A 144,179-nucleotide genomic window follows, 5' to 3' on the forward strand; every position below is an offset into this window, starting at 1 on the left:
CAGTACTCTAACAGCTGAAATAAGAATTTTTCCCATGCCAGCGGACCCTTTTTTAGGGTTTTTCGAGGAATTTCATCAGGGCACATTGCTGAAGAGGCTCTTGCTTCGATGTAGCTGCACTTCGGAGGAGATATTTCCTCAGAGATACTTGTTGGTTTCTGAGTAGAAATTAAGGTCCCTTTGTTAATTTCTATGGGCGGATTTTCCCTGTAAAAGTTTGAAATATATTCAATGCAGACTGAACCTGGAATAGAAACGGAAGATGGCACTTTTCTGATTTTGCCACGCGCAGCAATTAAACTCCAAAACAACTTTGAGTTCTTGTTAAATACCACCTGCTGAAAATCAGACTAATTTTTAGTGACTAATTCTCATTCCAAGGATAGGCAGATTCATTTCCTTTTTTTCCACAGCACTTGAATTTCTTTATTTCTGGAGGTGGAATATTCCACAAATTGAAGGCGATTAAGGTTGTTTATTTCCACTTACTTTTTTCTACCAATTTGTGAAAATTCCTTCTTTTTAACTACTTTCTATTGTTCCATATTCCATTTATTACTGCAGTTATAACATTTTCAAAGCAAACAATGGGATTACCCTGCTTTTCCGTATATGAGTTCCATCAAGGGAGAATAGATTTATTCAATTGATTAATGCTCCTGGAATTCTAAGATATCTTGCCCTCTCTCAAGTCTATGGTCGCTTTGCCATTATCCGTCTCCAAAGACCCGGTTGCTGTTTCCTGCATCCATAAATTCAGGATCATGTGAAGAATCACATTATCACTCCCTAGATGAAATTGGATATCCACAGCAAGTAATGAGGAGTACAGGTTACAACTAGCAATTACATAATCAATGATGGAAAAGCCTGGTTTACCTGTTCTTGTGGGGAGTGCTGGGATATCTGGATCCATCATTCCATTTATTACCACTGCATTTATCCTCACCAGTCTAGTTTCAATTTAGGAGGAAAGGTAGCTTCTGAAATAGTCCAAACATCTTAAAGATCTTTATTCCTTTATAGCTTTAATAATGTTTTGGACATTTTTTCATTAAAGTCCCCCATAAGTAGTACATGTCCATCATTTCCACCATCAGATATGGCTTCAATGATTCCAAATAATTGACTCAAGAGAAAGTTATGTTGCCGGTCTGGCAAAATGTAAGCATTAAATATAAAAAGAGAATTACTGGTAAATAGTTCTAGAAAAATGTATTCCAATTTATTCAGATGCCTTGCACATTTTGAAAAAGTGCAAGGTAAGTATCTCTTAATCCCAATAGAAGTCAGTGGACCCAATATAGCAAGAAATCCTTTAGAATGTCCTTTTCAGTAAGCGTGGGCGGTACACTCTGCTCCGTTGGCAGAGTTTTGATCAATCTGCGTTCCGCTTGAAGCACGGAGTTCGGCAAAAACTCCGGCAATCACGCAATGCAGAGTTTATCAACGTCCACCCTCTACCTTTGAGCCTATTTGCTCCATGTGATGCATAAACACAACCTATAATTCTAACCTGTGCTTTATCTCACAGCGGCACAGCAGACACCTGAAAGCCACGGACGGACATTGTGTAGTTTCAGAGAGCAACAAGTCTAAGTTTTGTCCTTTTCTATCTATATGTGGGTATCCCGGCTATGCTATATATCGCAATTATAGACCTTACAGGCCTAGCTTTACATCCCCATGCTGGGGCCAGTCTCTGCTATACATTGCAGTATCTAAGACCATAAATTTAGGCTGTTTGGGTTGAAATACTGGGGTAATACTGTCAGTTTCTTAAATATATAGCAAAATCGGGAGCAAATATAGGGATTAAAAACCTGGGGCTATAAGGCCTTTTGAACAATAAATAGCACAGCCCTGTGCCCGTACCATGGGCTTTGCAGTAGTTTCAATTTGCAGACCCTATAGGCTTCATCATTGCTCTGGACCCACCCAGGCTGTTCTATACAGTGCAGTAAGAGATGCGGTAGCCCCAGGCTGTGCTACATTATGCGGGAAGGCACCTAGTGCCATGCTTGACCAGGAACCTGCTATATGAATCATAATCAACCATGTAGCTGTACCGTGCATCCCGGCACCAGAGCCCATTCTTCATATATCAATATACAGGGTTATACAGAGCAGTATATGGGACCACCCGTATGCAGGGTGGAGACCACATACTGGACCCGGATGTACAATATACCGCCATGGCGACAGGCTCTGGGCTTCTCACCCCTATATCAAACCCAGGGTCTGCTTGAATAGTGCAGTTTGAAAGACAGTAGCTCAGGCCTCTGTACTCCCGCAATGGACCGCAGGTGCTATTATACATTGCAGGTTCGAAGCTTGTAGCTTCACGCTATATATCCACAGAGTGTACTATAGGTTGTACCAGCTCCCGTCTCCGGAATGGACTATCAAGGCCTGAAGGCCTAGGCTGTACACATTGTATAATCTATTATAATCTAACACTGTACATCCCTTATCCCCAACTGTACAATATAGTTCTGTAATAGCACCTGTAGCTCCAGAGCTGTCAGGCTGTACATTCCTAGACCCGACCTGGGCTGTAATATGTATAATACTATGGGGGCCTCTGGAGTCAGGCTTCACACATCGCTACCATATCTCAGGCTGTGCTATATATTGCATTGTCAGTCAATATAGCTGCAGTCTGCTTGGACTGTACAGCCTCGCACTGGGTCACAGGGCTGTGCTGTGTATGGCAGTACCAGTTTTTATGACTCATGCCACTGAACCATTCACAGGTGAGCTCTGTGTACCCGACCAAGAATATTGCACTCAGAATGCTGGGGAAGACAAACTCTCTACCCCTGGACACAGTGAATCATCAGAAGGGGGTCTCCCGAGGTAACGTCCTTCCCTCACGGAGGTGAAGTGAGCCCGGGCCTACCTGCTTTCGGAAGTGGGACTGGCCAAGGTGAGAGGTTCAGGTCTGCCTAGTTATGATGAACTCAGTGGCCAAATGCACACACCAAAAATGCTGCTGAGCACTCTGTCAATGGGGCTCCCTAATTTGAGACTCATGTATGTCTCATCAGGACAGCAAATACACATAAAGGTTAAATGACCCAAGATGTGAATGTGCTCTTTGTCTTGTGAAAGCTGAGTAACTACTAGAGATAAGAACAGGGATTTCTATAATTGAAACCATAAATACGTATATTCATTACCAGAGAGTAGCTGGAGCAGTCATTTCTGGAGCCCTGAGTATAATCACTTCCTTAGTGGGTGGGTTCTTTACTTTTTTTAACCAATCATGACTTGTGGAGAGTATTGCTGCTCGGCTCTCTAAATGTGCCAATTCTAACGTGCGAGTAGTCATTAAATGAGTGTTCCGATTGGCTTCCGCTGCTTGCAACTTTGAGGTACCTTACACTCAACTCAAAAGGAAAGGTGAGGCAGTCTGATGTATTTTTCGAGAGGCTAAAAGGTGAGGCTTATTTTGCCATGAAACCTCTGACCTGTGTTGGTGGCAAACATGTGTTTTGTCACTTAAGAGTCCTGCGTGCTCTTCCCGCCTTTGGGTGCTCTTCACGGTGCTCCTGCTGCCGCTTTTCACTCGATCAGCTCTCCGGCGCTTCTCAACCTTGTTTTCTCCTGCATATGGCGCTACCTGTCATCTACGCGCATGAGCATACCTTTAATGTGCGATCTCAGGAGCCCAGCTTCTCCTTTGACTCTTTTTAGATAATCATGAACAACCTCTGGAGTCCCCATTATACATCCCACAGGGGCTTCATCTCAGAGGGCACTGGCCTGCCAACCGGCTATACTGATATTACATGTCAGACTTGTGGGAACACCATCACAGATAATGTCGCACCAAGGTGGCACTGGACTTTTAATAGCAGGGGGGGTGGCCAAGCAATACAGAACTCTGCCCACTCATGGAGCTGCGTGGAATTTGGCGGAGGTTTTCGGTTACTCCGCGAAATTCAGGAGAGTAAAACTCCACGAGTTCCAACCAGGCCTTCTTTTAAGACTGTGTCTCTGGGGACATGTGTTACAACGTAGGAATTATAGGTAAAATTATTAGTGAACCAGGCTTCCTGCAGACAAATAACTGAAGGTTTCTCGTCTGAAAGGGAGACGATTTTCTCTTCAGTAAAGCCTGCTTACTTAATACCAAGATATTATTTTAAATGTATTGCTAAAAGAGTAGATGGAAGATTTACTTTGCTTTATTTTCATTTATTAAATTGGCAAGCCAGGACCGTAATGCAATCTAATTTCTACTTGTGACTACTTGCTTCTAATTTGTCTGCTGTTTGAATTAACTTGTATTATAAAAAAAAGTCGAGATGCTCCTTGGCAATTGTGCAACTAGATGAATTTACTTGCAGTGCCCACTTAGGAAGTTGGGTATCAGATGTAAAAATATGGGGACATTTTGTATTTGAATGGAGGATACTGCTTAGATCAAAGTCATTTTTTTTATAATGCTTCACAGTCACTCATAATTATTGAAGGAATCAAATTTGATCAGAACTCGGACTATAGATAAATCGTGTTTTTCTGGGAAGTAGGCCAACTTTAATTTGGCTGAGGAGGGGGATTGAAGTTGAGGATATAGATGTAAATGCTCTAATATCCATTGCCAATTTAAAGGGCTATTATCATTAGGAAAGAGATCTCTTATTTCAATAGTTGAGGAGAATTTTAGAGGAGTACTATTTTCTGCTGCTGTATTAATTTTCTCAGAATTAGAAGCAATTGCTTGATCTATAGAGGGAAGCGCTGCATCCTCTGATGCATGGAAAATGCGTGTAAATTCTGGAGCCTGGGGATTTAGTAGCCTTCCTGAGCCTTTCAAAAGATCTGTAGAAGGGGGTGGGAATGAATCTTTATCTTGGCTTATGCTTAATTCTGAGATATTGGGGGCAGAAGTTACACTATTTTCTTTACAGTCATCCTTTAAATGTAATCTTATCCATTCTAGACTCTTCTAATAATTCAACTCTTTCATTTTTTTCTTCTTGTTAGTTCTTTTGGAGGTGGGTACTTCAACTAGAATTTCCATTGAGCGTGATTCTGTCTCTGATCCTCCGTTAATCGATTTTCCCTATCCTTTAATATTGGTTGTTTTTTTAAGATAGGAAAATAGTGAAGGGCAGTTGAGTTTGTAAGTGATTGTGGAGACAGTTGTGAGACTAATGTGTCTTCAGAAAACAATTTATGGCAAGGATTAGCTAGTTCCTGTATCCTTAGCAGACTCTTTATGTAAAGTGAGTGCATTTACAATCTGGTATATCCTGATTGTATTGGTATTTGTTTCCCAGCCTAACTGTCTCCCTGCTGCTCAGCCAGAGTGAGAGTTGGTATTGGAATGTTGGTGTGACTGTGATGCATGGAATGCTTGGGTGCCTGTGTGGATGAGTGGTGACAGGTGGAGATGGGCTGAGCAGCAGGCAGGCTGCTCCTGGTGGGGCTGGCATATGAGCTGGAGAGGCTGGAGTATAAGGATAACCAGACTTATAGACAGTTGTATATATTTACCATCCTACAACCAAGAAGTTAATAAAGTAATACATGACAACTCGGCTACGTCTGATAAGATACAACATATTTTGGCGACGACCTCTTATTCTAATTAGTGCAAATATGTCTTTTCTGTTTTCATGTATGCACATATTTATTTATGTCGATATTTGCTGACTGCGATGTTCTTACACAGGTGCTTTCTGTTTTCTCTTTTCATGTTACCGCCATCTTTCCCTGAGGAATTTCTTTCTATCCAGAGTCCCTCTGGGTTACTCTGCTTCTGTACTCTACACTCTTTAGTGTGTACATCGCCCATTCCAATAATGATTGTTTTGATTGACATGTATGGTTTATTTGATATATGTTCTCTTATCCAAATTCATGTAAATATGTCTTTTCTGTTCCCATGTATGTACATATTTATTTATGACGATATTTGCTGATTGCGATGTAATTTTACTAGTGCTTTCTGTTTTTCCCTTTCTATTCCTTCGCCATCTTTCCTCGAGGCGTTTCTTTCTATTCTCAGTCCCCCTGGGGTACTCTGCCTCTGCAATCTACACTCTCTAGTGTTTGCGTCGTCCACCTGATCTGCGCACTTGAGATATCGACTTTAATTAGAATTTGCCTTGTTGCCCCTGCATACGTTTCACTCGTTCCGGTGATTCATTCCTGGACCCGCAATTAATATCGACCGTGGCGGCTATTACTTTCTGCTGCCGACTCCATTTACATACAGTGACTTTCCTGCATGCTGGTAAGACTTCTTTATGCCCCATACCGCCACTGCCTAGTGCCTCTAACCAGTCTTAGCCGTATCTTAACTTATCCGATACCTTCCTGTTCCCCCCTTCTCTTTTTCTCCTAATTCGCGATTAGTTACCCTTGCGCTATAATTGGAGCAGCCGACATCACACTTCGATGTGACGACCCACTGGCTAAATTGATCCCCGGACCGCCAGCCATATCGCTGCCCTGTTTAATTCATGGACAGCGTCTTCATGCTTTTCTTTGTAGGAATCAGTATTACCGTGAGTCGATACCTTCTTTGATGTTTCTGCTTCTGCCCTTACTGACCTGGTTACCAACTTGGTTATTTTTGTCTCCTTTTCTTTCTAGCCCTGATGCCACTTGAATTAGTCCTTTGCTTCCTACATTTACTGACAGTGATAGCTTCTTAATTACCCCTGCGATTACCTCTTGTGCTTTATTCGCTGTGTGCCTCCAGGTGATTCCCCAAGCTTGATATTACACTTTTTCTATACATTGTCTATGGACTTTCTTAGCCCTTATTCTATTTCTTTTTCCTTTCTAAACAGCACTACCTAAAAGTTGTAACCAGTGTCCTGATGATGACCTTTATTCAACAAGGTCGAAACGCCACCACAGGATCATTTATAAAATACTTAAAAACGAATTATTTGTTGTATTATTTCAATTTATATTTGATCCTGATTATTGTCTGTCCTTATTGTTTTGCGCCGCTTCACGCTGTGTACATATCACTTGTGTCACTGCACTTATCACTTACACCGAGCACGGTCAGTGCACAATTGGTTGTTGTTTTTTGGTTACTTTAATCTATTTGTAATGTAGTGCTGTTATAACTACTTGCTTAATAATAATTCTTTTCTCTTATCTTGGTCTCCTGTTTTCCCTCCCTCAGTGACTTATGCACTTACTGTAATTGCCTCTGTAATGATTACTGGTTGAGACATTGTTGTTTTGTTATCAGCAATCAAAGGTAGGCACAAAGGGGGCCACAAGTAGGCACCAAAGGTGCACCTCCAGTGGCACTCGGGCAGCAGGGTGCAGGGGGCAAAGTAGGCGTCGGGCTCCCAATGCAAATCAATGGAGGACGTTGGTTGGGAAGAAACACTGCAGGTTTGGACTAGGAGGCTGGACGAGGGTGACCAATAGCTGGACAGGTAAGTTGGACAGCTGGGGGACACCTGGGCACAGTCGGCTGGGCTCCCCAAAGTCAGGAGGCAGAGGATGCAAGGTTGCCCTTTGGTGTCGGGTTTCTGTAGCTGAGTCCGGTCACAGTCAGGGTAACCGTTTGAACAGAGTCTGCCGAAATCGAAGATGAGTCTTCAAGCGGTCAGTCACTGGTGCGCACTAGAGCAGGATCACTGGGGAGACGTCTCAGGGGGTAAGTGGTCCACTCTAACTCGGGCCGTGGGCATCTGGTGCAGAGTAGTGCAGTGTCCCGGATCTGCCCGGATCCTGAGACTGGGGTTGGTTTCTTTGCTGGACAAATCCCGATGTCCAAGGGAGACAGGAGTCTTTCTCGAAGACAGCACAAGCTCTCTGGGGTTCCTGAGGTTGCTGGCTATGGGCCACAACAGTTTCTGGAAGCAGGGTCGCTAGAGGAGGAGACAGGTCTGTAGGGCTGGGGCCACGTCAGTCCTCATCTTCTTCTCCACTACTGCACGGCTCTACCGTCCTTCTTCTTCTTAGGTCGTTGTATCTGAAGAGGCAAGATTCAGGGGTGCCCCTAAATACTAGGTTTTGGGACAACACAGGGGTGTGCAGGTCATGACCCCGTGGGTGTCTTCCTTGGGGTGTCTACATCCCCTATTATGCCACCCTTCAGCGGGAGGGGGGCATAGGCCTCTTCCTGATTGGGTGAGTCCCCTCATCTTCAAGATGGAGAGGACTGAGTTGTGTGCTTCACTTCACCTCCCCCACCTGACGGGTGGGATTGGCAAAGTTGGGCACACCTCCCTTCCTGGCTAGGTTTCCCCGCAGAGTCTCCCTCCCAAAGTGGGAGTCAGAACTGGTGGGGGCCAGTTACTGATAGCAACAAAAGGCTGGGGGTAGCTAGCAAAGGCAGCAGGCCTTTGAAGCTTCCCCTTCATGGACACTGCCCATCCTGGGGGAGGAGGCATGACACCTCTGCCAAGGATGGGCTTTATTTTAGAACCCAGAGAGCGGAGGCTCTCTACCCAGGGTACGGAAACCTGTATGGTGGTTGCAAATGGCTGGTAGCCAGACAGGAACCACACCAGGGCTGGTTGATTTTCATGGGGCATCTCTAAGATGCCCTCTGAGTGCATTTTACATTAAATCCCACACTGGTATCAGTGTGAGTGTAGTGTGCTGAGATGTTTGGTACCAAACTTCCCAGTTTTCAGTGGAGCCATTCAGGGGCTGTGGAATTCGTAATGACAGACTCCCAGCCCCTATACTCAAAATGGCTTCACTGTACTTACAATACCTGTGAATGACACAGACACTGTAGCGGCATATTGCTTATGCAGCTATGCCCTCACCGTTGGTATGGTGCACACTGCCTTTAGGCCTGCTAGAGGGGTGACTTACCCATGCCACAGGCAGTGTTGGTGGACATGACACTCAGGGATGGGTGCCATGTCGACTCTTCAATTTAGTCTGCACCAAAATACACAGCCTGCAATGTCAGTGTGTAGGTGTTCAGGCGAGGAGTCTTTGAGGGTGGCATAATACATGCTGCAGCCCTCAGAGGTCCTCTCTGGTCACAAGGCCCTTGGTACCTGGGGTACCGTTTACAAGGGACTTACGTGTGGCCCACAGGTGTGCCAGTTGTGGAGACAACGGTACAGTTTTGGGAAAGAACACAGGCACTGGGAACCTGATTAGCAGTGACCCTTGGCACACTCAATCAAGTTTGCATCAGGTATTTTGCTAAAAGTTAGGGAGTAACAATGCAAAAAGAAGCCCTCTCCTACACATGGCACAGAAAGTGAAATCTAAACTGAGTAAAGATGAGGAGTTGGACAAGGTACAGTGAGATGTGAGCATGATACAGATGAGAGAATAGGAGACAGACCTAAGATTTTTTTAACCAGAAGTGATGTATTTAGGGAGATCAACACGAAGTGAAACGATCAACAGTAATTAACACCAGACAGAACATTAGTTTGCATAAAAAATGCCGATACAAAGAAGGGAAGAGGCAGTCTGATTTTGTGAATATTGCATGGATGGAGGCAACAGGATTTGGATATTAGGCAATCTGAGAGCCAAAGTTGAGGTCACTGTGTCTCAGCCTTCCTTCTTCTTTGTGGCTTAGAGTAGACACTTATTTCTTGAGCATAAAGCAAAAGCACGTTTTGATTGTTTGTTACTACACATATAACACGGAGAGCTCCTTTTGCTGCAAGTTTAGAAAATCATTGATCCTTTTACATTAGACATTGTTGTAGTCTTAACTGTGTTTAATGCACGTATTCTTACTATCATTGTCATAGAATGTAACATTTTGAGAAAGTATGAACTAGTGTTTTGTGGAATTGAAGTATTCCTCTGCTTTTTATCAAGGGATTTCACAAACAAATGTTGTACACGTTCTGTATATATTTTTATTAGCACTCTCACTGTCAAAGCAATATTAACCCCATTCTAATACAAATTGATTAACACTTAAGACTTTGCATGTAGTAACTATATTTTTTAGCTCATCCCATCTTAATGTGCCTCCATTGCCCCTTTGGACCCCCACCTACTCCCTGCTGCTTCCCCCACCTGCTTATCCCGTTATCTCTGAAACTGTGGTCAGCGAAAGCTATTGTTCCTAAAAAAAAAAAGCTTAAAAGGGGCTTAGAGCTCATCCGTTACTTACCTTTCCTTACCACTGGTTGGCTACCATGTCACTCTTGTTTTCTTGCTTGCTATTGGTTGGCAGCTCCTCATCGCCTCGGCTTCCTCCAGGGTTTCAGTCTTTGTCCCTTGGTCCCTGCCGTGGAGCTTGGACCAAGAACTGGTTCCTGTCGCCATTGTCCGTCCACTGGTCACAAGCTCCTAAAGGTACTCTTTTTTAAATTTACTTTTTGGCACCCCGTTGTTTTCTTTAACCAGCTGTGGGCCGTGCAGGTAAGTGCGGTGGGGTGGGGCGGTGGGCGGAGTGGGAGGGGGGAAGTCAGCAGAAGACAGAATAGGGAAAATTAAATAAGTAAATAATTCCTTTTCTGTTATCTGTCGACATCCCCCGCCCACCCTGCCCCACCATGCTTACCTGTACGGACTGCTGCTGTCTTTAACCCATTCACTTCGCTGCTTTTGTTTTACACTCTCCTCTCCCATGTTGCTTTTTTTCAAAACATTTTTTCACAGGTATTGGAGTGCTTTACATGAGCACCTTTTACCTTACTCAAGGGCACATTCATTTTATTTATTTTTTTGGCCCGTGGAGTTTCAGTAATTTACACAGAATCACAAGATGTTGAGCTGACACTGAGACTCAAACCTAGTTCTCCAGTTCCTCAGACGGAAGTTCTGGCCGTAACACCACATCATCTTTAAAAAAACATTAACTAAGCCAAACAGCTCGCACAGAGCTACTTGGCTTTGTGAATGTTTTTTTTAAGATGTTGCACAGTGGTATGGGCTGCTGTGCAACATGCCTTACAGTAAACAACAAGCATTGGCATAGCCAATAGGTCTCACCTTTGGGGCCTTACAAGTGTTTAGCCAGAGCTATTAACTTTGCCAATGTCTTTAAGCTGTGCTGTGTTTGCGCTATAATTATGCAGGACAGGCAAGTGGGTGTGGCCTAATGTAATGTATTCACACAATATCAGGTGAAAGCACTACGTATTCACAGCTCAGGGAGTGCTTCTTCTTATGACAAATCTCCTAATATCACACTTGTTGCGGCTAGGGCTGTGGATGTTAGAACTGGGTAACTAGGTTAGAATCTCGGCTCAGGCACAGCATCTTGTGATTCCGTGCAAATCGCTTTGTTACACTGTGCTTTAAAACTGTTGTGTAAGAGGAGCTGATTTCCGTGTGAAGCGCTATAATGCCCTTGGTTCAAGTTTGCGCTATAATTATGCAGGACAGGCAAGCGGGTGTGGACTAATGTAATGTAATCGGACAATATCAGGTGAAAGCACTACGTATTCACAGCTCAGGGAGTGCTTCTTCTTATGACAAATCTCCTAATATCACACCCGTTGCGGCTAGGGCTGCGGATGTTAGAACTGGGTAACTAGGTTAGAATCTCGGCTCAGGCGCAGTATCTTGTGATTCCGTGCAAATCGCTTCGTTACACTGTGCTTAAAAACTGTTGTGTAAGGGGAGCTGATTTCCGTGTGAAGCGCTATAATGCCCTTGGTTCAAGTTTGCGCTATAATTATGCGGGACAAGCAAGCGGGTGTGGCCTAATGTAATGTAATCGGACAATATCAGGTGAAAGCACTACGTATTCACAGCTCAGGGAGTGCTTCTTCTTATGACAAATCTCCTAATATCACACCCGTTGCGGCTAGGGCTGCGGATGTTAGAACTGGGTAACTAGGTTAGAATCTCGGCTCAGGCGCAGCACCTTGTGATTCCTTGCAAATCGCTCTGTTACACTGTGCTTAAAAACTGTTGTGTAAGGGGAGCTGATTTCCACGTGAAGCGCTATAATGCCCTTGGTTCAAGTTTGTGCTATAATTATGCAGGACAGGCAAGTGGGTGTGGCCTAATGTAATGTATTCACACAATATCAGGTGAAAGCACTATGTATTCACAGCTCAGGGAGTGCTTATTCTTATGACAAATCTCCTAATATCACACTCGTTGCGTTGCGGCTAGGGCTGTGGATGTTAGAACTGGGTAACTAGGTTAGAATCTCGTCTCAGGCGCAGCATCTTGTGATTCCGTGCAAATCGCTTTGTTACACTGTGCCTAAAAACTGTTGTGTAAGGGGAGCTGATTTCTGCTTGAAGCGCTATAATGCCCTTGGTTCAAGTTTGCGCTATAATTATGCGGGACAGGCAGGCGGGTGTGGCCTAATGTAATGTAATCACACAATATCAGGTGAAAGCACTATGTATTCACAGCTCAGGGAGTGCTTCTTCTTATGACAAATCTCCTAATATCTCACCCGTTGCGGCTAGGGCTGCAGATGTTAGAACTGGGTAACTAGGTTAGAATCTCGGCTCAGGGGCAGCATCTAGTGATTCCGTGCAAATCGCTTTGTTACACTGTGCTTAAAAACTGTTGTGTAAGGGGAGCTGATTTCCGTGTGAAGTGCTATAATGCCCTTGGTTCAAGTTTGCGCTATAATTATGCGGGACAGGCAAGTGGGTGTGTCCTAATGTAATGTAATCGGACAATATCAGGTGAAAGCACTAAGCCCGGGAGTTGTGTGCGCGCGCTAAAAGGAAATTATAAAAAAACACACAAGTGGTGCGCGTGCGGCGGCATAAGTCAAAGCAGCTGCAGCGTCCCGCGAGTGTAAGGGTGTCCACGAGCGTGAGAGGAAATTCAGATGGCGCAGTCAGATGGCGGCTGTGCACGTGCCCGCGCGCGCAACCGCAAGCTTTAGGCCACAAGCAAAAGCTTGTGGTCGGATTTCTGAAGCCCACTCACTAAATGTCTCGCCAGTGCAGCGCATGTGCTGGCTCAGGCGAGACCTAAAACAGCGGTATGACTCCGTCAATGCTGGCCACGCCATTGCGCTTTGTTTTTATTTACTTAGAGTGACGTTGCATAGCAGCTCTTGCTGCCGTGCAACATCTTTAAAAACATTTACAACCACAATAGGTCTTGCATAGGGGAAACCTATTGGTTTTGACAATGGTTTTCCTTCTCTCTTTTATTTGGAGGGCCCAGCAATAAATTGCTGCTGGACCCCTCCACCTTACAAAAAGCGCTTTTGTGTTAGTTATGTTTCTTATTACTTGCTGAAAACTAAACTTAAGAGGGCCCCTGAATATAGAATGAGAGGGAGAGGAGGGCAGGGGAAATAACTAATAACAGAAAATATTTTCATTTTGATTTATTTTATGAAAAAAATAATGTTGAAACAAAATTGTTAGATTTGATATGCATTCAGTTTAAACAATTCCAAGTGTTTCTGCATATAAATATCAACTGAGCAACCCATCATGAGTGCCTTGACGAACATTGGGAACTCGCGTGTCGGATGCTATCAAGACTTATCAGCCTCTATTTTGTATTGGGTCCAAGATGTCCCCATAACGTATGACTACGAATCAAATGTGGACTTTGTTTGGCACGCCTAAATAGCTTACTCTTATGAAGGCACTCCTATATTTCAAGTCGAGGACTATCACTCTAAGATCTTATTCTTGGATATTGGTCCATGTTGATGATCCATAGAATCATAGTGGCCCACGCTTCTCGACACTTTATGTCTGATTTGGCCCTTCTCTAACTGCTGACTTACTCTGACCTGTCATTAAAAAAATTATATACGGCTATATACTGTGTTATTAAGGAGCCCCCTCACTTCGCTACACGTATATATACAAATAAAAAGAAACCTTGGATGGGACTTTTGACCACCTGATGATCTCCACCTTCTGCGCCCTGACTAAGGAAATGTTGGACTTTAGGTCCAATCCGAAACGCGCGTCGGCGCTCTGTTTGTTGTTTATTTGAAATAGAAGGTTCTATTTGCTATCTGCAGTCCTATGTTTGTTAACCTCTTCAGTGCCCATGACGAGATAGTCTCGTCATGGAGCACGGTTGCGCTGTGCCCATGACGAGACTATCTCGTCATGAACCCCGCCCGCTAATGTAACGCCCGGCACAGGGCGGGGAAAGGGCGTGGCACTGAAGGGGTTAATAGATCCCAATTGTGACTCTTGTTATTATTGTCTATTTGATGCAGTTTTGCCTTTTTGTCTTTTCTATTTATATATTGTTGGTATGTATGTTGTGTGTATGTGGACTTTGAACTTGTGATTCTCTGTGCTCAGTATATATTTTTACTTGAAGGGGTTGCTCAGGTGATATTTATATGCAGAAACACTTGGAATTGTTTAAACTGAATGCATATCAAATCTAACAATTTTGTTTCAACATTATTTTTTTCATAAAATAAATCAAAATGAAAATATTTTCTGTGGGACAATGATGTTTTTCAATACTTGTGGATATATTACCTATTAAGAATTAGCTTGGGGGAGCTTTGTTGTTTGTTATTTCTTATTACTTGCTGAACTATCTTTGATCAGTAAATTAAAAGCAATGGCGCCAACTTCAGTTTGTGGGTACGCACCTGGGTGGTAACTCATGCACACGCAGAAATCCTCAGTTAATCGCGCATCATCATGCCTTTTTTATTTTTGTGCTGCATTGGTAAACAGAATTGAAATAGCCAATAGGTCAAAAGGCCGAAAGTCGAGGCCTATTGACTTTGCTAGTGTGTGCTCTATATTTGTAGCTCCTGCACTAATGTGTGTCACGCTGACTGCCGTGTTTTTTGATGCTCTACTTCTAGTAACATTCGACTGAGATACTTACGCTTCTTCAAAAGAGCACATTGAGCCAGTTTTGGAAGACGTACGGCGAGCTCTGGAATATTTATCATTTCTAGAACAGCTCAAAGCTGACTCAAGACAAAGCAGCTATATTAACAAGAAATGCACGAGTGACTAAAACACTGTTCGGCGAGGCGGCAAGGATGTGTGACACTTGATAGGCCAGGGCTTGGAGCATTGCTGCAACCAAAGGAAAGCATGAAAAACATGCTCATGCCAGCCCTACATTGCACTCAACAAGTAGAGTAAAAGCACAGTGCACGGGGTCAAAGTTCCTCTATAGCCGAGGCACCTGGAAAAAAAATGATGTGGTCAGTTGCAAAAGTAAAACGGGTTAAGCACAGACAAACGTTTGTGTCAAGACAGACGCAGTGTTTATAGAACACAGTATATATACAGCGTTGGAATAAAGCCTATTAAAATCCCATGTCGGAAGTTAGAAGACACCCGATGAATCCCCCTATAAACAAAAATGCAGAAAATAATTCAGTTTTGCCACCAGCCTCTGCTCAGACGGTTGCCGGGGGGAAGGAGGCACCCCGGTGCTAAATTGTGTTTACACCGAGTCCTGCCTGTTTCTGCCTGTCTGCTCCTGTGCTTGCCGGTACCCATCGCAATCTGAGGGCACCACCCTTTCGGCAGCTCTACCTGGCAATGTCAGGTAGCTTGGCTTGTATTTACATGCCTATCGTCACGTGATGCCTGTGTGTGCCTGGACCTCTGTCTCAGCAAGTCAGCACCTATCTACAACCACATCCACGTATAATAGTGGTGAGCATCTATCTGTAAGTTCTCTGAGCAGACACTAATTTCTCCACCACTTTGTTACAAATTCAGGGCATTCGTTTTAGTGACTCGGGACGAGGAGACTTTGGAAGAATACCGTTTTGTTTTGTAATACGTTTTTAAGTTTAAGTGATTTGTGTTGTGTTTGTTATTGTTGTAATAGATTTGTAGGACAACAAATTGAAACTCACACTCATTACTAAAAGCTGTCTAAGAGCGTCTAGAATCAGGATCGTGAAGGGACAGAAAATAGGACCGGGCACCAAAATGAAAGTGGCCCTCCTTAGTGATTGAAGGAGCCGGGCTCCGCGTTCTAGACTTACTCTGGAACCCCTGGCCATGTCTCTTTTAGCCTGCTTGAAAGTGTGGAGGAGAGGAGGAATCGTTAGGCAATTACGCATTACCGTTCCAATGAACCATGACTCCAAAGGATCACAGGCTCCGATCCAAAATCTAGTAAGTCTATTACAAAGCCAAGAACAACTGGACGTACAAACACCTCAGGACGAGGGTGTAGAAATACATTGGATACAAAGCCAAAACTACGAGTGAAGTTTAGACGGTGCAGCATACTCAAAATATCCAATTCCAGTATCAGGACACAGAAAATAACTGCTCCGATGTCAAGAGTCCCCAGCTCCGATGTCAAGAGTTCCCTTCATTGGAGGTTCATAGGTAAAAGTATTTACTCTAATGGCACAACTGATAACATGATAAAATGATATGCAGGTGCGGACTACTCATGAATATAATGCACCCCTACAACCCACAGAGCAAATTTGCACTCGATTAGATTTATAAAAGCTAAAACTAAGAGGCCCATGTTTCCAAACTGGAACAGGTGTGAACGTGTAAAGACACGCTATAAGTGTCTTGCGAGATAATTGAAGACAGCATGGATTTGAGCTTGCTGCAGGCAATGTTTGTTCTAATATCAGAGAAATTGACTGTAAAAACCGGCCCAGCAGTCCATAAAACAGACCCAGAAACAGCCCAAAAACGGCCCACACACTGACCTGTCAGACCAGCCCATCGGGCACTCCCTGTGGCCCTATAGGCAAGAAAGCAGGTTTATTAACTTTGAAGTTACAAATAGAAACCACAGTGTGCTCTCAGCCAGAGATAAGAAAGTGTGGCATTTCAGATGACATGGCCAAGTTGGAGAGCCCAAGAGAAAAGCTCACACCCAAGTTCCAGTTCAGTATTTCAGGTTGTGCTGAACTTGATCAGTATATGGTCTTGATGCTGGCCAGAGCTGCACAGGTGAGCCACCCCCACGCCGCTATCTGCTCCAAAGGGGGGTCACTGTCTTTCTTTGGAACAGTGTTCTGGTTGTATGGCCCAGATGAGAGTTCCATAGAGATATTTGGAACACTGTGGACAGATGGCAGGGTAATAAGTGGCTGAAGCTGGATGCTGAGGTGGCCGGAGTTGGCAAAGAGGCTGGTAAGGCAGGAAAATGCATGCGATCAAAGGGTGAGGGATTTTGTGGGCCCAGAAGCGCACAGCGGAAGGTGATGAAGACATGAACTGGACGGAGTTTCAGAATCTAGCACTCTTGATTAATTAGTGTTCTCTTTCAATGCATTGACATAATCTTCCAGTGAGCGCCGTGCTAGGCAGAAGTAAATAACTTTGTTAGTGTAATGTATGAATTTCAACAGAAAAAACAACTTTTAGAACAAGTATCGAAAATGTCGAAAACCTAGACAGGAGGGAGAACATGGACGGTGGAAGAAATAAAAATAGTGACAGCAGAATGAGAAAAAATGAGCAGGGGATTTCCCTTACCCCCTAAGAAAGGAAGGAAAGGAAAATGAAGTAAATAGGAGAATAATAGAGCAAGTGATGGAGTACACAGAAAAAAAGAAATGATGTATTTATATGGTCCTTGAGAAAATTGAACTTGTTGAGTTCAAGTATGTAAAACACACACTAATTTGGATTTGAAATTTGGCGAATTTGAATATGTGGAGGAAACAGTTAAGGTGTAATGGGTTCTCCACGTTGGCATTCGTAAAATTTGTGTTTTTTCCAGTTATCTACAAATTCTCTCCATTCGTGATTTGGTGAGCTTAGATACCGAGAGTTTGTTTATCAATGTAAGTCAGTCGGGAGGTAGAGGTACTCCTAGAACCAGGTTTATCGCAAGCCCCAAGCTGAAACCCGCCATATTGATGCGAGTGGCAATCCTGGTTGGATGGAAGTCATTAAGGGGCCTCATGGATTGCAGCTTTGACCCCTGGCTTGCGCCTTGTGACCCCTGCCACTGCCTTTGGGATCCCTTGCCTCAGAGGTGGCAAAACCACTGCCATGATCAAAGGGTCTGCTCCGCATTCCATATTTTCTGCCCGTTTTTCATTATACTAATAGTGAATACTATTCTAATATTTACAGTTAGTGTAATATGAACGGAGTCAACTTAGCTGGAACAGGACCTTTGGTGGCAGCTGTGATAAGTAAAATTGTTTTAAATGTATGTTGTATGCGTGTTTGTGAGGGTGGTTGATTTTCACAAGGGATGGTTAACGAGTGGGGCAGTTGTAGAGAAGAAAGAGGGAGATAGGCATTCAGTAAGTAACACATATGGAACATTTTTAAGGAAGCAAATCTGACAATGTACATCGTGGTCTGTGTACTCATATGCAACCTAAATAAGGCAGGTAGATTGTGCAGAGCTCTGACAATTATAAGCAGCAGAAATTAAATTACCTTTTTCTAGCAGGAGACTCGTCTGTTTTCATGGACCAGGAATTACTTGCTAAAAAGGGCATTACTTATGAATCTTTTTTTCATATGGATAGCACCTACTGTGATGTCATTGGTGCTGGATCATAGTACATTTATGCATGATGGGTTGTATGCGTGACCCACATATGGATGATTCTTCCAATGCTTACGAATACGATCTTAGAGTTGAAGGACAGAGAAGAGCGTAGTCCAGTCTCTTCGGAGGTTTTAACTATTTGCATAATCTATGGGTAGGCAGAGCCAAGAGACACCCTGTAGGAAAGGCCCCTTTTTGACATGGTCACCCCCACATTTTGCCTGGTATTTGCTGCAATTTTTTTTAAACTTTGTTTATTGAAATTTTCCTAACAATACACAGCAGTTCATTACATGGTGACAGCTTAAATAGCCATGAAGGAGGAATTCCATGCAGCATACAACATTTATAGATTACAAATACCCCTGTCATAGACACATAGTCAATATCAATCTTTGTCAATTACCACATTAGTTCTCCATTCCATACTCCTAGCATAATTTATCAAATGAGAATCTATCCCATTCCCATATCGGCAATCCCAGTCAGTGTGCGCTCCTTTCCGGTTCACTCATCCCTGACTGTTCGCCTCATGTGCAGGTCTTTTAGTCTTTGTTTCAGAAGTGGAGCCAGCAACCTGTTACCGCCGGGAAGGGAGGCGGGGGAAGGGAGAGGGCAGGGGCGTGAGGCAATGTGCAACTCGTGGGCAGTTAGTCTGCACGCGCGTGCATGTATTCCAATAGCGGGTCCCATATGTCCCATGGCCGTGACGAGGGCGGCAGTAGCTCAGCATATACAGTAAGCTGATCCTTGCAGAATATCAAGTCGGTGAGCCATTCCTTAAATTTGGGGGCGTGCCCTTGACCCCATCTGCAGGCCACCCTACGTTTTGCTAATAGCAAGCTTAGTGCTAGGGTGACCAACTGGCATTGGTGTAAATTCAGGACGGTGAGTGTAAAAATTCAGGACAAAGGGTCAAAATTCAGGACACAAATTCAGGACAGGAGGTCAAAATTCAGGACAAAACTTCAGGACAATAGGTAAGTTTTACAGACACATCAGAGGAGGTCACGCAATAGTATATAAGTAAGCCCAGCCATATCCAAACATATTCAACCATTTGCAAACCTATCCATCTTATATCCTTCCATCTATCATTTCACTCTTCCATCCCTTCATCCATCCTTTCACTCATCTATCCATTATCCATCCATCCACCCTTTCACCCTATCCATCTGTACACTCATCCATCCAGTCTTCTACCCATCCATCCACTCATCCACCCAGCCATTTACCCTTTCACCCATCCTTTCACTTACTCATCCATCCATCCACCCAGTCACTCATCCTTCCACCCATCCACCCTTTCAGTCATCCATCCTCCCTTTTTCTCTCCATCGACCCTTTCACTTAGCCATCCTTCCATCCACCCGCCCATCTATCTACTCATCCACTCATGAATCCATCCATTGACCCTATCACTCATCCATCCTTTCTTTCATCCATGTATCCTTTCACTCCTTCACTCATCTATTCATCCTTTTGTCCATCTACCCTCCCTTTCACTCACTCATCCATCCTTACATCCACCCTTTCACTCATCCGTCCATCCATTGACCCTTGCACTTATCAATTCATCAATCCAGCCATCATTTCACTCATCCATCTACCCACTCACTCATCATCCACCTTTTCACTCATCCATCCTTTCACTCATCCATCCACCCTTTTACCCATCCAGCTACCCTTCCACCCATACATCCAGCTATTTACCTTTTCTCTCATCCATCCTTCCACTCACTCATCAATCCATCTATCCTCTCTCATTATCCATCTATTCAATCTTTCATTCATCCATTCACCCTTTCACTAATTCATCCAGCCATCCACCCATCCCTTCACTTACTCACTCGCCCACCTTTTCATATTAATTTTGAGCGGAACCTTTTTGAGAAGAGGCCCATCAAGAATTTCACCCTCGCTGCAGGAGCCATTCCAGGACTGGGACAGAAGCCACCCAGGGCAGAGACAGGATCCCCCAAAGGGGGGACAGGAGCCATCACTGGAGGGGGGGGGGCAGGAGCCATTACAGGAGGGGGAACAGGATCCACCAGGGTGGACACAGGGGTGGGCATGCAGTATTCTAGTATCATCTTGGTCTCTTCCAGGGTGGGGTAGGGCTCCTCACCCCTTCCTGGACAAGACAATGAGAAGACAGGTTCTCTTTCCAAAATGCTAGTTTTGCCATCCCTCACTGTGATGTACAGTACTTAAAGGAGATATTCCAAGAGAACTGATTTAACTGATTGTCCTCCATACTTTGTTAATCAGTGTGGGTGCGATTATGCCATTTCTTTATTGTATTACATTATAGACTGCATGTTTGAAGAACCGAGGTTTGCTTACAATTTAGTGACAGTAATTAAGCTTTGTGAAGAGAACCATGTGCTGCCTCGGGGTAATCAGGGCCGGTTCTAGGATGTTTGGGGCCCTGGGCAGAAAGGGAACGTGTGAGGTCCCTCTAAATTGCAGAGACATGACGCATTCAGGGATGTTTACATCTGAATAGATGCCCCTGCTCCTGAAGCAGTCACCTTCAAGCACCTCTTAACAGCTCATCAAGGGCTGAAGGTGTGAGGGTTGCCCGGTGAATACACTTGAAGTGGATAATCTGTAGACGGCTGCTCGCCGTGATGCCCCCTGTTTGTTTGCAGCAATATTCCCATTGTTTATCTGTGAGTGCGGTATCTTGCTCCTTCTCCCACCCCCTCCCTGCGTGTCTCCTGCCATGTGACTGCTTGCTCTAGTGAAGCCGCTCGGTAAAGCCTTGACACCACGTATGTCGCCCCAGTCAACTGAGAAAGCGTGTGGAGTGTATCACATCTCTCTGGTTCAAGTGGCAAGGCAGGTGTGTTTGTTCTTATCTCGTGTCTGAGTCTGATGTAAAGGAAGATCTCCAAAGGTGTGGCGTCCCCCGCTCCCAACAGCATTTATCTGTCCTTGAATGTGCCTTCCTGGTATTATATCACCAATTGTCTGTATATTGCGTACTTTAGCCATATTCCTGCAAACAGTTTCGTGAGTGACCGGTGCCCACCGTAAGTATGGCAGAGGGATCAGCGGAGAGTATGGGAATGTGCACCCCCTGTTCTGCAGAAATGTTTCCATGCGAGATTCGCCCATGCTACTGTAGAGTGGGTAGCGCCTCCTTCTGGGGTAGCAGTGCCCAGATAAGCTTATACCCCTGCCTGCACCCCTGCTTAACGGCTTAATGAGGCATAAACGGTGGCAGGCTGAGCCCATGTATTGCATGCTGAGCATTGGCACATAAAAAATATAGTTCAATGTCCGGTGCTTCAAACGCTCCCAGTGAAAATGGGAGTGTCAGTGTCTACCAGCTTATTCGGGGCTGTTTCCCCTCCATGCCAATCTAATGAGCTGTGATTACATTGCACTGGAAAAAGTGTGGCCTGGATGACATGGTATAGTAATGAAGAAGTAGAGCAACTTCGGCAATGTCACCATTTTCATCAGTGAAATTCTTCCTGCCAACGACAATGGCATTGATATCCAGCGAAGTTATTAAATTTGTAATAGATTGCAAGGCGATCCCGTAGTTTGCCCGTAGTGTTTCTTCCCTGTCACTAGCTATCTTTACACCCAGGTATTTTATTTCTGATGTGCACCATGCTAACGGGAAGTCAAGGGGGAATTCAGGGGCGGATAGAGTTTAGGTGAAGATCTGAGACTTACTCCAATTAATGTGTATCCCAGAGATGTCCCGAAAGGTAATAAACTCACGCAAAGCTGGATTCAGACTAGTGATCGGCTCCTGGAGGTACAGTGTATTGTCTTTGGCATAGAGCGACACCAGTATCTGCCGGGAGGGGTAGGGGACGGCATACTCTCTGTGGTGTTGTCAGAGATTGGGGCTAGCGGCTCGATAGCAAGGGCGAAGAGCAGGGGCGATAGAGGACACCCCTGCTGTGTTCCCCTGGAGATCGGAAAGGGATCAGGGCCCAGGCTGCCGCCGTGGGCTGACTATACAACAGGGCTATCCAAGCAAGGAATGGCGACGGCAGTCCCATTCTGCCCAAGAGTATTAGTAAGTAGTCCCACTCTAGTGAGTCAAAGGCCTATGTGGCATCTAAGAAAATCGCTGCGGCATTAACCTCCGGGTCTATATCCTGTAGTAATGCAAATATAGTGCGCAAGTTGTTGAAAGTTGCCCTACCGGGTATAAACTCTCCCAAACGCTCACCAAAGTCTGGACACTCCCTATGCTGTGAGGGAAAAAGTCCTGTACCTCCTGCCTGCCTCCTCCCGGAAACAGGAGTCCAGTAGGGGTGTAGGCTGTAGCCTCCATGATCTGTACGGGGATTCATTGACAGGGGGCAGAGCTTCAACAACACAGGGGCATGGTCTGAGTATGTCCGAGCAAAGTGCTTAGTCCCTCTCAGCCAGGTGAAAAGCCCAGCTGATATTATCCAGTAATCTGTGCGCAACCAGCTGGCACGAGCAGTCGATAGGGATGTGCCCTCCCTGAGGGTGGGGTGAAGATGCATCCAAGTGTCTAATAGATGGTGATCTGTGATAATAGCATTTAAGTGTTTTCCTGCTCTGATGTGAGGTTCCGCAGAGCCCTGGGAATGGTCCATACATGGGTCGAGATCCGAGTTTAGGTCTTCTCCCCAAATAAGATGTGTAAACCTAATATTTACAATGGGGCCCCATAATGTGTCAAAAAAGTGTGCATTATCTACATTGAGTGGAGGGCAGTTTACTAATGTTACAGATTGTTCAGCGAGCCTACCCCACATGATGCAGTATCTTCCCTGTGGGTCCTGGAGAGTGCCACCAGGGCAGTACTTTACTCTTGCCTTTTTCAATATAGCCTTGCATCTGGCATATGTTGAGAAGGAGGAGAAGCGTCTGTGAGCCGCCCATCTCCCAGCAAAACCTGGGTGCAGGCCCAGGAGCAAGATATGTCTCCTGTAGCATTGCCACCTGTATATGATGTCTGTCCAGATAATTGAGCACTTGTTGTCTCTTGCGAAGATCTCTCAATCCCCTCACATTCCATGCCAGGATGTTGAGAGTGTATCCTGTCTGGATTACGTGTGTTCATGTGTTATCTGGTGTGGCCCATAAAAGTGTGAGGATGCTCTCTCTGCTATGTAGAATAGTTTCTGTGTTGCGTGCTTTTCGGTTGCCGAGTTCCTCCCTGTTATGTCCATGCATAGCAGCGCTGTGTACCACAACAACAACAAATACAATAAACATTTTCCTTTGCCTCCCTCCTCCCACGGCCCAATTCTGTAGGTGAATGCAAGTCCCAATAAGAACCCAATAACTCTGTCCCATAAACCTAAATTAGTCAGTCCGTTGGTGGGAATTGATTATACAGTGCAGTGTCCCATCAAACTGGTACCTTGATATTGGATCTAGCGTTTCACCGGTAGTTAATGTACATTCAATGAGAAAGCATGAGTCATACTGAACTAACAAACAGTAACATAGTATGAAATAAAGATAACACCTTTCACGCATCTGTTGGGGAACGCCCGTAGGGAGTATACACTAGAGAGTCTTACATTCCTCCGGAATAAACCGGGGGTGCCCAGAGATCAAGAGTTTGGCAGTATTGTCCAATTATTGCATATGCGTGACCCTTTCTAAGAGTGTCGTATCTTTAACATGTGGCAGTAGCAACTGAGGTCAGTCCACCTCATTAAACCATTCCCCGTTTTGCCTGTGTGTAAAAATACAATTATAAGAGATGGTGCTCACGGTGTCCTTTTTCGCTGGAAGTCCAGTTTTTCGTGCCAGTTTGGTTAATCTGCGTTCGACATTGGTGAGGATGCTCTGGAATCTGCGCTCTCCCTCTCTGATCGAGGGCTGCGAGAGGGTTCTTTTTGAGGAAATCCTGTGCTTGCTGTGGCGTGATGAACACATGCTGTTTACCCCGATGGGTCACCCGCAGTCTCGCCGGCTAAAGCATCGCATACGGAATGTTAGCCTTTTGTAGCTTGCGTTTCACCGGGACAAACTTTCTGCACGCCTCCTGAACCGTATGTGTGAAATCTGGGAATATAGAGATGGAATGCCCACCATGAGTCAGGTCCTTCTTCTGCCGCGCCATCCGTAGTGCTGTGTCCCTGCCCTTATAATTTAGAAGCCGTGCAATAATAGTTCCTGGGGAGAACCCCGTCTGTGGCCTAGATGCTAGCGATCGATGGGTGCGCTCTACTATTTGCACCTTGGAAAAGGAACTGGCACTGAATAGTTCTATCAGCTTACATTCAATATAATCTTCCATTTTCCCAGTGTCCGTGGATTCCGGCACGCCCAGGTTTCGGAGGTTATTGTGGTGCGAGTGCACCTCGAGGTCTTCATTTCTAGCTGAGATCACCTTCAAAAGGCGCTCCATATTCTGTATTTGCTCCCCCCTAGCAGTTGACATATCTTCCAAGTGCGATATTCCATCCTCCGCCTCATTGATGCGCCCGTCATGCTTTTCTAGCTGCTGTTTAATGTAGTCCATCCGCATGCTTAGGGCATCCATTTTGGATTCGATAGAGGTGAGGCTCTGTTTCATAGTGACCAGTAATGCTTTCAGCTCCATCTCTTGTGCTTGCGAAGTTTCTCCTGTGTTGAAGCTGTGTCACCATCAGGGCCTCTAACAGATTTGCGCGGCTCGAATGTCAATTTCGTTTGTTTTCCCTCCGTTCTGCCCATTGTCGCGGTGGAGAGACTTTAGTCACAGCCTGTCTTCCGAAAGATTATATGTGCACCTGCTTTGGTATATAATATGAAAAAACAAAAGGGGGGTTATCGTCCAAAGAAAAGACGCCAGGTATGGACGTAGAAATACAGTTATGAAAAAAAGAGCAACCTGGCTGTCGATTTATGAACCGCTATTTATTTAGTCGGACAAAAGCTAAGACTGTAACAGTTCTTACGCTTTAAGTGTCTTAATCACATTTATTATCATATTAAACACATTTGTAAAGACATTTAACTTATGTCTGAGTTGAATACATTTCAATGCACAACTATGACGAGCACTGCCCCTCGACACCTTGCCGTGATATTAAGTCAGCGCTGTAAATGCTTCCACTGTCCCAGTGACTATAGTTGATGTGTGAAGACAACGTGGCATCAATAGTATTGCCAGCACCTGCTGGTATATGCTTGTCACATCCGATTTAAAAGAGCAGGCCAATCTGCGCAGCTCTGTAGACACTGCAACCCTCAGCGGCCCGGCAGCAGGTCCCACCAGGTGCCGCTCCGTGCGCGGTTTCTAAGCTGCGGCGTGCGAGAGCCTCCTCCTCCCTTCTGACTTACTTGGAGCAAGGGATCATCTAGCGCAGGCGTGAGGGTTCCCTCCCGACTCACCTGGTCAGCCCAGGGCCGTGCTCTGGCCCCTCTTCTTTGCAGCAGCAGTAAACTCCTGTGTTTGTCTCAACCCCAGCGAAGTGTGGTGGCAGCCGCTTCGCGATCACCGCTTGCCGCAGCGTTGGCCTTGTACCGTGCTTGTCGTGGGCCATCCGTCAGTGGGTTGCCAGCTGTCAGCGCCTCTTTAACCCCAGCAGCAGTGTTTCACCTGGATTCATCGGTAGAACTCCCCAGCGTGGGGACGATCTTGGAAGCTCAGGGGCCACCATTTTGTGCTGGCCTCGCGTCTCTTGCTCAGTACTGCATATTTTCAGGCGTGGGGGCGGTTACAACAGTTTTCCGCCGTCTCTGCATCGTTCAGGTCCTCGCCACTTATTACTGCTTAAAATATCCCATCTCTAATGCAGCCTTTGGACAGATTGTGATGGATTGTGACTCTGGGCAGCGGAGCCTCCCTAGGGTGCGGCCATCTTGCTTGCCAGCTCTCTAGCGCTCCCATTTGATGCAATTTTGACTGAAGTCTACTGGGTTCCTGCTAACCAGGTCCCCAGTGCCAGTACTCTTTATCTAAAACAAGGTCACTGCTCAATTATTCCCCTATTAGCAAGACCTTTAGCACCACTGTAAGTCCGTAGTAAATGCTACCTCTGGTACCTAGGGCATGGATACTAAAGAGGGTCCTTAATGGCTGCGGCATGTATTGTGCTACCCTAAGGTACCCACCACCAATCTCATGCAGACTGACATTGCAGGCTGTGTGAAATGGTGCAGACAAATGTGAAAACACAAAATGGCACACACCTTGTGTGCCATGTCCACAGACACTGCATGCAATTAATGTGAGTCACCTCTACAGCAGACCTTATAGTTCTAAGACAGGGTGCATTACATTACATGTGATGACAACTGCATGAGCAATTGCTAGATATAGTATAAGCAAGCAGCCTGAGCAATGTGGACTATCAGATGGTGGAACTAGTTTGAGTGACCTGGTTATTCCTATCCCAATTATAATAAGAGCACTCTACTGTAAAGAACTCCACTGCCAAGGTATCCGAAATTAGTAGCTTTTAGAAAAACATACAAGAACAATAGCACTATATATCCAAAACTTCTTATCAATTCCAATGTATAGCTATTCAAAATGGAACTTACAACATTATCTTTACATTCTAAATACGAAAAAAGATTTAAAGAACATCAATTAATGAAGTAGGTCGGGAGTCGCGGGTACTTGGGCCTCCCACACGAGTGAGGCACCATTTTTATCGGGAGACCTTGGGGAACGCTGGGTGGTAGGAAATTTGTGTCTGCCCAGTGATGCCACAACTTTCCCTCACAAAAATGTGTGGAAAAGTGATTTTGTTCAGCTAAAAGTGAGGTCTGCAAGGGATTCTGGTGTAAGAAAACTTTGGGGGATCTACGCAAGCCATACCTACGGGTGTCTAGTTTTTAGAAATGTGTGGGTTTGGTAGGTTTCCCTTGCTGGCCGCCGAGCACGGGGCCAAAAACCGAGGTGACCACCCTTGCAAAACCAGGTTGTTTTGTGACAGGCAATTTTGATGTCCCCTCAATATGTTTTGGGCCGTTTCCTGTCACGGGTACTTGGGCCTCCCACACAAGTGAGGTACCAGTTGTATCAGAAGACTTTGGGGAACGCGGGGTGGGTGGAATTTCGTGCATCCACGCAAATTCCAGAACTTTCCACCACACAAATGTGAGGAAAATGTGTTTTTTTGGCAATTTTTAGGTTTGCAATGGATTCTGGGTAACAGAACCTGGTGAGAGCCAGCTAAGTCTCCCCGTCCTGGATTCCCCTGGGTGTCTAGTTTTCAAAAATGTATGGGTTTGCTAGGTTTCCCTAGGTGCCGGCAGAGTTAGGGTTCAAAACCTACAGCTAGGCACTTTGTTAAAAAAGGGTCAGTTTTCAATGCGAAAATGTGGTGTGTCCACATTGCGTTTTGGGCTGTTTCCTGTCGCGGGTACTTGGGCCTCCCACAAAAGTGAGGTACCATTTTTCTTGGAGGACTTTGGGGAACGTGGGGAGGGTAGAATTTTGTGGATCCACACAGATTCCAGAACGTTCCATCACAGAAATGTGAGGAAAATGTGTTTTTTTTTACAATGTTTTAGGTTTGCAAAGGATTCTGGGTAACAGAACCTGGTGAGAGCTAGCTAAGTCACCCCGTCCTGGATTCCCCTTGGTGTCTATTTTTTAAAAATGTATAGGTTTGCTAGGTTTCCCTAGGTGCCGGCAGAGCTAGGGTTCAAAACCTACAGCTAGGCATTTTGTAAAAAAAGGGTCAGTTTTCAATGCGAAAATGTGGTGTGTCCACGTTGCGTTTTGGGCCATTTCCTGTCCCGGGTACTTGGGCCTCCCACAAAAGTGAGGTACCATTTTTCTTGGAGGACTTTGGGGAACGTGGGGAGGGTGGAATTTTGTGGATCCACGCAGATTCCAGAACGTTCCATCACAGAAATGTGAGGAAAATGTGTTTTTTTACAATGTTTTAGGTTTGCAAAGGATTCTGGGTAACTGAACCTGGTGAGAGGCAGTCAAGTCACCCCATCCTGGATTCCCCTGGGTGTCTAGTTTAAAAAAATGTATGGGTTTGCTAGGTTTCCCTAGGTACCGGCAGAGCTAGGGTTAAAAAACTACAGCTAGGCACTTTGCCAAAAAAGGGTCAGTTTTCACTGTGAAATTGTGCTGTGTCCATGTTGCGTTTTGCGCCGTTTCCTGTCGCGGGCACTATGCCTACCCACACAAGTGAGGTACAATTTTTCTTGGAAGACTTTGGGGAACGCGGGGTGGGTGGAAATTAGTGGATCCACGCAGATTCCCTAACTTTCCACCACAGAAATGTGAGGAAAATGCGTTTTTTAAAAAAAATGTATTAGGTTTGCAAGGGATTCTGGGTAACAGAACCTGGTGGGAGCCAGTCACGTCACCCAATCCTGGATTCCCCTGGGTGTCTAGATTTCAAATATTTATAGGTTTGCTAGGTTTGCCGAAGTGCCAACAGAGCTAGGGTTCAAAAACTACAGCTAGGTACTTTGCCAAAAAAGTGTCATTTTTCACTGTGAAATTGTGGTGTGTCCATGTTGCGTTTTGTGCTGTTTCCTGTTGTGGGCACTAGGCCTATCCATACAAGTGAGGTACCATTTTTCTTGGCAGACTTTGGGGAACATGGGGTGGGTGGAAATTTGTGAATCCACGCAGATTCCAGAACGTTTCACCACAGAAATGTGAGGAAAATGTGTTTTTTTGGCACTGTTTAGGTTTGCAATGGATTCTGGGTAACAGAACCTGGTTAGAGCCAGCTAAGTCACCCCGTCCTGGATTTCCCTGGGTGTCTAGTTTTCAAAAATGTATAGGTTTGCTAGGTTTCCCTAGGTGCCAGCAGAGCTAGGGTTCAAAATCTACAGCTAGGCACTTTGTTAAAAAAGGGTCAGTTTTCAATGCGAAAATGTGGTGTGTCCACGTTGCGTTTTGGGCCGTTTCCTGTCGCGGGTACAATTTTTGTTGGAGGACTTTGGGGAACGTGGGGAGGGTGGAATTTTGTGGATCCACGCAGATTCCAGAACGTTCCATCACAGAAATGTGAGGAAAATGTGTTTTTTTTACAATGTTTTAGGTTTGCAAAGGATTCTGGGTAACTGAACCTGGTGAGAGGCAGTCAAGTCACCCCATCCTGGATTCCCCTGGGTGTCTAGTTTAAAAAAATTTATGGGTTTGCTAGGTTTCCCTAGGTATCGGCAGAGCTAGGGTTAAAAAACTACAGCTAGGCACTTTGCCAAAAAAGGGTCATTTTTCACTATGAAATTGTGCTGTGTCCATGTTGCGTTTTGCGCCGTTTCCTGTCGCGGGCACTATGCCTACCCACACAAGTGAGGTACAATTTTTCTTGGAAGACTTTGGGGAACGCGGGGTGGGTGGAAATTAGTGGATCCATGCAGATTCCAGAACTTTCCACCACAGAAATGTGAGGAAAATGTTTTTTTTTACAATGTTTTAGGTTTGCAAGGGATTCTGGGTAACAGAACCTCGTGGGAGCCAGTCACGTCACCCCATCCTGGATTCCCCTGGGTGTCTAGTTTTCAAATATTTATAGGTTTGCTAGGTTTGCCGAGGTGCCAACAGAGCTAGGGTTCGAAAACTACAGCTAGGTACTTTGCCAAAAAAGTGTCATTTTTCACTGTGAAATTGTGGTGTGTCCATGTTGCGTTTTGCGCTGTTTCCTGTCGTGGGCACTAGGCCTACCCATACAAGTGAGGTACCATTTTTCTTGGAAGACTTTGGGGAACGCGGGGTGGGTGGAAATGTGTGGATCCACGCAGATTCCAGAACATTCCACCACAGAAAGTTGAGGAAAATGTGTTTTTTTTGGACAATCTTTTAGGTTTGCAAGGGATTCTGGGTAACAGAACCTGGTGAGAGCCAGTCAAGTCACCCCATCCTGGATTCCCCTGTGTGTCTAGTTTTCAAAAATGTATAGGTTTGCTAGGTTTCCCCAGGTGCTTGCAGAAAGCTAGGGTTCAAAAACTACAGCTAGGCACTTTGCAATTTTTCATTGTGAAAATGTGGTGTGTTCTCGTTGCGTTTTGAGCCGTTTCCTGCTTTGGGCACTATGCCTACCCACACAAGTGAGGTACCATTTTTATCAGGAGACTTAGGGTAATTCAGATTTGTAAAGCTACTGTTATTACCTATTGACTTTTGATGCATTTCTGCCTTCCAAATGAAAGACAATGTGTAAAAAATAAGTCATTTTGAAAAATGACCGATAATTCTCATGCTAGTATGAGTATTCCCAATTTCGAAAATGTGCAAATATCTACTGTTTCTAAACTCTATATTTTGTTCCTATTTCAGAAATACATAGGAGTCTTTCATACCGAATTTTCCATGTATACATTTTCCCAGAATATTTGCTATATACCCCGTACATAATAAAAACCATTGCAAGACGCTGCTCAGTTTTTAGCTCTGGGTTCGTCGCGTTCTTGGTGAACCTACAAGTCCTATATATCCCCACAACCAGTAAGGTCCAGTGGATGTAACGGTATATTGCTTTCAAAGAGCTGTCATAATTAGAAGAAGTTGCAGGTGAAAACATTGACACAAAAGCCTGTTTTTTTCAACTCATTTTCCATGGTTCCTATATTTAACTGTTAGTTTCTATAAAGAAACCTTGAAGGATCTACAAATGACCCCTTGATGAATTCAGAATTTGGTCTACTTTTCTAAAATGTATAGCTTTCCAGGATCCATTATTGCTTTCATACCCATTCCTACCATTAACTGGAAGGAGGTTGAAAGCACAAAAAAATAGCAAAAATAGGCTATGTCCCAGAAAAATTCCAAAACGGTGTAAATATTTTTGGTTTCTGACAAAAGTCTGTCATTCCTTAAGAGCTGGGAAAATGTTGATTTCAGCCCCACAACCCCTTTTTTTATACCATTTGCAGGGATAAAACCCAGACGCTTTCATTTGTAGCACTTTTTTCCCCATTTTTCCCCCAAAAAACGAAATTAAGTTGTATTTTGGCTAATTTCTGGGACCCCTCCAAGGGACTCAACAAACCCTGGGTACCTTTAGAATCCCCATGATGTTGGAAGAAAAGGACGCAAATTTGGAGTGGATACCTTATGTGGTCAAAAAATTACAGAGGCCTAATCGAGAAATACTACAAATAGCCAAAAAAGGGCTCAGCACTGGGGGGGGAAAGGCCCAGCAGTTAAGGGGTTAATAATCTGGCAATGATCGGTTGCGAGGTGCCCCCGGCACCAGCCGCGGCGCCAGCAAGTGATGTGCTTGTTTAACCACAAACCTTTCGGAGAAGGTATCCCTGCCCAGCAGATCTGCTAATATGCACTCTACATATTGTTCCATATTGTTAATATTCGTGGATTCTGCTATTCCAAGGATTCTGATATTATTTCTTCGTGATCTTGCTTCCCAATCCTCCGCTTCAATTTGAAGCGCTTTTAGAGTCTTATTTATTGCCTTATGTTCCTCAGTTTCTGCATGCAGGGTGTCCTCTGCATTTGAGACCCTCTGTTCCACTGCATCTAGTCTGCCTCCGTGCTTATCCAGTCTTTCAGTCATTATATCCATGCAGAAGGTGAGCGCTTCTATTTTGCTATCTATTTTTGACAGACTTTGTTGCATTGAGTGTACCATCTGTTTAAGCTCTGTGTCTGCGACAGCCTCTGAGTCATCCTGGGGAGCATCCGACTCCGGCGTAGTTATGTCACGGGACCTGGGGGTCTTGCGCAACTCGAATTGCAGCCGCATCTGTAGTTTATACAGTTTACTGATTTTAACATCTTGTATGGGAGATCTTATCTCGCCCTACGTAGCTGTTAAGTGATATCTGTTGCTCTTGTTCCACTAGTGACGCAGGACACCAGAAACGCAGTAGATGATCTGCCCCACACTCCACGGCTCACTCAGGGAGAAGATGTATACGTCCGCAGTTCGCTGCACTCGTAGGCCAGGCAACGACAGTCACAATATTATCAGGAGGGTGCGCTGTTGCTCTACGCTCTTGATAGGGTTAAATAGCAGGGCTACTTTGATGTCTTCGTGCTATGAGGGTACCCTAAAATAGTGTTGCACAGCTTCAAGCACTCTCCTGCTGTTCAGTTCAATCCTCTCCTTTGTGCTGATGTGCACCATCCAGGACGCAACTCACACTCAAAGCCCGCAGCGCAGTACCGAACCACAGACTGCAGGCCTCTCCAACATGTCACTGTGTCTCCATCGCTAGTGCATGCACAGCGTTCAGTTTGAATGCTCTACCTGTGATCAGGCCCTCCCTGCCGGTGTGCTCTAGGATCGTTTATGTTGCCGGCAGCGGTGCACGTGCTCTCACCTGCGTCGCCAGTATTTGCGACTTCACTGCGTTCGGTCCAAGCTGCTCTTATTCTGGTGTGTCAACTGGGCAGGGCAGCACCCTCACATCCAACTGCTCCAATCGCCCCAGACACCGCACTTGTGTAGCTGAAGATTTTTCCAGCTCAATCGCGCCAGTATTTACACATAGGCTGGGTCATCCACCACAAGCCTTTGGCAATAGGGCCCTTTTTGGGCATGCACAAAGCCTGGATTGCTGCTAGTTCAGTTGGTCCACAGCCATTTGTTTCCTTTTGCGATGTGCTCCACTGGAGTGCAGCTGATCCGGCCAGGATCTCTGTACTGCCGCCCGTGACGAGGGGCATGCAACACCGTCCCCGGGCAATGTAAGCCAGCTCTGTCCCCACGCGGCCCATAACACTCAGCTAGCCCACTGCAATGGCAGCTTCACCGCAGCCACCGCAGCCCAGGGGGTCCAATGCCGCTCAGCAATCCCCACAGTGGGGAGTCAGCCCCAGTGCCTGGTTCCTGCAGTGGATCTTCTGCACACTGCTCACCGCTGGGCGTCGCCGGTCATGCCTCCCTGCTCTGATGCACTGGAGAGGCCACAGCGCCGTCCGGCACGTGTATCCACCAGCAGGCTGCTGTTCCGCTTCGGGACAGAGTCTCGCTGCCCAGGTCCGCTTTTTACCAATTCATACTGTGCCGCTAGTTTACACTGCTTGCTCTGTTGCTGTAATGTGCTTCACAGTTCGAAAACACCAGGATTGTGAAGGATGGAGATAGCTGCCGTTAGAGCTCCCCTAGCAGGTGACCATCTTGGAGCCAGGCAAGCTTCGCCCCCACCATCCCTTTGTTGTTACCTTTTGCAGGGAAAAAGCCAGTTGCTTTCTTCTGCAGCACTTTTTTCCCCAATTTAAATTTTACAAAAATTGCTGTATTTTGTCCAATTTCTCGGTTCCCTCGAGGGGAATCCACAAACTTTGGCTACCTACAGAATCCTCAAGATGTTGGAAGAAAAGGACGTAAATGTGGCATGGATATCTTATGTGGACAAAAACTTACAGGGACTGAAGCTGTACTACCACAAATAGCCAAAAAGAGGCTTAGCACAGGGGTCGGAAAAGGCCTAGCAATGAAGGGGTTAAAGTAGTTCAAGCTCCTTCCCTCTTCTAGTGTCTGGTTCTTTAGTCCATGGAACAGTCATCTCTGTATATATGCTATTTTATTACTACTACAGCTAACGATCGTGAATATTTTATATAATGTTTTCCAACAATGAGTGTTGCTTTTTAGTGTTGCTCTAATTGGCATGTGTGTTGGACTTGGCCCTGTCTGCAGAGTCATTCCCAAACTTTTGCCTTCACCCTCCTGTTTTCTGAACCCGTTTTTGTTGGCTCTTAGGACTCTGTAAACTTTCCCACTGCTAACCAGTACTAAAGTGCTTGTGCTCCCTCATTTTAACATGGTAACATATGCTTACATCCAATTGGCATCTTTGATTTACATGTTGACTCCTAGTAAACGAGTCCTACATGTAACTAGGACCTGCAAATTAGGAGCTACTAGTGGGCCTGCAGCACTGATTGTGCCACCCACTTAAGTAGCCATTTAAACATGTCTATGGCCTGCAGCCTTTGTGGGTAGTTTTGATCTGCCATGTTGACCTGGCAAAATTAACTTTTTACCAGACCCAAAACTTACTTTTTAATACATGTAAATCACTCTTAGATTGAGTCCTCAACAGCCCAGAGGCCAGGGTTCAGTGTATTAAAAAAGGTGGACATATACTTTTAAGTTTTAGATGTCCTGGCAGTGTAAAACTCTTACATTTGTTTTCCCTTGTGCAATTCCTACCTCTCCCATAAAATAACATTGGCATTACCATATTACATTTTATATATGGTAATTTTCAGTTAGGGGCAGGTAGACAGGTTGAGTTTGGTGTCTAACAAATGTAATTAACCGCTTTCTTTAATGGTAAAGTCAGATTTTCAATCACGCTTCTGGAAATGCCACTTTTAGAAAGTTGCTAACCAAGGGGTGCTATCATTTACACCCATAGCTGTCGCACTGCAAAGTCAGGGAAAATAGCCCATGAAGTTAAGCCGCTTCATCAATATTAGTCACTTTAAGCTGGTATACCAATTTGTTCGTCAAACGTGTACACATCCTTATTCTCATTGGCTTAAGCTCCGTGTTTCAAAATGCATCTGTTTTCCCGCGCCCGCCCTTGCACTCTTATAACCGTCACTCTCCACTGCAACTAACTTGATTGCTTATCAACTATCCCCAGGTGTGTCATTCCTCCTGACTTGGAAGTCAAGTACCAAAGCTACCTTTAAACAACTAAAGACCGAACTCAAAATACCACAATGCACTCCCTTCCGACCAGAAACACCCGATTGAACTAGAAAATCCAATTAAACTAAAAACCCTCCCTTTCAAGAGAAAGTTGGCATTTTCTTGTCCAAACCTTTGTGCAGCCTGCAGCCTGATCCTGGATCACATGACTAGGTGAAGCTAGCAGTTGGTCTTTGTGTATTTCTCTCAGATAGTGAGACATAAGGAGACATAGGTAAGATATGTGTTAGCAGGATGGGACACTTTGAGTTAACGACATGTACCCAGGACCACCAGTGAGACTCCAAGGGCTAATCTCTTGCACCAAGCACCTGCATTCTGCCACTGTGAATCCTACCCTGCTAAGTGGTGCCACCCCAGTACTGGAACCTTGGAAGTGGACCTGAAAGTGCTCTTCCAACCCATCTGTGGTTCCAGCATAACCAACACATTTCCTCTGCTGCGTTGCACAACCCTACGAGAGCCAATACACAGCCTCTGCTGCGTAAATCCATGCACTGTGTGGCAACCACCATGGGGGCCTGCCACAGGGTGCAGAGTTTTACACACACACCCATTTCTCTATAGAAGCCTGTATTACGGCCGGTTTACAGCTGTGACACAAGTTCCCATAGAGAACAGTGGGCATACGACCAAACAGTGTTTTGTTGCATCGTAATCAGGTGGTCGGAACTGCCGACCTTAGGTCGGTCGGTCCCGAGTCTGAGACGATGTCGTTCGGAGCCAAATCTGACCGACATCGTAATAAGCTCATTATTTTGAATTAAACCTTTAAAAAATAAATTTCCACAGAAAGGAAAAAAATATGTTGCATTAATAACTATTAAATATGATTCATAGAATTAATTTAAAGTAATTTAATTAGAGTTTTTTTTTTTTTTTTTTTTTTTAAAAAACCTTTATTTCTCCAAGAGTCTGGACACAGCTATTCAGCCGACAACCCGGAGGTTCGGCAGCTTCGATAGAGAAGGACAAAGAAGCGTCCACATTGCATTAAAGGAGCAGTGAAAAGATTCAATTTTTAAGTAAACACAAACACACAACAAACCCCAGCAAAGCAAGAACACTGAATGCCCATGGTGATAGCCCCCCAGGGGAGGCCGGACCCCAATCATCTAACAGTCACAGTACTGTGATAAGAGGAAGAAGGGGGACAGCAGAGGTCCAAGAAGTCAATTAATCATCACATCTTATATACTGGGCTGGAAAGAATGTCAAGAAGAAAGCTGTTCCTCGGGGGGATCCAAATCAGGGGCAAGACAAATTCCCCCCCTGTATTGATTCCACCCCCCCCAGATGGCGTGCCACTTCCGAGGGCGGCCTCTAGCGCAATATACTGTCTTTTCCCTGAGCATACTCCAATCCATATTTTCTTTCCAAGCGGTCAATGTGGGGGGCCCCACGGAGCCCCACAATCGCGCGATGTCTCTCTTAGCGACCATGTTACCCAGAGTCACCCATTGGGTCTGTGCCGCATCGTGATCAGTGGGCCCCCAGACATTCAGGAGACAACACCGCGCTTCCGGCTGCATAGCAATGCCCGTCACCTCCCCCATCACTGCATGGACTCTCCTCCAGAATTCCGTGATGACACCACATTCCCAGATGATATGCAGGAAAGTACCCACCATACCACATCCCCTCCTACATAGGCCTTCCTCAGAGAATCCCATATGAACCAGCCTTGGCCCCGTCACATACACTCGATGCAGTATTTTGAGCTGCACCAGCCTCAGACGCGACGGGATCGCAACCTCCTTGGGAGAGGAAACAGCAGACTGCCAATCCTCGTCATCCAACTCGAGTCCATCCCTAGTCCACTGGTCCCGCAGCCCCAGAAGCGTATCCGCCCGGACGTTTATCAATTTCTTGTAGATGAGCAAGATCGTGCTCTCAGGCATATGGCCATCAAGGATCCGGTCCTCCAAAGGGGAGGACTCAGGCACCTTCTCACCCTCCACGAGGACTGACCGGAGGGCATGACGCACCTGAACATAGCGGAAAAACTCGGAAGTCCCCAGCTCATACTCCTTCTGCAACTCTTCAAAGGACTTCACCCTCCCCTTAATCAGCACATCTCCGACCCTGGAGATGCCGATCAGGTCCCATTTATCAAAACCTTTTGTATGCCAAAGCCTACCCAATCTTTCAGATTCAAACAGCGGGGTAGCGAGGGTGAGCCTATCCTTCCAGCCCAACGAGTCAGTTGCCATCTTCCACACACGCACCGCCACCCCAGTGGGCCCCGTGAGGGACGAGTCCAGGGACCGCGAGTACAACGCCCTGTGATAGTTACCACCACGCAGCAACCACCTATCCATCGCATAACCAGGGCTGAGGGCAGGACCATAGAAACCATGATTAATCGCGCTCAGCTGGGTGGCCCAATAGTAGCGTCGGATGTCTGGAAGCGCAATACCCCCATCATACCATGGAAGCGTCAACTTAGCAATTGCTATTCGCGGCCGCCCGTCCCACAACAACGTTCGTTGGAGGCTTTCGATCTCCCGAAAGTATTTGGCCGGTACCCAATCTAGAGTATTCTGCAATGCGTAGAGGAACCGGGGAAGAGACATCATTTTGAACAAGGCAGCGCGCCCAACGAGGGAGAGCGGCAGCCTCCGCCAGCCCTCTACATCCCGCCGCAGGCGCGCTAGGGGGGGGAGCAGGTTCCTCTCATACCGCAAAGCGGAGTCCGTGGAGATAAAGATCCCCAGATACACGAAGCCCTGCTGAGCGATCTGGATCGAACAAGTTCGCGGGATCGGTGGAACCTCGCCACTCAGAACATATAGATACGATTTACTCCAGTTGATGACGAGACCCGAATTCCTACCGAAAGATGTAAGAACGTCGCAGACCACTATCAGTGATTTCTTGGGCGAGGCAAGATACAACAGGATGTCATCAGCATATAGCGAAATGCGGTCCTCGTGTTCGGGCGACCATCTAAGTCCCCGTATATCCGGGTTCCAGCGTATCCACGCCGCCAGTGGCTCAAGGGCGAGGGCGAACAACAATGGCGACAGGGGGCAACCTTGCCGAGTGCCCCTCCCAAGCTGAAACGGAGTCGACGCCCGGCCATTTACCACCACACTCGCAAGGGGTCCCTCATACAGCAACCTCACCCAGCTCACAAAACCATGGCCAAAGCCGAACTTGGCCAGCACAGCCCACAAATATGCCCATTCCACCGTATCAAAGGCCATCGTGGCATCGAGAGACGCCACAACAGCTGGTTCACGCAGCGTGCCCGCCCTGGCGATCACACCATGAAGGCGCCGAAGGTTTAACGCAGTGTTACGATGCGGAATAAAACCGGATTGATCCGGATGGATCAGGTCTCCAAGTACCCTGATCAATCGGGCCGCAAGGACTTTAGCCAGAATCTTCGGCTCGGCGTTAAGAAGTGAGATAGGCCTATATGAGGCACACTTATCTCGGGGTTTACCATCTTTGTGTATAACAACAATTGTCGCCAGTCGCTGATCCAACGGGAGGGTCCCACTCCCCCGCGCCTCCACGAACATGGCGCGCAGGTGAGGGGCATCCCTATCCGGAAACAGCGTATACAGGTCAATTGGCAAGCCATTCGGGCCCGAGGCCTTGCCCGAGTTCAGCGCGCGGATAGCTCCCGCCACCTCATCGACCGTTATGTCTCCATCCAGATCGTCCCTATCTACGTCGGAAAGACAGGGCAAAGCGATATCACGCAAGAGGTCACGCGAGTCCTCGGGCGGCCTATCCGACACTGAGGCATAAACCATACGGAAATAGTCCGTGAAGCACTGTACAATCCTCTCAGGTTCCACAATCACCTCTCCCCCCTCTCCCGTCAACTCCGGCACTACTCTATTAACCCGTTCTTTTTTGTCCAGCCAAGCTAGGAGTTTCCCGGCCTTGTCACCAACATCATACAAGCGGCCCTGCTGTTCCCTACTGAGGGTCTTAGCGGCATTCGTCACCAGGTCCTTATACTCGGCTTGCTTCAAGCTCAGCTCATGCAGTGAGGCCTCTGTAACCTCCTCCTCTAGCGCTCCCTCCAAAGCCACGATCTCCTCCTCAACCTGCATAACCTCGCCATCTCTCCGCCGCTTGGCCGCCACTACAAGGGAGAGGGCCTCCCCTCGCAGCACGGTCTTAAATGCTTCCCACAGCGACACTGCCGAGTCCACGGATCCCTGATTGTCCTTGAAATTTTTTTTAACTGTCTTCACCAGTGCGCTGCGCATCTTGGGGTCTCGGAAGTACCAAGGGTTAATAGGAGCCACCCTTCCCCCTCCCTCACGGCCAACATCCAGCCTGACCCACACCGGCGAATGGTCCGATATACCACGCGCCATGTGCCTGGCCTCGGACACCATTGAGGCGTGCGCAGCCAGAGTGAGCAGGTAATCAATCCTAGAGAGGCTACCATGCGCTCCGGAGTGGAAGGTGTATTGGCTCTGTGTGGGGTGCCGGAGCCTCCAGCAGTCTATCAGGCCAAGTGTGTCAAGAAAGTCTGGAAGCCACTTCTGGGCCCCCCCTGTGTCTCTGGGCGGGTATCTATCCAGCAGCCCAGAGCCGACAGCATTGAAATCACCCCCCACCACAAGCATACCCCCCGGGAGATCCAGCAAGGCCCTACCCAGATCTGTAAACGTGGAGGCCTGCAGGGCCGGCGGGACATAAACCGAAACTAAAACCAAAGTTCTTCCTTCCCACCGCCCCGCCACCGCCACAAACCTCCCCCTATCGTCAACAATGGTGGAATCCACCTCAAATGGTAGCGAGGCTCTGACTAGGATGCCCACACCCCTGGACCCAGAGGAAAATCCCGAATGAGCTATGAATTTATAACCCTTCCTATTAAGAGCATAGCACGTGTTACCTATAAGGTGCGTCTCCTGCAGTAGGGCGACATCCGGCAATGACCGTTTCAAGAATTGCAAAACAATCCCGCGCTTAATGCGATCCCCCAAACCATTAACATTCCAGCTAATAACACTTAGAGTTTAATGCAATTTTATATTACATAAATGTGTAAATTAAAAAAAGATTACAATAATATTTTATAATTAAATATACTTCATTTTTAGATTTTTTCCAAACATTAAAATATATTTTTATATTCATTTATATTTAACTATATTTATATTATTAACTATTTTAAATAATGAAATGTAATCTAACATTATTTGCTAGAGGGTTTTATTTAGGTCCTTACTTCAATTATTTTCTTGGGGATGTTGTTGCAGTACCCGTGGGTAGCCATGTGTGGTGCTGGACCTACTATTGTTTCATTTATGACAGTAGTACCATACACTCGTAAATTTGACTGCATACCCTTTTTCAGGAAGTGGAGACGTGTATGTTTACTGTTTTGAGAACCGTGGCGGTGGGACTGCATGTTTCGAGTCAGCGGAATTGAAGGTTTTGGGGTGCATACTCACCCATTTCCTTTCATTCCCTTCAGTCTCTGATGTGGATCGCTTTCTCCAGGTGCTCCCTTCACAGCAACATTTTGACCCTGAAGAAAACGACTCTTTTGGTGCCGAAATCCAGGCAAATCTTTTTGTACTATTTACCCATTGACTGGACCGGGCACATATGGTCCAGACTCCAGCAATGGGTGTTTTTTCACATCTGCCATGCATAAGTGTATATTTGACACTTGTGCAGTCACAATATACACACATGCATCGACAGATATGAAAAAACATTCACTGCCGTCAAAAAGACTGCCGCTGGCCCACCGGTAACATCATGATACAGCGGGCGGGAGACTGCTGCCGCAGCAGTACAGGTATTGGACTGCCGAACTCGTAATCAGGAATTAGTCATTCAGTCATCTTCTCAGGTTTAAAGCTAAAACCACCAACTAAGGGTCACAGAGGTGATCTTGTCAGGTGGTTTGATGTACATCTGATGATTACAGTTCAGATTTTCTTCAGCGTCAAGCCATCGCAGGCTCTTCTGTTTCTTGAGATGAAAATGTCGACCATAGCTGGGATGTTTTCACAGTGCAGAGGTGCAAGTGGTGCTACTTTTTCTTGTCCATCTGTAGTCACTTTTAATCCTTTATGATTGCCTTCATCTAATCTCTGCATATTGGTCAGGTGGAGAATTCAAGTGCTGCATGCAAGCACAGAGTAGGGGAGCAGGTTGCCTTGCTCTGAAGCACACTGCATGAAGACCTGGGTCACAAGACCTCACCGATTAGCCTGTGAGTGCAGATGCTTCCTTGGGTAGCAGTGGGCCAACATCCTGTTCCTACTGCACAGCTGCCAGCTGCCCCTTCTTCTAGACAGTTTTTCCTTCATGCAGAGTTGCCTCGAAAAAAACTCCTCAACAGTCATTGTGGTCCATCCTTCAAGCATGTTTAGTGCAGCTTCTCCTGGTAGAAAGCACAACTTCCAGGTTCTTGTTCCTGAACCTGCCATGGGAATGTTGAAGTCAGCAACCTTGACACTGGTGTTCAGATCTCTTTCTCTGTCTCCTCTTGTGTGGAACCCTAAGCAATGATTGTGTATTCCAGAGGACAAGATCTTGTACTGGGTTTTGGTCAGGCCACAGTCAAATCACAGTCTTTGCCCTCCACATCAGCAGTAAGAAGGGGTGGGTTTAGGAGCTCCATGTTAGGGAGACCCAGAGAAAAGGGACAAAATATGGCAATATTTCTCACTCAGCTACCTCACAACATGTTGGAGGTAACACCTCTGAGGAGGAATCGAGCAGGAAGGGTGCAAAGGTAGTCCTTATACTTCACAGGGGCCCTCTGTCTCCTATCCTTTCTTCCGTAAGTCTGGTCCACTTCAAAGGACCTCAGGAATGCCTCAGAAGAGTCCAGCAATGCACATTGCTGTCTTGTTGAATCCAGCCACACTTCATTTTCTGTACCAGCCAAACACAAGAGATCCAAACTGGGAACCTGGACTGTAACAATAAAACAGAGCACATATGCTCCATACTCATCCTTCTGCACATACATAGTTTAACCATCCATGAGACATCCACGCCCCACATGAATTTAGCAAAGGTCCAAGTTGCAGGAGGACTGGTAGACAATTTAATGAACAAATGGACACAAAAACAACAAAAAATCCAGTAAGAGGAACAGGTGATATGAATTTCCAAAGTTTTTTTTGTAAAATTAGCTCCATAAATGTTATGTTGCAACTGTTGTTATCTGGTTGCACTTAACTGGGACCTCAGTGCAGCTTACAGCCGACTGTGATGAAGCATGGGTTGGATACAGAAACCAGGTTCGACCCAGTTGTATGTTTCACCTTCGGACTTAGGGTCTAATGACGAGTTTGTCGGTGTGGCAGTGGGCCGTCATGCCAGCGCTGCGCTGCCACACTTCCAAACATGTCCGCACACCACCCACCAGATTACGAGTTCATTCGTGGTCTGGCAGGCAGTACTTTGGTGAACCCACAGCAGTGCCTTCAAAGGCTCATATGTGAGCCTTAGAAAGGCACCGCAATGGGAGCGCTAAAGCACGTTCCTGCATGGCATGGACTGCACACAGGAACTTGGGGTACATATGGACACGGAGCCACACCATGTGGACCCCTGCATGCACCTCCATGCCTGGAGGCAACAGGGGACCTTGTAGGGCCCCTATAGTTTTCTCACCACCACCCTTTTCATGGCAAGCTCACCACCATGAAAAAGAGGGCATTGAGGAAACTCATAATTTGCAGCTGCTTCGCCGTCAGCATATTGTGGCCTCTGCCCGCTGCGCCACCACCACTGAATCAAGTATACCGGTAGTAGCAATGGGTAGGTGGCAGTAATATGGCAGGTGGACTGCCAGTCTGGCGGTCCAGGGACTGCATCCACAGGTTCTGCCGTCCTGTGGACCGCCAAACTTGTCGTTAGGCCCGTAGTCTCTGAAATGTAAGTAAAATATCCTCAGCAGAGCAAGGCAGCAGGCTGTGGCCAATAGGGCCTCACATGGTTGGACAGCTGTTGGACATGGTCCCTGTGCAGCTGTTGACTTTTGGCAGGAAAGTTCAGCTGGGAGAAATTCAAACTTCGTGCCCAACAAAGTTCCCTTGCCAGCTGGATTCGCTTGGTGAAGGTTTACTATGTTAGAACCTTTTTGGGGCTGAGTTTTCTCTGGTAGGGCACAGCTGAAAGCTGTGTCTCTGCACAGGGCTCCACGAGAATGGATACCCTGCCCATGTTGTCTTGCTGAAACAGATATGCAACCTGAAACTTTAGCCCAGTGGCAAAACATCTTTGGCAAATTGCCTTTGCAGATTTGTTTAGGTCTGCCAGAGGTCTTTGGAGCAAAAAAGTTTCTAAGTCTCATGTTTTTCAGGATGTAAGGAGGGTACACTTTGACACAGCCAAAGGTCGCTGGTAGTCAGGAACAGCACTTGGGGTTCAAGACTCACTCCAGCAGTAGCCACCAGCAGGGTCCAGTACAGGGCCAGTTGGAAATGGTCGGCTGGGCTCTTCAAGACAAGAGGGTTCTTGCAGCTTTTTGCAGCCCTGTAGCTTAGCATGAGGTCAGTTAACTGACCTTTGGAGTTACTTCTTTGTCCTGGGTACACGTGGGAGAATGTCCAGCTCATCAGGGTTCCTCACAGCTCTCTAACAGCAAGAGGGTGCCCAGAGTTACCTCCTTTAGGCCTGGCATTAGATTGTGGGTTCGGGAGAATCCTGGCCTTTCTGTGACCAATAGAGCAAAGGTTACCAAGGGTAATCCTAAACACTTTTGCAGCAGTTCCCATTTACCTTACAATTCCATAATGCATCTTTCTGTGTACCCACTTAGAAGTGTGGTCATGATAATGAGCAAAACCCCCTCCCTCGGTCACTCTATACTAGTTTTGGGGGCAGGTCCACTCCAACTGGGATTGGTGCCTGCCCGATTGTGGAACAAAAAATGGCCCTGCCCAGGGTGTCAGCTAATATATGCCTGTGACAGTGTAGGCTTCTTTGAAGTTCATCAGTTTCCTGTGCTCATATCAGATGGTTGTCCTGCAAGAGGAATAGAAACACCTCCCAACATCCAAGGCATTTGTCGTGTTATGGGAGCAGTTTTTACAACTCATCAAGGAGGCTATTTAGCTGTTAGGTGAAGTTGGAGCTCATGTAAACGGGCCATCCGAGGCTTCAGGTAGAGAAAAGGTAACTTTCTAAAAGTACCGTTTCATTAATACTTATAAAAAATGCTTTTACCATAAAATCTGATTTTGAATAACTATTAAAAAGAGCCTTTGTATCAATATTCTAGTTTCATAACTGAAATTAGCATTAATAAATATAACAATGTAATCCAATGTTTTCCTATGGAACAGCTAGCCCTACTTCAGTGATATAGTTTTTGGAGCTTCATCACTCCTAGAACATGTTTAACAATAAACTTTTACAAGTGCTACTACTAAATACCATACTAACGCATACTTAAGGGTGACATTGCTATTTAAAAGCAAAGTTTTAGGCCTGTCAAAAGGTGTTTGACAGGCTGAATTTTCAGTTTAAAACTGCCACAGCCATCTTACACTGGTAGGCCTGTAGTCATGTTCGGGTGGCACAATAGGTGCTGCACTTCTTCAGTGACATTTAACTAACAGGCCCTGGATACACTTAATACCACATATTCAGGACTTTGTCGATTAAAGGTTGTTAACTACCTGCCTGGGAGTGCAGACTCGTCTCTGAGCAAAACTTGGGAAACCATATTCGGGACTTATATGTAAGTTAAATATGCAAATTAGGTGCATACCAATTCAAAATGTTTTTAGGGGTTAGAGCACATACACTGAGAACTGAACAGCAGTGTACCAGTATGCAGAGTCCAAAAAACATCAGTAAAATGTAGCAAAATGTTGTGTGACGATGCAAAAATGGGGTGTTTCTACAACTTCTGTCAGAGAAAATGAACAGGTCATATTTTGTGTCTGCTGTGAGTGCAAGAACATATTCCCCTGTTGACTAAAACTGAGGCCCTCATTACAACTCCAAGGCCTGGATTGCTCCCATCCTTGGCCTTGGAGATGCCAAAACCCCGGGGCCATTGTAATTCATTGCACAGATCACTTTACCTGCTTCGAATATGTTTAAAATGCAGGAACAATCACAGACACTGCTGAGGGGCAGTTACTTAATAAGTACATTCACAGTATCGGGTAGATTTTTGGAATGGGCCTGTATGTGTTTTCGTGCGAGATTGTGTAGGTTAGGGTAAGAGCCGAGCCCTAGAATATCTGAGGCTCGAGGTTAAAACTTGTCTCAATTAATGGGTGTAAATAGGTGGCGAAGGCAGGCAGCGAGTGGACGCGGCGGGGCTGAGTATTCAATACACACTTTCAGTGTCGTTGAGGGAGTGAATCGAGGATTGAAGGAAGGCGGGGACTAAAGGACCCAGAGTTTGTTTTGTTACTGGTAACTAACTGCCGGTGTAGTTTTTTTTCACGTAGGACTGCCGAAATGTGCGTCAAACATTTACTAGACTGCAGCTGCGGGCCGCGGCAGCCCACATCTGCATCATACCGCCAGTCCTGCCCTCTCTTGGGCTGCAAGTTACAGATTGATTTGTAGAGTTACGGCTTCGGCTTCAGGGCATAGTGAATAAGTAACTAACATTTCACTACGGTTTCAGAACACTCGCTCTTGAATCTCAGAAACGTTTTTTACCGCACTTAAAACGTTGGTCCCTGACTCTCCCTTCTCGAAGCATCGAAATAAGAAAGGGTGGTGTGCCGGGCTTTCTGTAGGCAGCTGGCTTCCTTCCAGAAGCACATCAGAGGAGGAAATGAGACTGAAACTTTATCTCTGAAATGCAGCCATAAATGCAGACATGAATCTCTCGGCGTGTTATTGTTGGTTACAGTTGGTGACAACAGCTGTGGTCGCGAGCCGCTCTGCCGCAGCTCTGGGGAGGAAGGCCACACCTGCCTGTGCTGGATGCTCGACTTCACTCTGTGACACAAGTAGGAGTCTGGCTCGTAGTAGTAACATATGCCTGCTCAGGTGCGTCTTTATGGTTTCAGGAGTGGAGTGTGTGTGTTACTGCAGCAGATGAAAGGACAGCACGAGATCACAGTGCATGCGTTTGTAATAATCTTTCTAATAAAAGTGATAAACGGTGTATTTTTTTTTCTTCAAAGAGACTGATACTTCCACTCCACCATCTCAAGAGTCCTGGTTATCTTCCACTCCACCATCTCAAGAGTCCTGGTTATCTGCTATGATTCAAAATGCTTCGCATGAAAGGATTATATATAATATTCAAGATCAACTAGAGTTATTTTCACAGATATGGAATCCTTTTTTACTTTCTTAACATGTTTGTATTTGTTATCATTTCGTTTTTAAAACTTGATTGTGTATGCTTTTTCACTCTTTCCTTTATATATTGTTATATATATTTATTGTCCTAGATAGCATAATATTAAATATTGTTTTATATATGAATTTACTTTTTAATCTCTATCATATGATCCTTACCCTTATGACTTATATTTGAGTTTTCTTGTTTTTGTTTAATGATTCTGAAATGCTAATAAAAAATTTCAACCCCCCAAAAAAAGAGACTGATACATATTGCAACTTTCATTGTACTGGCATGAGTTTTATTTTGTGAATTGTGTATCGACACCTCTCTGGATATCAATAAAGCTTTTCTGAACTTAAAAGAGACTGATATAGATAACTATTCACTTAATCATTATTTTCAGGTGTGTGAGTCTAATTAGTTCAACGGGAGTAAAACAAAAACACTCAGAATGTACTAGGTTATCACAAATAAGTCCTGGACAGGGAACAGTGCCCTTCATGCCCTGGAGGCAGTGGTCGAAGTGCATTAAAAAGAGTATGGGAAGTGAGACGCTGAGCTCAAAGGGGTGGGGTGAGTGAGCTTGTGGGCGTGGCTAAAAATAAAATATTCTGTAACTTTTTTCGTTTTTTTTATCTTCCAGTAATTACATATAAAATAACACACAGCTTAAATGAAAACTAAATTCAAGTTATGTTAATGAGTGGGAAATGCACTGTCTTACATTATGAAACCACTATTAGTTAATGCACCACACCAAATCCTGGTTGGTGTAGTAGAGAATAGTGACTTGTGTATGTTTAGTGCGACAAGGTCCCAGATTGTTACAGAAAGCACTGCCAACATATAAATAATTATTTTAAACTTGTATTACACATAGCATGAGAGTGGCTGCTACAGAATGTGCAAAAAGTTTTAAGATAATATAGTGTTTCCAAAATATAGATTTTTTTGCAGGCGGTACATAGTGCAGTTTTATTTTTTAGATCTAACTTTCATAAGCACACACTTCACAGCTTAGCTGGTAGGTCACTTACAATACCCCTCAAAAAGAATAAATGTGTGTAATGAGGAAGCAATTTAATCTGGTAACTTATCTTATCTGGTAGCTACCTTGCAGTACCTCTGAAAAACAATATATCTGTCTCATCAGGAAGCTTCAAGAGACTCCATCAATTAAAGCCAATACCCGCTTCTGGATGTCTGAGTAGATTGACCAGTTAGGCACATTTACACTTCTTGCAGGCAAAACAACCCTTGAAAGAAGGCTTGTTTGGCTGTCTGCCCCGCCGTCAGTTTCACAGCACAGCAGGCTTCCTCAATGACACTTCAGCAGAAGCATTTCAGCTGTCGGAATTAGCTGTCCCAGGACGGTTGTCTTTTGACAAAAAGTAGGGGAACTGTTTTCCTAAATTAAAAAAGTATGGACAAGTTGTTCCCCTCAGAACCTTTCCACTTCAACCACTGCCTGGAGAGAGGTGTTCACCTGAGCAGCAAAGCACAATCAAGTTCCTCTGTACGATGCTCCTTGTTAAGTCTCGACGGGGACAGAGCATGCACTCTTGCTTGCGAGAGATATTGTTTTCTACAAAGAGCTTGGAGAGCGCCCACTACTTTCCATTAGTTGGCTTCATTGTCACTCATATTTCCTGCCTCCAAGTTGGCCAGTGCATTCAGGCTTTATTTATGTCCTGTGGAGCATAGACCAAGTACTGATTAGTTCATATTGATTACTATTTGTTCGCTGCTCCCCCTGTGATTGAGGTACTTGTTTTTCTTCTTCTTGTCATGTTGCTTCTTCCCTATGCCGAACAAATACCACTTGATTTTCATGTAAGTCAGAAATTGATCCTTCTGTATTTTGCAAACACATTCCTAATGATAGAGTAGCGGTGTCCCACATTATCATTTGTTTGCTGATACTTAATTCACAGAAAGCAATTATTAATCATGTTCGTATCAGACTGTTATTGTTTCATAAGAGGGCCCACATCTTACAGTTTTAGGGCTAGTAATCAAGCCCCATCAGATATAGAAATGTATTGCGCTAACGTTCCTATGCTAGACTATTTATTTACTAGTATTCAGTTATTTGCTTTGTAATGTCAACAATGATATAATGAATCACTCCCCAATTACACAGTCATTTTACCAGTAATCATACCACCACTAGACAATCTTTGTGTAATTAATTAAATTCCATTAGACAGCTGTTGTTAAGTCTCAACAGAGAGCTATTTGATTTGAGATCTTGCGCCCAGGAAATACTTATTTTGTCTAATAGTCACCTACCAACTAAAATCATGCCCACGTCAGTCAGTTTCCATGCCACTAATTGAGACTCCATTAAACTGTTATTGTGCCAGTAACCATGCCCTAATATATTTTGCGTGCCAGTGAGTAGACCCCACCAAGCAAGTAATGTGCCAGTAATTAGACCCTCATCAGATCTGACTTCCCAACCAGGCTTTATGGGAGGAGGCATTTTGCCACTGTTCATAAATGCCTGTGCCACCCTGTCAGATCAGACATTCATTGTGTCACCAGAGACTCATTGTCCTTGTAACACGTCCCCAATTAAATATCTCCTGTGCTAGAAACTAGGGGCCAGATGTCCAACTGTTTTTTGCAGTCGCAAACAGGAAATCAGCCCGTTTGCGACTGCAAAATAGGTCTGGCACATGTACAAACCCTACTTTATGAGTTAGTAACTTATTATCGACTCACAAAATAGGGTTTGGGACTTGCTATTAGGAAGGGGGTTGCCAAGGGCACCTAATAGCGACTCACACTTCAATGTACGATTGATTTACAATCCAGTTGCAAAACACTCTCAGTTTACCACCTACTTGAAGTAGGTTGTAAGCCATTCACAAACAGGAAGGGGTCCCATGGGACCCCTTCCCTTGTGTGACTGGCATTGAAAATATTTTTTGAAAGCAGGCAGTGGATGGACCACTGCCTACTCTTAAAAAATAAAAACAGTAAAGTTTCATTTACATTTTTTTGAAAAGCAGTCATAGACATGGTGGTCTGCTGACCCCAGCAGGCCAACATCCCTGAGAGTGCTAGCTATTCCTAATGTGGTCGCAAATTACACCTTCCTCATGAATATTAATGAAGCATGCAATTTGCGACCCCATTAGGAATTGCAAACAGTGTCTGAGACACTGATATACATTCCTATTTGCAAGTTGCAAATTGCGAGTTCCAAAACGATGCCATTTGTGACTTGCAAATTGGTAGGGTCGTACATCTGGCCCCTAGGACCTGTGATATTACTGATGTTGATGATCATGTTTCAACTAAACGGTTGTGAATGTATGTCATAATCAGCTAGCTTTTGAGAAACTCACTAGACCCAATGAGACACTGAGCGGCTTATTATGATGTCGGTTGGCAAGCCTCCGCGGGCTAGTCGGAATCGGTCAGTCCGCCCAATGCCACGTTGGAAGCGGCCGTTCCAACCGCAGTATTATGATGCACTACAAAACATGGCTTACCGACCAACGCGGTTCTTCTGACTCCAACCCGAAATTCCGACCGCAACGGTTTTAGAAATGTCCAATGGAGCAGATCCAAGTGCGGTCCGGCCCTGGAAACGCCCTATTATGATGCATATTTCCGACGCGCCGTCTGTGTCGGTCCAACCACCTCATCAGAGCTGGCGGAAAGGGAGGCATTTAAGGCCGAAAATCACCACAACACACTTCCACATTTCCTGTGCAGTTATAGGGGAAACAACCATTACAATGCAGTCATTACAACACACTACCTTTACAACACAACAGCCTTTACATTGCATGCCATTACAACGCAGCCATTACAACGCTCATCACTACAACGCATGCCATTACAAAGCATTCCACTACAACGCATGCCATTACAACACATTATAAGGTAAGTAAAGGGAAGCAGTAATTTTTACCCATACACTATCCAACATTTTTTTTTTTTTTTTTTTTAAACTTTCTTTATTGGCATTTATAGATAGTGCAACACGCAGGCACATGCGATATCGTCATTATCACATAGATTTACATTTCAAGTGCGCCCAGTCACAGTTCTTACGAGCTAGCAGCCTCTCGGCCCTTCGGGCTGTTCATCGCTGTCCTAAGTGGGGCTGCAGATGTGTGCCCGGTTCCAGCCTCTGGGTGTGCCCTACTGGAGTGCGTCATGATCGCCTCGCCGCAGGGGTGCCGTGCAGTGTGACTGAACCCCCTGTGAGGGGCATCGCAGAGGCTATAGAAGTGCGGCCATTGAGTAACCACGAACTAACTGGGGGTTGAAAACCAGGGAAAGGGGGGGTGCACTGTGTCGCCCATCGGGAGTACTGGTAGCTGCGCGCTCTCGAGGCCGGACCATCATGTGGGAGAGGGCCGGTGTGGTCGCGTATGCGGAGACGGGGAGGGTTCGGGGGGGGCAGGAGCATCGCGCCTGGCCTAGGAGGACTCTGGCTGTGGGGCCTGTGGTGACAACCTCTGCGAGACACCGGGTGCTGGACCTGCCTGCGCATACACTATCCAACACTTACCCTACTTTTGCATCCACTGGGGTGGGAATAGTAATTTTTACCCCTACACTATCCAACACTTGCCCTACTGTTGCACTCACTGGAGTGGGAATAGTAATTTTTACCCCTACACTATCCAACACTTACCCTACTGTTGCACTCACTGGAGTGGGAATAGTAATTTTTACCTCTACACTATGCAACACTTACACTACTGTTGCCCTAAAAGTATTATGAGTTGTAATGGTATGTGCTGTAATGGAATGCGTTGTAAGTGCAGTTTCTAAAAATGCATTGTGTTGGCATGCGTTGTAAAATCATGAGTTGTAATGGATGTTGAGATGTAAAAACCGCATTGCAAAGGCATGTGTTGTAACTTGTCCTATTCAGTTACAGAGCCCATCGTGCACATCATACCGCTTCTGTACCCACTCGATGACCAGCAAAATTAGAACCGTCACGGACGTCGCTGCTGCTAAGTGACACACCTACCCCTACACCAGTGGTCTTCAAACTTCTTAATGCTGCACCCCCCTGTAAAAATATAAAAAAAATCCTCAGCCCCCCCCTGAATTTTTCACAATTATTCTGCTAAATTGGAAATGTTTAAATATGTCTAAAAATATTTAAACATTGCAGTTAAGCTCTGTTACCCCTTTTTACCCATGCTCCCAGTCAGGAAATGAATGACATAAGTTGTTATTGATGGCCCATGACAAGGTGGCTTACTGCCGCTCATGCTTTTAATACTTAAAACAAAACATGATGCTTCTCTTGGCGAGAGACTGGTGCCCCCTCTGATATCACTTAAGGTCCCCTGTGAGGTGCCCACCTGCCCAGTTTGAAGACCTCTGCCACACACATTGAAGTGACCACAAAGCAAAGGTGCAATAATGTGAAAGTGTCCTGTAGCATGTTGAGCATGGGGACTGAGGGAATGTCAGCATCGGTTATCCACAGTATGAAGTGGAAGTACAGGGACAGACACAACATAAAGGTAGGAATAGAATGGGCATAGGGACATAGATATATGTACAGAATTTTGTATGGGGTGCTCACCACTGCTCTATGTGCCACATGGCATGGCAACATAACACTAATGAACACCTAAAAGTATGTCCCACAGAAACCCATACACTGACCCACTACATCCTCCCTCAACCCAGTACCCTCATCACCACTGCTGGGAGCAAAGACTCAGGGTCTAGCTGGTCTAAACTGCACCATGAAGGAGGATGTTGCAGTGCAGTGTCACGCTGGAACCTTGAGATGTCCCACATGAGGGGGCTTGAAGGTGCATTGGAGAAGCGAGCACTGACAAATGTATATCAGTCTTTGAATAGTTTTTGGACTTGATAGTGACTAGCATTACCATAATGGTAATTGTATGCACAGAAAGCTACCATCCAAACTCCATTGAGTACAGCAACAACTTGAAAAAACAGAATGCAAATTTTGCAGCTGCATCACCTACCAGTGCCCCAGAACTATTAGATGAGATACTGGTAATGAATAGGCCATGTTACAATGCATACGATACTTTGCATACCATTACAACGCGGTCATTACAACGACCACGTTGTTACATCGCATATCATTACAACGCAAGTCATTACAATGACTTGCTGTAGGGAGAGCTGGATGTTGAAATACTATAATTTACTATTCCAACTCCAGTCTGTGCAACAGTAGGGAAGGTGTTGGATTTTAAATCCAACACCTTCTGCCCCCTACAGCAAGTCGTTGTAACGACTTGCGGTGTAATGGTTTGTGATGTAACAACGCAGTTGTCGTAAAGACCGCGTTGTAATGGCATGTGAAGTATCGCATGCAATGTGAACGATGTTTCCCATCTGTAACACTACAAGCACAAGCTCCTACTGTCTTCATTGAGCCAACTACAAATCCCTATGCATTGAAGTCACCTTTGTGTCACCAAAGTGAATTGATAATAACAGCCTTTTCCAATGTCAAACAGTCAGGTATCTTGGGTACAAAGTAAGGTATGCATTCACTTATCTAGATCCTGTCATATGCCTGAAGTATTGACATATCACATGTGTAGCAATACGTGAAAAGCACATTGATGTGGCACATTTGGCTGAAAAAGCTGGCCACCTAGACATAATGCACATCCCTAAGACTCCCCCCCCCACCCCCAATTTCATTGTTAAACGAAGCTACTCCAACTCATGTTGTGACAAAGAAGATAAAGCAGTCACAATGCAAAGATCAATAGACTGACACACTCTACCACAACCCAGAGGTCCTAACGCTTGTGGCTGTGCCACTGTTTGAATGTGACATATACACACCCTCAACATTACTTGACACATAAACACTACTTGACAACCCTGACCCACACTTAACAACAAACATGACACTCTGATAGCACATACATCCCCTATCATACAGGTAACCATGGCAATTATGGTGCATGATATCTCTGGGTGGAAGATCAAATATGGGCCATCTGTGCACCAAGACAGAATATAAAAGCACATCACGTCAGCGTGATGTGGCCTATTTTCAGTTTACTAATAATGTATATGCACAGACTTGCATACTCTAACTGTGCGTTAAGCTCAGAATACTGATGTACATGTGTCCGGAATGTAGTGCACAACTAAACAATCACACCATATTATAACTAGCTATCAACTCCTGTGACACCAATTCCTGTACCATAAGCCAGGTCCTCATGCAACGGAGCACCAAGCGAAGACCATGTGATCCAGGTCCAGTGAATTCAGGACAGCAAGATACCAAAAGTGACCCGGTCCTCCTGAACTAAGGAGACAGACCCGCCATGATCTGTCCCTACTATCTTCTCAGAGCCCGGATGTAATGCACTGCTCCCGACATCATAATGTCTTCTAGTAGCACCAAAAAGCGGACTCACAAAGAAGAGGTAGATACCTGAGATCTCTCTTGGATGTGCACTGTTGCGTCTTGCTGTAGACCACCAATCCTTCCTGTCTGACTTGCCTGACCCTGTCGCCGGTTTCTAAAATGGTGGCTCCCATCGCGGGGCTCTGCGCGGCACTGAAGTCCGACAGGCGATCCTACTCAAGCGGCCTGCCCTTCAAGGGACCTGCTTTCAAGCTATTCAAGTAAGCACTACCTGTACACTCATCTCTCTTGGATGTGCACTGTTGTGTCTTGCTGTAGACCACCGATCCTTCATGCCTGACTTACCTGACCCTGTCGCCGGTATCTAAAATAGCGGCTCCCATCGCAGGGCAGGCGATCGTAATCAGGTGACCTGTCCTCCAAGAAAACTGCTTTCAAGAAATCCAAGTAAGTGCTACCAGTACACTCATCTCTCTTGGATGTACACTGTTGCATTTTGCTGTAGACCCCCGATACTTCCTGCCTGACCTGCCTGACCCTGTCGCCGGTTTCTAAATTGGTGGCTCTTATCGCGGTACTGAAGCCAGACAGGCGATCCTAATCAAGTGCCCTCCAAGAGACCGCTCTCAAGAGATACAAGTAAGCACTACCAGTTAACTCATCCTTATCCATGTTCACATTCCTACAAGGTCGCAACAACAAATATCTGACATGCTGGCACAGGTTGCCTGACCTTAAGATGGCGAAACTAGCTGCACTCAGAATGCATTCAATTAAAGTGTGTTCATCATTATTCGCCCAAGAATCACACTCTCTAAAGGAGCGGTCCCGTTTTCCCACGCAGCATTTCAGGCGGTGTATCAATCAGGCATCTCCTATCGCTTTTCGGATTTGGAGCTACCAATCGAACTCAGCTGTATTGCCACCCATGCCACTTGCTTCTTAAACTACACCTAAAATGGCGACAACCTCTTATCTGCTCATGCTATAAACGCAATAGAGCTCCCTTAGCTATCAATCCACACAGCTATTGGCCTAGCAGTCATGGCAGACAGTATCTAGAATTTCTCTGGAAAAAGACTAAAGAACTACGCCCATCAGGCGGAGAAACTGGAAACAGAAAACTAACAATAAAGGGTCTAATTCCTTTATATACAATTAGCCAATTCTGAACAGTATCTGAGTGGGGTTCTAACTCCTAACCACTTAGTTTACTCTGGTAAAAGAACAAAGGAGTAAGCCCTCCATCACTAGCCAGGCTGAGAACCTGGAAAGCGAAAACTAACAAGGGTATAATTCCTTTCTCCCTAGACAGGCTGGGAAATTAGGGAACTGAAAGATGACTTTCTATAAGAAGGAAACTAAACCAATTGAGAATCTAAAATCAACAAATATTGGATAAACTCCCGCTCGCCAAACCACTAAGGTCCTATACCTCCTCCAGCACCTCCTAGATCTGCCCCTCCTACTCTATTATCCTGTGGATACCCCTCAGCAGAGACCCCTTAGCGGAAACCCGCTCAACTGTGCGCAAACGACATCAAGACACCCACAGAGGCAAGATGCCTCTTGCCTCATCAACCTCCCTCCGCCCGTCTACGAAATGTTTAAAAACCCATGGTCCTAATTCTTTCTCCAACATCTTCCCACCGAATCTCTCACTCAAAGCAAAAAGAAACTTCAAACATAGGTTGATTAGACAACTCCCGGAAACTCTCATCGCCAATGTATACCACTGCTCCTCCAAAGGCCAACAGAAAATGGATCTCATCTTCCACACTCATCGTCCCACGAAATGGAACACCATACTTAGATCCCACCTCCACATATCCAAAATAACTAGCACCCCTCTCAGCTGCAAACTGACGATCTCTAACGTGAACCACCCTTCACTCAGCGGCAACACATCTGCTACCATCTACAGCAACGATACAGTCCTGATTCAAGTCAACAACACCAACCTACACTTTTTTGACTCCCTATTCCACATGCTACGGAACGCCATCACTCACTTGCACTTTAAACACTCACACAACCCCATATCCCTATCCCCCTTTCCCCTAACCTACCATCCCCTCACGCGAATTCCCAAAACAATCCCGACTCACTCCACCAAAGTTTATCTCACCCTCTCCGACACCACCCTCTCTTCCTCTTACACAACTTCCCACTCGCACACCAAACGCTTCTCACCCAGAGCATCTCCAAGATATGTCTCTGCTAAAACTCCACATCCCACTCTGACCCTTCACCTCCCTTCCCTTTCCTAGCAATTCATCCATACAGACAACCATGGGAGCTGACACTCAATCTAAGTCTCCTAACTCTCACCACCCAACAATACTCAAAAAACCGTTGCTTAAAACACAACAAGAGTACTCCCACCATATGTCCTTGTCCAACCACTGGAGTAACATTGGTATCAATGACACCGTAAGTCAACCTCTCACCGACAGGCTCTCCACATCCCTAGACTGTCCCACACAAGTCACCCTGAACCTAAACTCTCTTACCCCCTTCTCACTGAATATGTCAGAAAGACTCTCTCTGGTGGAAAGCCAACTAGTGATTATAACACAGGCCTAAGCAAAATATAATTGAACATCACCACACATCTAGAGCCTATCCAACGCTTACACTCCCCTCCTATAGACTCCAACAAACAACACCCAAGCCCTCACAAGTCACAGCCACACAACTGGAACTCAACCCTTCTCGCTAACCTGCCTCAGAGACCCAAAAGAACAAGTGCCGCAATGTCCATGAAAGAGGCGACCGATCTTGCCAACTCCTACGACTCCTCTACAACTAGCAACCCTAGCTCCACGATCCAGGTAATCACGGGATTTGGGAGAGACCACATTACACCAAGAACGGAGAGACCACCAGCCCTCCTCACAAACATACCCATGGCCCCTCCCCAGAAGATACCTTACAACAAGACGACCCACTGCATGCTCATAAACTGCATATCTGCGACCAAACACGCAACAGAACTGGCGGAAACCATCCTAACCCACAACATCGATATAGCATTCATCACAGAAACGTGGCTGAACGAATCCTCCTTACCAATCTTTGACATGCCCCCTGGGTTCTCAATCATAAACAAAGACAGAAAGATCTATAGTGGTGGGGGTATTGCAATCATCCACAAGAGCACCATCTCCATAACCGAAATAGACTCCTTCTCCTACAATACATTTGAATATCTATCCTCCACCATTAAGACTAAGAAAAACAAAACGATACACTGCCACCTCCTTTTACCATCCGCCAGGCAAAATTCCCTCTTTCAGAGAACAACTTTCCGACCTGATAACTCACTGCTCACTCTTAGACTCCAACAACATAATACTAGGGGACCTCAACCTTCATTGGAATGATGAAAATAACACTCTGATCCAATCCCTAAATGAACTACTTCTCAACAATAACCTGATCCAACACTGCACAGCGCAAACGCACAATAGAGGCTCAATCCTGGATGCCATTATAGCTCAGGAAGATACAGTTACTGTAGACCACATCCTTTCTGTCGACTGGTCAGACCACCATCTCATCCTATTTCACATTAACCATCTGACTCACTGCCTTGCATGTCCACAGGATGCCCTTCATTGGGCAAAAAATCTAAGACAGATTCCCCTTGCTGACCTGGAAGAAAGAGTAAGAACACTACTTCCTCCAACACGAATGACCTGTCTACAACTGAGCTTCCTTCACACTACAATACAACTTCAGGTCGGTCTCCAATCTCCCTCTCTTATCCAAAATCCTGGAAAGATGCGTTCTCCTCCAACTTAACCAACACATTGACAGCAAAAACCTTCTAGCCTATATTTTGACTCGTGCCCAAGACGTCTGAACAAGAATCGACACAAGACAATGTTGTTTATTGTAATACTGTATAACTGATTGCATCACGATATATGTTGTAAAGCGCCCTGATACCGTTGGGTCTGACTAGCGCTATGTAAAACTCTTAAATATATAAATAATAAACATACATAAGTAGGGTCTTAGTAAGTACAGAAACACAGTCTAACTTACTAAGCATTTTTCATGGACCCACACACACCATCCACATGAAATAGGCAACTAATGTGAATGGCATTACAACCATCCTAATTCCACTACAAAAAAAGCCACACTGCATAGACTGCTTGTATACAATGGATCTGTAATGTAAGGGGAGTCCTTGAAGACAACAGGGCCAGGACACAGTCTGATTTTTACCTACCTCCTACTCTCCATTTGGACAGGACATTGAGAATCAGTCTCAACTGGGACTAATGGGTATTGGCACAAAGTTGCATCCACATGTGGCATATTTGTCATTGGAAGTACTTAACAAGATTCACTGAGGGAGCAGCAATTGGCCGATATCAATTAAGTCATATTTTGCAGTTTACACATTGCTCTGTGTACATGAGTTACTAAAGTAACTGTCATGTACATAGAGTCAAAACGCCTCCAAATATATTGACAAGAAGATTCGCTTAGTACACATCAAATACATATGCAACATACATCTCAATGAGTTTTGTCAGTTGACACACTTGCACTGTGGACTTAGAAATCTGCCTAAACAATGAATACATACACACTCCTAAACAAACCTCATGCGGACAGTGACACCCAGCCAGGTAGGTACACAAATCCACACAACTTCCCAATAGACTTACCTACTCTATGAACCATAGGCTATCATTGTAATACTAACAGAACTGTACTCACACATCACAAATTACACATGAATGACAACTAACAGCAAGATATATATTTGGATACATGAATACCAAAACAAAAACACAAATGCTTTATTGAGCCTCCATAGTGCAATGTCCAATGGCCAGTCCAAATGTCTATGATGTGGGCCAGCAAAGTGTGGCTCACCCAAACCTGCCTTCAGTAATGCTGCCGAGGGATACCTCCCCCGGAAGGGGCATATACGGGGCAGGCCAGGTACCAAAAGAAAATAACTGGAGTGGGTTGGTCCTTGGGATGGCTGGGCTCAGGATTGGGGGTGTCGGCTAGGTCAGAGGGAGTGGAGGATGTAGATGAGAGGGGCTGGGTTTCACCAGTTTAGGGGAGGGGCAGTGGCAGGACAGAGGAGCTTCTGGGTTGCTTGCTGTTTCATTTGGGTCTCAGTAGGGGGCTGGCTTGTTGTTTTGGGGCAGGATGTAGAAGGATAGGGCAGGGGCTGCAGAGTCTTCCTTTTAGGTTTGGTTGGGGGTTGGTCAGTTTAGGAAGGGAAGAGGTCAAGGGCAATGAGGTGGAGTTTGTGGGCCAAGGGTAGGGGATGTGGAGGCAGAGGGTTGTGACGTATTTGACATGTCTGTGTGTGCTGGTGTGGTGTCTGTCGTGGCTGTGTGTTATGGTGTGCTGTCTGCCTGTTTGTCTGTATGTGACCCATGTGGTGCAGTGGATGTTGTGTCTGCCTGCATGTAAGTATATGTGGAAGTTAGGGTGTCTTGTGTCTGCTGAGTGCATGAATGTCTGTCTTTGTCCTTATTTATGTGTGTTTGTGTACTGCACGTGGATGTTGATGTGGATGAGTGGTCAGGTTTGCGTGTGCTTTGGTCAGGTATGTGAATTGGTACTGTGGATGGGGATGTGGCAGGGGGGTTGAAAGCTGGATTTGGGTTAAGGGTGCCGTGCGTGTGGAGGCTCAAGCTTGAATGGATCTCTGTAAGGAAGACATGTCAGAGTGAATGCCCTCCAGGAAAGATACCATCTGAACCTGCTGGATGGTATGCACCTGGAGGGCATTGAGCACTGCTGTCTGACCCACAGAGATCTGCCTCGGCAGGTCAATGGCCTCTGCACTCAGGGAAGCAGGGGATGAGGTGCCTGGCACAAAGGAGACTCCTCCCCTTTTAAGGGAGCAGCCATCGACAGGTGGCTGGGGAGCAGCAGTGAGGGTGGAGATGGTAGTGGGGTGGTGGTCTCAGATAGAGCAGACACAGGTCCAGGGGGATCCACCACCACCAGGGAGGGCTCACTGGAACAGGACTCTGATGAAGATGATCCAGCCGTCATGCCGGTCAACTCCTCAGGAAATAACATCAAGAATACCAGTACTGATACTAAACTTTCTGTCCACTTTTTTTGTGTGGGAACATTTTGAAAGACAACAAAATGAGCAAAGACCACTTTTTCCGTCTATTTAATCAATCAATTTTATCTATTTTTCTTTTGATTCACCATAATTTGATAGTGACTTTACAAAAAACAATTCAAACAAATATCACAAATTGATAACTGTAAACATATAAAAAACTTTCATTACTCACATTATTTACACACTTCATTCATTTCAAATCATTCATTGCTCATTTTGTTGTCTTTCAAAATGTTCCCACACAAAAAAAGTGGACAGAAAGTTTAGTATCAGTACTGGTATTCTTGATGTTACTTACGGTAAGAGGCTTGGCCTTACTGATTGAAGCCTAAACCCAGTTTATGTTCAATTGGTCAACTCCTCAGGGACACTCCCATCACCCTCTGTGCCACTAGTTCCCTCTTGCTCACTGGCAGCATGAGAACCACTGTGGCCAGCTGCTTCCCCAACATTCGTGGCACTGTTTCCTTCTCTGCCCTGGTCTGATGCTCAAAAATAGATTTGAAAAAAAAGTTGATATGTACTTGTTACATGGGTGTAATAACAACTCTACCCTCATTGGCCAACATTATAATTTGTACTTGGATGACAACATTAGGTTATATAGAGTCAAAAGCACATTACTGAAAGCTACAAGACCTGTATGCACTCTCACATAATGGTGTCAGAAACATAGTTTGATACAACGTAATGTTTCTTCTTTTCAACATCTTAACCACATCTATGTTCCAGCTGATCTTTTTGTCTTTCACTCCTTATACCATTGTAGTATACCACACTTACTTCATGTGATCCAAGGGAGATGGACCTTCTATTAAGAAATTGAATAACATTGCAGCCTTTACTTAAAGCATATATTGAGCTATCTCTAATCCAGAGCTTGGGGAAAAGCAAGTGCCCTACTTCAGGTAACATATTTTTTATAAGCCACCATCAAGATGTAGGAGTCATGTAATAGGCTATTTCACATTGAACACATTACTGTTGTACTTCTGTCCATTAGTAGATGAAACAGTTCCAAGTGTCACATGTGTAACTCAGAGGGAAGTTACACATGAAATAAAGGCTTAGCAAGCCAAAACTTTCTGCTACAAGTATTGTGTCATGTCAGCTCAGTGCAATAATCAAATGTTCTGTGGGCAGATTGCAACACTTTTAACCCCTTCGCAAATTCTGAATTCATCAAGGGGTCATTTGTAGATCCTTTAAGGTTTCTTTATAGAATCTAACTGTTGAAAATAGGAAAAAATAAAAATGAGTTGAAAAAAACAGTCATTTGTGCCAAAGTTTTCACCTGTAACTTCTTCTAATTATGACAGATGTTTGAAAGCAATATAAAGCTACATTTGCTTGACCTTTCTGGTTGTGGGGATATATAGGACATGTAGGTTCACCAAGAACCCGACAAACCCAGAGCCAATAACTGAGCAGCGTCTTGCAATGTTTTTGTTATAATGTACCGGGTATATAGCAATTAATTTGGTAAAATACAGCAAAAAATCGAGATGAAAGACACCTATGTATTTCTGAAATTGGAACAAAATATAGAGTTTAGAAACAGTAGCTATTTGCAAATTTCCAAAATTGTGAGTACCCATACTAGGATGAGAATTATAGGACATTTTTCAAAGTGACAGGGGAATCCATGATGGGGTGACTTGTCTGGCTCTCACCAGGTTCTGTTACCCAGAATCCCTTGAAAACCTCAAACTTTGTAAAAAATAAAACACATTTTCCTCACATTTTTGTGGTGGAATGTTTTGGAATCTGCGTGCATCCAGAAAATTCCACCCACCCCGCATTCCCCAAAGTCTTCCGAGAAAAACGGTACCTCACTTGTGTGGGTAGGCCCCGCAACAGGAAAGGTCCCAAAACGCAACGTGAACACACCACATTTTCACAGTGAAAATAGACCCTTTTTTTGCAACAGAATCATTCTACCATTGTTGCTGCTTTAGTACCATTGCTGCTCGTTTATTGAAATTTTTAAATCTGTGTTTTATTTGTGTCAGAACATTCTGCTTTTTAAATATCTTCGTGACTTCATTGCACTGCCGCATTGCTATTTGCACTCTTCCCCCTCCCACCTTTTGTCCGCATTGCCTGCACCTTAAAATTAAGTTTTATAAAACTCACCTTTTGGGTGATTTCTCGCTGCTCTTTCCCCCGACCGCCATCTTGGTTGTGTACTCGCTTCTAGGACGCCATTGGGGGCAGCGCTCTAGCGTTTACGCCGGGTTACTGGCAAATGTTATTTAGGGAACTAGATCTCGGCGCGAGGACCACGAACAGAATCATTCTACCATTGTTGCTGCTTTAGTACCATTGCTGCTCGTTTATTGAAATTTTTAAATCTGTGTTTTATTTGTGTCAGAACATTCTGCTTTTTAAATATCTTCGTGACTTCATTGCACTGCCGCATTGCTATTTGCACTCTTCCCCCTCCCACCTTTTGTCCGCATTGCCTGCACCTTAAAATTAAGTTTTACAAAACTCACCTTTTGGGTGATTTCTCGCTGCTCTTTCCCCCGACCGCCATCTTGGTTGTGTACTCGCTTCTAGGACGCCATTGGGGGCAGCGCTCTAGCGTTTACACCGAGTTCCTGCCACACGTTATTTAAGGGTCTAGTATGCGAGCGCGCAGCGCACGCGCGCAGCGTCGCGCCGGAGGAGCGCCAGAGGAAAGCCCGTCTGCGCCCGTCCGCGCTGAGGACGGGCCGCAGGCCGGGCTGAGCCAGGGGAAACCAGTGCCCTATATTAAGGTAATCCATTCATATGCTATGAAGGACTTGCTAGCTATGAAACCTAGCTCGCTCTCCTGTCCTCATAGGTATACCCCGGAAAATTTCCGGGAAGGATATCTCTGTGATGTATGTAGGCCTAATTTACCTATTATCCCCGATTCTAACAGTAAGGTTCAGACCCCCAGCCATTTGCCTAATGAGGACTCTGCTGAGAAGGGCTTCTTGATCAATGCCCGTTCTATCATTAAAAACAACATCTACTTCCACGATTTCGTGACTGTTAGGAATCCAGCATGGGTGTTAATTACGGAGACTTGGGCTACAGATACATCGGGACACGATCTCCTTCTAGCTATTCCAGAAAATTATGCCTTACAGAGATTAGACAGAGGTAAACGTAGAGGTGGTGGCCTAGCTATTCTGTATCGGTCGCATCTCACGTGCAGAATCAATGCTCTGTCAAAAACCTCAGACCCTTTTGAGGCTCTTTATTTTTGTATCTCATCATCACCATCCTCATCGTTCTCAGGGATTTTGTTGTATAGGCCCCCTGGACAGAGATCACAGTTCAGCAATGACCTGTTTAGACTATTAGAACCTTACGCTGGCAAACCCCATTTTACCATTTTAGGGGACTTCAACTTTCATCTAGACGATATTAGATGTAAAGATACTATATCTTTGATAGACCCTCTAAAGGTCTGTGGCTTCATACAGCTGGTCAAGGAACCCACACACAGAGCAGGTCATACGCTAGATGCAATTTTTACTAATGACTCTCAGGTTATGACTGGTCCACCGGAGCAACTAGTTTGGACTGATCATCTAGCAGTACCGATTGTACTTACCATCCCTAGTAAACAGTTTTCTAGGAGAATAGACTCCTCAAGAGAATGTAAACGAAACTATAAAAATATCTCAAATGAGTCCCTGGCCCCGTTTTTTGGAACCTTTGCCCTGTCTCTGGACCCAGAAAAGGCAGCCACAGAACGAGTTAACTGCATACAGAGGGCTGTGGAGGTCTTAGCGCCGGCCACCCCTAGGTATGTCGCGAGGCGAAAACCCTCTGCTCCGTGGTTTGGGGAACAACTTAGGCTCATGAGACAAGGATGTAGAAGACAAGAAAGACAGTGGAGGAGGACATGGGACACTAAGGATAGAAAGTTGTATAAAAGTTCCCTAAAAATCTATAAAACCGCAGTTGTCAAAGCCAAACAAGACCACTTCTCCAACATGACTACATCCTTGACATCATCGAGGGAACTTTTTAAAATTGTAGATTCCCTCTGCTCATTACAGTCACCTGATCCTATACCAGGCTCTCAGGAACTCTGTGATAATATCTCCAGCTTCTTCCATACGAAAATTGTAGATATTTCCATGCAACTGGAAACACAGATGAAACGGCTGGGACCTCAAATAGCCACGGAACTGTCAATTTTTGAAACATGGTCAAAGGATCCTGATAAAACCTTGACTAATTTCCCTCCTGTCACTCTGGAAAATCTTAACCTCCTCCTGAATAGGACGAAGTCCTCGTCTCCTTTGGACCCATGTCCGCTTAAAATTTTGAAGGAATGTAGGGAAACCTTTCTTCCCTACATTTTGGAGGTTATGAATCGTGCTCTTCAGCACGGTGTTTTTCCCTTGGCTTGGAAGAGGGCCATTGTCAGGCCTCTTTTGAAGAAACCTTCTTTGGATCCTGAAGTGTTAAAACATTTTAGACCAATTTCCCTTCTACCTGCCCCAGCCAAAATGCTTGAGATGCACCTGAACCATCATCTGTCGGCATTTCTGGACGCTTCGGGATTCCTTGATCAGACTCAACATGGTTTTAGAAAACTCCACAGTATGGAGTCTGCACTCATTGTTGTGACTAACAACATCAGAATGAATGTAGATAAAGGACAGACCATGATGCTGGTCTTACTGGATTTGACAGCTGCATTCGACACCCTTTCTCCCTCAGTCTTAACATCTCGACTGAGGGAGTTGGGGGTGGAGGGGCCCGCCCTTGACCTTCTATCTTCCTTTCTTGAGGTTAGGGAACAAAGGGTCAAAATGGGCAAATACCTCTCCCCTGCAAAGTCTTTGCAATTTGGGGTGCCACAAGGGTCGGCCCTCAGTCCGACCCTATTCAACATTTACGTGGCACCTCTTGCTAGACTAGTAAGATCTCAGGGGATGGAAGTAGTGTCGTACGCAGACGACACTCAGATCATGGTGTCCCTGTCACAGTCTGTCAGCACCACAGCGCTCAGCTTCAGGAATTGCATGCAGTCGGTTGCCGACTGGATGACTCTCAATTCCTTGAAGCTGAATGGCGATAAGACCGAGGTGCTGATCTTTGGAAAGGACAGGGACGCCTGGTCGAGTGAATGGTGGCCGGCATCACTAGGAACATGCCCGACCCCGTCACAATCGGCAAGAAACTTGGGTGTTATCTTTGACGCTGAGCTAGCTATGAATCTACAGATTAATAAAACTGCGGCTACTTGCTGGGGAGTTCTAAAAATCCTTCGTAGAATAGCTCATTACTTATCACCACAGGCGAGAAAGCAAACAGTCGTAGCACTGGTTGGATCTAGCCTAGATTACTGCAATGCGCTATATACGGAGATTAACAAGGGACTGTTACTCCGTCTGCAGGTAACCCAGAATGCAGCAGCAAGATTTGTTTTGGACCTTCCTTTCTCTGCCTCTGCCACATTAGCCAGGAAGACTCTCCATTGGTTGCCCATTGAGCAACGTATCTCTTTTAAAATTATCTGTTTAATTCATAAGGCTCTGACAGCAGAATTGGCCGATGGACTGGGATCTCTGCTGTTTAACTATGCACCCAGCAGATGTCTTAGATCTTCGCAACAAAACCTCCTTGTTATCCCCCGCATTAAGAAGACAAGATGGGGAGGTAGAGCTTTTGCATCAGTGGCTCCTAGACTATGGAATGCTCTTCCCTCTGAGCTTAAAGCTATATCATCTCTGCCCTCGTTTAAGAAAGCCCTTAAGACCTGGCTCTTCGGGAAAGCATACTACTAAACTGCGCATGGTGATTCAATTTATTATGTTAGGCGCCTTGATGCCCTTTCGGGCTAAGTTTGCGCGTTATAAATTTATTTTCATTTCATTCATTTCATTCAAAGTGCCTAGCTGTAGATTTTGAACCCTAGCTCTGCCGGCACCAAAGGAGGCCTAGCAAATCTATACATTTCTGAAAACTAGACACCCAGGGGAACCCAGGATGGGGCGACTTGACTAGCTCTCACCAGGTTCTGTTACCCTCCCGGGGAGGGCACTTCACGGGCCACTGCCCCATCTGCCTCCGGGGGGGACAGAAAGACTGTGGCATTTCTTTGGGGGGTGTGGGCATTGGCATGTCCATTGTGAGCTGACCTTACTCCTGAATAAAAAAAAAAATCCTGATGCCTATTTGGCTCTCTGCCCCCCCCCGGGGGGCACAAAAGGGGCTATTACCCCCATATGCCTCCCGGGAGAGGCAGACAGACTGTGGTAATTGTTTTTGGGGTGGGGGCATTGGCATGCCCATTCTGGGAAGGCCCCACCCCTATATCATAAAAAAAGAAAAAAATCCCTGGTGCCTAGTGGGCTTTCTGCCTCCTGCGGGGGCAGATCAGGAGCTACTGTCCCCATCTGCCCCTGGGAAGGCAGAAAGACTGTTGCATTGTTTTTGGGGGTTGGGGGCATGGCCTGCCCATCTTGGGCAGCCCCCACCCCTAAATCAAATGTAAAAAATATCCCTAGTTTCTAGTTGGCTATCTGCGCCCCCGGGGGTCAGATTGGGATCTACTTTGGGCAGCCCCCACCCCTACATGAATATAAACAAATTCCTGGTTTCTGGTGAACTACTGCCACCATCCGCCCCCCCTGGGGGGGGCAGAAAAATTTGAGTTTTTGTAGGAGGGTAGGGGCGTTGGCATGCCTGTTTTGGGCAGCCCCCACCCCTAATTCAAATTAGCAAAAAAAATCCCTGGCATCTAGTGGGCTTTTCGCCACCGCGGGGGGCAGATTGGGGGCTACTGCCCCCATCTGCCCCCAAGGGGGACAGAAAGGCTGTAATTTTTGGGGGGTGGGGGCATTGGCATGCCCGTTTTGGGCAGCCCCCACCCCTAATGGTAATTGCCCAAAAAATACCTGGGTTCTAGTGAGCTTTCTGCCTCCCCAGGGGGGCAGATTGGGGGCTACTGCCCCCATCTGCATGGGTTGTGGGGGCAGAAAGACTGGAATTTTTGCAGGGGGGTGGGGGCATTGGCATGTCCGTTTTGGGCAGCCCCCACCCCTAATTCAAATTGGCAAAAAAAAATCCCTAACGTCTAGTGGGCATATTGGGGGCTACTGCCCCTATATGCCTCCCAGGGGGTGCAGAAAGGCTGTAAGTTTTGCGGGGGGGGGTTGGGGGCATTGGCGTGCCCGTTTTAGGCAGCCCCCACCCCTAATTGTAATTGCCCTAAAAAAATCCTTGATTTCTAGTGGGCTACTGCCCCCATCTGCCCCCCTGGGGGGCAGGAGACACTGAATGTAGCCAAATTTTTGGGGGTTGCAAAGGCCCTTGCCCAAGGGGCCGATATGCCCACCCTGGTGGCTAGTGGGTGGCTCTCTGCATGGGGATCGCCCTCCTTGGGCGATCCCCAAGCAGGGATCTACTAGGGAGGGATACCACTGGAAAGGGGAGATTCTTCCCTTCCCAATGATACCTCTCCCGTCTTTCTACGTGCTCGGGGGGGGGGGGCTGAAATAGCCCCCTGAGCACATAGAAAGTGAAACTGAAATGGGCCTAAAGGCTCATTTAAGTTTCGGTTTCTATGAAATGATGACAGTGCGACGTGCATGCTGATCGTCATTTCAGGGAGACCATGAGGAGTGCCTTGGGAGCTGGTGAAGTTCTTCCCCAGCTCCCGGGGCTTTTGGTGAGAAAAAGAAATCCCTCTGGTGCCTGCACCAGAGGGATTTCTGGTGCCATGTGGTAGGACTGCCTGGAGCCATCCTGCGCACATGAGCACTGATGCACATGACAGCTCCCAGCCATTGTGCTCATCGAAGGGGTTAACAGTTTGGCATTATCACACTGTCAATGACAATGACTGAATATTACTTCAGAGACATGTGGCTTACTATACCACCAGGCCAGGTAGAATCACTGTGTGGCACAATATTAGTGAAAAACATTTTACTTGAAATATTTTGACAACAATTTTTTTTTTATCGTGTACATCCTGCGGATGTCCACATCTCGCAAGGAGAAGTCAGCCTATCTCTCCCTAATAATCATAATCATTCATATATAGGCTTTCCTGTTTTTAGTTTCTATTTTTGATAAATTCTGGTGGGATTTTTTCAGTTTTTTCAGTACCTTAAAAAACAGTGGTTATCAGTGGTTACACATTTTTGCGCCATTAAAAACAACAGAAACAGTGTTTTTCCGGTGTTTATGGAATTTTAATTTAATTTTAATTATTGCTTGCTTTCTGCACTGATAGTGCATGTGTATAGGTAGTGTGTGCACAGGGTATATGAGCCAAATACATTTTTACTGCACCAGAATGGATTACTAAGTCAATAGCATTCTTCATTAATTCTGAAGATTGTAAAGATGCTTTCAGCATACCATCTAGCAAGTGACAAGGATCTCTTACAGGGAAGCACTTCAGCTCAGGTATCGATTTTGACAGGCCATCATACAACTTGTTCATATACGTAGCTGAATTACTGCAAATACAAACAATATCACTCCAATCTTAATTGAACTTGGTAGGAACCTTTTTCAGCAGCATTCCAAGTGACACTGTGTTCCATGTTTACCAAACGCCTGGTGTCATGTTTTCACCACTATCTCAGATGCTTGGTGACAACATTCTTTTCACACATACTTGTCACTACATCTTGCATTGAATGTTTGAAAACTGGGGTGTTTGGCAATTCACTTACAATCAATACTGACTCACTAGAAAGGGGGGGGGCAGATGTTCAAAGGATTTCACCCATTCTCTGTCTGTGGGTAAATGTGATGCTACATATAAGGAAAGATTCTAATTAAACCAGCCATTTTACCTATCAGTGAAGTCAAATGTAGCCAAAATTTCAAATATGATTTTGATATTTCCAGATTCTCTTCAGTTTATAAAATAACTAAATAAGACCTAAAAATGCATCTAAACACTGCATCTTTAGACCAAAGACCACAAACCTAAAAAAAGCAGAAGGAAGAAGAGACAATGTTTTAGTGACATCCCTAAACAACAAAACTCAAGCAGAATAATGTTAGCCCAGTCTTTCTTAATACTACCTTGTATAACAAAGTTTAATTGTATTGGCCCCTTAAGCACAAAATAAAAATGATTCTTTCACTCATCTTTTCCTTTCTTTGAATGGCACTTAGTTTGTGGTTGCAAAGGTGTTTTTTCAGTGTTTATATGATTACACCAGTGATGGCTATTACCTTTCGGTGGGGTTTTATCCGTTATTATAGGTTTAAACCTAAAACCAAGTAGCCTATTCATATATTACCCAGCTGGAATGTGTAACTTTCACATCCATGTACTTACCCCTTGTTACCACCTAACACCTTCTTTGTTAGGCACTCACAGACACCTGTTGTCACCTACATATAGTCCAAGACATAAATTCTGCTTAAAATCAGAAAGGTTGTATTCTGTCACTCATTTATGGTAAGGTCCAGTCTGACATTTGTCATCATTACACATAAGTCTACATTTTGCCAGCTGCTACATTGTACAACAGATAGCACCAGTGCTTTTGTAAAATATTTCCTACAGATCAATCACTACTTACGAAGGCCTGCAATTACACATTGTCTGCTACCTGGATGTATTGCATGGCGTGTCACAGTCAAGTTCACAAGTATCAAATAACACAAAAGTGTTGTTGTCTCAATGCAAAAAGTGTTGTTGTCTCAATACAGAGACCAGGGCAAACAATGGTATTTTGGATAAACTATGTTGCGCATCACTGAAATACATAAAGGGTTTTTTCTTACGCATTGTGTTGTCATGTGCCCATTATACAATGTCCCATATTCAAGGGACCTAATCATGCACCAACAACTATTGTTGCATATGCTTCATTTTACACATTATATAGGTCTCGATTGTCTCAAAACCTAGAAGTTATAACACTGGCTAAGATAGGTGAACATGCATGGTATTGTACGAAGTTCATCAAGGCACATACTCAACCCCTTCTTGATGGTTTCTGGCTCTCAACTGCCCATCGAGGATGTGAGGCATTAGGAGGGTCAGGGTGCTGCACAGTCCCCAGCCGGACTTCAGCGATCTTCTTGGTTCAGCCTTTCAGGCGCTGCCACCATTTTCGGCAGTGGCCACTGCACAGTGTGACCACCATGGTCCTCCACAGAAAAAACTTCTGATGGGCATTGACCTATAAGGATAACACTTAGTACACATGCAAAATGTTCATATCCAGGTACCTTGTCACATAGGTCATGAATAGGTAGCTTAACCAATATCCAAGTTAGCATACTAGAATTCTCAACACTACACCTGTTGTCAAACATGCAACATTTACATATTTAATAACAAATTTTTCATTTCCTGTTGACACCACACTCTAACCTGACCTTGCCCTAAGTGAGTATGCAAGACCTCCCACTACACTGTTGACCGGAGAACAACACAGGTGGTATGAAATCTGATAACTGATTACCTCAGCACACCCATGTCTTCTACGGAAGGGAACAGTCGTATTTTTGCCCTGGACATACACCTAACTAGTATGGTTATTTACCAATGATTACACTGTCTCAATAAAACATTGTTAAACATGATCTACACATGGCCTGAATGAACATTATAACCCATATACCTAGTCGCCTTCCTACATCTGACACAACCATTGTTGAACACTGTGATTTGCTATGTGAGGGCCCGTGACATAACTGATGTAATGCTGATATTGCTTCATGTGTGTGAAGTTGTTGTGACTGTATACATTAACAACTTAACCACATATGCAAATGACATTTCACATTCACCATTAGAGTTTGATTTGCCATGACTCCAAAAGCAAATGTATTTTAAAATATGACAGAAAACAAGTCATCAACTGATGTGTACATGCCTAACTAATACACCATAGGAAGTTTGTGGTTGATGACATATTCACATGAGAACGGTGATATAAAGTCCAGAACAGTACTGACACACACACACAGCTGTGATACTCTTAAAACAATTGGCTACAGATTCAGATGTGTGTTTCATTGCAACAATGTGCCCTATGTGCATGATTAGCTGACACTTAAAATATGTATTCTGTCAGAATTGTTCTCACCTGCTCCTCTGGTGTACTATTCAGCAGTTTGTACAGGGGACGGATCATGTCTATCAGCATCTTCAGCTACTCTGGTATGAAGGCAGGGGCCATGCTCCCTGTACAGCGAGACAATGTAGCTCCCAGAGGATGTGAACAGCAGTAGGTAGATGGGAAGGTATGTAGAAGTGCAGTTTCTGAAGGCAAATGATCTGACTTACATCTAGACTGCATAGGTGGTCTTCTTTGCAGGCAGTCACAGGGATAGGTCCACCTTGGTTGCATTTTCCCGAAGTCGTCCAATCGCTTCAATTGCTGCCTGTCACTCCGCCTACCGCACCGGTGCAAAATATCCGTCAGTCCTCGAGTATGATTGTTACATTAGTAACGGAAGCTTACCACGTCGATCTTCACAGTAGGTGGACACACTCAGCGAGCCTCAACTATCACCATAACAAGTTATAGCCCATGGCGGTGTCTGCCTTGGTTCTGCTCCTCCAACCATGAATTAGAATGAAGGTGTGTTTGGGGAAAGAAATATTGGCAATGTTGTTTTGTACTACACCATGCCTGCATGCACTATATTGTGTGTTGAAGGAGCATCCAAATCAAACGCCTATGATTAAGTCACCTTTAGAGAACCTGAAAAACTTGTTGGCAGGCTAAACCAACATTAAAGTACACAGTTCAGTTTCTGATTTTCCACTTATCTCATGCAGAATGCTGCCCATGTTCATTAACAGGTGCAAATACACCAAATAACATTATTGGAAGCCATTGCCAGCCAGTGTGCAATCTCCAGGTGGAAAGGGGGTGTGTGTCTGATGATGTATGGAATCCTACCTTCCCAGAGGGCCAATAGACTGAAAAGTTCAAGCACCCTACTGAGGCATTGCAAATAAATGGGTGTTAGACCTGTCAGCCCTAGGGTGGTCTACCCCGTTTTTTGCCCTTGTTGCCTCATTTTTTTCCGCCATCTTTTTGTTGGCCCTAGGTCTCTGGGCGCCTTACCACTGCTAAACAGTGCTGAGGTGCAGGTGCTCTCTCCCAACAACATGGCTGCTATAGGTCCCTGCTACGGCAGAGTGGCCATTGCATACACACACTAGTGGGTAGGAGCAGGCTGGGACATCGTGATACGTGGAAGCTCCTGGAACCTTCCAGCTCTGGGAGGGATTATGATTTGCCGCCTTTGCCGGAGGGTCACCTGACCTGGGGGTATAAGAGGAAAGGAGGGAAACCTGACTAGTCAGTTGGGGCACCACTGGACCTGGGGGAACCTCTGCCGGAGCGTAGGCGGTTGGGCCTAGGGGAGAAACCTACACTACTGGGACTGACTGAGTCTAGGCCCTGCTGTACCCAAGTTAGATGAGGGACTCTGCCTGCCTGCTGATCTTGCCTGGCGAGGGGGGCAACCCAGGGGACCATCTCCAGGGTGCTGCAGGGACCCACCCTGCCTCTGATGCCTGCCAACTCAAACCCCCCCTCTCATAAGCCTGCCAGGGGGACCTGCCATCTCCTTTCCCCTCTGAGATAAGTGCTGCCCTGGGAACATGGACTGGCGTGGAGAACCCTAAAGGACCTACAGGTAAAGCACTGTCCACCTAGCGCTGTGCTGCCAGAACTGTGCCCTGGGAAATACGTGCCTGCTGTTGAGCGCTGAGTCGCCTCTCTGTGCCACTCCTCTGCCCCACCGCTGAGCTGTCGCTGTGTTTCCCCCTGTATGGACTTCTCTGCCTCAAGCGCTGTGCCAGCTCTTAGCGCTAAGTCATTATAGAAACCTTGAACTGTTGGGCCCTTGTGTGCGCGACCTACCTGCACCGTTGTCACCGAGCGCTGCAAACCCTATCCATCACCGTGGGACCTGTAACCTAGCGCTGTGAGAGTGGTAGCGCTAACTGTCCTCAGTCACCGCCGCGGGCCCTCGCTCTGCTCAAGGGGAAATACTGCACCAACCTTCACCGCTGCAGCCCGGGACCCACGTACTAGCGCCGTGCAGCGGGGAGAGCTCACCGGGTGAAGTCTGCCACCGTGGCCCTAGTGCCCCCTGCCCCCGGCGCTGCTTCACTGGAGATCCACCGCCATGGCCCCCCGAAGCTCGGGAGGGCCGCCGTGATAGCGTGGGAGGCCGCACAAGGCCCGGTGAGTGACGTCAGCCGTTCCTCAGGGAAGGCACGGCCCCATTGGTCCTGGTGGCCGCGCCCTCGAAGAGCTGGCCACCGATTGGCTCCCGGGACGAGGGAGAACCCGGAACCGCCTCAGTCATCGTCATGGGGGTCCGAAGACGGAGGGAGCCCCCGACCTGCCCCAGGCCGGGACCGAACTGCAAAGCCCTCCTTGGAGGCCGGGCCCACAGGAACACCCCCAGAAGTGGCCCAACCTCGGAGGGGACGGCGGGGCTGCCGGAGAGCAACCCACGAACCGTGTGGCAGCCCCGTGACCGCCCCTCGCCTCCCAGGAGCCGCAACCAGGCCTCGGGCCCCCCAGGTAACACCGTAGTTCCCTACTGCTGGGCTAAAGGGCTCACCAGACTGCCCAAGAGAGAAGTGTAGTAGGGATTATTCCCGCGCTGGTCATGTAAATGAGTTAACTGATACCGGGAAACCACCTACAATGATCATTTAAACAGCGTAACTGTTACCCTGGAGAATTACCTGCGATTACCTATCGAACTACTGGAATGAATTTGCCCCCTGTTCTGAGCCAACATGAATCCTAAGTTGCCCTGAGATTTCTTGTACTATTCCCCTAGATTAAGTTGCGCCCGTGTTGGGGCTAGACTGATTTGCTTGTGGCCAAAAGGCTAATGGTGCTGTTCACTTGAATGGATTCATACCTGTTTTAATCTAAATAAACGAATTGTTGCCCTGCCAGTCACTGGTTCATGTATTTGAAGTAAATGATCGTTGCTCTGTGAATATCTACTTGAGTTAACTGTTGCTCTGAAGTGCCCTGATTGATTTACTGCAATGAATTAATTGCTTCCTTGCTAAGTACCCGCATTATTCCTGAAATGAGTTGATTCACCCTGATTTGACATAGATAATGGATCTTGTTTTTTACAAAACAACCTTTTGTGGTGTCCTTCATTGTGTGCGCGTGGCTGAATCCGTGTGAGTGAGTGCTGCACCAGTGCTTTACACATTGCCTTCAGGTGCCTTCCTACCTCGCGCCAAGCTACTGTGTCGGAATTGGTGACCCCAGTTCTAACAATGGGACATTGTAAGTGTTCTTTATGTACTATACTGCATATTAAGAAAGATGTACATTGTCAATGGGTTGTGTATGTTATTGTATTTGCAATGCAGACATGACAACATGACAGTGCCCACCATGTAATATTTGTCTGCATGAAGTGTTGAGTGAAACTCAAGATGTATGTGGTGTACATGATGCAGTACATAACATGATCCTACTGTGTTTACTACAAAACGTGCTCAGTCATTAAAAAACAAAAAAGTCATTTGTTCTTGGCTTGTGAGACTTGGACTATGTCCTGCTTGATTTTGCCAAAAAATCGGTCAGTAGTGATAGGAGTCTTATGTACTTCCATTCCTGTATAACAATACATTTGAGACATTCAGAAATGACATGTATGCTGTGGTATATTTAGAATCTTTTTGTTCTGTGAAATACTGGTTTGCACTGCCATGGACTGTCATGTGTGGTTACTTGGTCTTTGTTACATGTTGCTGGGGACATTGTGATCTAACACCTACTGTGTATACACTCCACCCATAGGTTTTGCGGAGGAGCTGGAAGACAGCCTCCCGTCTACAGGCTCTTTCCTGACCTACAAACCATGGAGGAGAGAGACGTGATCAGCTATTACCATCTCAATAAGGTGCCAGCAGTTGGCACCTTAATTGTGTCCGCATTGCTACTATCCTACATTCCTGACTCCCAAAGTTAAGGTGATTGCAGTATTTATTGCATTTCTTCAGCCGCGGTCCATGCAGGCAATAAGATAAAGCATTACTCTGATGAAAGATGGAGGAGACCATCAGTTGCCACCGGCTGAGGATCCGGCACTGGGCAATGAAGACAGTGGTGAGGAGGAAGGAGTTGAATTGCAACAACAGCTTTTCAACAACTTATTTTCATGACTGTAAGTACGCACTGAGATGTATCTCCCATTCCACTGTATTTGTTGTGTAGCTGTGTGGACTATGTGTATGTACACATCAGAGTGTAGGATAAGTGGGCTCATGTTTGTGCAAGACAGGCTTTGGATATTGTTATAGTTACATGCACACTGTGTCATTCAGGCTTAACTAGTGTTAACAATAACATTGTTCTGGCTGAAGTTTCAGTTTTCTCTTACTTGTGAGACATGATTTGTCCTTGCTAATCTTATTTCATCTTGTTGTTTCAGTTTACTTTGCCATGTCATCAACTGAGGGGGGTATCTGAGTTGTGCCATCACCAGGCATATGATGGTGTGTCTGAGTACAACCTGATCAGGGAATGATCTTGGGAATGTCTGGCACAGACTTAAATCATACATATTTGTTATGACACCTGCTTGCAATATTAGGAATGGAAGTTTCTACAACGCCAATGGACTTTCATCCCATCATGTGTACTTTGTTTTGCAATATGTGTACCATCATGTGCTCAAATACAAGGTGGTTGTGAGATAAGACCGTGGTAATTCCGATTCATATCACCTGGATAATCAATGTGTAAAAACTTGATGTTGCTGTAAATATGTGTCCTCATTGTATAAGAAAAAGAAACGATTTATTTTGCATATGTCTTCATTGTATGTCACAGTGCAAGCACCACACCACTGACATGCTTGTAACCTGCCTAAAGATGCAGCACAACATGTTGTAGTGGGACCTGTTCACACTAGCCACTAGTACAGTCCTGTTTGCTTTTCTTTTGTGTACTGTTTGTGTATGGCATTTATGGTGTTTGCGATCTGCTACCATGTGTTCACAAAAGTGTTTCGCATTGAAGTTTGTATTGTCTGATGTAGCTCCTCCTAAATTGTTGTTTTGTTGATTGCACATGACAAAATAGGTTGGTGGCAAAAATTGTTGAGTGGGATGTCAACTTGTGATGATCGTTCAGACAACTGACGATCTGTAAATAGGTACCATGGACTAAAGTTTGTATGATAAACTGAATCTATATAACTATCTTGTGGTGTCACTTTTTATTGACTTTGTGGCACTTAAGTTACAATTTGCATGTACTTATTGACCTAGGTTGATTATACTTTCCTCAGAGTGATCACATGATAATTACAACAATTTGAGATAGATGTCAGAGTGGAAGAGGTGTGGTGCAGAGGCCAGGGCTGCTGACTCAGGAACATGGTGGCTCACGGTTTGATCCCTGGTGCCGACGGCAGGTTAGCCCAGCACCTTGTGACTCTGGGCAATAGCATGCTTAATCTTCCTGACGTCCCCCAGCGCTGGTACACGTCTCCGGAAGTAGCTGTGCGCTTTACAAATGCTGGTATTTATTTATTTATTTAAAGGCACAACATGAGCTGGTATTAATGTGAAAAGTGTTTTTATTTGACAAACATGGTGAATAGGTGATTACACACAATATGATTCAGTAAAAAAAGAAAAGAAGTTAGTGATGTTGACAGAGTTGTTGGTTGAAATCCAACAAATCATAGCCATAGTTATCAGAGTCCAAAGTCCAACAGTGTACTTCTATCTGATGTGGAACATTTGATATGTATAGTCAACAAAGTGAACTGTTAGAGCACAAAGAAGGATATCAGGTGCACTGTTTTTTACTGGCTGGTGGTTGTGCATTGCCATCCGACACTCCTTTATCTTTCTTTGGATGTCCCTTCACACGTCGGAGTGGGGGGCAACAACTGGAGACTGAGGATTCTCTGCCAGACTCAGAGTCCCTCCCTGTAGCTTGGGCGGATGTTGAGGGCACAGATGGAGTTGTCACACAGGGAGTGGTACTTGTGTGTGAGAATGCCTGGTGGAGGGTGGTACTGATCTCCCTCAGCACCCCACGACTTCATCCATTTGGTCATTGAAATGCTTAAGTCTTTGGTCTTGGGACGCCTCCAGTTGTTCAATGTTCCGGAGGAGTTGAGAAACCTGGCCCATTGCTCCCTGGTACCCCTCATGGGCGTCCAGTACCTGGGAGAGGTTGGCCTGGGCATCATTGGCACCAGCTGTTTGCCGACGTGGATCCACACTTCCCCTCCCACCACCCCTACCTCCACAGGCTGGCACGGTTTGTGCCTGCACAGTGGAACATGATCCTCCTTCCTCATTGACTGGATTTGTGTTGGCTAACACCGGAGTGGACTGTGTTGCTGTGTTGATGTTGTTGCCCGTGATTGATAGTGTGTCTGTTGTGGTAGGGATCAGCTGTGTGTTGGTAGCTGTGGTGAGAGATATCGCAGTGGATCCTGTTGGACATGCTGGTGCTGTCTAGCGAGCCTGATGGTCCAGGTTCCTCCTTCTCGTCCTAGGGTACAGGAGAGTCTCCTTCACCGGGGAGCTCATTCAGGGTTGGAGTCTGAGACTGGCTTGTTTTTTCAGTCTGCATGGAGGTGTTCCCAGATCGCCATGTTGGTACAGATATGATTCAGTCAATTATGTGGTTAAACATTGTACCTCAACTGGTACACATTAAGGAAATGCCTGGATCCCGAAACAGTTTTAGATGGATGATTTGGTACCTATCTCCATGATGTTAGCCTTTATTTGGCATACACAATCCAATTTTATCATGGTGTGGATTATGGCCTCGCTCCACCTCTGTGCTCATATGATCACATTCTCAAATGTAATAGAAACATGTCTACTGACATTGACTCGTACCTGCTACTCAGTAGATGGCACTTGAGGATTAGTGAGCTTCACCTCTAAATAATTGGCATGACATTCAATACTCATCAATTAGAAATCTTAGTTGGTGTTATTCCTGTGTGCTGTTTATGGTCTATGTATCATCAGGCACATTAAAGTAACAGCCTATCTGTGAACAATTTGTGTATTGTCCAGTTAAAAGTAGTTATGGTGTGAGTGATGTGCTCATTCCTTTCTACTCAAGAGTCTGGGGTACATCAGCCTAAGTAGGCAAACATGTATGTGCATAATTATATACACACAGCTCAGTGATTTTTACCTTACACGCTTAGTCAGATGTGAGGTTAATGGCTTTGGAGGTACATTACAGGTGACTGTTTTGGGGAGTTTATGTTAGAAGGCCTGCTGGGATGTATGGTCAGTGCAGTGAGTTCTCCTCCCACCCAGTACACCCAGCCCACCCGGGCCTATTGCTTTCTGCCAGTGAGGGAGAATGAAGATAGAGAGATGGCTCACCCAGATCCCTGTAGTTTGGAGTACAAGGCCTGCTGGGATTTGTGGTAATTTCTAACACTCCTCCCTCCCCCCACTTGATCAATGACTTCCTATCAGTGAGGGAAAGTTTAGTAGTAAGATGGCTGACCCAGGTGCCTGTAGTTTGGAGTAAAAGGCCTGCTGGGAATCGTGGTCATTTAAACAATCCCCCCACTTGACCAATGATATCCAGCCAGTGATGGGGAGTGCAGAAGCAAGATGGCTGACCCAGGTGCCTGTAGTTTAGAGTACAAGGCCTGCTGGCCTTTGTGGTCATTTGTAACACTCCCTCCAACTTGACCAATGACTTTCTGCCAGTGAGGTGGAGTGTAGTAGCAAGATAGCTGACCGAGGTGCCGGTAGTTTGGAGTACAAGGCCTGCTGGGATTTATGGTAATTTCTAATACTCCTCCCTCACCTCAGTTGACCAATGACTTCCTGCCAGTGAGGGGGGAGGGCAGTAGCAAGATGGGTGACTGAGGTGCCTGTAGTTTGGAGTACAAGGCCTGCTGGGATTTGTGTTAATTTCTAACACTCCTCACTCCCCCACTTGATCAATGACTTCCTGCCAGTGAGGGAGTGTAGTAGCAAGATGGCTGACCCAGGTGCTTGTAGTTTGGAGTACAAGGCCTGCTGGGATTTGTGGTAATTTCTAACATCCCCCCACTTGATCAATCACTTCCTGCCAGTGATGGGGAGTGCAGTAGCAGGATGGCTGACCCAGGTGCCTGTAGTTTGGAGTACAAGACCTGCTGGGATTTGTGGTCAGTTCAGTGCGCCCTCCTACCACACAACACATCCTGCCCACCTGGGCCTATTGCTTCCTACTGGTGAGGGAGAGTGAAGATAGAGAGATGGCTGACCTAGGTGCCTGTAGTTTGGAGTACAAGGCTTGTTGGGATTTGTGGTCAGTGCAGTGAGTCTTCCTACCAACCAACCAGTATACCCAGCCCACCTGGGCATATTGCTTCCCGCCAGTGAGGGGAAGTTGCAAGGAGAGATTGCTGACACAGTTGTTCCTAGGTGGAGTGTAAGTGCCTGATGGTAGGTATGGTCAATTCCGTTAGGAAGATTTAATTACTTGATGAACTGGTTGGCATTACATACCTGGTAAGTACTTACTCCAGTTAAGGGACATTTTTGGGAATGTTTATAGATGTTGTTGTTGGTTCCATGATGAGTTAGTGGGTATACACTGACAGCCTACATGCAGAGATTTGTACATGTGATTGTTTGGATAATTTGGATGTTCAGTGCAGGTATACAGGCTGTCAGTATTAGTTACACATCTACAATACTTTGGCTACTGCTTTATTTAAAAAAATCATAATTACAAAACTTGGACCATTGCAGTTATGTGTGCTAATGTGTCATGGATGACTTGTGGCTGATGTTTGATGGTCACTTACCTGACTCCATTCCTGCAGGTATTCCAAACAAGCTCTCCGGCGGCAGGATGGCATGCCCCTTCTCCTCCCAGGCAGTGATGGGTAAGGATGGCACAGGAGGGCCACCTCCAGTCTGTTCTGCGATGCAGTGGTTTCTGTTGGCTATGATCTTGACCCTCCTCTTGGTCCTGATGTCCTCCATTGTACTGAGAGTGCTGGCTACTGCATTCTCCTTGTTGACTATCCTGTCCCACATCAGGTTTTTTGGGTGATGGAAGTTTGTTGGACTTGGGTACCAAATAGCTGTGACTCAATTCTGACGATTTCATCCATAAGCACTGTGAACTCTTCATCTGAAAAACCTGGCTGCCTCTTTTTGGTCATTGTGAATTAGTGAGTGTGAAATTGAAGGGGTGTACAAGAAAAGAATGTACTAAAATAATGTGATATGTGTAGTGAGTGATGCATTTGCGGTGCGTGAGTGTGCAAAGTGCTGGCTGCGGTTTAACTGGAAACAGCAATATGCTTCATCAGACTCTGAAGGATTGTGATAGCACAGGATTATGGTCTGGTAAGGTTTTCTTTTTATAGGTTGATTGGTAGGTGTAGCTACTCTTTGGATTGACACCAGGTGTGTAGTTTTGTGAATGCATACAATGGGTGGTGTTGTGTTAGTTGGTATCAGTTTCTCTGATTTACACTTGCTATGTGGCAGACAAGCCGCCATGGAACCGCAACTACGCCGAATGCATTATAATCGGATCAGCAGTACAACTGGTGCATTTGCGGAATCGGAATCCCTATAGAACAGCCTTTTTGACCAACATGGTCGTGTCGAGCTAGTTTCCGACTGACGCGGTCGTTTCGGAGTCATCTCAGCGGACGAGGTCGGAAAATTGCCTGGTTTACATCATAATATGACGTTCGGAGACCTTGCGGTTTAGTCGGTCGGAATCTCACGCGGCCATGCTGATCAGATGATCGTTTTGACCAACATCGTAATCAGACCCTTGTTGTTCTAGCAATCACTGCCTATCAGCAACTCACTACATTTCTTGTGAAAATAATTTGGCCCTTACCAAATTGCCAGACTGATATTGTGGCACCAGTCCTATCCCAAATAGGTAGTTCAATTGCCCATGACAATGTTCCTCATTTTTAAGTCTAACCTACCAGACAGTGAGAACTGTCTGGTTGTGAAAGACATTGTGAGCTTATCAAGATCATCCTGGGGATTGCAGTGGCCCCTTACTTACCATTGATTTGCTTTACTGTAACTCTTCTTTGCTTGCTTTTTATTGAATAGCTTTCCTTGTTTCAGCATGTCCATCTTGTGCCTCACCTGGAACATAGCCTATTCCTAATCTCTCTGATTGGCAGATTTCTATGATTCCTCTACTTGCTTTTTGGGGACTACTTTTTGATTAAGCACTCATGAGAGTGCATATGTTTTTTTTAACATCTTCATTATGTGTTTTTCTCCCTCCCGCACTGCAATAAGCCCATGTGCTTATCTCACCACACCGCGTTGCTCTCACATCTGTCTTGATCTCTCCCACACTCCATGTTGCTCTCACATCTCATATTCAACAAGAAGTGGTGGGATGCACGCCATGTTTTTCTCGATTAATCCATTTTTGTCCTCAGTAATCCTCAGAGAGTGCATGCGCACTCGGTTCGTGCCTGGCCCTGTTGGCACGCTAGTACAAAACCATGCAATATGGGGAAACACTTCACCCCAACCCAGTCGCACAGCAAAACTGTATAGTCACAGCAATACTCCTATTTATATCAACCATGTTTAACTCCATATTCCGCTATTATTTGTCCAAATTTTCCTCATTCTTCATGTTTAATCCACATGTATGGTACCATGCTGTTTCACAGGAATTCATATACTCAAGATGTGCCCATCCGGACCTCGCTCAAGAACACGTCTCACCCACAGGTTGCTTCACACCCCTCCCGCGGTGTTGCATTACACCAGTTCATCTATTTATTTAAAACAAATCTTTACTGCTACTTTTAACGAAGCACTTTTGGGCTACTTGTTTATATTTACTGATCCATCTTGGATTGGTAAAAAAGGCTCTATCCTTTTTTCTACTTGGTTGTATAAAAAAATGCAGCAGCTGTGTCTCTGCATTTTTTTTTTAGCCATGCTGCAGAGGATCTGCATTGTTGTACAGTATGGCTAAAGAACATTGACAAAGCCAACAAGTCTTATATATAAGACCTACTGGCTTTGACAATGCTTGTTCAATATCCACCTCCTGGATTCCTCGTGCTTCACAGCTATTATTGGGGCTGATTGTACTCTGCCTCAACAGCCTGACCTTATGTGATAAACAGAATTGGATCTTTCATAAGTAATACTGAGAGAGGGGCCTTGGCTCCACAACATGTTCGTTACATTGAGTGCAGCATTTGGTTGAGCAGAAGTTGTGTGTTTCCACTGAAAAGGAGTTTTGACTTGTGAGCCAACATATGCCCAATACAGTAGGAGTGAAGTGGTTATGTTGTCAAACATCTAAATCAAGTTCTGAGAAAAGTAATAGGCCTGACGTATTTATTGTGAAAAGCATATGCTAAAGTCAAGGGGCATTTAAGAGTGGATTGGTATTACTCTGTGTTAAAGCCTGCAGAGGTACATTCACTGACTACTGTAGAAGGCAAGGATTTTAGGGGCATATGTACTAGGACTTAACGCTGCCGTGGCGTACTTTTTTTGACGTTACGGCGGCTTTTTTTTATCGCCCTATTTACAAGTTGCCGCTAACCTCAGTTATCGGCAGATTACTGGCGAAAACATTAATCTCAAAGATCGCCACTTCTGTTAGTGGGACTTAACAAAAATGAGATGCAAGATAGGCGTTCCCGTGCAAAAGCAGCCACTAACTTAACTTTGCGATATTTAAAATGATTTACCAGTCCGACGATACTTCCCAAAAACTGTCGCTAAGGCCAGTTAGCGGCTGGTTTTAAAGACCAAAAAAAGTTGGTCTCAAAAATGGAGAAAAAACACCCGCACATAAGGGAGACCAAACCAGACCCTCATTTGCTTAACGAATGATGCCATGGAGGTACTACTCTTGCAGCTTGGAGCTCCAAGCAGACCACAACCACTGCCACCAGCACTACCACGGAGGTAGCGTCAAAGAAGAGAGCGGGTCTACCGCCAACGCATCACCCTGATAGACCTCACACCAGAGGATGTGATAGCCCACTACAGGCTGAAAAGGACATCCATCCTACTCATACTCACCCAGATAGCCCCCAGGCTGCAGGCACCATCACAGCGCTGCACGAACATTCCTCCGCAGACAAAGCTACTTGCAGTGCTGCACATGTTGGCCTCTGGTACTTTCAAACCAACCACTGCCAGAGTGGGTGTAGTCTCACAGTCAACCCTCTCAAGGTTCCTCCCAAATGCCTTGGATGCCATCATCAGCTTGACACCATAGCACCTATGCTATCCCAACACTGCGCAAGAGCAACTTGACAACAAGCAAGGCTTCTATGACATTGCTGGCTTTCCATATCCCGGGGGGGCAATTTACTGCACCCATGTCCTACTTGTGCCCCCCCGGGACACTGCACACATATACAGAAACAGAAAGCACACACACTCAATGAATGTGCAGCCAATTGTGGACCACCTCGGCCTGTTCATCAATGTCGTCACCAAGTTTCCTGGGAGTGTGCCTGACTCCTACATCTTTCGACAATCCATCATCAACCAGCGGTTTGAAAATGGCACATATGGAAATGGACTGCTTGTTGGTAAGTACAAAATAAACACAACCACCCACCTCAAGTAAAGAAGCATGTAGCCCAAATACATGAGAATGCACATGTAGCCAATGTAACATGACATATCTTGGAACTGGTCCCTATATTATTCACAAGCACACAATTAAAAATAACCAAGGCATATGTCAGACAGCACAACAAGGAAGTAGCCTACAAAATTACACACAAACCAGTACGGCACACATGGAATATAGATTTTGCTGAACACATCAGATTCTTGGTTAAAAATGTGCCATATATACAAGAAGATGACAGATCCCCTGCCCGCACATGTGATGGGGCAGAATTAGCTGCCATGCAAAAACATAATCAAGCACCATGCAGCATGTGTCCCTGCATCATGGGATTACAAGTAGTGTTGCATGAGAGAAGCAACAACTGCACGCAAATATTCCCAAAAATATATCTAACATCACTCTGTGTCGTTGCAGAATGGAGCATGCATCGGAATAGCATGCAAACAATACAAATCCCAATCTCACTACATGTTGTGCATGCATATGACAATCCTGGTGAGGTGTAGCAATATGTTGCTCAAAATCTGATATTTCAATGTGTGTTGATTGCGAACTGACACACACAGAAATATCTATGGGTATTACTCAAACATGCATACATGCAGAGTCAAAGTCAACTCCTGCACAAGGACATCAATGCATATGTACGTTATCATCATATGTCCCAGTAAGTTGATTGCACCAGGTAGCAGTGCTACTGTCACTGAAACACTGACCTTGGGGGAAGATTGGATGTAATTAGCCCACAAGAAGGTCAACACTTAGGAATCTCACCCACAGCTACCCTCAGCACAATCATTCCCAATGAGGTATGTAGATAATGTTCAAACATAGTAAACATCATAAATTTAAGGTGGATGTGTCAGCAGGCACATGTGCCAATGGTATACCCCATAAAATATGTACACAGGAGAGGATCGCTATGTGCAACGAGCCTGTAAAGAAACTGTAATCTCTTTCCTAGTGAAACATACATCCTCACAGGCACAACATGGAGGTAATACACAGGATCCAGACAATGACAGCATAGTGATGTGTAGGCTGTCAAGTATAGGCAGTTCAATTTACAGTGATGCTGGTCAATTGTCTGTAGCAACACATGACAAACCCAAAAGACCAAAGTTGCACAATGTGCACATACCAAAATAAACACTCTGCTAACACAGCATGCACAAATACTAATGTACACATCTCCCCATTATCTTTTTCAGGTGATCAAGGATATGCACTATCGCCATGGCTTATGACGCCCATCAAGGTGACATACACAGGCACAGAGAGACTACACCGTTGCACTGGGATGCACAAGGGCCATTGTTGAACGGACATTTCGAGCCCTGAAATCCAGGGTCCGGTGCCTAGAATTATCGGGTGGCAGACTCCTGTATAGACCAGAATTGGTATGCAAGATCGTAATGGCATGTTGCATTCTGCACAATATTTGTGTACGCACAAACACACCATTGGGTGAAGACCAGGAGGAGCAGGATAATCCAGAGGATGGCCAGGACAAAGAAGCAGATGTCAGACACACCACAGCATATGCTGTTGGATCGGCAAGAAGGGATCAAATAATTATGAATTTTTTCACCTAATCACAAATATCAAAGATTCCATCACGTGGATTTTTTACACCACAAATTCACAGTATGTCACTATGTCCAATGAAATATATAAAAAAAAAAGTATTGTATGTTTGGTTCATATCTTCAGAAGTTCATATATCTGTCAATTCAAAGGTAAATAACAAACAGTGACACACATCTCTCACATATAGCAGTGAACAGAACATCAATGAGAGATGGAACAACAGATCAGGCCTATGACCTAAGTAATGTGTATGGTCCCTTAGTGAACAGAGAACAGACATACACATGAGGGAAGTGCTACAGGAAAACTAATGATCAGAGAGAAAAATTCCCAGAAACATACTAACAATCATATCATGAGTGGACAATGTTTTGGGTGAGATGGACATGACAACAAACAGTACCACAATGACATTGTCAACAATGTCTGTGTTTGTTCAATACACGTTTACCAATGACAATTGCATGATGTGTGTAATTAACTAATTAAACACAACTACACAAATATGCCCACACACACCAGCAGTCACATTTGAACACATAGACAAACATGCAAATAAAAAAATGTGGCAATGTCACATTTTGTCATATCACTCCAGGAATGTACAATAGACTCTCTAGAATGCAAGGTTGGTCAAGATGGCCAGAAACCATAAATGGAATGTGTTGCAGTCCTGTGTGGGCAACCTCTACCGCACTCCAGTCATGTGCATGCTACTCCAAAGCCTATCTCCGGACAGAACCAAGGGAAATCTACCATACACACAAGAGAATCATAACATGTGATGATGAAAAACAGACACAAATGGTTGTGTCCTGGATGACAACTTAAAAAACAAATCACATGTGAGACATATCCCATGTAAGTCATGGTCTTACAAGCAGTGTGAATATGTTTCTGGTGATCAGGCCATTGCTGTGCCTCATCTCCTTCACACAAAACCATCTCACAAACATGGACAACGACACAAGTCCTGCAAACACAACGCACTTTAATAATCAGTGAATCTCTAACCGCAATACTTGCTCAACCAGGAATACGCAAGCATTGGTACAGCTGGGAACTCTGAGTCTGCCGGTGGAAAACACATGTTCTGGGTATGCAAATATGCCCTCAAAGTTGCACAGTCACAGGTACCCTGACATAAAAACTGTTCGAAGGTCAGGTGCCTCACCTTCACCAGCTAATGCTCTGCACAGAAACAACATACATGATGATGTTACAAGGGGCAGGACAAAATAGAATGTCTCTACTGTCAACCCATCATTGCATTGTTTACCCTATGTATATGATCATGTGCACCTTGATTGTTCAACCATACATGGTGCACCATTCCTAAATATCCGGACTGCAGTGGGTCTACATCTGGCATGCCAGAGTTTGCCAACAGCTAAGTGTTGTTGATGCTACAGCAATGTGCTCTGTTAGTGCACAAAGGCCTGTGGAAGACGCAGGCCTAGCTGTCAGACATTTTGCATAAACACTGCAGTACCTGTGTCTGGCACTATGGTCAAATAGAAATTATACAGTGGCAATTCAATTACACGTGGACTGCATGTGCTTACTGGCATTGAACATTATGCTTTTGTAAGTAGTGCACAATGTAAAGTGCTGCTTTGTTGTGGCCATCCAACAATGTCGTGTCCACATTAGACACTGGCTCCACAACATTCCAACATATGGCTTTGTGTGCCTTATTGTCCTCCACATGATTTGCACACGGCTGACACATTCTGCATTATGGGGCATAGATTCCTGCTAACAACATCAATGTTGCTACCACAAGCTCATGAATCGTAGAGTCTGAAACATAACTAACTGTAGACACACATAAAATACTTGGTGTGTCACCTGTCTAGGCATCATATTGGTATCAACTTAGCTTCAAGCTGTTTGGCGCTGTTACACTAAACTGAAGTGCAGTATGAGATGTAAGAATGCATCTCAAATATGTAGCAGAACTCACAAATAAAATTCCAAATATACACAATTTGCTTACATCATCAGATAATGTAGATCACCATCCCACCTAGATTCATGCCCATGACTGACTTTGCAGTTGTGTATATAAATTGTGCACATCTGCTACTCTAGGCTGAATAATACCAAGTATGAATCTGTGGTCAAGGTGCTCTTGTGCAAGGGTGCCTGCATTGGTGCTGAGGTGATAAACTTAGCGTCATTGCCGGGAGAGACACAGGGCTGCACCACATTCTTGTACATATGGTGCAGCCTTCTACCCAACAGTTAAGTTCACTTCTAACCGTTTCCAAAAGGTTAGGCAAGTCATATTGCTAGAATCACACACGTTGCAAAAGAAAAGAAATACTGCAATGCGTAACATATTCTCTTGTACTGTGCAACAGAGAAACAATGCCATACATAGCGCCACAGTCATGTACTTTACAATAGAATAAATAATGCAATGTGTATCACTACCAGCATGCCCTGTACCAGGAAAAAACAAAGCAATGCGTCACGCTACAATCATATACTGTACAATGAAGAAATAATGCAATGCGCCACGTTACAATCATGTACTCTGCAAGGGAAAAATAACGCAGTGCTTAGCGCATGTAGTTCGTCAGGCACAAATGAGGTCAGGCATCATACGACAGTTCGATAGTTCGTTAGCAGCAATAATGCAAGGTGTAATATGACAGTTTAGGTGCTCCGTTAACAGTGCCCCTAATATGGATCAATGATGACACAAAAGTAATGCTTCTCACTCCGGCCCCAGTACTGCCCCTCCTTGGGCCAGCACGGGCATAGAGTCGAGCCGAAGCAAAAGACTCCCGCAGCTGTCAGAAGCGAGACGTCGAGAGAGTGTCCCTCTGGGCCTGCACCCCACCCCAGATGGTGATCCACGTTACCTTGGGGGGGGCGCGACCCCACTCTCCTCTCCTACTTCAGCGACTTGGGCCTTGATCCAGAACTCCATCAATGGGTACGGCGGGCTTGGGCCGGGAGCTCAGCTCCTCTGGGGCTGCTTGTCCGGGCCGCTGCTGTTTCACTCCGAGGGTCCAATGACCTGGCCCTCCTTCCGGCGGTCTCAGTGAAAACCGAGACCCGCCCTCAGCACTGCGGAGACTTACTCCAAATTCGGTGCACACTCTACCCAGGCACTCTTCACCAGCGCCTCTGGTTGCACCTCGACACGCACTCTGCGCGACCGAGACTCGCCTTTTCTCTGGTGCTCACAATGACCCGGCTCTCTTCACCAACACCTATGCTTGCACCTTGACACATACCTTGCGCGTCCGAGTCTCTCTTCTTCTCTCGGTGCACACGATGACCAGGTGCTCCTCACCAATGCCCTAGCTGCACCACGAAATGCGCCCTGCATGTCCGAGACACACTTCTTCACTCAGTGCACACCACAACCAGGTGGTCTTCACCAACACATTGGCTGCACCACGACACACACTTCTTAAGCAAGCAGGGGGACCCAGCGCCTCCAAGCACAGTCCCAACAGCCTCTCCCTTGGTTAGAACAGCAAACTGCAGACCAGCCCCAGATCATGAAGCAAGGATTGGTCTTTCCACAGCAGTCTCTTCAGTTGCTCCTTCTTTAGCAGAGGTTCCTCTTGACCACAGAATGGGTCCAAGCCTTTTCAGTCTCAATCCATTTCTGTTTCATTCCAACGTTCAGGGGTTTCAGCTCTCATATTTATACCCCTTACTGTCTTTGAAGTTCATTTGTGCTCAGGGGTCCCTGATCTCTCCCTAAATCAGTATGGGGGTGTCTCCCTCCGAGTGTCACCTTTCTTCCTTTGATACTGGGGGTCTGGATCCTTAATCACTCAGCAGGAGATGGGTCAATTGGTTTATAGCACCAGCCCAGGCCTTTTCACCTCCCGGGCTTCTCGTCCCCCTACTCTCCAGATGCAGGACAGCCTAGTGCCATCTCAACCCCTCCCTGGGTCAAGACCTCTCCCAGCTCCTCTCACCTCTGAGATCCAGACAGTCAATCCACATTCAGCAGAGACACACAGAAATGCTTAAAGCACAAAACTCAGCCACTTTCTGAAAGAGTAGTTTCTGAACACACAGTGACAAAACCACCTTCCCAGAAAGATGTGCTATGACACTGTGAGTTCATACATACTAAACTTCACCTTTCCATTATAAATTTACAGGAAACTAGTCTAACAAACACAACACCCAGCCTCCCCATTCTGTCCAATGGACAGGATGGCCTTCCAGCAGTTGAAAACGAAATGGAGTGTTTTTCACTGTCAGGAGATAACACACACCTTAGTATGTGTCCTGCCCTTTACCTACACTGCACCCTGCCCAGGAATTACCTGGGATCTACCACATGGGTGCCCAATGTGTATGCAAAAGGGAAAGTAAAGCCTGAGAAGTGGTTGCACTTGTCAGGACAACATGCTAACTTAGCAAACTGCACGCAGGCCCTACACTGCAGGCCTGAGTTCCCTTCTCTGCGCGCCTTTGCATTACTAGCCCTGGCACACACAGTGCACATCACTAGGGACTTTACTAGTAAGGCAAACAAACCAATCATGGCCAACCAATTACCATTACACTTAACATAGGGAACACTTGTACTTTGACACTGATCAGCAGTGGCAAAGTACCCAAAGCATCTAAATTGGCAACTCTATGTCAGGAAAATGGTCTGGGGGAAAGTAATACGGTTTAGGGAACTTTAGCCAAAAAGGCCAAGTCCTACAAGACTCATAACATGATTTGTCATTTTGGGAACACAGGGCTGCATCTCATGAACAAGTAAAGGAGCATATTGCCTGGAGAGTTTGCAGAGTGTGGCATTGGCCTCCTAGGCAGAACACCACGCTCATCTAATTTGTCAACACAGGGCAGCCTATCATTGGCAACAATGAGATGCAGCCCTGTGGAATTCCCATCTCTGTGGCGCAACTTTATAGACCAACATTGATGCCAGCACACATGCAGTATTGTGCAGGGGTGTCTGAGTAGAGGTTGAGATTGTACATGTGCATGTGCATTACTGCACATGCACAATATTCCACACAACACAGGCACCCCTGCACAATACTGCATGTGTGCTGGCATCAGTGTGGGCCTGTGAAGTTGGGCCACTGAGATGGGAATTCCACATGGCTGCATCTCATTGTTGTCAATGCAGTGCTGCCCTGTGTTGACAATTTGGAGGGGTGTGGTGTTCTGCCTAGGAGGCCGATGCCACACTCTACAAACTCTCCTGACAATTTGCCCCTTTACGTATTCATGTTGTCCTTATTTGTTAGACTAATGCATATCATTTTGGTTCTATCTTAGAATATTGTTTAAGGCAGAATTCCAGGTCAGTGACACCAAGGTTATGTGTCTTTACATGTATTCAATGACTATGGTGACATGCCACTATCCCCCAGGGACCAATGTGTGTGGAAATCAATCTGCAGACAGTCCTGGTGCACACTGAGGGATATTTAGTTGGAGATAAGTGACAATAGGGTTCACACCCCCCTCGCCCCAGACTCTGGTTGTTACTCACCCTATTGCTGGTGTAGCTGGTCATGTTCAGCACTATCCTGTCCCTGGACTCCAACCACTGACTCCTTGCAGATGACTGCGGACACCTGTTCCTCCAAGGCATCCAGCTCCTCCTGTGGCTCTGGACTCCCACCTCCAGTCTTCAGTGCTGCGTGGCGATTGTTGGCAAGTTTCTGCTTGGTCTTGCACTTCGCATCATGCCAGCACTTCTTGCAGTCGATCACTGCCCTCTTGACCTCTGCTACAGCATTCACCTTGGCTACAATGGACTACCATATTGCATTTTTGGTCCCCAATGACACAATGGAGCTGTCGAAGAGCTGGTGTTGTTTGTCTGTCAGCCCCGCAATCAGGATTTTGTTTTCCTGCTGGCTGAACCTGGTTTTCCTCTTCCTCTTGCCCTGGGTCCCTAGCTGGTCCTCCTGGCTGTTTGAGGGGCTAGGGGGTTGTTCTCTCCTGCATTACTGGGTCCAGCTTCCTCAATGATTCTTCTTTTTTTTTAATGGTGTTTTGTGAACTTTGCAGGAGTTTGTAGTTCATTTTCCCGCAAAATGTGAAAAAAGTGGCGTCACGCTGATTAGCAGGTGTTTTCTGTTCGCTGACTGTCGGCCGTCACTTTTTTCACATTGGCGGCAACATTTTTATCGCCATGATGCAGGTGTTAATGTATACAATTTCCGCGATGAGACCCTATCGCCATGTAGCGACATATTGTCGGTACCATGGCGATAGTTTTCGGCGGGTCGTGGCGGTAAGAAAATTGCGCTTGTGTTAGTTAGCAGTAGTTCGTGTCGCAGCAATTCAAAGAACTTGCTGTCAGAGTCTTCCAAAATGTGTCCAGCAGTATGAGATTTCTCCATGGCGAACATGGCTACAGTTGCCTGTTTCCGAGCGGCATTATAAATCGCAGCAGTGTCAACAACACCTGCGGCAGATATCTTTTGTCTAACCCCCACAAAAGAGATCTAGCGTGCAGTGATGCACATGTAATCAGTGACTTGGAAACTGATCCACATGTCTGTTGTCAGGTGGATAGTGTGAGCACTCTGCTGCAAAGCTTGTCTAAGCAATTCCAGAATGTCGTGATGTAGTGCTGGAACAGCAACTCTGGCGAAATAGGACCGGCTGGGAACCTTCCATTTCAGGCAGATTGCTGCCACAAATTCAAGAAAACCCACCCCTTCCACAAAAGAAAAAGGAAGGAGGTCCAACGCTAACATTTTAGCCAGTTTAAATTGTACAAACATGCTGTTGGGTGGTTGCGTTCGTACTGCCCCGCCGACCTACACATGCTGAGAATGGTAGCCTGGAGTTTTTTCTTTTCTGGTGCCACTGATGCAGGTGACTTCTTGTCACCAGATGTTAGGCTCAACGCACGTTTTTACGTTGCGGTACACTCTTGCCTGGGACCCCTTGGTGTCTCAGCCTAATTCATGTGTCATTGCGATGTTACTGATGATGATGTGGGCGCTACCACTGCACTGCTGGGGACAGAGCTGCTTTATGTAACAGAGAAAATGTCTCCCTCTTGTTCACCTTCCACCATGATCGGATCTTCTTCTTCATCCCTTCCACAAACCAAAACCCGTGCAGTTTTTTAGCCGCTAAGGTGCGCCTCCCACTGGATCAAGTGGTGCTTTCTTAGATGGGTTGTTTGGCCTATGGTACCATAGTTTGTACCAGCTTACCCCGACTAACACCTTGTCCACAAATGGAGCATATAGCAATGTTCACCTCCTTCCTGCTAACCGAAAAGAAGTCCCAAACTGGGGAGGTCAACTTTCTGGGGCTGCTGGTGCCACTTGCAATGTCAGATGAACTGGTAGATGGGCATGAAGTTTGACTCTCTGCAGTACCTACTTCTACTGAGGTGGTTGTGATGGATGTAGATCACTGCCGGCGAAATATGGAAGCTGAAGGTGGTGTTGGTGGTATCATCTGTGTTGGCGGTATCCATGTCACATCCCTCACAGCAATTTGGATTGGGTTATGTCGGTCTCCACTGGGGCGGGACTAATGTCCATGAGGACTGGCTCGTCATCATCCTCCTCTTCTACATCTACCTCCATAACTCTAAGGCTTTCTGGAACCTTCCTTTTCCCTAGCCTTGTCTCATGGGCGTGGCATGTCTCCAACTCAGACTGAGGCGGGATCAAAGTGGAAGACAATGGATCTTCTGAAAGAGTGGCTTGCTCTTCTTCTTCCTCTGCAGGAAGCTCGATCTCCTGAGCTGCCCCTACTTCGGGAGGAACAAATACTGTTGGGGGTGGTTGCGGCTGATGTTGCCCACTTATCTGAGTTTCCTGCATTGATTGGGTACTACTTTGCTATAATGATAAGTCAATTTCAACATCACTCCTTGTCGGCGTTGGACTCGTGATTAGACTGGCTGCCTCTGCGACAGACATGGGCTTGAGCCTAGCTTGGTGGGGTGGCTCCACTGATGCGGGGGTGCTGCTCCATGCTTGCTCCCCGGACACTGCTGCTGTAGGCTCAATTTTTGTTTTCCAACAAAAATACAAATGTAACGGATCCGGTTTGGCATTGTGCATCCCGTGGGATTCATAATTCAGGGAGCTGCAGCTGACAATGGATAGAAGCAATAAGCCAAGATGAACAAAGGAAAGACATGCAGGCCTATGGCAAAAGCACACTAACTACCGCCACAATATGGCTACCAGCCACATGGTCACTCACAACAAGCAAGAGGCCTGGAAAACAATTAACTCAAGCAGGCCTATATGGACACAGACTTTACAAAATGGCCCATGGCCACATGGGGAGGCTTGGCCCACTATTACAAACACACTCACACACTAGCCAGACAAAGGAGGCATGCTAAACAACACAGCTTTAATGCAACAATGTCAAAAATGGAAATCCACAGGGCTAAAAAAGGTTTGCAAATTACAACCACACACATCCAACAGGGGCATTTATTTAACACAAACGAAAAAAGTGAAATACCCCCCAAAAACATTTTGTATTTCAATCCAATGCCTTCCATGCCCTAAATGATGTTGAAATTCAACAGAAGACACAGAAACGGTTGTTTCATGTACCCATGAGTAGCTCTGGGCCTACTGGATGAAAAACCCATTGGCAAACTAGACCACATAGTCAATCAATTCAAATCAATAATATTACAGATTTTTTTTAAAAATTTAGTGAACTGTGCTACATTTTTAGCTGGATAAAGAAGAAAAAAATTGTACGCAAAACAACAACCAGCAAAAACGCATGTCTACCACAAAGAAGGCTTGCAGGCCTAATGCAGAAGCACACTGGCTGCCCCTTCACGAAATGGTCACCAGCCACGTGGCCAGGCCGCAACAACAAACAAGCATTTGCAATGCAATAGGTCTCGCATTTATGCGAGTTTGAACTCTTCACATTGCAAATAACAATGCCTGTTATTTTTGTTTTCGTTTTTAAAACTTAAATAAAAGGCATTCTCGTTTACAATGCTAATAGCTTAAACTCGCATAAATGCGAGACCTATTGCATTGCAAATGCTTGTTAGATAAGCTCTGTGCCAAGCTACCAGAGGGTGAGTACAGGTTATCTATCATTTAGTGTGTATCTATGTTACCCTGACAAGAGTGGAAGTTCCTGCCCGGCCTGGGTGCATACCTCAGCCAACCAGGAATCCCATTTTTAACATACACATATTATGGTAGCACTCAGACAAAGCAGCACTTAACCTTTCACAGGAGTGTTCCTAAAGGCTGCCTTCAGTAAGGCCACGTAGCACTGTAGTAGGCGTATGTATATGTCTATTGTCTTGATATTTTTATGGTGCAAACCTAGCTAGGAAACAATGAGGTGTTGTACATTACGTGGGGTATTGGAAGAGGAACTACAAGACTGTACATCAGGTGGGGATTTCACAAATATATTTCTGATATTCATTAATTAATTACAGCCTTATTCATATGCGATATGTCAGAACCAATATTTAGTATACCAGTATCATATTCCTGTTAGCTATAAAATCAAGTCTGGTTTCAACATTTGAAAGTCAAAATCAGCTTAATGGTCAGTGCCATATTATAAAATACACCATGTTACTTATAAAAACCATAGTGTCATTTTGTAACTCATTCACACTTGGTAATATACGGACACGCCTCGTTTGCTTCCTCTTCCAGTCCTTGTTTAGCCTCCGGTATTGATCGATGTTCAATGAGTGAAACTCCTTTCATTTAAGAGTTGGCTTGATCCGGCTTGCACTGAGCTAATGACTTTAAATCATTGCGTTTCACTTCCATTAACGCTGAATGTAACTCTTCCGAGTGGCGCTGTCCTTGAAGGGCTGCGGGATACGGGGCGGGATGCTCTAATTCTTACTCTGGCGACGGCACTGCACTGCCCCTCGAGTCAAGCCTTGGCCCCAAAGCCACAGGGTATATAAAGCTATACTAATCAAGAAGCAATTCATTCTTTCAAAAAATGAGTAAGGAAATTCTAATTAAATTTTCATTTGACCTCTTATTAGTTAACTTCTTTATGGCTTAATATAAAAGAAGTGGATTTACTAAAAGCAAACCCATTAAATAGAAAATAATTTCTGCTAAAGATAGGGACTATTGCTTGCACTCACAAGGGGAGGAAAGGAGTAAGAGCTCTTTGGGAGAAGGAGGGGAGTAGGAAGGTAATACATCTGAAGAAGAAGGAGGGAACGAGAGGGGCAGACATGGCAGGAGGCACAGAGAGAGACAGAGCGGGGGAAAAGATAAGGTGGAGGAGCATGGGGCACATGGGGAGTGCAGGAGAAAGAAGTGTAGATACAACGGGGGGGCAGACAAAGGGCACCGGAATAAGGGAAGTGACTCAGAAACCTCGAGAAAAATAATTTGAAAGTAATGAGGAACCACTATTAAATCGGTGTAATTCCCAGCTGTTCCAGCGTGCTCCAGGACGTGTGACGAGTGAAAAAAGTCATTGGAAAAAAAGTGCACGAAAATACCAGTGTAATGAACGGTGAATATCACTGACTAAAATGTTAAACATGCAAAGGCTGTATGCCCAGATGAATATTGGTGGTGTTTAAAGGTCACAAATATGGGTTACAAGCTGTGAGACGAACAAATCTAAAAAATCTGTTGTGTGTGTTAGTTCTATGCGGTGCCGTCAATGTGAAAGCTATTGATGGTGTGGAGGGTTGAAACGGTAAGCTTGAGCATGTATGAAGAGTGGTTGTAAGAAACGCGGAAATGCGATTTAGTAAAAGCGCGCTGGACATAACAATGGGACAAACATGCTGCTGATCATTCGCTCTGACTCTAAATGCCAGTGCGGATAAACGCTTGAGCGTAAGAGAAGCGTGTGTTAGTGGTGCGCGAAAACCTAGTTTGTACCGAATGTGTTAGACATGCAATACCAACATGCTCTCAATCCTTCAGTGCGTCTCTGGATGCCTATTGCTTACCTAAAGGGTCAAAAAGCCCGGGACCAATTGCGGTGCTGGTACCAACTGCAATTCAGTTCGGTCGGTGTGAGAAACTCAACAAGCATTCGGCAAACGAAAGTAATAGCGATCGCGATCAAAGCGAAAGTGATCGCGATCGCTTGGACGGGAGCGCTGTGTGGCAAGCATGCGAGTGGTGCGCGCGCAGCAGTGATTGGCGGCTGCGCGCGTGCACGTTCACGTGCACTGTAGCTTTAGGCCACGGCAGCACTTTGAAAAGCCCAGTTATAAAATGTCTCTTCGAGCCTTTGGCTCGCGAGACCTAAAAATGGAAGACAGACAATGCAGCCCTATGGCAAAAGCACACTGGCTGCCTTCACCAAATTGCCGCCAGCCACATGGCCAGGCCACAACAACAAGAAAGGCAAGACAGACAATGCAGGCCTATGGCAAAAGCACACTGGCTGTATTCACAAGATGGCCTCCAGCCACATGGCTAGGCTACCACAACAAGAAGCAATAAGCTAAGAGGAACAAAGGAAAGAAGACATGCAGGCCTATGGCAAAAGAACACTAACTACCACCACCACAAAATGGTCAGCAGCCACATGGTCACTCACAACAACAAGCAGGAGGCCTGGGAAACAATGAACTCAAGGAGGCCTATATGAACACAGACTTTACAAAATGTCCCCCGGCCACACGGGGAGGCTCAGTCAAGACAAATGCTGGCCCACTATTGCAAACACACTCACACACTGGCCAGACAAAGGAGGCATGCTAAACAACACAGCTTTAATGCAACAATGGCAAAAACGAAAATCCACAAAGCTAAAAAAGGGTTGCAAGTTACACAACAACTACACACATCCAACAAAGGCATTTAACACACATGAAAAAAGTGAAATACCAAAAAAACACATTTTGCATTTTAGTCCAATGCCATCCATGTCTTAAATGATGTTTAAATTCAACAGAAACCACAGAAGCAATTGTTTCATGCACCCATGAGTAGCTCGGGGCCTACTGGCTGAAAGGCCTATTGGCAGACTACTGGGCTAGTGAATTAAATAAATATTGCAAATTGATTTCAAATGTTGGAGAAAATGTAGTGAACTGTGCAACATGTTTCCTTTATAAAAGAAGAAAAATTACTTACAAAGAAACAACTAGGCGGCTTATGAAACTACAGGCCACCCACCACAATACATTTAAAAAAACCAATGAAAAGTACATACAAATGTAGGTGCAATGCCCCAATCGAACAAACAACACCAATTTTCAAAATTACTTGGGAAATCTCTAATTCAAAAGTCCTCAAATCCAATGATATATGATGCAGCAGACATAAAGAGGGATCCTTCCAGCTCCAAATGAAAAGTGAACAGGAGATGGACAAAGCACTGAGAGGAGCCTGCTGGACAGGAACAGGAATTTGGAAACTCTGGAGCACTTCCTTCCTCTTAAAAGAAAAGTACAAAAAAGAAAAAGGCCTCCTTGCACAAAAAAGTACAGCCAAATGTCAATCTGAGGAGCTTTTTTAAACCAAATCATCATTTTGAGAAGGTTTTGATGCTGCTCAGGAGAGAACCTTCTCCAGATTGTAGATTCACAGGCATCCGGTAAGGTGCTCCAGCGCGCGCAAAAACACATTTTGGGCGCGTGAACACAAAAAAAATCCTCTCCGTTGATAAGTAATGGATTCGATACTCCATTCAGCAACTTAGTCACAATTGGGGTTTTACTGATTAAATCACCAGAGGCTGCACTCAAAGAAGTATTATTAAAAACAGAGCTCTCAAGTTTTCCAAGGCCATGTGAGTAGGTTGTAGTTTATTTTGTGCTTTGTAATGTGGGAGATACTTATTTATGCATGGACATAGGAAATCTGGGAGCACTGTAAACAAGCACAGGAAAACAGAAAACAACCCATTGGATTGCATGGACTGCAAAGCACAGAATAGAAGACCTGTTGATGTAACAACGCAGACTGGAAGAGTGTGGGGTGGGGAAAACACAGGATTGGAGAAAGCATTAAATGACGCAACGTAGAGCATGCAAGGCCCAGGATAGACCCGCACATGATGGAAGACAACAAAGTAGGAGGGCAAAGAGGGTGAATACATGATAGGAGCAGGTCATGCATAGAGAAAACAGGGGGTGAAAGTATATTGTTTGTTGCTCTCCACATTGGAATGGAAAAGTCTGTTGCACAGTTGATGGAGGGTTTCATTAAAGGGCAGTCAGAGCGCAAAATGAGAGAGAGGGTCAGAGGACACATGGGGGCAAATGTACAAGCCCCTATCTCCACGGATCTCTTACGGACGTTGTGGTGGCAATAGGGGCTGCTCCTTATGTACAAAGCAGTGTTAAGCCACTTAACGTGGCTTAACGCTGCCTTGTACATAAGGCACTGTTTCACGCTTTGGTTAGCGTGAAAGGGGCATGCAGTGGGTGCTGTTCCACCGCAACACCCATTGTATTTGATGGAGACCCCTATGTACAAGGGTGGCGTACATAGGAGGCAACACCAAAATTAAGACCAGGAAAACCCTGGTCTTAAGTTGGCGAAACGAGGAGAAATGCATTATTTCTCCTCATTTTTGTTTTTTCCATGTGTGCTGCCTTGTGCAGCACACATGGAAAAAGCAAAATGCCATGGTTTCTTCCTGTACAAGAAGGTGTCCCTTCCGGTACATAAATATATATCTTTAAAAAAAAAAGACATTTTGTAACTTGCATGTCTGCTGCATGAAGTAGCACACACGAAAGTGTCAGAATTGCATTTTAGGGTTGTTTATGTGCAGGAAGGGACACCTTTCCACACATAAACAATCCTCCCCTGCACGCAGACAAAACGTAGCGCCATCGTAGGGGTAAATACAAGGCTGTACCACATTCTTGTAAATATGGTGCAGCCTTGCGTTTCAGAAGTGGCGGAGCGTGTTGTTAAGCCAAGGAGGCTAACGACACGATACGCCACTTCCTAGTACATATCCCCCTTAGTGTTGGTTAACCCCTTTGAAAAACAGTGAGGAAAGAAGATTTGCACTGTGATACTTGTTGTTGGGCCTTCCTAGGAGAGATAGTATTTTCTCTGCTAACTGTAATTTTGCATCCATTTTTAATTTTTATGACAGAATGACTGATGGGAGCCTTGAAGAAAGCTTTCACTCAATAGTCAAGCCTGCTTATGGTGGCAAGTCGGTTGTCTCTAGAAACTGCGCTCTCTGCTGTCCGGCCCTGCTTTGGCAGGCTCTCAGAGAGCCCAGTCAGAATAGCCTGTAATTATAACATAGCAACATTGGGTAACACGGTTTTGTAAATTACTGGATTTAGAATCCAGTTATTTATTCTAATGGCTCCTTATGCGAGCCATACATAATAGAGAGATTAATCATACCGAAAGCTGCTGAAAGCTTGGGCAAATCAGTGTGGCAGGTTTCTCAACACTCCATACTTTACTGTGCATCTTTAGTGATATGTAACATTGTCGTTTCTCTACTCCACCCTTGTCAATATATAAATAACTATTCCCATAAAAGACTGTTTTCCATCATAAATGTCATAATTTGGGAGTAGACGCATCTTTCATCCGACTGGGCAAGGTTGCAGATGTCAGAAAACCAGTTGCTAGGACAGATTTATAGGGTTTCCAGTAGGATTTGGTACATGTGAGACATCTCTGTAAACAGCTGGTTGTCCCACTCTTCGAAACTTCCAGTTCTGTCACCTCATTTAGTTGTAGGATGCACACATGCTTTTAAACAGGGGAGACTCAGCTGGCTTTCTGCTTTGTTCTCTGCATGAAAGAAACAGAGATCCACGCCTTCTTTTAGTGAAACAGGTGGTTTATAGTTTCAGTTCAAGAGCAACACCAAACGGATCTTTACTCTCCGCAGTTTCTGTCAACTGCTTCAACCACCCAACATTCCACTCCAGAACCCCCGATTACATAGTAATTAATCCATTACAGAACTAATGGAAAATAAAGTACACACAGTAAAAACACAACACTCAGAAGACTTTAGAAAATACTCTATTTGCTGTGGGGCAATCAGGGAGGCTGCATTGGAAGGCCAGCCCTATTTAGGGTGGGGCTTGGGATGTATATTTTTCATGTTTGTGACTACAATATAAACCACGGTGATTGCAAACATGGAAAAAATACCAATGTTCCTGATGAACAGGGAAAAAACTTCTTCTCCTATTTTCACAAAGAAAACTCACTATTGAATTTTTTTTCCCGAAAATCAAAATAAATACGGACTGCTATGACATGGTGGCCAGATGGCATTACCACTTTGCAAAGTGGACCTACTTTGTCAGCTGGAGTACTTTTACAAAATATCCTCTCCTTAGGAATTGGCAGACCATCTCCCAAAGATAAATTATTCACCACAGACACTTAGAAAACTCGCACTACTCAGATGGCTAGACAAGAGGATGTGTTATGTTATGATTTTACACCTGATTCAGAGTTTGGCAGATGGGTTACTCTATCCCAGTGTGACCGATATCCTATCTGCCTTATTACAAGTGCCATAGGATATAGTACACTTACAATAAGGTGTACGGAATATCCACCATGTTTATCAGACTAACTTGTCCACCAAACTCTATATCCTAAACCAAGGTTTCAAGCATGCCCATCATGCAAGAGATAGCCTTACACTTGTTACTCCACCAAATGTTTCTGACAGCATGAAATTGAATATGAGTAAAGTGACCTCATCGATAAGAGATCCATTTGGAAAGAGAACACAAATCAATGAGAACTGATACAACAGTCTTTGCAGTCCCACCTGTTTGCACTCACCCCATGTTTTCTCCATGATAGTTCTCATCTCACATGAGTTCATACTCTTACGAGATACAGCAACAATATTGGATTTAGCGCAGCCTAAAAATATCCAACCCTTATTTCTGTAAGTTGTTTCCCAACAATGGCAAGTGGAACTTGCCAAAGCCTGCTATATATACTTCTGAAGATTCAAGATGATCATTACTCAGTGGTCATTACTCATGGGTCATTACTCAGTGGTCATTACATCACACCCCACCTCACTGAACTACACTGGCTACCCATCCAGAAACATTACAAATTCAAGCTACTCATCCACGCTTACAAAGCCCTCAACAACACAGGGCCACTATACCTCATTGACCAAATCTATCACTACCAACCCTCTAGACAGCTACCCTGGACCTCTCTCTCCCTCGCATGAATCCCCCACATCCGCAGAAGAAGGAAATGAAGGCAGGCATTCACCTTCAGCGCCACCAAAAATTGAAATGAACTTCCTCTACACATCAGGTCTGCCACACCACTTCTCAACTTCAGCAAGAAACGAAAGACCTGGCTTTTTAACTAGGGGTACCGCCGGACCTACGCTCCTGCTCCAGCGCTTGGATACCCTCATGGGTTATAAGCTGCACCATACAAATCCACATAACATAGAATAGTAAAGCATAACATAGGATTTCATAGCATAATATAGCGCAACATAATATAACGTGCTCACACAACCCTGCCCACCTCTGTGACTCAACACCTGGGGGGGGGGGAGCTTTTGCTTAGGTATTTACCTTATAACTATGAGCCCATGTGCAAGACTATGAAGGATTCCAGGGTACACATAGAGGCTTCGTTAGCAGACAATACCAAGCACATGTAGCAGAAGTTGTTTCCACTGTGCAACCTCCTACTAGGTATTGTTTTTTTCGCTCCCTTATTTCATTTGCTACCTTCTGAAACACTTGTGGATGAATGAATGACATAACTTGTAGCACACACAGCTACTCAGAGATTGTTCCGGTGCTATAACATGGGACTAGGAGAGGGGTGGATAGGAATTTCTCACTGAAAAGTTGAGTTTTTATTAATTTTCAAAAAGCGGTCTCATTTGATAGGCTTCAAAGTTGTATGTGGAGAAGATTAAACAATTTTAGCTTCAAGGACCAAATAAGACGTGCCACCCATCTCGCTTTTTTAGAGCAGGAAACATTATCGAATGAACTTTACTAGACTGCAGGTCCCTATTTGACTGGTAAACCTGAATTCTCTTGTTCAAGTAATGAGGACCTGAGTTATGGAAGGTGCGGTGAGCAAGTATTAACGCTTTGAGCGTGATCCTCTTGTTAATTGGTAGCCAATCAAGTTGTTTAAGGTGAGGTGATGTTGGAGGGTTCTTAGGAAGATTGAACAGCAGATGAACTGCAGTGTTCTGAATTAACTGTAGTCGCTGCATCAAAAAGGAAGGTATACCCAGATATAGAACATTTGAGTAGTCTTGTCTGGATAAGCTAGAAGCTTGTACTTGCATTTTTTAGGCATCTGATGGAAGAAGGGGCAAAACAAATTTAAGGGCTCCAAAAATCCCAAAATTGGCCAACCGCATAATTCCAGAGATCAGGGATTCACAAGATCTCATCCACCGCTCTCTCCCAGCAATGGCCCAGTTCTTTGCCACCCATTACTGTAAGCTTTCCTCAGCGCAGTGCCCTGTGGTTTCCCTCTCGGAGTTGATCAACTTGGAACACCTACGCCTCCCCCGCCTCAATGAATCAGCCGAAATTGACCTACCCATCACCCAAGAAGAAATCAACGAAGCCATATCACGTACTGCATCGGGTAAAACTCCAGGCCCTGACGGTCACCCACAGGTGTACTATGCCGCCTACTGGGAGTTACTCGTCCCACACCTCTCTGATTTATTTGCTGAAGCCTCAGAGAAGGGCTTATTTCCCCCAGAAACAGATGCTGCTACCATCGTTGTCATTCCTAAAACACAGCCACCCTCGTCAAACTGTGCCGAATATCGCCGAAACTCTCTCATAAACACAGAGGTTAAAATATTTGCCTCTGTCCCGGCTCACCGACTGAGACCCAACCTTACAAATTTGATCCATCCGGACCAATGTGGATTTATACCACCTCGGAGGACTAGGCCCTGCCTTCAACGCCTTCACTTGGACCTAGCAAATCGCCAATCATTCATTCCCTCTCTAGCACTTCTCCTAATTGACTTCGAGAAGGCCTTTGACTCCGTGGATTGGCAACACTTGGAGGACGTATTGATCGAGATGGGCTTGGACCAACATTTCCGAATCCTGGTTAAGGTTAAGGTCTTGTACTCTCGACCTCAAGCACGGGTGCTTGTCAATGGGGCACTATCGGAAATGTTCCCCATTAGGAGAGGAAAGAGGCAGGGTTGCCCCCTCTCGCCCCTCCTCTTCACCCTGGCAATGGAGCCCCTGGCATGCCTCATTCGGTCCGATGACCGAATTCAGGGATGGAAGTGGCCAGATTCAGAGGAAGACCAAATCGCCTTGTATGCTGATGATGTCTTGCTCTTCCTCACGGAACCGGCTCAGTCTGGCCCCAAATGCCTCCGGACGTTGTGCTCCTTCGGACAGGTCTCCAGCCTGCGACTGAACCCAAGCAAGTCTGTCCTGGTCCCTTTATACATATCGAGAGATTGCTTTGATTGGCGATCCACAATTCCTATTGGGTGGCAATTGTTTAAATACTTGGGAATCTGGGTCTCATTGCATTATGAACTTGCCTGGTCGCTCAACGTTACCCCATTAGTTAGGAGAGCCAGAGACAACTTCCGTAAATGGCAGGCACTGACGCTTAACCCCCTAGGAAGAGTTGGCCTCTTCAAAATGATGATTCTCCCCAGATTCCTCTACCTGATCCAAAACACCCCATTCCACTTCCTACTGACCTGGTTCAAAGAACTGGACAGTCTACTCACTAAGTTCCTTTGGGACATGTGGAGACCTTGTTTGGCCTTATCCCAATGCCGGATCCCACCCTTTGACGGAGGCACGGACATGACCAATCTATATCTGTACTACCTGGCAACTTGCCTATTCACACTGCATGATTGGTTTAATGGGGTTGGTCTGACCCAGCGTACAGAACCAAACTGACTGACCTGGGCCTTCCCAGGATCCGGGCGATGATGTACGGAGTGCCTATACCCAGAACTCCGCCTGTGGTGACACAAGCAGTTCTCCTGGCCTGGTGAGCTACCTTGCACCATACCCAGTGGATGAACAAACTGACCCAATGCCCACTGCTCTGGCAGGGCACTTTGCTCAGGGAGGTTAGCGAATTGGAGCGATTCCGGGTGTGGCACCTCATTGGTATCTCTCAGTTGGGGGATGTGTGGGCTGGCGACCATATGCACACTTTCCATGATCTGCAGGCCCGATACTCCCTACACTCATCACAAGTCTACAGATATTTGGAATTACACCACGCGTTCCATGTACACATACCAAATGGCACAACACTGCCAGAGTACAGCCCTCCGGAGGCACAAATCATGATGGGAAATCTGGGGAAGGGAGGAATCTCATGCATCTATCGTTCCCTAACCAACAACATTCCAACCACGCTGGACCGGCTTAGGAGTCAATGGGAGGGCTGGGTGGGACCCCTTGAGGTGGAGGATTGGAGGGGCGCACTGATGGCACCCAAAACAGTCACCACCTCAGCCAGGCTCCATCTGGTCCAACTGTACTACCTGCATGCTGCCTACATGAATCCAAAACGCCTTCATAGTGCTGGCAAAAGAAACCTCTGTACGAAGCCAGAGGCTGGCCGGATAAACATCGCAAGGTTTGGGGCAAATGGTTGGGTCAGATAGAATAAATATGCTCCATTCCACTGACTATATATATTGTATGTGGCCTCATGGGATCATGCACTGCAGAGTATACTATTATTCAAAGACATAGTATGGTGACGACCTATCATTACTGTAATGTGCTGTGTTTGAATTTTCATTGGTGTTTTCTTGTTCAAAAACCAATAAAATTGATTATCAAAAAAATAAAGAAATATGTGAGGTACTCAGCATTGTTATCTTAAAGTCTGTTATGAAGTTCTTTGGCTATACTAAATAGGCAGCTACATACGTCATTATCATGTGAAATCTCTTTATTGTTGTCATACCTACACTTTCACAATTGCTTTATTAAACTTCTTGCTTCCTCAAATTTGCTTGAAAATGCACCATTTGCCCACTCTTTTTGACAAAAAAAGTCTCGGGGGGAGAACCCCACTTTTTACAGTCAGGCACGCTTGCTATGCTTGCTCGTCACAAGACACTCACAAAGTTTACACCGCACCACTTTCAGATATCACCAGCCGCCACTGATTTTGAGAAGGAGTTACACTGTCCAGACTTGAGGCTTCTCAGGAAATCTCCTTTGGCTTACAGATGCATTGATAATTTTGAGCCAATTAAAGCCAATGTTGATCATAAGTTCTGTAGGAAACCTGCCTTTTCTGCGTGGTCACCCCATATTTTTCACTTTTTTCTGGGCCCTGTTTTTGCCAGACTTCAAACACAGTGCACTGTTACCCTTGCTAAACCCATTCTAAACAGGAGAAGCACAGTTCCTGTGCTCCCTCTTTGAATGTAGTTAAATTGTCTTTCTCCTAAGTGACATATTTAACTTTCCTACAAGGCCATAATATGGGTCAGAAATACACCCCTGGCATAAAAAAGTTGATTGTTACCTGTGAACTGCAGCACCTATTGTGCCGTCTACTACAGTGTTCTCTTGGTTTGAAGGAAGGTGAGTCCAGGCAGTAATAGAAGGGGCAATGTAGACAGAAGGTGCTGGTGTGCTGGAGATTGATTCAGTTAATTTGCAAATATTAGATCTCAAGAACTGAAGTAGATCTTCACTGTGTTGTTGAGTGCACATTGGTTACATTTCAGAGATTAGGTTCAATCAGCTTGTGGTAGATATTAAATATTTCCCTCATTTTGTTGGGCACTTTGATCCTTTTTGGTATATCATGAAACCAACAAGTCTGTCATTAGTTACGTAATAGGAAATACGGGTGTTCCTTCAAAGAGGTTCACCATTTAGCACTGGTCACTGAGTTCTTTTTAACCTTTATAAATCCAATACATTGTTCAATTTCCTAGTGACCTTTATCTTCCACTCCAGGTTTTTTATTACCCTATCTATGATATTCAGGTTTAACCTATGTGATATTTCTATCCAGCATTTTCTCCACCCAGCATGTGATATTCTTTTCACAGTCTCTGTGAAATCCTTTTCTTATGGGTGTTTCATGATGAGGGATCCTCTTTGGAAATTCCAGGGGTACTCACTGCTTATCCACCATAGTAAATAATATATTCCCCAAAGTCACAGGAGTTGGCAGATGGAGGAAAGATAGAGCACAGCAGTAGGTCTGTCATGCATCAAACCGACATGCTGATGTATTCATTCCTTTTAGTTATAAGAAACAGTGGTCCCATTCAAGATAAGTCAAGAAAAATATCACAATTACTACAATAAGAAAAGGAATTCAAAAAAATGAACAATGCATGTAATGAAAGAAGGTTTTTATGTTTTTTTATGCACGAAAGGAGGCGGCGGAGGAGCGTCCGTAATCCGCACCTACTAGTGCCGTAGCGCCTGTGTTAATGGCATAGGTGGCGGTCCGAGTAGGAGACGCAGGACGGCGAGACAAGCTCACGGGTTGCTGGGTAGAAGGAGCGCCAGTTGCAGTCGTTAGTAGCGTGGGGGTCCGGGGTGGTAATTGCGCCGTGTCGGACGAGAGCTGGAGAGCCAGGTTCGGCCGTTTAAAGAGTCGGAGCCAGCAATGAGCTTGGGACTTCCGGGACCAAGGATAGGCAGGTCACATGGTGCGGTCTCTCGAAGGAGAGTGGAGGTGATTGATGTATTCATTCGAGCAGAGACCCATGCTTGGAGTCCAGGCTTCTGAGTCATAGGATCCCAGGCACACTGGTAATGCATTTTATGGTCTAATTGGCACCAGCAGGACTGCCACATAGATTATAGAGATTTGCAAGATGGTAAGGGATTCCTAACATAGTTTCTTTTTTGTCAGTAGCTCTAGGGCACTGCGCTTGCACCAGCATGATTCTCTTACCTAGGAATGCCGAATGTGACGAAAGTGTCCTCATCCACCTGGGAGATGGTGAAGTGTTGTTCCATACTTCTGTCTTCATTTAGAGGACATTTTCAGGTATAAGTGTCAATCAATATCACTCTCTTTAAAAAAAAAATGTTTTATTGATTAACAATTTCAACACATTGACATTTGACATCAATTTGGAGCAGTGCATGCTTATATTTCTAAAATTATCATTACATAGGACAGACATCAGTCGCAGCAATCCTTTAGTGGTCATCTGTAGTTCAAGCATCTCCCTCCACCCTTCCTCGCCCCCGGGAAGGAGGGCCATCAATTGGCATGCATACCATCCCTCTTCTTTTATTCTATTCTCCCCAGATCTTGGACCATTTTTGTGGGCATCCTCTCCCTTCATAAACCACTCTTTCCGCCTGCATGCACCAATCCATGTCTGCCTCCCGGTCCTGGAATCTAGGCCTAGTTACTCCCCTCCAGGTTCTTGCAATTTCCTCAATATCCAAGTAGTGTGTGACACAAAAATCATCATAACAGATATTGTAGCCAAATACCCAGGAAGCACCCAAGCACCCATGATGCATTCATTTTCCGGCACAGTGGTCTACATCAAAGGTTAGAAAGAGGTGACTAATTATGGATACCTCCTAGGTAATGTAATCACCTGTCCCCAAACTTTTGTTAATGTCATCATATGTCTGTAAGCATTTAACATCAACATCATATGTCTCACAACAGGTCACAGTGCGTATGCTCTGCATCCATGGATCCTCACACCGTACCTGTCTCCCAACAACATACATGGAAGGTGGTACAACACTACACACAGCCGCAAAAGGACAGTGATGGAGCGTACTTTTGGAATACTGAAATCGCGCTTTAGATGCCTACATAAGAGTGGGGGAGCTCTGTAGTATGCGCCAGAGACAGGCTGTAAAATTGTGGCAACATGTGCCATGCTGCACAACATGTGCCATGCTGCACAACATGGCCTGCAGGGGTGGACTGCCCATGGATGTGTCTGACACAGATTCTGAGGATGATGGCCCAGGGCCACCTGCCCAACAACTAAGGGATGGTAGCGCTGCAGTACAGGGGAGAAGGTGCAGGGACCAGATTGCAAACAACTTTTTCTGAAAGGTACGTACACACCAGTTAGACACTCAGCTGTACAAAATACATGACTAATTGTGAATGCCAATTGGTGTTTTAATTTTCACACATCAATTTTCAAAGCAGGACAACATGTCCATCAGTAACTGTAGGATAATGACACATAATGGAAAATACATGGGTTTTGTCACCAATTATAAAGAAGTTAAATGGACATGAAAGGTGTTTGGGGAAGACAAAACTTTCATTTCTTGCCCCTGCGTGTAGCCTGGCCAGAAATGCCAGTAGCCATCCCAAGGATTGCGGCTGCTTCTCCTGCGCAACATAGGTGTTTCTGTGGCTGATATGCTGCTCCTGCTAGACAATTCCCTATCAGTGCCACCAAGGCCAACATGGTGAGCAGTCTAAATATCGAGTTTTAAATTTCGACCTACAAGTATATCGTAAATATCGTAGGTAAAGAATATCGAAGTCAAGAATATCGATGGACAGAATATCGACCCCAAGGTAAGTATTATCGAAGTTAATAATATCGAAGTCATTAATATAGATGTAAGTAATATCGTAATCAAAAATTTCGATGTCAAGAATATCGATATTTTATTAGTGTAATGTATTTTAATATGTATTTTATTTGTATGTTAAAGATTATTGTAATGTATTTTAATACATTTAAAAATAAATGTTTAGAGATTAATAATTATTTAAAATATAATTTAGCGTTTTAGTATCAGAGCGGGTTGTGGGTTTATAGGGGAATAGGGTGGGAAGTAATTTAATTATAATTAATTAATTAATATGTATTGTTTAATTGGTATTTATGATTAATTAATTGTTAATTAATTACTAATTGTTAATTAAATATATTAATTGATTAATTAATTGTTAATTAATTATTAATTGTAAATTAATTTTATTAATTGGTTAATTATATAAGTTATAATTAGTTTAATATTCATATTTATTTATTGGTATTGTTAATTAATTAATTGTTAATTACTAATTAATTGGTGATTTAATTTTATTAAGTGATTAATTGATGATTAAATTAATTATGTGAATTTTTATGTGTAGTGGGTTGTGGGTTTATAGGGGAATAGGGTAGGATGTAATTAAATTCAAATAATTACTGATAATTTTTATTTATTTGTAATTAATAATAATTAATTGTCAATTAATTATTAATTGGTAATTAATTGTTATTAGTACGTTAAATATAGTAAATATAAATAATGTATTATTTCATGGTATTTGTTGTTATTGCTAATTAATGTATTGTTAATTAATAATTAATTTGTGAATAATTGTAATTTGGTAGTTAATATGTATACATTTGTAAATAATAAGTATATTAATTATAAAGAATGTATTATTAATTGTAAATAATAGATAAACTGATATTTAAATGTATTGTGTATTTTGTATGTGTAGTGTGTTGTGTGTTAAAGGGGGAATAGTGTGGGATGTAATTTAAAGTTATTTATATAAATATTTATTTTAAATAATTGGTATTTAATAATACATATTTTGTAAATTAATTATTAATATGCTATTTTTTTATAACTAATTATTTAATTGGTTATTATGTTTATAGAATCCCTATGCTATCCAGTGCTTTCCAAACTGTTTTACTATCTGGAGTTGGAATAGTAATTTTTAACCCTACGCTATCCAGCGCTTTCCCTACTGTTTCACTTACTGGAGTGGGAATAGTAATTTGTACCCCTACGCTATCCAGCGTTTTCACTACTGTTGCACTCTCTGGAGTGGGAATAGTAATTTTTACTCCTACGCTATCCATCGCTTTCCCTTCTGTTGGACTCACTGGAGTGGGAATAGTAATTTTTACTCTTACGCTATCCAACGCTTTCCCTACTATTGCACTCTCTGGAGTTGGAATAGTAATTTTTACCCCTACGCTATCCAACGCTTTCCCTACTGTTGCACTCTTTGGAGTTGGAATAGTAATTTTTACCCCTACGCTATCCAGCGCTTTCCCTACTGTTTCACTTACTGGAGTGGGAATAGTAATTTGTACCCCTACGCTATCCAACGCTTTCCCTACTGTTGCACTCTCTGGAGTTGGAATAGTAATTCTTTTCCCTAAGCTATCCAACACTTTCCCTACTGTTGCACTCTCTGGAGTGGGAATAGTAATTTTTACCCCTACGCTATCCAAGACTTTCCCTATTGTTGCACTCTCTGGAGTTAGAATAGTAATTTTTACCCCTACGCAATCCAACACTTTCCCTGCTGTTGCACTCTTTGGAGTTGGAATAGTAATTTTTACCCCTACGCTATCCAACACTTTCCCTGCTGTTGCACTCTCTGGAGTTGGAATAGTAATTTTTACCCTACGCTATCCAACACTTTTCCTACTGTTGCTCTCTCTGGAGTTGGAATAGTAATTTTTACCCCTACGCTATCCAACACTTTCCCTACTGTTGCACTCTCTGGAGTTGGAATAGTAATTTTTACCCCTACGCTATCCAGCGCTTTCCCTACTGTTTCACTTACTGGAGTGGGATTAGTAATTTTTACCCCTACGCTATCCAGTCCTTTTCCTACTGTTTCACTTACTGGAGTGGGAATAGTAATTTGTACCCCTACGCTATCCAACACTTTCCCTACTGTTGCACTCTCTGGAGTGGGAATAGTAATTTTTACCCCTACGCTATCCAATACTTTCCCTACTGTTGCACTCTCTGGAGTTAGAATAGTAATTTTTACCCCTACGCAATCCAACACTTTCCCTGCTGTTGCACTCTTTGGAGTTGGAATAGTAATTTTTACCCCTACGCTATCCAACACTTTCCCTGCTGTTGCACTCTCTGGAGTTGGAATAGTAATTTTCACCCTACGCTATCCAACACTTTCCCTACTGTTGCTCTCTCTGGAGTTGGAATAGTAATTTTTACCCCTACGCTATCCAACATTTTCCCTACTGTTGCACTCTCTGGAGTTGGAATAGTAATTTTTACCCCTACGCTATCCAGCGCTTTCCCTACTGTTTCACTTACTGGAGTGGGATTAGTAATTTTTACCCCTACGCTATCCAGCGCTTTTCCTACTGTTTCACTTACTGGAGTGGGAATAGTAATTTGTACCCCTACGCTATCCAGCGTTTTCACTACTGTTGCACTCTTCTGGAGTGGGAATAGTAATTTTTACCCCTACGCTATCCAACGCTTTCCCTACTGTTGGACTCAGTGGAGTGGGAATAGTAATTTTTACTCCTACGCTATCCAACGTTTTCCTTACTATTGCACTCTCTGGAGTTGGAATAGTAATTCTTTTCCCTACGCTATCCAACACTTTCCCTACTGTTGCACTCTCTGGAGTGGGAATAGTAATTTTTACCCCTACGCTATCCAACACTTTCCCTACTGTTGCACTCTCTGGAGTTAGAATAGTAATTTTTACCCCTACGCAATCCAACACTTTCCCTGCTGTTGCACTCTTTGGAGTTGGAATAGTAATTTTTACCCCTACGCTATCCAACACTTTCCCTGCTGTTGCACTCTCTGGAGTTGGAATAGTAATTTTTACCCTACGCTATCCAACACTTTCCCTACTGTTGCTCTCTCTGGAGTTGGAATAGTAATTTTTACCCCTACGCTATCCAACACTTTCCCTACTGTTGCACTCTCTGGAGTTGGAATAGTAATTTTTACCCCTACGCTATCCAACGCTTTCCCTACTGTTGCACTCTCTGGAGTTGGAATAGTAATTTTTACCCCTACACTATCCAACGCTTTCCCTACTGTTCCACTCTCTGGAGTGGGAATAGTAATTTTTACCCTTACGCTATCCAACACTTTCCTTTCTGTTGTTTTTTTTGGAGCTGGAGTAGTAGTTTTATTGTCTCTGCTATTTAATATTTTTTTTATTATTTTAGCTAATGTAGTATATAATTCATTTTAACAATATTAAAATTAAATGTAATTTTTTTAATTTGTTATACATAATTATTTAATTTTTATTTATGTTATTGTTTTATGTGTGTAATGTTTTTGCAATTGTTAACATTTTTAAATAATTTATAATTTATTAAAATAATTATTAAAACATTATTAAGTAAGTATATATATTAAATATTATATGTCTATGTTTATTTCATTTTTTTAAAATTATATTTATTAAATATTAATTTTTAACACTGTGAAATATATTTAATTATGTTTATTTTATTTATAAGAATTATTATGTTTATTTTACATATTTTTTATCACTAAAAAAACCCGATATTTTTAAAAACGATATTTTTGACATCTATATTTTATTTTCGATATTTTTGCACTTACCATGTTGTAGATAGGATGTCGATATTCTTGACATCGATATTAGTGTTGCGATATTTGTGTAGGTCGAATTTCTGACCTTCGAAATTTTGTCAGAGAACCGGCCAACATATCCAATTTACTGGTTTGTCTGCAGTGTTTCAACTGCAGCTGTGATCTTTTCCAGCCACTGTAGTGGCCTATTTCCACTTGTAGGCCAAGTGTGCGCTGGCTTTGTCTATTAGTTGCATGCACCGGATTATTGATTGCCCTGGTGAGACTGTCCATTCTCTGCCCCCTAATGCGCACACTGAACTCTCTGGTTCTCTCTTTCTGCCGACCACTCCTTGGCCAAGTCAGCCACAGTGCTGTTGAGGGCATCCAGTTTGGCTTCTATTCTGGACTGGTTTTGGGCCAGTTTGGTTGTAACCATGTGGAAGCCCTGGGACATTCTCACGTTTCTCTGTCTTTGTATTTGGTTGGGCAGGCCCTGTATCTGCAGCATTTTCTTATCAATGGAAGCAGACATTGCTTGACTGATTGACCCAGTTATGGACAGACCTTGGGACCGACGCTGGGACAGTTGGGTTCTCCTTGAAAGACGCACACGGGTGGACTGAGGGCCTGGTGGTGTGATGTTGTGCTCCGCTGCAGAGGTGGCAGTCGGTGTTGACACTGGAGTGGTTGCCACTGCGATGGTTGGAGATGTCAGTGGACCTGTCCCCACTTGTTTCCCCAACATTCTGCTATTCCTCCATTTCCTTTGGCTTGTGGCTACCCAATGTGTCCCCATCAGTGTCCTCTGCTTCCAATGGTGTGTCTATGTGACAAAAGAGATGACAGATGATAATAAAAGATGTGTTTCACTGTATCAGTGGTTGAACAATGTTTATCAACTCAAGTCATTCCCTCACTACACCTATTTTGTCACAGACCACATCTCCCATGATGCAACGTTAGTGGTGTTTGTTGTTTGTACATGGATGTATGTTTGTGTTTGATTAGTATGCATGCACAGTATAGGCGTTAGTGTATATACACATGTCATATGCACAGTTTTCACTTACCAGGATTAATGGATGGCTGGGATGGCTCCAGGGTCCCAAATCCTGCCACAGCTGCCCTCTCCTGGGTGGCTTCCACCATTGCTTCAGCTGGTGTTGGGTCTGCTGAAGTGGATGGTCTCCCTCCGGTCTGTTTTTCTGCTTCCAGCCGCTCTGCCACCCTGGAGCGAAGGTCCTACCACCTTTTCTTGATTTCATCTATGAAGCGGTGTGCTACTCCCAGGGCATTAATTATTTGCTGCATGCTGCGCCAGATCTTCCTTTTCTTACTTTTACCCAGACGGTGAGAGGCTCTGCCAAATAATTCTTCATGATGATTGCAGAATTCTTCTGTTATGATGTCAAGTTATTTTTCTGCAAACCACAGCGTTCGCTGCCTCTGCTTAGTTCCCTTATTGGTCTCCTTGCTGCTCATCTTTTCACTCTCAGCAGTGTCTCACAATGCTACTGCACCAGCACATGTGTTTGTTTTTGTTCAGGAGTTGATTTGGGCCCCACTTCCTGTTTGGGGGGTCCTTCACCACAAACAGAAAGTTCGGATTTTTTTAAATTCAATTTAGCTATTTTGGAGTGCTTTATTGTAATTTTAACGCACGCTCGCAAATAGTGCATGCAAAACACACTGTTTCTACTGGTCTCGCTATTTGCGAGATGATTGAGACTCGCTAATAGCGAGTGGCCCAAATAGCGTTGCGAGTGAATAGCGACTCGCAATTTGGTTGACCAGGTTGTTGGTAGGTAGTGCATAGCGACTCGCTATTAGTGTGTTCTCATATCTGTCCCATGATGCTTTTTGATTCTTGAAGAATTGGGTCATTTATAGAGGATGATTTCCTTTCTAATGTGAATGCTCCTATTAAGCAAAGTATGTGAACATTTCTGACCAGGCCATTTCCTCCTTCTCCTGATGCCAATGGAAGCGTATTTGCCAATGAAAAAAGTTTTTGGTGGATTGTTTAATGACTGTTAGGCAGCATCTCCACAATCTAAACCCTCACATCATAGACCACTCAAGGACACACAGAGCATTAGCACAAAAACCCACCACATTTTCTCCCCTCTCTTTACCCAGTATAGCACCCTGTATTTATCCTTGGTGACATCAGTTTGGGAAGCCATTTCCCATTTCAACTGTCAAGCTGCAGTAGAGGGTGCACCCTCTTGTGTCATCAGGGATGCTGCTCAGATTCCACAGACTATCAAGATGCTGTTGAAATTATCCCTTACTTGGATTCTTTAATGAGAATACCTCTTGAGAAATATATTTGCTTCAGCTGCAGAAGGACTATGCTTGCAGCAGACATGACATAGGTGTACAGTGAGGGATTTGTAATGTGGCCACATTTGCTGAAGTGATTGGTAAGAAGCTGAAAGGAAGAGAAAAAATATTGAGTTGGTGGATTCTCAGACAATACTCACCAAATGCAATTACTTTAACTTTCTCCAAGAAATAACGAAAAACTTTGGCCGTTTTGTAATGTACTATTTGTAGCCTTTCGTTTACATCTGAGCCAAGAAGTGGTAAAAGAACAGCCAACAGAAGAAAGCAAAGAAGGGAAGTAGCTAAAATGTCAAAGTGGGGCTTTAGGCCTTCCATAGAAATGAACCTCATATTTCCAGTGATCTGCCTCCCAGCTTTAACCAATGCTGCTGTTCTAGGTTTGCTGCAGGTGATCACAAATTCCTACCTAGGGTGTAGGGTGCAGCTAGTTTTGCACGTATTTCCCAGACAGCTTTTTAAACATTTCATAGACCATTGCATAGAACTTTGAATTTGATAGTGGCTTTGAATGGCAGGCAGTGGAGAGACTTCAAAGCTGGTGTGATATAGTGCAATTTATATATGTTAACACACATTCTAGCAGCCTGGGTATGTAGTCATTTAAGCCTGCCAATGAGCTTTTTGAGGAGGGCAGTGTTGATGATGTTGCAATAGCCAAGATAGCGCATGATAAGGGCTCTGCCAACTTGATTGTTGGTTTGGAGAAGAGGAATGATTCTATAGTGAGCTCAAGATTAATCCCTTTGACCACAGCCTTAGTCTTTGGAGTGAACAGCAGATCAGAAGCAAAGAGTATCCCAAAGTGTCTTGCTTTTTACACAGTGAACATGTGGGCTTCCAAAAACTGGAGTCGAGTCATAGCAATGTGGACATACTTTTCCCATTATGATGACCACAGTTTTGGTTCAGTTCATGCTGACAAGTCTCTCCTCCATTCATTGGAGTATGTTGTCTAAGCATATGGTGATGTTTGTGGTGTTGTTTGAGTTGTTGTTGAATGGAAAGGATATTTAATTGTCATCTGCTTTCATTTGAAAGTTTCTTTAACTCTCCTTCAAGGAGCATTATACAGAAATATTAAACAGGGATGCTCATTTGAGTTCACCTGGAGATATCAGACATCAGAAAGGTTCCGCTGTTTTAATATTTTGATTGTGGCCTAAAAGAAAAGATTGGACTCAGAAAAGGGAGGACCTCCTAATTTTACTGACTTAAGCTTATAGAGCAATATTTTTGGTCAACAACCTCAAAGGATGCAGTCAGGTGGAGTATGAGGACTGTTGTCAAAGTCTTGTATCAATCTATTGAGAAGAGGAGATCCTCTTTTATAACGCCAAATGTCTGTTTTAGTGCTGCGGAGGAGGTAGTTAAATTCCATACATTATGACTCATTCCTTTCCTGTCCTTATGCAGTATGTTTCAATGGAAAGGATGGATCGAGATGGGCCTGTATTTAGAAATAATCTTGGGTCTGCATATGTATTTTTTTCAGAGGTGCGTTGATGATGAGAAACATTAGATGGTCTGACATAACTCTTGTTAGGAGGGAGACAGTTATCATGCTTGTTATTTCCAGTGCAAAAGGGGGTGTTTTATGGCATTAGGCTGAGCCCAAGTCACTTGGAGAACTAATTGCCTTTGTTGTTGTCTGTCAACCTTATCATCTCATTGATCTCTCTTGGTTTGAAGGAAGGTGAGTCCAGGCAGTAATAGAAGGGGCAATGTAGACAGAAGATGCTGGTGTGCTGGAGATTGATTCAGTTAATTTGCAAATATTAGATCTCAAGAACTGAAGTAGATCTTCACTGTGTTGTTGAGTGCACATTGGTTACATTTCAGAGATTAGGTTCAATCAGCTTGTGGTAGATATTAAATATTTCCCTCATTTTGTTGGGCACTTTGATCCTTTTTGGTATATCATGAAACCAACAAGTCTGTCATTAGTTACGTAATAGGAAATACGGGTGTTCCTTCAAAGAGGTTCACCATTTAGCACTGGTCACTGAGTTCTTTTTAACCTTTATAAATCCAATACATTGTTCAATTTCCTAGTGACCTTTATCTTCCACTCCAGGTTTTTTATTACCCTATCTATGATATTAAGGTTTAAGCTATGTGATATTTCTATCCAGCATTTTCTCCACCCAGCATGTGATATTCTTTTCACAGTCTCTGTGAAATCCTTTTCTTATGGGTGTTTCATGACGAGGGATCCTCTTTGGAAATTCCAGGGGTACTCACTGCTTATCCACCATAGTAAATATTATATTCCCCAAAGTCACAGGAGTTGGCAGATGGAGGAAAGATAGAGCACAGCAGTAGGTCTGTCATGCATCAAACCGACATGCTGATGTATTCATTCCTTTTATTTATAAGAAACAGTGGTCCCATTCAAGATAAGTCAAGAAAAATATCCCAATTACTACAATAAGAAAAGGATTTCAAAAAAATGAACAATGCATGTAATGAAAGAAGGTTTTTATGTTTTTTTATGTACGAAAGGAGGCGGCGGAGGAGCGTCCGTAATCCGCACCTACTAGTGCCGTAGCGCCTGTGTTAATGGCATAGGTGGCGGTCCGAGTAGGAGACGCAGGACGGCGAGACAAGCTCACGGGTTGCTGGGTAGAAGGAGTGCCAGTTGCAGTCATTAGTAGCGTGGGGGTCCGGGGCTGTAATTGGTAATAATAAGCGCCGTGTCGGAAGAGAGCTGGAGAGCCAGGTTCGGCCGTTTAAAGAGTCGGAGCCAGCAATGAGCTCGGGACTTCCGGGACCAAGGATAGGCAGGTCACATGGTGCGGTCTCTCGAAGGAGAGTGGAGGTGATTGATGTATTCATTCGAGCAGAGACCCATGCTTGGAGTCCAGGCTTCTGAGTCATAGGATCCCAGGCACACTGGTAATGCATTTTATGGTCTAATTGGCACCAGCAGGACTGCCACATAGATTATAGAGATTTGCAAGATGGTAAGGGATTCCTAACATAGTTTCTTTTTTGTCAGTAGCTCTAGGGCACTGCGCTTGCACCAGCATGATTCTCTGACCTAGGAATGCCGAATGTGACGAAAGTGTCCTTATCCACCTGGGAGATGGTGAAGTGTTGTTCCATACTTCTGTCTTCATTTAGAGGACTTTTTCAGGTATAAGTGTCAATCAATATCACTCTCTTTAAAAAAAAAATGCTTTATTGATTAACAATTTCAACACATTGACATTTGACATCAATTTGGAGCAGTGCATGCTTATATTTCTAAAATTATCATTACATAGGACAGACATCAGTCGCAGCAATCCTTTAGTGGTCATCTGTAGTTCAAGCATCTCCCTCCACCCTTCCTCGCCCCCCGGGAAGGAGGGCCATCAATTGGCATGCATACCATCCCTCTTCTTTTATTCTATTCTCCCCAGATCTTGGACCATTTTTGTGGGCATCCTCTCCCTTCATAAACCACTCTTTCCGCCTGCATGCACCAATCCATATCTGCCTCCCGGTCCTGGAATCTAGGCCTAGTTACTCCCCTCCAGGTTCTTGCAATGTTGCTCTTAGCTACCATACACCCAAGGGAGACCCAGGTTATCTCTGTCGCCGTGAGGTCCGTTACGTCCCACATGTTGAGGAGGCATCATCTGGGTGAGATTCTCACTTCTTTTCCACATATTGTCAGCATGCTCGATGTTATTTTATCCCAATAAACCCTAAGAGCTGGACAATCCCACCATTGGAATATAAATGTCCCAACCTGCCGACAGCCCCTAGGGCACAACGGGGAGCTTAGTGTACCCATTTTAACTAGCATCATACTATTGTAATTTGCTCTATGCAAAATCTTTAGTTGTATTCATTTGAATCAGGAATGTATCGCCACTTCCCGGGGGGATGCCAATGCCTCTAACCACTCTTTATCACTCATATCCCCTACATCCTCTGCCCATTTGGAACGTACTTTATTTTCCTTGTTATACTTCGGAAAAACAGCCAGCTGGCTGTTTTTACGAATTATAACAAGGAAAATAAAAGACGGAAGATACAAAACATTGATATTTGATTTGTTTTGTATTGTACTTGATTTACCTGTGTCATCATATTTCCTCTCATCCAATCCATTTTCAAGTATTTATTGACGTTCTACAAGCAGCAGAACGTTTGAGGTGGGCAATATTGCATATTGCTAGTGACTGATTCTGGTGGTGCAGTCTCCTCTGACCCGGCTGCTTTCATTCTTTTTCTACGCACTTCTCAATCACCTCAAGTCTCTCCATTCAAATTGTTGTCTATTTGTATCTTACACCTCTCCAGTCCCCCCATTCATCTTGCACATCTCTCCTTTGTTCTTCCACACCTTCTTTAAACAATGTCCCTCTCCTCTGTTACCTCAGCACCAGTGCTTAATTTGAGGAGGTGGTTTCCGGTGCTCCGCACTGGCACCTAATTGTGCACACTGGCACTATGACCGTCTGCCACATGGTGGCTCTGTGTAATTTAGAGATGAGCAGAACAGCTGTTTATTAATTCAATATACATTAAAAACGATAAACTCCTGACATCCATGCCATTCTTATAGCCTTGGGGGCTTGAAATAGTCACACTTGTACAAGTGTTATGATTGGTAGTTCCATAGGTATTGTCATTGGCCGCACTGGCAAGGCAATGGGTGGGTGGTTAAAGTTGGAGTGGCCTACTGGTGAGGTCCCTGGCACATGTTTTGTTACAAATTAATCACTGCTCAGCATCCACCCCAGTACTCCCTCTCTTCCCCGATCGCTGCTGTCCCTCATCCATGTCGCATCAAATTACTTTTTAGGTCACAGATCATCTCTCAGCTATCTTCTCTCACAGTTTAACAGTAGCCCTCCTCTGTGCCTTCAACTTTCCCTCACACTCACTTCTTACGTGTCTGCACTACCCTTCGGCATTTCACATTTCTCCTCATCCCTGACCTCTTCAATCGAATTCTCCTACACCCTTGCTGTACTTTCTCATCCTCTCATCTCTCCTCACCGAGCACACTGGTTTGACCCATATGCTCCTCTTGGCCTGTGCCACTCTGCTTATTGTTCCTTAACTCAGGAAGGCACAAATTGTCGGTCATGCTGTTTTGGTGCAAGACGAATAGTTATGGAATGTGCATCCTCCGTTGCTTCGCTCCACCAAGAATCTATTATCCTTTAGGAAGATATAAAAACCTGGCTCTATGTTCTGTAGGTCACCCCAATTGGCTGGTTCGCCTTCCCCTTCTGTGTGTTTCTCATTTGCCTTCAGGCAGCAGATGGCTATTAGCCCCATGACACCTTTTGGTAACAGTAGCGCACTACAAATGTAAAAAATAATAGTAATAGGCGGAAGCAGGGGAGCCACTACACCCAAACTTCACGGGGGGCCTACAGTCCCAGGCAGGCCTGGCCCTAGCACTGGTGACACACGGTGCAACAGTCTTTTTTGGTGCCCCTTCCCCAGTTTCCTCCTTCTCCATAAATTCCCTCACTACCACTCACCAACAATGCAGCTCATCTCTCTGTAGCACCTTTCTGACAAACATTAATTTTTATTTATAGTGCTACTCATAGTTTACTCACACTCAGTTCTGTGATCTGCATAGTACATGTTCTTTGTAGCAGGCACATTAACCCTCTGCACTCTGTGGATGGCAAGAGTGACCATGTGAGTCCACGGTGAGAGATGCAACAGTGTGAGAGTAGGGAAAAAGGAGTGACTGCAGGATGAGTGAGGTGATTATATGAATTTGGGTGCAGATGTAAGTGCAGAGTGGGACAATGAATGCATGGTTAATGATGGGCTTGTTTGAGTGAGTTGCAAATTGAGCGGTGAGGGGGCAGGTGAATGAGGTGTCACATGAGTGCAGGATGAGTGCAGATAAGTAGTGTGACTGCAGGGTAAGGTACAGGGTGAACAGGGCAAGTGCATTGTGAATGCAGAGTGATCGCTGTGAGTGCAGGGTGAGCAGGTGAATGATGTGAGTGCATGGTGATCAGTGTGAGTGCATTGTGATTGCTGTGAGTGCAGGGTGAGTGTGAAAGTGAAGTGTGAGAATGTGAAGTGAGTTCTCTGAATGCAGGGTGCATTCCCAGACACTTGAAGTAACTCAGCATATTATTGACGGCGGCGTAGGGTTTCAGATATAAGTTAAACTATTGCTATTATGGCATTAAGCAGGGATCGAGGGTGGAGGAAATAAATAATATACTGATCCGGCAATACACTTCCAGTCCTATGGTTAGGGTTGCCTGCTCATTATTTTGATGTCCCAGACGGTACAAAAATAAGCAGTCACCTAAAGCTGTATTTTTCATCACTTATCCATGCATACTTCGAACAGCAAATATAAATAGAAAGCACTTTTAATTGTGTTCTAGGGCTGCGTCAATGATCCATGACTGATAATTAAAGGGAACAAAGACAGAAAAGTCACATTAGGAATGAATGCATATGGTTTTATTTACAATCCTATTTAGTGTCAAGAGGAGGCCTTTGCAGGCTCTTTAAACATCAAATGGCTGGTATTTTTCTTTTGGCAACCCTACCTTATATTTCTTTTCATGAAATGCATTCTCACACTACTGCAGTAAATGTAAAATCCCTGTTCCTTACATTTGTAGAGTGGGTGCCCAGGGGGTAATGGAACTAGAAAAACAAGCATTGGCATAGCCAATAGGTCTCGCTTTTGGGACCTTATAAGTATTTAGTTATGCAGCACAATACTGTAGCTACTGTGTCATGGGCCCTGGTGCAAAGGAGGAAATATACGTACTGACTGCTACCTGAATTATGAAATTCAGAAATAATCATGGTTCAGTGTGCCCCTCAGTCCTCTGGGCCCTGGTGCACTACACCTGATGTACCAATGGAAGCTACGTCCGTCCTCCCCATCTCTATGTGTCCTGGTGCTTTCTTACTATTTTGAACTAATTATAAAAAATCAGGTGCCCACTGCATTATTTTGGTATCTTATGCAAACTGAAAAACTTTGAAAATTCTTTGATAGGTGAAAATAATTCGGGTGTGACCGGTGGTGGCCGGATCTGTGGGGGCATGGGTCTTTCTTAATGGCATTCTATCCTCACATGTGCGTGAACTGTAGACACTTCTCTCTTAAATCGTAAATATACTTCTTGAGTGTTTACCAAAGTTGGAAGTAAGGCATCCCACTCCCCTCACTCATCACACTAGCTCTTGCCATTTCTTCCTTTTCACGCATTCCATATACTAGAACCCTATCCAGTTCTCTCCCTCAGCCCATTTCCACCTGAGCATTTCCATTCTGTCCTTCGTCAGAGCTGTCCCTTACCTTCAATGTGAGGATGTTAAGAAAAAGCCCCAAAAAAGCTTTAAACCTCCAGCTTGTGAAGAGATTGAGATATTTTTCACTTTCCCTGAGTACAAACTCGTGGACAGAAGGAATTATCCGCGTATTGCAACAGGCAAAAGGAAACACTGGTGCATTTAAATGTACGATGCACATTAAAATTATAACTAAAATTGTTCAAGTAGCTCCAAGCCTTTAGTCTAAGATGAGACGCCTGAGCCCACCCTTGCTGCCCTCCGGGTGTCAGATCCGTGGCATCAAAGGGTCCTTCTTCCTGTTCTTGGAAGCAGGGCCCATCCCCCAGTCTGGAGAGTAGAGTGACTTCCCCGGCTTTCAGCACTCGGGCCTCTTGACGTGCTCATGGCCCTCTTGTTATGCATAGGTGTGTCTGCGTGAATGTGGCTGGCATCTTGGGTGGGTTGCCTTCTAGAGTTTCCTCTCAAGCCAGATGAATTTAACATCCCTGCTGCTGAACTGAGGGCGAGGCTTCATTTACAGGATGGGGGAAATATATTTAGCTTAAATTTCTCCTCAAGTGCAATGTGACCAAGCGAAGGAAGGGGAAAAAAAAAGATGAGGAGATGAGGAGGCAGCAGTGGGAGGGGAGAGAGGAGGGGGCCTGCGTCTGTTTTCCTTGCGGGAGAAACTAAGCCTCATTAACCAGTTTACAAAAGGTATGTAAACATGCAAATGGTCTTTAAAGACCTGTGAAAAACTCAGGCGTGCCGTGCTGTGCTGGAGATAAGTCTGCAAACACTGCCCAGCGGAGCCCACAGCAGCTCGAGCTGAGACACACTACGGGGGAGGAGAGGGGCTGAATCCCTTGTAGTTGTATGGGCCTGGGCAGAAGTGTGACCGGGAATGCGCGACCCCCTTTGCAGCACTCCACAGCCCCCCTGGGGGTCGCGCCCCACACTTTGAAGACCCCTGCTCTCCAGAGCGATCAAGACTTTTATTGAGCCCATTGCCCTAACAAGTTCTTCTAGCGCCTTTCCGGCGGCCTCCCTTTGCTTGGGTGGTTTTCTATTCAGGTTCCCGTTGAGGGCAGCATTACAGTTTCCTCCTATTAACAGGTCCCCCTGGGCAGGTTAAGTATGTGCAACCCTAAATCTTTGGTGTACCCAGCATGCACAACCAATTTATATCCCCATCTATTTAGAGCACAAAAGGAGGCCCTCAGTATATGAGTCTCTTGCAGCAATACTACATCAGGGGCTTGTCGCTTCAGATATTGCAATACTACTCCCCGCTTAATTCTGTCCCCCAGCCCATTTACATTCCACAAGAGTACCTTAAAATTGCAGGGTGGTGGAGCTAATATCAGGTCAACAGGCATCTAGCGGCTTTTGAGGGTGCCCAATGCGGGTGCCGAGGATTATGACTACCTCTCCGTGCGTCATGACTTCATGAGTGTCTGATGGCGTCACATCGAACTCTCCGAGCACTTGTGATATCTTTCGTCCTACCCATAGTGTCTACCCAACACCTGCACTGCAAGCTGTTTCTTTCAAATTCCATTTTAAACATTTAACAACTCTGTAACTTTTCCTTACGTAACTTCTCAAACCCACCCCCCTCCCTGCCTCCCTGCAGCATGGACGTAGAACGGCCCACCCCCCAACTGTGCAGAATGCCTGTATTCCATTACCCGTTGAACACAGTGTTGGGGAACGCGGCTTAGCTAACTCCTAGCTGACCAGTTTAATACCCCTTAGTCTTCTACGCGTTAAGCTCGGTGGCACATTTTATCGAAGGCCCATGTAAATCCTAGTTCTAAACAAATTGATTGCAAAAAAGAAAATTGCCCCATATTGTTATTCTAAACAGTACTGATTAATATCTTACCACACAGCTCCACCGCAAAGTATTACAATATTTGATAATCTCCATTACACTCGTTACAAACCAGAAGATGTCATCAGGGTCCATTTGAACAAATCTAATTTAACTAATTTTCTTGAGAGTCTCTAGGCTGCCAAACGTTGTTGGTCTGGTTCGTTTCCTTCTCCAATCTGTGTTTGTGTCCACGATTATCTTGACAACTTTCTTGACCCTGTGCGGGTCTCTGAGAATTAGGTCTATGGCCTCCAAGGGTTCACCACCCTTCCATCTGCTCCCAGGCCTCCTCTGGGGTTACAAAACCCATGATTTCCCCTCTGGCACCACCCTCATCCTAGCCGGATAAAGCATTGCATACTTTATGTCCTTATCTTGAAGTGCGCGCTTCAAATCCCAGAAGGAACGCCTCATTCTCTGCACCTTTATTGTGAAATCCGGGAAAAAGGTTATTGTAGAGTTCTCATACTTTAAGGGGGGGGCTGTACAGGCTGTTTGCAAAATTATGTCTCTGTTCCTTTATTTGAAAATTCTTGCCAGGATAGGGTGCGTGGTGCACCCGGTTTCGGAGGGCCACCGGGCACCCGGTGAGCATGTTCAACTGAAAAGTACCGGGGAGAGAGTTTGGGGTTGTAGATGATTCTGGATCAGGTCCTCCACGAAAAGATCCATGGCCTGGCCCTCAGCCCTCTTCGGTATTCCTAAAATTCACACATTATTTCTCTGTGCGCGCCCTTCATAATCTTCACCCCGTGCCTCCAATTCCGTCGTCGTCATTTGAAGCTTATTAACAGTTGTCTCTAATGTCTTGGTAGATTGCCGTAGTGTAGAGACCGAGTCTTCGGTTGCTTTCACTCGGTCAACCACTATCACTCTTGGCCTGCATCGCCACCAACATGGCCAGTCTGTCCACCGAAGTGGTTGATTTGTAGTGCCCCAATCCCATCCACTCCTTGTGACCTCAGTCAGAGTCTCTGAATGTCGTTCGCCTTCTATGCTATTACCATTACATAAAGTTGCTATCAACTAGCTCTTCCAACAAGCCCCCACAAGTTATATTATTCAAGGGATGATTTCCATATTTATAGGTTCAAGTGAGATCGTATGTCCCTTACTGAAATAAACTTCACTCTTTCTAGAGTATCTATGTGAACGGTGTCTGGAAACTGCACATTTATGATATTCCATGGGGGCAAGACTTGATACTAGTCACAATGGATGTAAGATCCCTATAAATATGTATAGACCATGAGACAGGCAGAAGATGTTTTCAGCATTTCTTATATACTGGACAACATATTACTCCATAGTAGTATGTTATTAGAACTAACAGACTTTGTTCTCACTAACAATATTTTCTATTGTGAAAACACCCTTTGTTGCCAAATAAGAGGGATCACGATGGGATATAGTTTTGCCCCTTCGTATGCATCCCTCTCAGTGGGTTAATTTAAGAAAGAGCAACTGTCACAGATTTAGCCACAGAGTTATGAGCCATGCCTATTATTGTGGCTACGATTCATAGATGACATCTTTTTAATATGAAAAGAAGATGCTGCTTCATTTGGATAATCATAAAAGATTAAACACAACAATATTAACATTGAACTCACCCTGGGATACAGTAATTCAAGGATTACTTTTTTGGACACGGACATTTTTATTGCTGATAAAAGGATCTAAAATAAGCAATATAGGAAACCAACTTGGGAAAACAACATCAGTAAATAATATTTTACAACCTACCTCCTCTCATCTGAAACAACAAATTAGTAACATTCCTTTTGGAGAGCTTTCTTGAGCTAGTAGTTAATGTAGTTCTGAGGCAGATTTTTGGCAAGAAACTTGAGAAACGCTTCTCAGATAGAGGCTATGATCCCAATACAGTATTCACTGCTACAAAATTGTCTCTCTCCAAATCTGGACATAAATTGCTACAGTCCAAAAAATAGACGTATAGTTGAGAATCAGATTCTGAGTTGAGATTTATAAATAATTGTTCAAAAGAAAGTAATCAGATACATATTATTATTTAGAATCTTTAGAAAACACTGGCCTTTGTATAATTTGCCTATTGGAAAAGCCATATCAAAACACACAACTAGTACACTAGCCATCACCTTTGGAAGGAGGTCAAACTCCGAGAAATTATTTTAGTTCAAGTGACACATATTAATACTGCCAAGCACAAACCCAAAAAACAATGTTGATTGATGTCAAAGGGTTTTTCAAATGCTCCAATTGTATTTATTGCTCATATACTTTAGACAAATCATATTCTTTCTTTGATGCTCTAAAACAACTAGACTATTGTGTGCTTGATTTCCCAAACTGACACACAAATATTTGTATATACAATTCTTTGTGCGTGGCTAAACATTTATGTGGGTTTCACAAAAAGAGCAGTAAAAGAATATTGGAAGCAGCACCTTAGTTGTTTAAAAAGTAGAAGTGAGACAGGCAGATACAGGGACCACACATTAATAAACAAGTAACATTTTTGTATTTTCAAACTAAATTCAGCAGAGTATGGTTCATGCTTTTCTATGTTATAACAAATTGGAATTTTCTGCATAGTGATACCCTTTTGGAAATAAATGCAAAGATCACTCTCTGTGTGGGTTATAGTGCACTGCCAAGTTCCTATATTTGGAATACAAAGGATATGAATAAGCAAGGTTCAAATCCAGATTACCCCTCAGGTTTGGTAATTTTGGTAACAGTTCTTTATTATTATTATGATTGTGCACAACATTCTACATCAATGTATTTTCTCTTTATTTTGTCATGATGTTTACATATCAGGAAACTGAATGTTGAAATATAAAATTAAACATTGCACACTTCAGAGCCTTTACTCGTTACTCGATCATAGAAGCCTTCTAATTACAGAGCACTGTTCGCTGATAACTTGAGTTTGAATCTGCCTCAACCCCTTTTTTCCATGTATTACTTTTCAGTCACAATTTGCAATAAATAATTATTTTTCCTTATTATTCTTGGTTTTTCTCTTTCTCTTTGGCATGCCCTTCAGGAAATCTAATATTTTAAAAAACATTGAAGAGTGTGTGTTCTAGCTCCGCTTGATGTGTACCTAACCATAGAGGTTATTTAAATATATTGCTCCATATGCCCTTTGACGAAAGCTTAACCATAAAGTGTGGAGTGCCACACTCCCTCACAGCATGCTCACACATCAGTTTGCATTTGCCTCCATCCAACCTTGCACTCGGACCAGATAGTGCGGTTACTCTGCTGCTTACCCAGTAAGTATCAGCTTCTGTCAGATGATACTAAATGTCAATATTACCTCAGCAATATTTGCTTTCATTTGATTAAATGTTTTTGTACATTACCCTTATAATTATTTTAGAATATTTCTCCTTCACATACAAAGGCGGCCTTTCCCTATGGGGGTAGGTTACTTGGTTGTATAATGATTTAGGGGCCTATGCATCAACAATGCCTTTTGCGATTCCTTATTAGCGAAAAATAAGGAATCGCTAATAAGGAATAGCAAAAGACTATGCATGTAGGAATCGCTATTCAAATAGCGATTCCTTAATATTCCTTATTACCGAATCGGTAATACCGAATCGGTAATAAGGAATACCTACCCATTCATTCCTATGGGCTTGGAGGCCCATAGGAATGAATGTAAAGCCAGTCTGTATTAGCGATTCGGTATTACCGAATCGCTAATAGCGGGAGCACTTTCAAGGGTGCCAGGGTGTCAAAAGGACACCCTGTTGCACCCCTGAAAATGATATGTGCACATATGTTGCACACACACATGCTCTAAGGGCATGTGTGTGCGCAACATGAAACTTTGAAAAATGCACAAAAGTGCATTTTTCAAAGTTTTTGCAAATTACCATGCAGTTCATCTTCATGGTAATTTGCTCCCCCTATTAGCGAAATCGCTAATTTTTTAACTTTGATGCATTGCATTTAAGGAATCTCACTTTGGGATTCCTTAAATGCAATCGCTATTTAAGGAATCGGTATTTAAGGAATCCCTATTTAAAGAATCGCTATTTAAGGATTCCTTAAATAGCGATTTCTGCTTTTGGTTTGATGCATTGGGATTGGGTATTTTTTACTTAATACCGGGAGCTATTACCGAATCGGTATTTTACCGACTGGATTTTGGGTTGATGCATGAGGCTGTTAGTGAACAGAAAATCAATACATGTACATTTTTGACTTGACAAATATATTTTGAGATTTTTTGTGTTTTTTATTTTTATCTTTAGTCGAGGTTGAAATAATTAAGGTATTGATTGGATTTTTATTGTGTAACCTTGCTATATGGTAAGATAACACCAGGCATCTGCCTTATTTTTTATAAGTCTCAGTATGCAGTTACTGAGAATGTGTTCTCTCAAAATTAGATCATGCAGCCCTTCAAAGCTACTCACTTGGCTGCCTTTCACCCAACCATTCAGTGCCTTACTGGAGATGGCCAGAAAATCTACCCAAGGCTGGCCAGTCAGTTGTCACTGCCCCTGAAGCTTAAGCAGTATCCCTTTGGGGTGGGACTAAACTTAGCAATAAGGTCTGCTTTCATAGAGGTGTGGGACATCGGGTCAGCCACCTCTAAAGCCAACAAGGTATCTATTCCTTACATGACATTTGCCTTCATATACTGCCCCTTGCCCCCAAACTCCTCTGGAACGCTATGTATTCTAAGGGTTACCTCAATGGCTGCAACCCACCTATCCATTTCATCCCCCACCTCAAACCTGGTCACCAGGACTTTAGGTATGTGGGGTCCTTGATCTCCTTTGTACACTGCAGTAACACTTATAACATTTTTCTCTCCTCCAAAGCTCTTTTTGCCTCAGCCTTTATTGCCAGTTTCTTTTCCTCTGTCTCAGGTTTGGTCATCTGCAGCCTAAACTCCCTATCTGCTTCTCTGCCCATCAGCTCCTCTGGAGACAGACCTTGGGAGGACACATTGCTTTCTGCTCTGGAAGGGTTGTCTAATTCTGTAGGCAAAACTTAACCCTCCCCTGTGTGCTGAATCCTCCACATTATCTTCCTCATCCTGGTCATATGTTGCTGCCAGAGACTGATTAACCTCCCCAAGGCCCTCAGAGCTTCCTTAAACTCCAACTTGTTGGTGTCCTTTTTGGTTGGAATTCCCCATTCCTCACAGAAATCATTGAGCTCAGCCACTGTGTAGCTCTCCAGTTTGATGAGCTCGAATTCAATTTCTTCAGGTATGGTCACAGACAGTTAGGTAGAATGAGAGTGAATTTGGAAAAAGCAAAAAGGCAAATCAAAGAAAATGTTAAAGAAACTTGACAATGTATCAAATAATTTATCTGGCATTTTACTGTAACACAAATTCACTGTATGGCACAGCACAAACACAAGGCCAAATCTCCCCACTGAACAACCAGTGTTAAAAATTAGGTTGCTGGTTGAGGGGAGTGAACACTATTCAAGCAGGCGCCACAATTTCTGTCAGGGTGCAGTCACAAGGAAACCCTCTGGTAGCTTGGCACAGAGCAGTTAGGCTTAACTTAGAACCAGCAGTTAAAGTTTACATCACATTTTAAAGGGGTAAGCACAGACACTTTGCTACTGTTTAGAACAGGTAAAGTTCACAGAGTTCTAAAGCCATCAAAATCAGACAGAAAGAAATGGGGGCCACAAAATAAATTGGGTCATTGTCATTTCTCATAACTGCATTTCCCATGGTCTTACTATTCCAGTGGATGGCTATAATTGTCTTTCTTTAGTTTTTAACTCGCTTTTATCAATCTTGAGTCCCTTATGTTAACCCTCAACTAACCTTACATTTTACCTCATTTGCAAGGGCTAAGCATCCTTGCTGCTAGTTTTCTGTGAATGTTTTTCACTTTTCGCCTCCCTTTATCTCTCGACACCCTTCCTTTGTCTTTGAATGATCACTAATTTTCCTTTTCCTTGTCAGGATTGTTTTACAAATGGAGTGAAGCAGCATATATGTCCCCAGCTTAATGGAGGTAACAAGGATTGTGATGTGAGAAATGGAATTGCTAGCTTTGTTTGAACTTCCAGTCTCATGGTTCAGTAAAGGAGATTTCTTGACCACATAATTATTTCTACAGCCTTTGCTGTTTGTATTGATTCAAGCCTGGGTGAAGACAATACCTGTCTATACAGAAATCGCTTGGGTAAATCATTACATTGCCTGATGGCAACAAGACTCTTCATGTTTCCCAATAGAACCATTTATTGTGTCTAGAATGAAATGTTCCCTAGCCAGGAAGAGGGATATAAATAAAAGATGTGAAAATATTACTTGTTATTAAGGTTGCCACCTTTCCCAGAGAACAATACCAGCCATCTGTTCATGTTTTAGGATTTAGCAAAGGCCCAGACTGGATTCTTTAGTAGAACTTTAAATGAAATGGTTTCTATTCATCTTCAACATTGCCTTTCTGTCTTTGTTTACTTTAATTATCAGGACATCTGTAGAACAGATTTTAAAGTGTTTTGTTTTCTTTTAACATTTAGACAGCATTTAGGTGATTTGGGGTTTTTTTACTGGAAGGATGTTAAAATACCACTTATACCGGTATAAAACTAGACAGGTGGCATCCCTACATAATATGCACATTCTAGTTTGAAATGCTCGATACAGAAATAACAGAAAATTTTAAAGCAGCACAACGAAAATCAAGTTGTAGTAAAGAGGGAATGCATATTGTTTTTATTTTCCATCAATGCATTTATTGCAGCCAGGTGGGCCATATCATATGACACTTTCAGTCAGTTCTAGTTATTTAGCCAATAGAACTGTGCATTCTAGGACTGGCCAAAAAAATAAGATCTGGTCGATGATATAACAAATGAGTTGGGGCAAGTGGGATGGGGAAAGTGGGAGTGTTCCTCTGACATCTCCATGTACCTCTTCACTCTGTGTCTTCTGCTACATACTAATTCATAATACATGGGATTCTGTCATTCCTGTATAAGTGCACTTCTCTAATTTATTTATAATCTGTGACTAGTGACACACTCAGTTGCCGTTTATTAACAAAAGATGTCAGAACTGAACTATTATAAGTTATTACAAGTGAGTTCTGATGTCACAATGCCTGCTGTCAGAGGCAGCAACTGCGGTAAAAGACAGGTTAGGTCAGGAAGCATAATTGAAGCAGCTGTTTACAACAACGAAAATGGTGGACTGTTTTTCTTTCTTCTGCTCTGTTTTATAGCTTACAATGACAAATAACGAGAATATGTGTATTTTTGTACTCCGTGGATAGAGAAAAGCTAGAATCTTTCTGCATGTTTCTACTTTTGTGTAGCCAGCCAGTGTGCTTTTGCCATAAGCCTGCATGTGTTCTTTGTTGTCCATGCCTCCTTGCTTGTTGTTGTTGTTTAACCATGTTACCAGGGGCCATTTTGTGCGGCCAGCCAGTGTGTTAAATCCTTTTTTTCCAGTTTTCAAAGCCATTTTTTAGGGCACATGATATAAAAGGGCTATGCCTTGTTGTTTTGTGTTAATTTATTTTACATTTATCAGTTAATGTGCTTAAGAATCATTGTAGTATATGTATATATGAACAGTGTTTAATAATATATGCATTTTTTCAATTTTCCTTGCACCTCCTTGCATTTCAATGGATTTGTCATAGTCCCTAGTACATTTTTTTTTGCCTGCTTGTTTGCTTTTAGGTGCAGCGCCAAGACACCTCCGGGTATTCATGCGCTTTTATAAATCCCGTTAACATAACATTAACATTAACACAAGAGGCATCACCCACAGTACTACCAGACAGATGGCAGTCGCAAAGTGACGTGACCACACCACATGGGTCCTGCTCTCTTCCGCTTGTGTACCTAAGTGGCAACTAACAGAGCTTGAAGATGGCCCCAAAGAAAGGTGCTGCCAAGAAACTGGCCAGTGAGGAACAGAAGAAGAAGCAGATTGCCACCAGTAGCTTGCCGGCCTCCTACTTTTTGAGGAAACTTCCAGGCGACTTCTTTACGATTAGCAAGCAGGAGGATAACATTACAATATGCTCCATTTGCATCACGAGCATTTGTCGACCTAAACCTGGTTCACATTATGGTACTGGAGGTCAAACGACACATAAGAAAAAACATCACGCCATCTGGCGGGAGGAGCACCTTAAATAAATTGCTACAGATGGAAGCGGTAATGAAAGAGAGAAATCAGCTCCGATCATGGTGTGAGGTGAGGAGGAAGAACAAGGTGACAGCTTTACGCAAAGCAGCCCTGCCCCCAGCAATGCACCAGAATCCCCACTATCAGCAACCTCAAAATGGCACAAGACTCAAATGGAGACACCACTGCATACAATGACTGTCCCAAGAGGCACATTGAGTCTACCACCTACTTGTTCTCTCTGGAAGTCACCTGCATAAGTGTCACTACAAAAGAAAAAAATACAAACTACTATTACAGGCATCTTTAGGCAGGAAGGGCACTACAACTGGCACATTTGTACAATGGGAAGTTGGAGTGGGATTTCTAGAATTTGTGGTGGCCAGATGCCTGCAATGGAAAGTTCCCAGATGGAACTATTTTGGAGCTATTTTGCCAGAGTTGCTGTTCCAGTGCTCCAACACCAAGTCCTGCAATTGACTAGACAAGCTTTGCAACTGAGTGCTGTTCACACTATCCACCTGATGTGTGGACCAGTTCGCAAGCAACTGATTACATGTGTATCACTGCATATTGAATCTCTTGTGTGGGGGATAGGCAACAGCTATCTACAGGTCTCAGCGCTGAAGAAACTTTTAAGGGAGTTCGGTGTCATGCAACAGTAGTGCTATTCCCCATGGAGAAATCCCATACAGCTGCACAGATCTTGGAAGACTTTAATAGCAAGGTGTTTGAATGGCTGTGACCCAGACGTCTCAGAATAGGATTTGTTACCACGGACAATGGTAGTAATATAGTCAAGTTCATCGCACATGGTGGCTATTTCAGGGTCCTGTGTTTGTCACATTGCATCAACCTGATTGTGCAGGACTTTCTCGAAAAATAAGTCATAGTGAGCAACATACTGATTACTGACTACCTGCTAATAGAGTACCAGTTAAAGCCCTCATACAGGAGGTGGCAAAACGTTAGAACTTGACCTATTACATGTTGCAATTTCTGTTTGAGCAGTACAGACTGATCAATGACTATATCCTTCAAAGAGGAGGTGATGCAACTCGGAAAAACATGATCATGGAGGTGGACAAATGGGGCCTAGTCAAATGCCTGACACAGATGCTACTTCCTTTTGAGGTTTTCACACTGGAAGTCAGCAAGGCAGACAGTTAATGAGCCAAGCTATCCTGCTGTTGCATCTGCAAATGGACCAGGTAAAAAAGGTGTTGCAAAGGTTTGCCGGTGTAAAAGCTGTAGCACATGAGTTGGTTGAGAGCTTAATCCTTCACTTGGCTGTGAATCCAAGGCTGCAAAGAGAGATTGTGTCATCCACAGAGTACATCTGTACCACAATAATTGATCCACAGTACAAAATAAATACTGGCAACTTACATTCATTTTCAGAAGTGGATGTTTCACTATACAAGACATGGATTGTTGAGCAAATGAGAGACCTGAAAGAAGAGTGGCTGGAAGTTAGAGTTCTGGGCAGAAGTTCTGGGGTGTAGCCATCAACCTCCAGAAAACACCAGTAGCAACAACAGCAGTAGAAGAATCAGACCCAACGTCTGAAATGGCTTGGTTTCAAGTGGCAGGAATTAAGTCAATTGCAGAGGCGACGGCAAAGGAGATTGAGCAAGTGGCAGCACCAATGACCACTCAGAGCATGCTAAAAGACTATCTGGATGACCCTAAAGACGTCTATGTGGATCAAAACCCATTAGTTTGGTGTGGGAACATGGGTGAATGGCCAGAGATCATCAGGCTGGCAATAAAGTATCTGGCTTGTCCAGTAGCCAGTGTGTTTACTGAGTGTGTGCTCAGTGCCGCTGGTGCAGGTTGTAGCAGTTTGAAGGACAAGTGTCCCACCTAAAAATGCGGGGGGATTGACCATGAATAAAATGAAGCAACACTTCATACCACACAATTACACTGTTCCTAAAACACCACAGGAGGAGGAGGAGGATGAGGGCGATTGGTCAAACTCATGTGCGTTAGCTGACCAACTTCAGGGAGAACTCCCTGAATTTGAGGATAACTTCTAATTCCCTGACAGTGGAGGCCACCATGGAACTTTCAGAGTATCGTCAAATTGCTTTGCTGGGGGAACAGTATATATCTGGCATCTGAATTATACACCTCCCCTCACCATTTATTCAGATATATGGCTGGATTGGAGTTGGACCAGTGTACACAGAAGAAGCCTCTGTATTTTCTTAAAGAACATGATGACAATGCCTGCCTCCATCAAATCACTGTGCTTTTTTTTCATTTCCTAGTTGTGCTGACCCACTAAAGAACATTAATTTATAAGACTACCATTGTGTTGCTTTCATGCGAAAAAGAGGAGATACAACAATAGACAATTGTGTACCACCATGCTTGGATTTGAAGAGGTAACTATTGCACCAATAAATGATATTGAGTGACTGCCAGTTGTGATGATTGCTTGTGGTGGCAGACAGCGAGGGTGTTGTTCAACTAATATTTGTAGACTTGATTAGCAATGTTTGGGGGCTGATGGGTGAGTCTGTCTGAAGGTGATTGTTGGCCCTTTCTTTCAAACTTAGCTAGATTTATTTGCATGGGCCACTCTTTGCTGTACTTTTATGTCCAGAATATTTAGATACCAGTAAGTTTAGTTAACAAATACAATCTACACAAAAATGCTCAAATTCTATTGCTATTCTTTTTCATCTACTGCAGTGCACTACAGATTTATCTCTCTCATGCTTATTTGGGAGAGGACTGAGGAGGAATAGGACTCGACAGTTGGATGGAGTTGGAACCCGGAGTCAGACAGACTCAGGGTGGGACTAACTCAACAAGAGCCAGATGAAGGAAGTTAATTTATCTACTTCAAGTTCAAGGGCAAACCAAGATGACTCAAAGAGGCCTACTCAGCTCTGTGGACTTCACTGGAGAGAGGTGCATTGATGTGGGAATTGCTGAGTAGTGTTTTGACTCAATTGTGAAACTCCTCTAATGAAGTGGTTGTGGTTGGTGGAGGGGGCTGTGACTGGAGAAAGACATGTCATGTCACATGATGGATGCACTCGGCCAAATGTTTTGACAGTTGTGAGATTGATTAGCCAGGCACATGCAGCATCTTGTCTGGGATTGGTTGCAACTTCTCAGTTACTCGTACAAGTCATCACGATTGCAACAGCCTATGCTCTTGTTCTGCTTTTTGGACTATCATGAAGCTTCCCTTCTGTCGTTCTCCTTGACTCTACATTACTTTTACTGTTTTACAATCCACAGGCCTTCTCTTCTTCTGCTGGAAACAACTTGGAGAAAGCTCCGTAATCTTCTTGCTGACCTTAATGGACTGGTTCAGCTAGTCACCCAAGACAGACATTCCGAGAAGAATGCAGATGCACCACCCAGTGTGGCATTTATATAAAGTGTCATTTTTCTTTTAACAAGCATCATTTTTAGAACTGAGTGGGTGACAGAACATTAAGATATATAATAATAACTTGGGTCTGTCTGGGGATGAAGGACTGTTTGCAATCCATTTAATTGAACTGTGGTTTTCATTTCCTCCTGCAACAAATTTGATGATGTGCTGCTCATCGAACTGATGAATATTGTTGTTGTGTTACAAAGTGTTTGTCTTTGTCACTCCTTTCTCCAACTCCCCGTTCCTATCCATTCATCGAATCTCTAACCCTCTTCCTCCAGCCTCTGTGATCTACTGAGGTGTGACTTAATTTTCATCATAAATGGATCACTCACTTTGTGAGTGGGATGTGGTGAAAGTGACGCTAAGTATTGATGCATCCCCAAAGTCATGGGGTATGTCCCCCAGGCACTGAATGCTAAGGCCTCTAAGAGGTTTCACATTTGTAACTCAATGTTGTGAGAAATAGTTCTTGAGTTTTTTTAGTTTTTTTTAATTGAAAGCTTTATTGATGCTTTTTCATTTCATGATGGTTCAAAACTTCATTTCCCAGAATCCATTATGGAAAACGTATATTTCTAGGTAGTTATGTTGACATACATTCCCAATGCATTTCGGCACTCATGCCTTCATCAGGGGGTATCTGAAAATAATAGGTTGAATAAAGTATGATACACGGGAAATTGTATTCACCCATATATTGTGAACAGTGTTACAGGGAAAAGGGTGTGATACCTGTGATGTAGAAAGGGATACGAGAGATAAAAGAAACACGATGTGATGAATGTTGCAGACAGCTATTAAGTGTGTTTACATGGAAAGTAGCGATGATCGTAAACAGCGCGAGGTTATACATGTATACAATAGCGTGGTTTCGTTAATGCTAGTTCGAAAAAAGTGAGTCGTGGATGGTTATTAATTAGTGACACCCAGTTGAGGTTATAGGGATACGGCGTGAACTCAATCGCGGTCACTAGTTTTAAAGTCAATTCTCCAAGAAGGAAATAAACCAACGCTTACACGCTAGTACCATGATCAGGTACCATAAGGCCCAAAGAATCCCAAGGGGACTCAGAATACCACTTAAACCTTCTCTTTGCAAAAACCTACAGAAATTTAAAGACAAGTGGTTTGCCATCTTGAATAAATGTTCACTAGACCTGATCCTTCTAATTATAGAAGAGCTTTCAACTATTTTAGAGGAACTTTCCAAGGACATTCAAAATGTCAAAGCTGAACTTGAGAAATCCATGACAATTGAAGAACTCAATAAAACACTAGAAGACATAAACAACCATTTGGCCAAACACACAGCAGAAGTCAATGAGCGTAAAATTCGCAAATTCCGTAGGGATACGATTGACTACAAGATGGGGGAAGTATACTCCTGGGCTGATATCTACGCCAAACGTAGACAAAACAAACCTTACACCACCAATACGGACACCTCCTCCTCAGACAGTGATCTCACTCAACAACCGAAAAAATATCCCGCCAAAGACAAAGCTCCAACATTAATTCCGTCTAATATACCATCAACATCCGCTACCAATCTAACTACCGGAGATACCCCTTTTTTAGAGGTAGGCCACACAGATCAGAACGACCCAGGAGGAGCCGCAGGAAAAAACAAAGAAAAGGACAAGGATCAACCACAAACACGCACAGCGACAGCCAAGAAGGACAAATCCAAGAAAGGGAACCAATAGAGAATCTGGTTATCAATATCTCAGATCATCACTTCAAAGATATTGAATTAAAAATTCTACAAAAAGGCACGTCCTTTGTACCAACCACAGGTACCAACACTCTTGAACTTAACATCAGTTTTTTTAAATTGATGAGAAAGCTCAGATTGCGCCATTTTTTCGATAATGTCCTGGAACCAGTCAAAGTACAAGATGAAGATCTTCTTAAAGGCCTACAGACACAAAAGCCTTGATCTGTTTGAATCAGTAGTCAAAAATGATATTGCTAAACTCAACAACCAGAAAAGGTCTAAACACAGCAACCTTTCCACTAAGGAACTAGGCATATTGAAAGCCATCGCACAGAGAACAGACATAACATGCACTAAAGCTGACAAAGGAGGGGCACTAGTCATCCTAAATACCAGTTATTACAACACCCAAGTATCAGCCCATTTACAGGATTCAAATACATACATGAAACTGGAGTCTAACCCTACGGTACAATTTATGGAAATTTTGCAAACCATTGTCCAGACAGCTGTTGAAAGAGGTACCATTAATGAAAAAGTCAAGAAATTTCTTATACAACCCAATCCCAAAAGTCCATCTTTGTTCATGGTACCAAAAATTCATAAAAATCCTATTGAACCACTATGCCGACCAATTGTCACTACATGTGGAAGCTTACACGAACCAGTAGGAAAATTCTTGGATCGGTATCTACAACCCAGCGTTAACACCATGAGATCATTCATTAAAGACACCACTGACTTTCTCCTTAAACTCAATCATACCAGCATTTCACAAGACGAAGAGATCATTCTATGCACTGTGGATGTTAACTCATTATATACATCCATTCCTCACCAACTAGGATTGGAAGCTATTGAACAAGCTCTACTACACACTGACTACTCACACAACCTACAAGTCTTCCTAATGGAACTAATGCAATTCACTTTATTACACAGTTACTTCAAATACAATGATGAATGATTCCAACAACTATCGGGTACATCCATGGGAAACTGTGCCGCTCCGGTGTATGCGAATATTTTTATGAATCGTTTTGAAGAAGACAACATTCTCACAGTACAATCATGGTCAAGTCATTTGAAATTATATCTGAGATTCATTGATGACATCTGCATCGTATGGAAAGGCCCCGTCAATGTTCTTGAAAATCAACTTGATAAACTAAACCAAATAGATCAACGCATACAGTTTACCTTTAACATCCACCCACATTCCATCACCTTTCTGGATGTAAAAATTACCAAGAAACCCACAGGATTTGAAACAGAACTGTACAGGAAAACCACGGACAGAAACAATACCCTCCACTACCAGAGCTTTTATCCATTACCCCTCAAACAACATCTTCCGTATTCTCAAATGCTCAGAGTTAAAAGGATAGTATCTAACCCAACCAAAGTAACCGATCAACTCGACATCCTCACACAAAGATTCAGATCTCGTGGATACCCAGACCAGGTACTACAACAAGCAAGAGAGCATTCAGCATCTAAAAGCAGAAATAAACTTCTCAGCATTCAAACCAAATCCTCCAAAAACCAATTCACGGTGGTCTCCAAATACTCCACCATGAGTGTTTCCTACAAACGTATCATCAAAAAACATTGGCAACCACTAAAACTGGAACAGGATTTCAACCACATCTTTGATCAAGAACCGATTTTCGCTTACACCAGAAATGGAAACATTGGGGAAATCCTAAAACACACAGAACAACCATCTACACACTCCACATTCAAAGGCACCATTCCATGTTTGAACTGCAACAACTGTAACAGCATCATTAGAGGCGAATATATCACACATCCCATGAAAGGACATAAAATTAGAATCAAACTAACTGCGACATGTGATACGACCAACGTCAGCTATATGCTCAAATGCCCTTGTGGGAAAATATACATAGGGCAAACCGAGAGAAAAATAAAAACCAGATTGAATGAACATAAATCCAATATCAGAACCAAGCAAATGAAATCCACAGTGTCTCAACATTTCCTGGAAGCCGGACATAACATTAGTCAGCTAAAATTCTGCATTCTTGAAATAATTGCCAAGAAAGAAGGGAGAGACAATCACAACTTCCTACTACAGCGAGAAAACTATTGGATTTACTTTTAAATTCCATGAAACCATTTGGGATGAATGACAGAATGGAATTTTTATGTTACCTTTAATTACCTAGCCTCGATACCATTGATAAGACCTTCTATCTTTCTTTATCCACTAAGTGCTCAAGGTCATTTATCCATCACATGTTCCAGTTTGTATAGCTGACTGTATTACCTTTTATTACCTTTTTGACTTCGCTTTAAGAGATATATCTACTCATGTTTCTGATCTTACGTGCTATGTAACCCATTGCACTATTGTGACCTATATCCTTTCCCCCACCTTATGTTTCCTTCCTTGTAAAAGTTTCTCTTATTTTTTATAACCAATACACCATTTTTTCATAGCTCACATAATCAGTTCCACATCACTTTTTAATTTTTTCTAAACACTTCGGTTTTCTCACTAAACCCCATTCCGGAGTCTGTTCTCTCTGTTTATTAATCTCTACGTCTATTCACGTTATATTCCCACCGAGCACCCTTACACCATCATCTGAAGCATCGCGAGAATACGTCCCGCGTGCGACAGACACTACCGGCGTCTCGATCTTACATACAAGCGGTAAGCGTTAGAACAACTATATAGCTCCGTAGCTGACTTCACCATAACGGTAATTGAACAACCCGCTAAATTCACAAATCTGAATAACTGCACTGCTTCGCAGCCCACTTCATGATAACGGTAATTGAACAACCCACTAACTCACTAATTTGAAACTACATGGTATTCTTTTCATCTTTATAATACACCCCCGCGATATACAAATTGACTTTAAAACTAGTGACCACGATTGAATTCACGCCGTATCCCTATAACCTCAACTGGGTGTCACTAATTAATAACCATCCACGACTCACTTTTTTCGAACTAGCATTAACGAAACCACGCTATTGTATACATGTATAACAACGCGCTGTTTACGATCATCGCTACTTTCCGTGTAAACACACTTAATAGCTGTCTGCAACATTCATCACATCGTGTTTCTTTTATCTCTCGTATCCCTTTCTACATCACAGGTATCACACCCTTTTCCCTGTAACACTGTTCACAATATATGGGTGAATACAATTTCCCGTGTATCATACTTTATTCAACCTATTATTTTCAGATACCCCCTGATGAAGGCATGAGTGCCGAAATGCATTGGGAATGTATGTCAACAAAACTACCTAGAAATATACGTTTTCCATAATGGATTCTGGGAAATGAAGTTTTGAACCTTCATGAAATGAAAAAGCATCAATAAAGCTTTCAATTAAAAAAAACTAAAAAAACTCAAGAACTAGTTCTCACAACATTGAGTTACAAATGTGAAACCTCTTAGAGGCCTTAGCGTTCAGTGCCTGGGGGACATACCCCATGACTTTGGGGATGCATCAATACTTCATACATCACACTCTTGTTCGGTGAGTGATACCCCAGAGCACGACAAAACCATTACAACCCAGTTTGAAAACCTCTAGTTAGTCCCAAAGTCCAATGTGATATTTGCCAGCCACTTCCTCCAACCTCTGCTGCTGGAGCCAGGCGGCTATCTCCTGCCTTGTTGGTGGGTGGGCCGGCGCTGGTGCTGCAGAAGTAGCTATATCAAAAAAATAAGAGAAGGACAAAATACGAAAACACAAATTGTGATGCTCACCTCAAACACTTGTCTATAGTGGCACAGTACAGTATCAGTATTGCTGTTCCCCTAAGGCCATTGGAATTTTATTTGGATGTGATGATTGATGATATTGGTAGTGATGCTAGTCAGTTACACAGAACCTGGGCATGTTTTCCCACCCATGCATCATATCATAGCTAGGTAATCAATCACTGCACTGACTGCAAGGAATAATTTTAAGCCAGAACACCAACATATGATAGAAGAATGAAAAGAAAGCATTATTTATTTGAAGAATTTCAGTTCACAGTGAAACAGAACACACGCTTTCTGTGTTAAGAAATTTGGATTACCTTACCTGCCATTTACGAGCAAGGCATATAAGTATGTATGTTGTACAATTATTACTTGACAACGTAGCGTAGCAGTGCTGGCGGGTCTTGTTACTCTCCAGCATGTTTTTTGAGCAGCCCAGCAGTAGCATGTTATCTGAATTTATAATTCTAATGACTCTGCTCTTCTCCAACTTCCGCCTCCATTCTACTACCCTAAGTCCAAACTTAGGTTATAGGTTTAGGCTGATAGTCTGGCAGATGGGACACAAGTGACGGATAACAAATAGCCTATCCGCTGTATTACAGTAGACAGTGCCTAGTAGAATAAGATGAACTATTGTGCAGCGAATGGGATCTTTTATTTCTCACAGAGTACCCCATTTGCCAAAATCTAAATCAGGCCCTTAGTACCACATTACACCCAGTCCTCCAACACAGATTATTCTCGCTTGGCAGTGGGGAAAATTAGTGCATAGGAAGGTAAGTTACAGGGATGGGGCTAGGTAGAGGTTAAGCCATGGAATGGCTGGTTGGGTGACAATAAATATTCTTGTGCTATGGATTGATGGTTCACATAGTTTTTCTTCCATCAATCAATGTGAAGAAGAACTTCAAAGTCATATTGATTGATGGGTGGAAAAATATTGGAACCGTCAATCCGAAATGGAAATAACGTCACTTGAGCAGAGAAATGTGGCACAGCCATCATATGCCGAGATCAAATTTACTTCTTTAGGTAGGCTGCGACAGAAATACAGAATGATAAATTGAAGTACTAGTAGGCGACTGAGTGGGCACTGGGAAACACACCTTGTCTTCGGTTTGTGGTTTGTGCATTGTAAACTTAGTTCCGTTGTGCTGCTGTGACACAGTAGACGCACTTGAATTCTATCACTGCCTGCACTCACTGCAGCTGCAGCACCAGAGATTACACTGCCATGCAGTTTTGGGTGGTGAGATGCCAAGAGCAGGGACTGGACTCTGGAGGTGATGGGCAGGATGTCTGCATCGCTCAACTTATACAGTACATTGTCAATATGAAATCAAGGTGACTTCCTACTTATCCCTGTCACTACTGGGACACAATCTCCTTCTCCTTCGGTCGCCTGCACCTCCACTGATGTCCCGACTGCAACGCCACTACTGTGGTGGTCTCTGTGCCTGGTGAAAAACACGATGCACCCATTTTAGGTACCAGGTAGCTACTTAAGTATTTATTTTGCGCAAGATACAGTTAGGTTAGCTATGCATCAGTAACTTTGTCTATCAAAAGTAATCAGTTTGGGAGGTTTATGTTAGTTATTGCTTGACAACATTGTAAAAACCAGGTTGCCATTGAGTCAACCATAAAAAACCTTTTCTCCTAATTTGAATTGTCATGATCATGGTCGGGGACTCTAGGGGTCTGACCTCTGTGAAACAGCTATCCCCCCTTTGATGTGTGGCAAGATTCATGGACCATTTGCCACATCCAAGTATTGGTTCCACTGTTATGTAGCCTCTTTTTTTAGACTCTGGTGGCACGTACTTTCCATGGTGCCCAAGTTTGCTTATTGTGCCTTTATAACCACTGCCTGTGTGCTCAGAGTGCATTGTCCTGTATGTTATGCACTTTCTAATGCTTACCCATTTGCAGACTTTAGTTATAGGCCATGTCCCCTTTCCAGACACGCTCCAATGCACTGGATTTGCTGCAGAACTACATCACCCAGACTCCTGAGCACAGTAGCCAAATAGGGAGGTGTTCTGGTAAAAACAAGCCCTGCCCTTGACCACACGCTCGCTATTCCTCAGCTCGGCATCGGAGCGGTACCAGCCGGAGTTCCTGCTTGCCGCGTCAGCTTTGGGTATGGTCCTCAGTTGTCAACAACTTCTGGGAATCTGATGGCTGTCCTCTTCAGAAAGCAGAGTCACAATGGGGGCAATAGACTAGAATGGACTCGCTGCACGGCATCCAATCACTGAGAACACTGGAGGTTTGCGATTGGCCGAACCTCAGTGGTAAGAACGCATTGTGCTACTCTCTCTCGAACATGTCTAAGACGCGCAACGTTTGGAAACCTCATGTTTTTTTTATTTGCGAGGCAGTTCCCGCATGTTTTACGGATAATGTGACAATTGCATAGCTATTGGGGAAAACCAACGATTCAGCTAAGAACTTTGAACTAATAACTGTTGGTGAAAACTTAGTGATTCTGCTAAGAAATTTGAACTAAAGCCAATAATAATAGTGTTGAATAACTGTTTTCAGAGAATTGATCATAAGGCATGCTTAAGTCTACTAAAGAGCAGAGCATGTTAGGTATATACAGAAGAACAGTTTGATGTTTATGTATATATTGGCAAATCATACATGATTCATTGCCTTGAAACTGCAACACAGGGCTCAGGTGAATATCGCAAGGTTCCAAGGAGTTTGAGGGCTTAAGGGGGGTATCCTAGTAGGAACTGGTCATGATTCCTATTTATCCCTTACAGGTCTCTCTGCCGCAGTTCCTTCCCCAACCACCCTTTCCATCACCTGGCCACTCAATTAGTCTGCGCCATAACGTCATTCAGACTTAGGTAATGTCTGGAGGTGTAACATTCTAGCATCGAGCAAGCTCAAAGGAATGGCAGAAGACCTGACATTAATGGAGGGATAGGGATCTGGATTATCAGGATTCAGGAATAAGGGACAACATGAGGTAAGACTAGGCCAAGATTCTTCAAATGGATAGGGGGATCAAAGGGAATGCAAAAGACATACGGTGTTGGTTGTGGATGTGGTATCTCATTTCTGCCATGCTGTACTGTTATGGAAACTGCTAGTATAAGAGAACATTTATTTTTATTTGACAGAGTTTTAGATAATGTGAACTTGACCAAAATCGGGTATCAGAGCGCTTTACATAGTACCGGTTGCATTACATGAGGACACATTCATTTTTGTTAGGCACGGGGAGATTAAGTGATTTGCCCAGGATCACAGATTGTTCAGCTGTCATTGCCAAGACTCGAACCCAGTTCCCCAGACTCGAGGTCGACCACCCTAGCCATTAGGCCAACTCCTCTCCCCAAAATTCGGGGTGACCATGATGACCATTCTTTCTCTGCCCCTGTACTTTTAGACTGTTTGTTTGATCAACAAAACAGTCAACATGTTTGGTGGCTTGAGTATTACTTGGGCCTGGCTATGCAGTCCTCTTTACGTTACCAAACATGTTTTCCCCTCTTGGTACTACACAACAACAAC

The 144,179-nt window shown here is 44.3% G+C and overlaps 2 long non-coding RNA genes across 2 annotated transcripts; both read left to right on the forward strand.

Annotated features, from left to right (window-relative positions):
- The first annotated feature begins 6,131 nt into the window (after positions 1-6,131).
- LOC146860564 (uncharacterized) lies at positions 6,132-75,850 on the forward strand. The gene is made up of 3 exons (XR_014979173.1): positions 6,132-6,250; positions 74,486-74,852; positions 75,120-75,850. It is a non-coding gene; the product is annotated as an uncharacterized LOC146860564 (long non-coding RNA).
- LOC146860565 (uncharacterized) lies at positions 45,595-46,458 on the forward strand. The gene is made up of 2 exons (XR_014979174.1): positions 45,595-45,899; positions 46,037-46,458. It is a non-coding gene; the product is annotated as an uncharacterized LOC146860565 (long non-coding RNA).
- Positions 75,851-144,179: the final 68,329 nt, after the last annotated feature.

This window comes from Triturus cristatus, chromosome 3_1, assembly GCF_964204655.1.
Source record: "Triturus cristatus chromosome 3_1, aTriCri1.1, whole genome shotgun sequence".
Taxonomy (NCBI): Eukaryota; Metazoa; Chordata; class Amphibia; order Caudata; family Salamandridae; genus Triturus; species Triturus cristatus.